Raw genomic sequence first — 139,254 nt, 5'->3', positions numbered from 1 at the left:
CCCTGTCCACAGGAGAGCGTCTCTCAGATCCGTCCGCTGGTGCTGAGTACAGCAGGTTTGCGGCCGAGCGGGGTGGGGGTGTCACTGGGCCCTGAGATCCAGACCCCCGCCCTACACTGTCCCATGGCCCCCCGGGACAACGTCAGCTGCCTGTTCGTCACCTCCATTGTCTTCATTCCTCTCGGGCTGCTGCTCCTCCTTTGCCTGTTACAGAGAAAGGAGGCATGAAGGAGGGGGGGAGGGAGGGGGCAGTGACGAGGGCCCGGAGTCTGACCTCAGTCCCACCCCTCCCACCCCCTCTCTGAGAACACGGACCATCGCACAAACCCCTGACCGTGTCCCGCCCCTCCCACCTGACGATCAGGACTGAGCATACCAGAGAGGAACCCAGGGGCAGAGGGTTTGACTCTTTGCCCCCACCCAACACATCCCCTCCCCTCCCTTCCCCACAAGAGGCACCTCCAGAGGCAAGAATAAAAAAGGAAATGTTTTATTGTTTGCTTTTGGATGTATCCATCGAATTGGAGAGCATGGGTGGGGGCAGATGATAGGGGGAGTTGCTCCTGCAGTTTGAGAGACGGTTTACCCATCTGCCCTGAGGGATAAACTACAGGGTACTGGTTTAATGTGAGGGGGACAGAGTTAAAGAGGGCCTGAGGGTGGGGGAGTGGATTGAGATGCCCGAGGGAGGGGGATGTGTGTGTGTGGATTGAGATGCCGGAGGGAGGGGGAGTGGGTGTGTGTATCGAGATGCCCGAGGGAGGGGGAGTGTGTGTGTGGATTGAGATGCCGGAGGGAGGGGGAGTGGGTGTGTGTATCGAGATGCCCGAGGGAGGGGAGTGGGTGTGTGGATCGAGATGCCCGAGGGAGGGGGAGTGGGTGTGTGGATTGAGTTGCCCGAGGGAGGGGGAGTGGGTGTGTGGATCGAGATGCCCGAGGAGGGGGAGTGGGTGTGTGTATCGAGATGCCGGAGGGAGGGGGAGTGTGTGTGTGGATTGAGATGCCTGAGGGAGGGGGAGTGGGTGTGTGTATCGAGACGCCCGAGGGAGGGGGAGTGGGTGTGTGTGGATCGAGATGCCTGAGGGAGGGGGAGTGTGTGTGTGTGTGTATCGAGATGCCTGAGGGAGGGGGAGTGGGGTGTGTAGATCGAGATGCCCGAGGGAGGGGGAGTGGGTGTGTAGATCGAGATGCCCGAGGGAGGGGGATGGGTGTGTGTATCGAGATGCCTGAGGGAGGGGGAGTGGGTGTGTGGATCGAGATGCCCGAGGGAGGGGGGGAGTGGGTGTGTGGATCGAGATGCCCGAGGGAGGGGGAGTGGGTGTGTAGATCGAGATGCCTGAGGGAGGGGGAGTGGGTGTGTGGATTGAGATGCCCGAGGGAGGGGGAGTGGGTGTGTGGATCGAGATGCCTGAGGGAGGGGGAGTGGGTGTGTGTATCGAGATGCCCGAGGGAGGGGGAGTGGGTGTGTAGATCGAGATGCCCGAGGGAGGGGGAGTGGGTGTGTAGATCGAGATGCCTGAGGGAGGGGGGAGTGGGTGTGTGGATCGAGATGCCCGAGGGAGGGGGAGTGGGTGTGTGTGGATTGAGATGCCGGAGGGAGGGGGAGTGGGTGTGTGGATCGAGATGCCGGAGGGAGGGGGAGTGGGTGTGTAGATCGAGATGCCTGAGGGAGGGGGGAGTGGGTGTGTGGATCGAGATGCCCGAGGGAGGGGGAGTGGGTGTGTGTGGATCGAGATGCCGGAGGGAGGGGGAGTGGGTGTGTGGATCGAGATGCCCGAGGGAGGGGGAGTGGGTGTGTAGATCGAGATGCCCGAGGGAGGGGGAGTGTGTGTGTGTATCGAGATGCCCGAGGGAGGGGGAGTGGGTGTGTAGATCGAGATGCCCGAGGGAGGGGGAGTGGGTGTGTGTATCGAGATGCCCGAGGGAGGGGGAGTGGGTGTGTGGATCGAGATGCCCGAGGGAGGGGGGAGTGGGTGTGTGGATCGAGATGCCCGAGGGAGGGGGAGTGGGTGTGTAGATCGAGATGCCCGAGGGAGGGGGAGTGTGTGTGTGTATCGAGATGCCCGAGGGAGGGGGAGTGGGTGTGTAGATCGAGATGCCCGAGGGAGGGGGAGTGGGTGTGTAGATCGAGATGCCCGAGGGAGGGGGAGTGGGTGTGTAGATCGAGATGCCCGAGGGAGGGGGAGTGGGTGTGTGTGTGGATCGAGATGCCCGATGGAGGGGGAGTGGGTGTGTGGATCGAGATGCCCGAGGGAGGGGGAGTGGGTGTGTAGATCGAGATGCCCGAGGGAGGGGGAGTGGGTGTGTAGATCGAGATGCCCGAGGGAGGGGGAGTGGGTGTGTGTATGGAGATGCCTGAGGGAGGGGGAGTGGGTGTGTGTATTGAGATGCCCGAGTGAGGGGGAGTGGGTGTGTAGATCGAGATGCCTGAGGGAGGGGGGAGTGGGTGTGTGGATCGAGATGCCCGAGGGAGGGGGAGTGGGTGTGTGGATTGAGTTGCCCGAGGGAGGGGGAGTGGGTGTGTGGATCGAGATGCCCGAGGGAGGGGGAGTGGGTGTGTGTATCGAGATGCCGGAGGGAGGGGGAGTGGGTGTGTAGATCGAGATGCCCGAGGGAGGGGGAGTGGGTGTGTGGATCGAGATGCCCGAGGGAGGGGGAGTGGGTGTGTGGATCGAGATGCCCGAGGGAGGGGGAGTGGGTGTGTAGATCGAGATGCCTGAGGGAGGGGGGAGTGGGTGTGTAGATCGAGATGCCCGAGGGAGGGGGAGTGGGTGTGTAGATCGAGATGCCTGAGGGAGGGGGGAGTGGGTGTGTAGATCGAGATGCCCGAGGGAGGGGGAGTGGGTGTGTGGATCGAGATGCCCGAGTGAGGGGGAGTGGGTGTGTGTATGGAGATGCCTGAGGGAGGGGGAGTGGGTGTGTGTATTGAGATGCCTGAGGGAGGGGGAGTGGGTGTGTGTATTGAGATGCCCGAGTGAGGGGGAGTGGGTGTGTGTATGGAGATGCCTGAGGGAGGGGGAGTGGGTGTGTGTATTGAGATGCCCGAGTGAGGGGGAGTGGGTGTGTGTAGATCATGCCCGAGTGAGGGGGGAGTGGGTGTGTGTATGGAGATGCCTGAGGGAGGGGGAGTGGGTGTGTGTATTGAGATGCCCGAGTGAGGGGGAGTGGGTGTGTGTAGATCATGCCCGAGTGAGGGGGAGTGGGTGTGTGGATCGAGATGCCTGAGGGAGGGGGAGTGGGTGTGTGGATTGAGATGCCCGAGGGAGGGGGAGTGGGTGTGTGGATTGAGATGCCCGAGGGAGGGGGAGTGGGTGTGTGGATCGAGATGCCCGAGGGAGGGGGAGTGGGTGTGTGGATCGAGATGCCCGAGGGAGGGGGAGTGGATGTGTGTATCGAGTTGCCCGAGGGAGGGTGGAGTGTGTGTGTGGATCGAGATGCCCGATGGAGGGGGAGTGGGTGTGTGTATCGAGTTGCCCGAGGGAGGGTGGAGTGTGTGTGTGTGGATTGAGATGCCCGAGTGAGGGGGAGTGGGGTTGTGGATCGAGATGCCTGAGGGAGGGGGAGTGGGTGTGTGTATCGAGATGCCTGAGGGAGGGGGAGTGGGTGTGTGTATCGAGATGCCTGAGGGAGGGGGAGTGGGTGTGTGTATCGAGATGCCTGAGGGAGGGGGAGTGGGTGTGTGTATCGAGATGCCTGAGGGAGGGGGAGTGGTTGTGTGTATCGAGATGCCTGAGGGAGGGGGAGTGGGTGTGTGTATCGAGATGCTTGAGGAAGGGGGAGTGGGTGTGTAGATCGAGATGCCCGAGGGAGGGGGAGTGGGTGTGTGTATCGAGATGCCCGAGGGAGGGGGAGTGGGTGTGTGTATCGAGATGCCCGAGGGAGGGGGAGTTGGTGTGTGGATCGAGATGCCCGAGGGAGGGGGAGTGGGTATGTGTATCGAGATGCCCGAGGGAGGGGGAGTTGGTGTGTGGATCGAGATGCCCGAGGGAGGGGGAGTGGGTGTGTGTATCGAGATGCCCGAGGGAGGGGGAGTTGGTGTGTGGATCGAGATGCCCGAGGGAGGGGGAGTTGGTGTGTGTATCGAGATGCCCGAGGGAGGGGGAGTGGGTGTGTGTATCGAGATGCCCGAGGGAGGGGGAGTTGGTGTGTGGATCGAGATGCCCGAGGGAGGGGGAGTTGGTGTGTGTATCGAGATGCCCGAGGGAGGGGGAGTGGGTGTGTTTGGATCGAGATGCCCGAGGGAGGGGGAGTGGGTGTGTGGATTGAGATGCCCGAGGGAGGGGGAGTGGGTGTGTTTGGATCGAGATGCCCGAGGGAGGGGGAGTGGGTGTGTTTGGATCAAGATGCCCGAGGGAGGGGGAGTGGGTGTGTTTGGATCAAGATGCCTGAGGGAGGCATTTCACGAGGCCAAGTTGCTAGCTCGATGCTCGACCCATCCCGGATGGGAAGCGTGCAGAGAGCCGGGCGGATTCGAACCTGGACCATGAAGTCCGTTGCAGATGCCACTGCAGCACTGGCCAGTATGCAGTCCGGTGTGTGCGATACGGTGTGTGCAATATGGTGTGTGCAGTACAGTGTGTGCAGTACCCGGTATTCAGTACCCGTGTGTGCAATACGGTGTGTGCAATATGGTGTGTGCAATACAGTGTCTGCAATACCCGGTATGCAGTACGGTGTGTGCAGTACCCGTGTGTGCAATATGGTGTGTGCAGTACCCGGTATGCAGTACGGTGTGTGCAGTACCAGTGTGTGCAGTACCCGGTATTCAGTACCCGTGTGTGCAATACGGTGTGTGCAATATGGTGTGTGCAATACAGTGTCTGCAATACCCGGTATGCAGTACGGTGTGTGCAGTACCCGTGTGTGCAATATGGTGTGTGCAGTACCCGGTATGCAGTACGGTGTGTGCAGTACCAGTGTGTGCAGTACCAGTGTGTGCAATATGGTGTGTGCAGTACAGTGTGTGCAGTACCCAGTATTGACTACGGTGTGTGCAGTACGGTGTGTGCAGTACCCGATATGCAGTACGGTGTGTGCAGTACCCGGTATGCAGTACCAGTGTGTGCAGTACCCGTGTGTGCAGTACCCGTGTGTGCAGTACCCGTGTGTGCAGTACCCGGTATTCACTACAGTGTGTGCTGTACCAGTGTGTGCAGTACCCGGTATGCAGTACCAGTGTGTGCAGTACGGTGTGTGCAGTACCAGTGTGTGCAGTACCCGTGTGTGCAGTACCCGTGTGTGCAATATGGTGTGTGCAGTACCAGTGTCTGCAATATAGTGTGTGCAGTACCCGGTATTCACTACAGTGTGTGCAGTACAGTGTCTGCAATACCCGGTATGCAGTACGGTGTGTGCAGTACAGTGTGTGCAGTACCCGGTATTCACTACAGTGTGTGCAGTACAGTGTCTGCAGTACCCGGTATGCAGTACGGTGTGTGCAGTACAGTGTGTGCAATACGGTGTGTGCTGTACCAGTGTGTGCAGTACCCGGTATGCAGTACGGTGTGTGCAGTACAGTGTGTGCAATACGGTGTGTGCTGTACCAGTGTGTGCAGTACCCGTGTGTGCAGTACGGTGTGTGCAGTACCCGGTATGCAGTACGGTGTGTGCAGTACCAGTGTGTGCAGTACGGTGTGTGCAATATGGTGTGTGCAGTACCGTTGTGTGCAGTACCCGTGTGTGCAATACGGTGTGTGCAATACGGTGTGTGCAGTACCCGGTATTCACTACAGTGTGTGCTGTACCAGTGTGTGCAGTACCCGGTATGCAGTACCAGTGTGTGCAGTACCAGTGTGTGCAGTACCCGTGTGTGCAATACAGTGTGTGCAGTACCCGGTATTCACTACAGTGTGTGCAGTACCAGTGTGTGCAGTACCCGGTATGCAGTACGGTGTGTGCAGTACCAGTGTGTGCAATACGGTGTGTGCAGTACGGTGTGTGCAATATGGTGTCTGCAGTACCGTTGTGTGCAGTACCGGTGTCTGCAATATGGTGTGTGCAGTACAGTGTGTGCAGTACCCGGTATGCAGTACGGTGTGTGCAGTACCCGGTATGCAGTACAGTGTGTGCAATACGGTGTGTGCTGTACCAGTGTGTGCAGTACCCGGTATGCAGTACGGTGTGTGCAGTACCCGGTATGCAGTACGGTGTGTGCAGTACCCGGTATGCAGTACGGTGTGTGCAGTACCCGGTATGCAGTACGGTGTGTGCAGTACCCGGTATGCAGTACAGTGTGTGCAGTACCCGGTATGCAGTACAGTGTGTGCAATACGGTGTGTGCTGTACCAGTGTGTGCAGTACCCGGTATGCAGTACGGTGTGTGCAGTACCCGGTATGCAGTACCCGTGTGTGCAATATGGTGTGTGCAGTACCGTTGTGTGCAGTACCCGTGTGTGCAGTACCAACGTGTGCAGTACCCGTGTGTGCAATACGGTGTGTGCAGTAGCAGTGTCTGCAATATAGTGTGTGCAGTACAGTGTGTGCAGTACCCGGTATGCAGTACGGTGTGTGCAGTACCAGTGTGTGCAGTACCCGTGTGTGCAATATGGTGTGTGCAGTACCCGTGTGTGCAATATGGTGTGTGCAGTACCCGGTATGCAGTACGGTGTGTGCAGTACCAGTGTGTGCAGTACCCGTGTGTGCAATATGGTGTGTGCAGTACCAGTGTGTGCAGTACCCGTGTGTGCAATATAGTGTGTGCAGTACCCGGTATGCAGTACGGTGTGTGCAGTACCAGTGTGTGCAGTACCCGTGTGTGCAATATGGTGTGTGCAGTACCAACGTGTGCAGTACCCGTGTGTGCAATACGGTGTGTGCAGTAGCAGTGTCTGCAATATAGTGTGTGCAGTACAGTGTGTGCAGTACCCGGTATGCAGTACGGTGTGTGCAGTACCGTTGTGTGCAGTACCCGTGTGTGCAATACGGTGTGTGCAGTACCCGGTATGCAGTATGGTGTGTGCAGTATGCAAACCTGAATTTGGTCTTCCCCACAGTAACAAACCAACCAACCAACATGCGCAAAATGGCAGGGAAATGAAATGAGCGGAAACACAGAATACAAGACCCAAACTCAAAAGGCATATTTCAGTTCAGTTCGTTACCCGCAGGCTGGCCGAATTAACAAACCTCTGAAAGAAAGGAGTGGCCAGAACTAGTAGATGTTATAGACCTGGATTCGAGTGCAGATCTGCAATGCACATGGAGGGAGAGGTCGCTGGAAGGCGAGGGCGAGGGGCTGCCACGCGCAGACACCTGTCCCAGCGGCGGCGAGCAGGAGGGTGCTGAGCGCTCAAACACGACCAAGTATCGTCACACAGTCCGGCGCCAACGGGGCGCGGTCGCCATCTTCACAGTGCAGCACAGGGCAAAGCTAGCCCCCGAGCTCCCTCACGCGCGCACACACAGCCCTCTAACTCCAGTCCAGCACTCCTGCTGCCGCTGGGCCTGCAGTTTCCCCAGCGGACTTCGGTACGGGCCGCAGGACTCCAGGCTGTGAACTCTGGCCATGACGCCACGTGTACCCCTGGGGTCACCTGCTCTCCTGGAGTTCAGACTGGTTGATGAGGAACACCAGACCCCATCCTGGATGGTCTTCCTATGTCCAATGTCCTTTATCCCACATGCTGGACCGTGGCCTGATCGCTAACTCCCCCACATCCCCGTCACTACACTCTAAACTGATCCCTCGACTCTCCGTCTCCTTTCTCTGCAGTGTCAGAGGCTGCGGGGAGACCTGATAAAGGCCAAGGAGATTACGAGAGGTACACATAGGGCAGACCGCCGGAACCAGTTCCCAGGTAGAAATAGAGCAGGCAACGAAAGAGAGAGGGCAAAAGTTGAAAGGTGATGTACAGGGCAACTTTTTAATTTCGACAGAGCAGTGCGTCCCTGGAGTGATCCAGTTTCCCTGTTCCTCAAACTACCGTAAAATCCAAGAGGAAACGGTTTCCCACATGCCCTTTAAACCCACCGGGACCCCGTTCCCCACACTAAACCCACCGGGACCCCGTCACCCACACTAAACCCACCGGGACCCCGTTCCCCATCTCCACACTAAACCCACCGGGACCCCGTCACCCACACTAAACCCACCGGGACCCCGTCACCCACACTAAATCCACCGGGACCCCGTTCCCCACACTAAACCCACCGGGACCCCGTCACCCACACTAAACCCACCGGGACCAGTTCCCCACACTAAACCCACCGGTTCCCCATCTCCACACTAAACCCACCGGGACCCCGTCACCCACACTAAACCCACAGGGACCTCATTCCCCACACTAAACCCACCGGGACCCCGTTCCCCACACTAAACCCACCAGAACCCCGTTCCCCACACTAAACCCACCGGGACCCCGTCACCTACACTAAACTCAACGGGCCCTCATTCCCCACACTAAACCCACCGGGACCCCGTTCCCCACACTAAACCCACCGGGATCCCGTCACCCACACTAAACCCACCGGGACCCCGTCACCCACACTAAACCCACCGGGACCCCATCACCCACACTAAACCCACCGGGACCCCGTCACCCACACTAAACTCAACGGGCCCTCATTCCCCACACTAAACCCACCGGGACCCCGTTCCCCACACTAAACCCACCGGGATCCCGTCACCCACACTAAACCCACCGGGACCCCGTCACCCACACTAAACCCAACGGGACCGCGTCACCCACACTAAACCCACCGGGACCCCGTTCCCCACACTAAACCCGCCGGGACCCCGTCACTCACACTAAACCCACCGGGACCCCGTCACCCACACTAAACCCACAGGGACCTCATTCCCCACACTAAACCCACCGGGACCCCGTTCCCCACACTAAACCCACCGGGACCCCGTTCCCCACACTAAACCCACCGGGATCCCATCACCCACACTAAACCCACCGGGACCCCGTCACCCACACTAAACCCAACGGGACCCCGTCACCCACACTAAACCCACCGGGACCCCGTTCCCCACACTAAACCTGCCGGGACCCCGTCACCCACACTAAACCCACCGGGACCCCGTCACCCACACTAAACCCATCGGGACCAGTTCCCCACACTAAACCCACCGGTTCCCCATCTCCACACTAAACCCACCGGGACCCCGTCACCCACACTAAACCCACAGGGACCTCATTCCCCACACTAAACCCACCGGGACCCCGTTCCCCACACTAAACCCACCGGGATCCCGTCACCCACACTAAACCCACCGGGACCCCGTCACCCACACTAAACCCAACGGGACCCCGTCACCCACACTAAACCCACCGGGACCCCGTCACCCACACTAAACCCAACGGGACCCCGTCACCCACACTAAACCCACCGGGACCCCGTTCCCCACACTAAACCCGCCGGGACCCCGTCACCCACACTAAACCCACCGGGACCCCGTCACCCACACTAAACCCACCGGGACCAGTTCCCCACACTAAACCCACCGGGACCAGTTCCCCACACTAAACCCATCGGTTCCCCATCTCCACACTAAACCCACCGGGACCCCGTCACCCACACTAAACCCACAGGGACCTCATTCCCCACACTAAACCCACCGGGACCCCGTTCCCCACACTAAACCCACCGGGACCCCGTTCCCCACACTAAACCCACCGGAACCCCGTTCCCCACACTAAACCCACCGGGATCCCGTTCCCCACACTAAACCCACCGCGATCCCGTCACCCACACTAAACCCACCGGGACCCCGTCACCCACACTAAACCCACCGGGACCCCGTCACCCACACTAAACCCACCGGGACCCCGTTCCCCACACTAAACCCACCGGGATCCCGTTCCCCACACTAAACCCACCGGGACCCCGTTCCCCACACTAAACCCACCGCGATCCCGTCACCCACACTAAACCCACCGGGACCCCGTCACCCACACTAAACCCACCGGGACCCCGTCACCCACACTAAACTCAACGGGCCCTCATTCCCCACACTAAACCCACCGGGACCCCGTTCCCCACACTAAACCCACCGGGATCCCGTCACCCACACTAAACCCACCGGGACCCCGTCACCCACATTAAAGCCAACGGGACCCCGTCACCCACACTAAACCCACCGGGACCCCGTTCCCCACACTAAACCCGCCGGGACCCCGTCACCCACACTAAACCCACCGGGACCCCGTTCCCCACACTAAACCCGCCGGCTCCCCGTCACCCACACTAAATCCACCGGGACCAGTTCCCCACACTAAACCCACCGGGACCAGTTCCCCACACTAAACCCACCGGTTCCCCATCTCCACACTAAACCCACCGGGACCCCGTCACCCACACTAAACCCACAGGGACCTCATTCCCCACACTAAACCCACCGGGACCCCGTTCCCCACACTAAACCCACCAGAACCCCGTTCCCCACACTAAACCCACCGGGACCCCGTCACCCACACTAAACCCACCGGGACCCCGTCACCCACACTAAACCCATCGGGACCAGTTCCCCACACTAAACCCACCGGTTCCCCATCTCCACACTAAACCCACCGGGACCCCGTCACCCACACAAAACCCACAGGGACCTCATTCCCCACACTAAACCCACCGGGACCCCGTTCCCCACACTAAACCCACCGGGATCCCGTCACCCACACTAAACCCACCGGGACCCCGTCACCCACACTAAACCCACCGGGACCCCATCACCCACACTAAACCCACCGGGACCCCGTCACCCACACTAAACTCAACGGGCCCTCATTCCCCACACTAAACCCACCGGGACCCCGTTCCCCACACTAAACCCACCGGGATCCCGTCACCCACACTAAACCCACCGGGACCCCGTCACCCACACTAAACCCAACGGGACCCCGTCACCCACACTAAACCCACCGGGACCCCGTCACCCACACTAAACCCAACGGGACCCCGTCACCCACACTAAACCCACCGGGACCCCGTTCCCCACACTAAACCCGCCGGGACCCCGTCACCCACACTAAACCCACCGGGACCCCGTCACCCACACTAAACCCACCGGGACCAGTTCCCCACACTAAACCCACCGGTTCCCCATCTCCACACTAAACCCACCGGGACCCCGTCACCCACACTAAACCCACAGGGACCTCATTCCCCACACTAAACCCACCGGGACCCCGTTCCCCACACTAAACCCACCGGGACCCCGTTCCCCGCACTAAACCCACCGGAACCCCGTTCCCCACACTAAACCCACCGGGATCCCGTTCCCCACACTAAACCCACCGCGATCCCGTCACCCACACTAAACCCACCGGGACCCCGTCACCCACACTAAACCCACCGGGACCCCGTCACCCACACTAAACCCACCGGGACCCCGTTCCCCACACTAAACCCACCGGGATCCCGTTCCCCACACTAAACCCACCGGGACCCCGTTCCCCACACTAAACCCACCGCGATCCCGTCACCCACACTAAACCCACCGGGACCCCGTCACCCACACTAAACCCACCGGGACCCCGTCACCCACACTAAACTCAACGGGCCCTCATTCCCCACACTAAACCCACCGGGACCCCGTTCCCCACACTAAACCCACCGGGATCCCGTCACCCACACTAAACCCACCGGGACCCCGTCACCCACATTAAAGCCAACGGGACCCCGTCACCCACACTAAACCCACCGGGACCCCGTTCCCCACACTAAACCCGCCGGGACCCCGTCACCCACACTAAACCCACCGGGACCCCGTTCCCCACACTAAACCCGCCGGCTCCCCGTCACCCACACTAAATCCACCGGGATCCCGTTCCCCACACTAAACCCACCGCGATCCCGTCACCCACACTAAACCCACCGGGACCCCGTCACCCACACTAAACCCACCGGGACCCCGTCACCCACACTAAACCCACCGGGACCCCGTTCCCCACACTAAACCCACCGGGATCCCGTTCCCCACACTAAACCCACCGGGACCCCGTTCCCCACACTAAACCCACCGCGATCCCGTCACCCACACTAAACCCACCGGGACCCCGTCACCCACACTAAACCCACCGGGACCCCGTCACCCACACTAAACTCAACGGGCCCTCATTCCCCACACTAAACCCACCGGGACCCCGTTCCCCACACTAAACCCACCGGGATCCCGTCACCCACACTAAACCCACCGGGACCCCGTCACCCACATTAAAGCCAACGGGACCCCGTCACCCACACTAAACCCACCGGGACCCCGTTCCCCACACTAAACCCGCCGGGACCCCGTCACCCACACTAAACCCACCGGGACCCCGTTCCCCACACTAAACCCGCCGGCTCCCCGTCACCCACACTAAATCCACCGGGACCAGTTCCCCACACTAAACCCACCGGGACCTCATTCCCCACACTAACCCACCGGGACCCCGTTCCCCACACTAAACCACCGGGACCCCGTTCCCCACACTAAAACCACCGGGACACCGTCACCCACACTAAATCCACCGGGACCCCGTTCCCCACACTAAACCCACCGGGATCCCGTTCCCCACACTAAACCCACCGGGACCCCGTCACCCACACTAAACCACCGTCTCTCTCGGAACGTGCCCAGCCGCGTCTCTCCCTGAACGTGCCCAGCGGCGTCTCTCTCTGAACGTGCACAGCGGCGTCTCACTCTAAACGTGCTCAACTGTCACTCTCTCTCAACGTGCCCAGCCGCGTCTCTCCCTGAACGTGCCCAGCGGCGTCTCTCCCTGAACGTGCACAGCGGCGTCTCACTCTAAACGTGCCCAACTGCGTCTCTCCCTGAACGTTGCCCAACTGCGTCTCTCCCTGAACGTGCCCAGTTGCGTCTCTCCCTGAATGTGCCCAACTGCGTCTCTCTCTGAACCAGCCCAGCTGCGTCTCTCCCTGAACGTGCACAGCTGCGTCTCTCCCTGAACGTGCCCAACTGCGTCTCTCTCTAAACGTGCCCAACTGTCACTCTCTCTGAACGTGTCCAACTGCGTCTCTCCCTGAACGTGCCCAACTGCGTCTCTCTCTGAACGTGCCCAACTGCGTCTCTCCCTGAACGTGCCCAACTGCGTCTCTCTCTAAACGTGCCCAACTGTCACTCTCTCTGAACGTGCCCAGCTGCGTCTCTCCCTGAACGTGCCCAACTGCGTCTCTCTCTAAACGTGCCCAACTGTCACTCTCTCTGAACGTGCCCAACTGCGTCTCTCTCTGAACGTGCCCAGTTGCGTCTCTCTAAACGTGCCCAACTGTCACTCTCTCTGAACGTGCCCAACTGCGTCTCTCTCTGAACGTGCCCAGCTGCGTCTCTCTCTGAACGTGCCCAGCTGCGTCTCTCCCTGAACGTGCCCAGCTGCGTCTCTCCCTGAACGTGCCCAGCTGCGTCTCTCTCTGAACGTGCCCAACTGCGTCTCTCTCTAAACGTGCCCAACTGTCACTCTCTCTGAACGTGCCCAGCTGCGTCTCTCCCTGAACGTGCCCAACTGCGTCTCTCTCTAAACGTGCCCAACTGTCACTCTCTCTGAACGTGCCCAACTGCGTCTCTCTCTGAACGTGCCCAACTGCGTCTCTCTCTAAACGTGCCCAACTGTCACTCTCTCTGAACGTGCCCAGCTGCGTCTCTCCCTGAACGTGCCCAACTGCGTCTCTCTCTAAACGTGCCCAACTGTCACTCTCTCTGAACGTGCCCAACTGCGTCTCTCTCTGAACGTGCCCAACTGCGTCTCTCCCTGAACGTGCCCAACTGCGTCTCTCTCTAAACGTGCCCAACTGTCACTCTCTCTGAACGTGCCCAGCTGCGTCTCTCCCTGAACGTGCCCAACTGCGTCTCTCTCTAAACGTGCCCAACTGTCACTCTCTCTGAACGTGCCCAGCTGCGTCTCTCTCTGGACGTGCCCAACTGCGTCTCTCTCTAAACGTGCCCAACTGTCACTCTCTCTGAACGTGCCCAGCTGCGTCTCTCCCTGAACGTGCCCAACTGCGTCTCTCTCTAAACGTGCCCAACTGTCACTCTCTCTGAACGTGCCCAACTGCGTCTCTCTCTGAACGTGCCCAACTGCGTCTCTCCCTGAACGTGCCCAACTGCGTCTCTCTCTAAACGTGCCCAACTGTCACTCTCTCTGAACGTGCCCAGCTGCGTCTCTCCCTGAACGTGCCCAACTGCGTCTCTCTCTAAACGTGCCCAACTGTCACTCTCTCTGAACGTGCCCAGCTGCGTCTCTCTCTGGACGTGCCCAACTGCGTCTCTCTCTAAACGTGCCCAACTGTCACTCTCTCTGAACGTGCCCAGCGGCGTCTCTCTCTAAACGTGCACAACTGTGTCTCTCTCTGAACGTGCCCATTCGCGTTTCTCCCTGGACGTGCCCAGTTGCGTCTCTCTCTGAACGTGCCCAGTTGCGTCTCTCCCTGAACGTGCCCAGCTGCGTCTCTCTCTGAACGTGCCCAGCGGCGTCTCTCTCTGAACGTGCCCAGCCGCGTCTCTCTCTGAACGTGCCCAGCCGCGTCTCTCTCTGAACGTGCCCAGCTGCGTCTCTCTCTGAACGTGCCCATCCGCGTCTCTCCTTTGACGTGCCCAGTTGCGTCTCTCTCTGAACGTGCCCAGCCGCGTCTCTCTCTGAACGTGCCCAGCCGCGTCTCTCTCTGAACGTGTCCAGCCGCGTCTCTCTCTGAACGTGCCCAGCTGCGTCTCTCTCTGAACGTGCCCATCCGCGTCTCTCCCTGGACGTGCCCAGCTGCGTCTCTCTCTGAACGTGCCCAGCTGCGTCTCTCCCTGAACGTGACCAGCCGCGTCTCTCTCTGAACGTGCCCAGCTGCGTCTCTCTCTGAACGTGCCCATCCGCGTCTCTCCTTTGACGTGCCCAGTTGCGTCTCTCTCTGAACGTGCCCATCCGCGTCTCTCCCTGAACGTGCCCAGCCGCGTCTCTCTCTGAACGTGCCCAGCTGCGTCTCTCTCTGAACGTCCCCATCCGCGTCTCTCCTTTGACGTGCCCAGTTGCGTCTCTCTCTGAACGTGCCCATCCGCGTCTCTCCCTGAACGTGCCCAGCTGCGTCTCTCTCTGAACGTGCCCAGCTGCGTCTCGCTCTAAACGTGCCCAACTGTCACTCTCTCTGAACGTGCCCAGCTGCGTCTCTCTCTGAACGTGCCCAACTGCGTCTCTCTCTGAACGTGCCCAACTGCGTCTCTCTCTGAACGTGCCCAGCTGCGTCTCGCTCTAAACGTGCCCAACTGTCACTCTCTCTGAACGTGCCCATCCGCGTCTCTCCCTGAACGTGCCCAACTGTCACTCTCTCTGAACGTGCCCAACTGCGTCTCTCTCTGAACGTGCCCAACTGCGTCTCTCTCTAAACGTGCCCAACTGTCACTCTCTCTGAACGTGCCCAGCTGCGTCTCTCTCTGAACGTGCCCAACTGCGTCTCTCTCTAAACGTGCCCAACTGTCACTCTCTCTGAACGTGCCCAGCCGCGTCTCTCTCTGAACGTGCCCAGCCGCGTCTCTCTCTGAACGTGTCCAGCCGCGTCTCTCTCTGAACGTGCCCAGCCGCGTCTCTCCCTGAACGTGCCCAGCGGCGTCTCACTCTAAACGTGCTCAACTGTCACTCTCTCTCAACGTGCCCAGCCGCGTCTCTCCCTGAACGTGCCCAGCGGCGTCTCTCCCTGAACGTGCACAGCGGCGTCTCACTCTAAACGTGCCCAACTGCGTCTCTCCCTGAACGTTGCCCAACTGCGTCTCTCCCTGAACGTGCCCAGTTGCGTCTCTCCCTGAATGTGCCCAACTGCGTCTCTCTCTGAACCAGCCCAGCTGCGTCTCTCCCTGAACGTGCACAGCTGCGTCTCTCCCTGAACGTGCCCAACTGCGTCTCTCTCTAAACGTGCCCAACTGTCACTCTCTCTGAACGTGTCCAACTGCGTCTCTCCCTGAACGTGCCCAACTGCGTCTCTCTCTGAACGTGCCCAACTGCGTCTCTCCCTGAACGTGCCCAACTGCGTCTCTCTCTAAACGTGCCCAACTGTCACTCTCTCTGAACGTGCCCAGCTGCGTCTCTCCCTGAACGTGCCCAACTGCGTCTCTCTCTAAACGTGCCCAACTGTCACTCTCTCTGAACGTGCCCAACTGCGTCTCTCTCTGAACGTGCCCAGTTGCGTCTCTCTAAACGTGCCCAACTGTCACTCTCTCTGAACGTGCCCAACTGCGTCTCTCTCTGAACGTGCCCAGCTGCGTCTCTCTCTGAACGTGCCCAGCTGCGTCTCTCCCTGAACGTGCCCAGCTGCGTCTCTCCCTGAACGTGCCCAGCTGCGTCTCTCTCTGAACGTGCCCAACTGCGTCTCTCTCTAAACGTGCCCAACTGTCACTCTCTCTGAACGTGCCCAGCTGCGTCTCTCCCTGAACGTGCCCAACTGCGTCTCTCTCTAAACGTGCCCAACTGTCACTCTCTCTGAACGTGCCCAACTGCGTCTCTCTCTGAACGTGCCCAACTGCGTCTCTCTCTAAACGTGCCCAACTGTCACTCTCTCTGAACGTGCCCAGCTGCGTCTCTCCCTGAACGTGCCCAACTGCGTCTCTCTCTAAACGTGCCCAACTGTCACTCTCTCTGAACGTGCCCAACTGCGTCTCTCTCTGAACGTGCCCAACTGCGTCTCTCCCTGAACGTGCCCAACTGCGTCTCTCTCTAAACGTGCCCAACTGTCACTCTCTCTGAACGTGCCCAGCTGCGTCTCTCCCTGAACGTGCCCAACTGCGTCTCTCTCTAAACGTGCCCAACTGTCACTCTCTCTGAACGTGCCCAGCTGCGTCTCTCTCTGGACGTGCCCAACTGCGTCTCTCTGTAAACGTGCCCAACTGTCACTCTCTCTGAACGTGCCCAACTGCGTCTCTCTCTGAACGTGTCCATCCGCGTCTCTCCCTGGACGTGCCCAGTTGCGTCTCTCCCCGGACGTGCCCAGCGGCGTCTCTCTCTAAACGTGCACAACTGTGTCTCTCTCTGAACGTGCCCATTCGCGTTTCTCCCTGGACGTGCCCAGTTGCGTCTCTCTCTGAACGTGCCCAGTTGCGTCTCTCCCTGAACGTGCCCAGCTGCGTCTCTCTCTGAACGTGCCCAGCGGCGTCTCTCTCTGAACGTGCCCAGCCGCGTCTCTCTCTGAACGTGCCCAGCCGCGTCTCTCTCTGAACGTGCCCAGCTGCGTCTCTCTCTGAACGTGCCCATCCGCGTCTCTCCTTTGACGTGCCCAGTTGCGTCTCTCTCTGAACGTGCCCAGCCGCGTCTCTCTCTGAACGTGCCCAGCCGCGTCTCTCTCTGAACGTGTCCAGCCGCGTCTCTCTCTGAACGTGCCCAGCTGCGTCTCTCTCTGAACGTGCCCATCCGCGTCTCTCCCTGGACGTGCCCAGCTGCGTCTCTCTCTGAACGTGCCCAGCTGCGTCTCTCCCTGAACGTGACCAGCCGCGTCTCTCTCTGAACGTGCCCAGCTGCGTCTCTCTCTGAACGTGCCCATCCGCGTCTCTCCTTTGACGTGCCCAGTTGCGTCTCTCTCTGAACGTGCCCATCCGCGTCTCTCCCTGAACGTGCCCAGCCGCGTCTCTCTCTGAACGTGCCCAGCTGCGTCTCTCTCTGAACGTGCCCATCCGCGTCTCTCCTTTGACGTGCCCAGTTGCGTCTCTCTCTGAACGTGCCCATCCGCGTCTCTCCCTGAACGTGCCCAGCTGCGTCTCGCTCTGAACGTGCCCAGCTGCGTCTCGCTCTAAACGTGCCCAACTGTCACTCTCTCTGAACGTGCCCAACTGCGTCTCTCTCTGAACGTGCCCAACTGCGTCTCTCTCTAAACGTGCCCAACTGTCACTCTCTCTGAACGTGCCCAGCTGCGTCTCTCTCTGAACGTGCCCAACTGCGTCTCTCTCTAAACGTGCCCAACTGTCACTCTCTCTGAACGTGCCCAACTGCGTCTCTCCCTGAACGTGCCCAGTTGCGTCTCTCTCTGAACGTGCCCAACTGCGTCTCTCTCTGCACGTGCCCAACTGTCACTCTCTCTGAACGTGCCCAACTGTGTTTCTCTCTGAACGTGCCCAACTGTCACTCTCTCTGAACGTGCCCAACTGTGTCTCTCTCTGAACGTGCCCATCCCCGTCTACCCTGGACGTGCCCAGTTGCGTCTCTCCCTGAACGTGACCAGCCGCGTCTCTCTCTGAACGTGCCCAGCTGCGTCTCTCTCTGAACGTGCCCATCCGCGTCTCTCCTTTGACGTGCCCAGTTGCGTCTCTCTCTGAACGTGCCCATCCGCGTCTCTCCCTGAACGTGCCCAGCCGCGTCTCTCTCTGAACGTGCCCAGCTGCGTCTCTCTCTGAACGTGCCCATCCGCGTCTCTCCTTTGACGTGCCCAGTTGCGTCTCTCTCTGAACGTGCCCATCCGCGTCTCTCCCTGAACGTGCCCAGCTGCGTCTCTCTCTGAACGTGCCCAGCTGCGTCTCGCTCTAAACGTGCCCAACTGTCACTCTCTCTGAACGTGCCCAACTGCGTCTCTCTCTGAACGTGCCCAACTGCGTCTCTCTCTAAACGTGCCCAACTGTCACTCTCTCTGAACGTGCCCAACTGCGTCTCTCTCTGAACGTGCCCAACTGTCACTCTCTCTGAACGTGCCCAACTGCGTCTCTCTCTAAACGTGCCCAACTGTCACTCTCTCTGAACGTGCCCAACTGCGTCTCTCCCTGAACGTGCCCAGTTGCGTCTCTCTCTGAACGTGCCCAACTGCGTCTCTCTCTGCACGTGCCCAACTGTCACTCTCTCTGAACGTGCCCAACTGTGTTTCTCTCTGAACGTGCCCAACTGTCACTCTCTCTGAACGTGCCCAACTGTGTCTCTCTCTGAACGTGCCCATCCCCGTCTACCCTGGACGTGCCCAGTTGCGTCTCTCTCTGAACGTGCCCAGCTGCGTCTCCCTCTGAACGTGCCCATTCGCGTTTCTCCCTGGACGTGCCCAGTTGCGTCTCTCTCTGAACGTGCCCAGTTGCGTCTCTCCCTGAACGTGCCCAACTGCGTCTCTCTCTGAACGTGCCCAACTGTGTCTCTCTCTGAACGTGCCCATCCGCGTCTCTCCCTGAACGTGCCCATGCGCGTCTCTCCCTGAACGTGCCCAACTGCGTCTCTCCCTGAACGTGCCCAACTGCGTCTCTCTCTGAACGTGCCCATCCGCGTCTCTCCCTGAACGTGCCCATCCGCGTCTCTCCCTGAACGTGCCCAACTGCGTCTCTCTCTGAACGTGCCCAACTGTGTCTCTCTCTGAACGTGCCCAACTGTGTCTCTCTCTGAACGTGCCCATCCCCGTCTACCCTGGACGTGCCCAGCTGCGTCTCTCCCTGAACGTGCCCAGCTGCGTCTCTCTCTGAACGTGCCCAGCCGCGTCTCTCTCTGAACGTGCCCAGCCGCGTCTCTCTCTAAACGTGCCCAACTGCGTCTCTCTCTGAACGTGCCCATCCGCGTCTCTCCCTGAACGTACCCAGCTGCGTCTCTCTCTGAACGTGCCCAGCTGCGTCTCCCTCTTAACGTGTCCATCCGCGTCTCTCCCTGGACGTGCCCAGTTGCGTCTCTCCCTGGACGTGCCCAGCGGCCTCTCTCTCTAAACGTGCCCATCCGCGTCTCTCCCTGGACGTGCCCAGCTGCGTCTCTCTCTGAACGTGCCCAGCTGCGTCTCTCCCTGAACGTGCCCAGCCGCGTCTCTCTCTGAACGTGCCCAGCTGCGTCTCTCTCTGAACGTGCCCAGTTGCGTCTCTCCCTGAACGTGCCCAGCTGCGTCTCTCTCTGAACGTGCCCAGCGGCGTCTCTCTCTGAACGTGCCCAGCCGCGTCTCTCTCTGAACGTGCCCAGCCGCGTCTCTCTCTGAACGTGCCCAGCTGCGTCTCTCTCTGAACGTGCCCATCCGCGTCTCTCCTTTGACGTGCCCAGTTGCGTCTCTCTCTGAACGTGCCCAGCCGCGTCTCTCTCTGAACGTGCCCAGCAGCGTCTCTCTCTGAACGTGTCCAGCCGCGTCTCTCTCTGAACGTGCCCAGCTGCGTCTCTCTCTGAACGTGCCCATCCGCGTCTCTCCCTGGACGTGCCCAGCTGCGTCTCTCTCTGAACGTGCCCAGCTGCGTCTCTCCCTGAACGTGCCCAGCCGCGTCTCTCTCTGAACGTGCCCAGCTGCGTCTCTCTCTGAACGTGCCCATCCGCGTCTCTCCTTTGACGTGCCCAGTTGCGTCTCTCTCTGAACGTGCCCATCCGCGTCTCTCCCTGAACGTGCCCAGCCGCGTCTCTCCCTGAACGTGCCCATCCGCGTCTCTCCCTGAACGTGCCCAACTGTCACTCTCTCTGAACGTGCCCAACTGCGTCTCTCTCTGAACGTGCCCAACTGCGTCTCTCTCTAAACGTGCCCAACTGTCACTCTCCCTGAACGTGCCCAGCCGCGTCTCTCCCTGAACGTGCCCATCCGCGTCTCTCCCTGAACGTGCCCATCCGCGTCTCTCCCTGAACGTGCCCAACTGTCACTCTCTCTGAACGTGCCCAGTTGCGTCTCTCTCTGAACGTGCCCAGCTGCGTCTCCCTCTGAACGTGCCCATTCGCGTTTCTCCCTGGACGTGCCCAGTTGCGTCTCTCTCTGAACGTGCCCAGTTGCGTCTCTCCCTGAACGTGCCCAACTGCGTCTCTCTCTGAACGTGCCCAACTGTGTCTCTCTCTGAACGTGCCCATCCGCGTCTCTCCCTGAACGTGCCCATCCGCGTCTCTCCCTGAACGTGCCCAACTGCGTCTCTCCCTGAACGTGCCCAACTGCGTCTCTCTCTGAACGTGCCCATCCGCGTCTCTCCCTGAACGTGCCCATCCGCGTCTCTCCCTGAACGTGCCCAACTGCGTCTCTCTCTGAACGTGCCCAACTGTGTCTCTCTCTGAACGTGCCCAACTGTGTCTCTCTCTGAACGTGCCCATCCCCGTCTACCCTGGACGTGCCCAGCTGCGTCTCTCCCTGAACGTGCCCAGCTGCGTCTCTCTCTGAACGTGCCCAGCGGCGTCTCTCTCTGAACGTGCCCAGCCGCGTCTCTCTCTGAACGTGCCCAGCCGCGTCTCTCTCTGAACGTGCCCAGCTGCGTCTCTCTCTGAACGTGCCCATCCGCGTCTCTCCTTTGACGTGCCCAGTTGCGTCTCTCTCTGAACGTGCCCAGCCGCGTCTCTCTCTGAACGTGCCCAGCCGCGTCTCTCTCTGAACGTGTCCAGCCGCGTCTCTCTCTGAACGTGCCCAGCTGCGTCTCTCTCTGAACGTGCCCATCCGCGTCTCTCCCTGGACGTGCCCAGCTGCGTCTCTCTCTGAACGTGCCCAGCTGCGTCTCTCCCTGAACGTGCCCAGCCTCGTCTCTCTCTGAACGTGCCCAGCTGCGTCTCTCTCTGAACGTGCCCATTCGCGTTTCTCCCTGGACGTGCCCAGTTGCGTCTCTCTCTGAACGTGCCCAGTTGCGTCTCTCTCTGAACGTGCCCAGTTGCGTCTCTCCCTGAACGTGCCCAGCCGCGTCTCTCTCTGAACGTGCCCAGCTGCGTCTCTCCCTGGACGTGCCCAGCTGCGTCTCTCTCTGAACGTGCCCAGCTGCGTCTCTCCCTGGACTTGCCCAGCGGCGTCTCTCTCTAAACGTGCACAACTGTGTCTCTCTCTGAACGTGCCCATTCGCGTTTCTCCCTGGACGTGCCCAGTTGCGTCTCTCTCTGAACGTGCCCAGTTGCGTCTCTCCCTGAACGTGCCCAGCCGCGGCTCTCTCTGAACGTGCCCAGCTGCGTCTCTCCCTGAACGTGACCAGCTGCGTCTCTCTCTGAACGTGCCCAGCGGCGTCTCTCTCTGAACGTGCCCAGCCGCGTCTCTCTCTGAACGTGCCCAGCCGCGTCTCTCTCTGAACGTGCCCAGCTGCGTCTCTCTCTGAACGTGCCCATCCGCGTCTCTCCTTTGACGTGCCCAGTTGCGTCACTCTCTCAACGTGCCCAGCCGCGTCTCTCTCTGAACGTGCCCAGCCGCGTCTCTCTCTGAACGTGTCCAGCCGCGTCTCTCTCTGAACGTGCCCAGCTGCGTCTCTCTCTGAACGTGCCCATCCGCGTCTCTCCCTGGACGTGCCCAGCTGCGTCTCTCTCTGAACGTGCCCAGCTGCGTCTCTCCCTGAACGTGCCCAGCCGCGTCTCTCTCTGAACGTGCCCAGCTGCGTCTCTCTCTGAACGTGCCCATCCGCGTCTCTCCTTTGACGTGCCCAGTTGCGTCTCTCTCTGAACGTGCCCATCCGCGTCTCTCCCTGAACGTGCCCAGCTGCGTCTCTCTCTGAACGTGCCCAGCTGCGTCTCTCTCTGAACGTGCCCAGCCGCGTCTCTCCCTGGACGTGCCCAGCTGCGTCTCTCTCTGAACGTGCCCAGCTGCGTCTCTCCCTGAACGTGCCCAGCCTCGTCTCTCTCTGAACGTGCCCAGCTGCGTCTCTCCCTGAACGTGCCCAGCTGCGTCTCTCCCTGAACGTGCCCAGCTGCGTCTCTCTCTAAACGTGCACAACTGCGTCTCTCTCTGAACGTGCCCAGCTGCGTCTCTCCCTGGACGTGCCCAGCTGCGTCTCTCTCTGAACGTGCCCAGCTGCGTCTCTCCCTGAACGTGCCCAGCCTCGTCTCTCTCTGAACGTGCCCAGCTGCGTCTCTCCCTGAACGTGCCCAGCTGCGTCTCTCCCTGAACGTGCCCAGCTGCGTCTCTCTCTGAACGTGCCCATCCGCGTCTCTCCCTGAACGTGCCCAGCTGCGTCTCTCTCTGAACGTGCCCAGCTGCGTCTCTCTCTGAACGTGCCCATCCGCGTCTCTCCTTTGACGTGCCCAGTTGCGTCTCTCTCTGAACGTGCCCATCCGCGTCTCTCCCTGAACGTGCCCAGCCGCGTCTCTCCCTGAACGTGCCCATCCGCGTCTCTCCCTGAACGTGCCCAACTGTCACTCTCTCTGAACGTGCCCAACTGCGTCTCTCTCTGAACGTGCCCAACTGCGTCTCTCTCTAAACGTGCCCAACTGTCACTCTCCCTGAACGTGCCCAGCCGCGTCTCTCCCTGAACGTGCCCATCCGCGTCTCTCCCTGAACGTGCCCATCCGCGTCTCTCCCTGAACGTGCCCAACTGTCACTCTCTCTGAACGTGCCCAGTTGCGTCTCTCTCTGAACGTGCCCAGCTGCGTCTCCCTCTGAACGTGCCCATTCGCGTTTCTCCCTGGACGTGCCCAGTTGCGTCTCTCTCTGAACGTGCCCAGTTGCGTCTCTCCCTGAACGTGCCCAACTGCGTCTCTCTCTGAACGTGCCCAACTGTGTCTCTCTCTGAACGTGCCCATCCGCGTCTCTCCCTGAACGTGCCCATCCGCGTCTCTCCCTGAACGTGCCCAACTGCGTCTCTCCCTGAACGTGCCCAACTGCGTCTCTCTCTGAACGTGCCCATCCGCGTCTCTCCCTGAACGTGCCCATCCGCGTCTCTCCCTGAACGTGCCCAACTGCGTCTCTCTCTGAACGTGCCCAACTGTGTCTCTCTCTGAACGTGCCCAACTGTGTCTCTCTCTGAACGTGCCCATCCCCGTCTACCCTGGACGTGCCCAGCTGCGTCTCTCCCTGAACGTGCCCAGCTGCGTCTCTCTCTGAACGTGCCCAGCGGCGTCTCTCTCTGAACGTGCCCAGCCGCGTCTCTCTCTGAACGTGCCCAGCCGCGTCTCTCTCTGAACGTGCCCAGCTGCGTCTCTCTCTGAACGTGCCCATCCGCGTCTCTCCTTTGACGTGCCCAGTTGCGTCTCTCTCTGAACGTGCCCAGCCGCGTCTCTCTCTGAACGTGCCCAGCCGCGTCTCTCTCTGAACGTGTCCAGCCGCGTCTCTCTCTGAACGTGCCCAGCTGCGTCTCTCTCTGAACGTGCCCATCCGCGTCTCTCCCTGGACGTGCCCAGCTGCGTCTCTCTCTGAACGTGCCCAGCTGCGTCTCTCCCTGAACGTGCCCAGCCTCGTCTCTCTCTGAACGTGCCCAGCTGCGTCTCTCTCTGAACGTGCCCATTCGCGTTTCTCCCTGGACGTGCCCAGTTGCGTCTCTCTCTGAACGTGCCCAGTTGCGTCTCTCCCTGAACGTGCCCAGCCGCGTCTCTCTCTGAACGTGCCCAGCTGCGTCTCTCCCTGGACGTGCCCAGCTGCGTCTCTCTCTGAACGTGCCCAGCTGCGTCTCTCCCTGGACTTGCCCAGCGGCGTCTCTCTCTAAACGTGCACAACTGTGTCTCTCTCTGAACGTGCCCATTCGCGTTTCTCCCTGGACGTGCCCAGTTGCGTCTCTCTCTGAACGTGCCCAGTTGCGTCTCTCCCTGAACGTGCCCAGCCGCGGCTCTCTCTGAACGTGCCCAGCTGCGTCTCTCCCTGAACGTGACCAGCTGCGTCTCTCTCTGAACGTGCCCAGCGGCGTCTCTCTCTGAACGTGCCCAGCCGCGTCTCTCTCTGAACGTGCCCAGCCGCGTCTCTCTCTGAACGTGCCCAGCTGCGTCTCTCTCTGAACGTGCCCATCCGCGTCTCTCCTTTGACGTGCCCAGTTGCGTCACTCTCTCAACGTGCCCAGCCGCGTCTCTCTCTGAACGTGCCCAGCCGCGTCTCTCTCTGAACGTGTCCAGCCGCGTCTCTCTCTGAACGTGCCCAGCTGCGTCTCTCTCTGAACGTGCCCATCCGCGTCTCTCCCTGGACGTGCCCAGCTGCGTCTCTCTCTGAACGTGCCCAGCTGCGTCTCTCCCTGAACGTGCCCAGCCGCGTCTCTCTCTGAACGTGCCCAGCTGCGTCTCTCTCTGAACGTGCCCATCCGCGTCTCTCCTTTGACGTGCCCAGTTGCGTCTCTCTCTGAACGTGCCCATCCGCGTCTCTCCCTGAACGTGCCCAGCTGCGTCTCTCTCTGAACGTGCCCAGCTGCGTCTCTCTCTGAACGTGCCCAGCCGCGTCTCTCCCTGGACGTGCCCAGCTGCGTCTCTCTCTGAACGTGCCCAGCTGCGTCTCTCCCTGAACGTGCCCAGCCTCGTCTCTCTCTGAACGTGCCCAGCTGCGTCTCTCCCTGAACGTGCCCAGCTGCGTCTCTCCCTGAACGTGCCCAGCTGCGTCTCTCTCTAAACGTGCACAACTGCGTCTCTCTCTGAACGTGCCCAGCTGCGTCTCTCCCTGGACGTGCCCAGCTGCGTCTCTCTCTGAACGTGCCCAGCTGCGTCTCTCCCTGAACGTGCCCAGCCTCGTCTCTCTCTGAACGTGCCCAGCTGCGTCTCTCCCTGAACGTGCCCAGCTGCGTCTCTCCCTGAACGTGCCCAGCTGCGTCTCTCTCTGAACGTGCCCATCCGCGTCTCTCCCTGAACGTGCCCAGCTGCGTCTCTCTCTGAACGTGCCCAGCTGCGTCTCTCTGAACGTGCCCAACTGTCACTCTCTCTGAACGTGCCCAACTGCGTCTCTCTCTGAACGTGCCCAACTGCGTCTCTCCCTGAACGTGCCCAACTGCGTCTCTCTCTAAACGTGCCCAACTGTCACTCTCTCTGAACGTGCCCAGCTGCGTCTCTCCCTGAACGTGCCCAACTGCGTCTCTCTCTAAACGTGCCCAACTGTCACTCTCTCTGAACGTGCCCAACTGCGTCTCTCTCTGAACGTGCCCAACTGCGTCTCTCTCTAAACGTGCCCAACTGTCACTCTCTCTGAACGTGCCCAGCTGCGTCTCTCCATGAACGTGCCCAACTGCGTCTCTCTCTAAACGTGCCCAACTGTCACTCTCTCTGAACGTGCCCAACTGCGTCTCTCTCTGAACGTGCCCAACTGCGTCTCTCCCTGAACGTGCCCAACTGCGTCTCTCTCTAAACGTGCCCAACTGTCACTCTCTCTGAACGTGCCCAGCTGCGTCTCTCCCTGAACGTGCCCAACTGCGTCTCTCTCTAAACGTGCCCAACTGTCACTCTCTCTGAACGTGCCCAGCTGCGTCTCTCTCTGAACGTGCCCATCCGCGTCTCTCCCTGAACGTGCCCAACTGCGTCTCTCTCTGAACGTGCCCATCCGCGTCTCTCCCTGAACGTGCCCAGCTGCGTCTCTCTCTGAACGTGCCCAACTGCGTCTCTCTCTAAACGTGCCCAACTGTCACTCTCTCTGAACGTGCCCAGCTGCGTCTCTCCCTGAACGTGCCCAACTGCGTCTCTCTCTAAACGTGCCCAACTGTCACTCTCTCTGAACGTGCCCAGCTGCGTCTCTCTCTGAACGTGCCCAACTGCGTCTATCTCTAAACGTGCCCAACTGTCACTCTCGCTGAACGTGCCCAACTGCGTCTCTCTCTGAACGTGCCCATCCGCGTCTCTCCCTGAACGTGCCCAACTGCGCCTCTCTCTGAACGTGCCCATCCGCGTCTCTCCCTGAACGTGCCCAGCTGCGTCTCTCTCTGAACGTGCCCAACTGCGTCTCTCTCTAAACGTGCCCAACTGTCACTCTCTCTGAACGTGCCCAGCTGCGTCTCTCCCTGAACGTGCCCAACTGCGTCTCTCTCTAAACGTGCCCAACTGTCACTCTCTCTGAACGTGCCCAGCTGCGTCTCTCTCTGAACGTGCCCAACTGCGTCTATCTCTAAACGTGCCCAACTGTCACTCTCGCTGAACGTGCCCAACTGCGTCTCTCCCTGAACGTGCCCAGTTGCGTCTCTCTCTAAACGTGCCCAACTGTCACTCTCTCTGAACGTGCCCAACTGCGTCTCTCTCTGCACGTGCCCAACTGTCACTCTCTCTGAACGTGCCCAACTGTGTCTCTCTCTGAACGTGCCCATCCCCGTCTACCCTGGACGTGCCCAGTTGCGTCTCTCTCTGAACGTGCCCAGCTGCGTCTCCCTCTGAACGTGCCCATTCGCGTTTCTCCCTGGACGTGCCCAGTTGCGTCTCTCTCTGAACGTGCCCAGTTGCGTCTCTCCCTGAACGTGCCCAACTGCGTCTCTCTCTGAACGTGCCCAACTGTGTCTCTCTCTGAACGTGCCCATCCGCGTCTCTCCCTGAACGTGCCCATCCGCGTCTCTCCCTGAACGTGCCCAACTGCGTCTCTCTCTGAACGTGCCCAACTGCGTCTCTCCCTGAACGTGCCCAGTTGCGTCTCTCTCTGAACGTGCCCAACTGCGTCTCTCTCTGCACGTGCCCAACTGTCACTCTCTCTGAACGTGCCCATCCGCGTCTCTCCCTGAACGTGCCCATCCGCGTCTCTCCCTGAACGTGCCCAGCTGCGTCTCTCTCTGAACGTGCCCAGCTGCGTCTCGCTCTAAACGTTCCCAACTGTCACTCTCTCTGAACGTGCCCAACTGTGTCTCTCTCTGAACGTGCCCAACTGCGTCTCTCTCTGAACGTGCCCAACTGCGTCTCTCTCTGAACGTGCACAACTGTCACTCTCTCTGAACGTGCCCAGCTGCGTCTCTCTCTGAACGTGCCCAACTGCGTCTCTCTCTAAACGTGCCCAACTGTCACTCTCTCTGAACGTGCCCAACTGCGTCTCTCCCTGAACGTGCCCAGTTGCGTCTCTCTCTGAACGTGCCCAACTGCGTCTCTCTCTGAACGTGCCCAACTGTCACTCTCTCTGAACGTGCCCAACTGTGTCTCTCTCTGAACGTGCCCAACTGTGTTTCTCTCTGAACGTGCCCAACTGTCACTCTCTCTGAACGTACCCAACTGTGTCTCTCTCTGAACGTGCGCATCCCCGTCTACCCTGGACGTGCCCAGTTGCGTCTCTCTCTGAACGTGCCCAGCTGCGTCTCCCTCTGAACGTGCCCATTCGCGTTTCTCCCTGGACGTGCCCAGTTGCGTCTCTCTCTGAACGTGCCCAGTTGCGTCTCTCCCTGAACGTGCCCAACTGCGTCTCTCTCTGAACGTGCCCAACTGTGTCTCTCTCTGAACGTGCCCATCCGCGTCTCTCCCTGAACGTGCCCATCCGCGTCTCCCCTGAACGTGCCCATCCGCGTCTCTCCCTGAACGTGCCCAACTGCGTCTCTCCCTGAACGTGCACAACTGTGTCTCTCTCTGCGTGCCCAGTTGCGTCTCTCTCTGAACGTGCCCAGTTGCGTCTCTCCCTGAACGTGCCCAGCCGCGTCTCTCTCTGAACGTGCCCAGCTGCGTCTCTCCCTGAACGTGCCCAGCTGCGTCTCTCTCTGAACGTGCCCAGCGGCGTCTCTCTCTAAACGTGCCCAGCCGCGTCTCTCTCTGAACGTGCCCAGCCGCGTCTCTCTCTGAACGTGCCCAGCTGCGTCTCTCTCTGAACGTGCCCATCCGCGTCTCTCCTTTGACGTGCCCAGTTGCGTCTCTCTCTGAACGTGCCCAGCCGCGTCTCTCTCTGAACGTGCCCAGCCGCGTCTCTCTCTGAACGTGTCCAGCCGCGTCTCTCTCTGAACGTGCCCAGCTGCCTCTCTCTCTGAACGTGCCCATCCGCGTCTCTCCCTGGACGTGCCCAGCTGCGTCTCTCTCTGAACGTGCCCAGCTGCGTCTCTCCCTGAACGTGCCCAGCCTCGTCTCTCTCTAAACGTGCCCAGCTGCGTCTCTCTCTGAACGTGCCCATTCGCGTTTCTCCCTGGACGTGCCCAGTTGCGTCTCTCTCTGAACGTCCCCAGTTGCGTCTCTCCCTGAACGTGCCCAGCCGCGTCTCTCTCTGAACGTGCCCAGCTGCGTCTCTCCCTGGACGTGCCCAGCTGCGTCTCTCTCTGAACGTGCCCAGCTGCGTCTCTCCCTGGACTTGCCCAGCGGCGTCTCTCTCTAAACGTGCACAACTGTGTCTCTCTCTGAACGTGCCCATTCGCGTTTCTCCCTGGACGTGCCCAGTTGCGTCTCTCTCTGAACGTGCCCAGTTGCGTCTCTCCCTGAACGTGCCCAGCCGCGGCTCTCTCTGAAAGTGCCCAACTGCGTCTCTCCCTGAACGTGCACAACTGTGTCTCTCTCTGCGTGCCCAGTTGCGTCTCTCTCTGAACGTGCCCAGTTGCGTCTCTCCCTGAACGTGCCCAGCCGCGTCTCTCTCTGAACGTGCCCAGCTGCGTCTCTCCCTGAACGTGCCCAGCTGCGTCTCTCTCTGAACGTGCCCAGCGGCGTCTCTCTCTAAACGTGCCCAGCCGCGTCTCTCTCTGAACGTGCCCAGCCGCGTCTCTCTCTGAACGTGCCCAGCTGCGTCTCTCTCTGAACGTGCCCATCCGCGTCTCTCCTTTGACGTGCCCAGTTGCGTCTCTCTCTGAACGTGCCCAGCCGCGTCTCTCTCTGAACGTGCCCAGCCGCGTCTCTCTCTGAACGTGTCCAGCCGCGTCTCTCTCTGAACGTGCCCAGCTGCCTCTCTCTCTGAACGTGCCCATCCGCGTCTCTCCCTGGACGTGCCCAGCTGCGTCTCTCTCTGAACGTGCCCAGCTGCGTCTCTCCCTGAACGTGCCCAGCCTCGTCTCTCTCTAAACGTGCCCAGCTGCGTCTCTCTCTGAACGTGCCCATTCGCGTTTCTCCCTGGACGTGCCCAGTTGCGTCTCTCTCTGAACGTCCCCAGTTGCGTCTCTCCCTGAACGTGCCCAGCCGCGTCTCTCTCTGAACGTGCCCAGCTGCGTCTCTCCCTGGACGTGCCCAGCTGCGTCTCTCTCTGAACGTGCCCAGCTGCGTCTCTCCCTGGACTTGCCCAGCGGCGTCTCTCTCTAAACGTGCACAACTGTGTCTCTCTCTGAACGTGCCCATTCGCGTTTCTCCCTGGACGTGCCCAGTTGCGTCTCTCTCTGAACGTGCCCAGTTGCGTCTCTCCCTGAACGTGCCCAGCCGCGGCTCTCTCTGAAAGTGCCCAGCTGCGTCTCTCCCTGAACGTGCCCAGCTGCGTCTCGCTCTGAACGTGCCCATCCGCGTCTCTCCTTTGACGTGCCCAGTTGCGTCTCTCTCTGAACGTGCCCATCCGCGTCTCTCCCTGAACGTGCCCAGCTGCGTCTCTCTCTGAACGTGCCCAACTGTCACTCTCTCTGAACGTGCCCAGCTGCGTCTCTCTCTGAACGTGCCCAACTGCGTCTCTCTCTAAACGTGCCCAACTGTCACTCTCTCTGAACGTGCCCAACTGCGTCTCTCCCTGAACGTGCCCAGTTGCGTCTCTCTCTGAACGTGCCCAACTGCGTCTCTCTCTGCACGTGCCCAACTGTCACTCTCTCTGAACGTGCCCAACTGTGTCTCTCTCTGAACGTGCCCAACTGTGTTTCTCTCTGAACGTGCCCAACTGTCACTCTCTCTGAACGTGCCCAACTGTGTCTCTCTCTGAACGTGCGCATCCCCGTCTACCCTGGACGTGCCCAGTTGCGTCTCTCTCTGAACGTGCCCAGCTGCGTCTCCCTCTGAACGTGCCCATTCGCGTTTCTCCCTGGACGTGCCCAGTTGCGTCTCTCTCTGAACGTGCCCAGTTGCGTCTCTCCCTGAACGTGCCCAACTGCGTCTCTCTCTGAACGTGCCCAACTGTGTCTCTCTCTGAACGTGCCCATCCGCGTCTCTCCCTGAACGTGCCCATCCGCGTCTCCCCTGAACGTGCCCATCCGCGTCTCTCCCTGAACGTGCCCAACTGCGTCTCTCCCTGCACGTGCCCAGCGGCGTCTCTCTCTAAACGTGCACAACTGTGTCTCTCTCTGCGTGCCCAGTTGCGTCTCTCTCTGAACGTGCCCAGTTGCGTCTCTCCCTGAACGTGCCCAGCCGCGTCTCTCTCTGAACGTGCCCAGCTGCCTCTCTCCCTGAACGTGCCCAGCTGCGTCTCTCTCTGAACGTGCCCAGCGGCGTCTCTCTCTAAACGTGCCCAGCCGCGTCTCTCTCTGAACGTGCCCAGCCGCGTCTCTCTCTGAACGTGCCCAGCTGCGTCTCTCTCTGAACGTGCCCATCCGCGTCTCTCCTTTGACGTGCCCAGTTGCGTCTCTCTCTGAACGTGCCCAGCCGCGTCTCTCTCTGAACGTGCCCAGCCGCGTCTCTCTCTGAACGTGTCCAGCCGCGTCTCTCTCTGAACGTGCCCAGCTGCGTCTCTCTCTGAACGTGCCCATCCGCGTCTCTCCCTGGACGTGCCCAGCTGCGTCTCTCTCTGAACGTGCCCAGCTGCGTCTCTCCCTGAACGTGCCCAGCCTCGTCTCTCTCTAAACGTGCCCAGCTGCGTCTCTCTCTGAACGTGCCCATTCGCGTTTCTCCCTGGACGTGCCCAGTTGCGTCTCTCTCTGAACGTGCCCAGTTGCGTCTCTCCCTGAACGTGCCCAGCCGCGTCTCTCTCTGAACGTGCCCAGCTGCGTCTCTCCCTGGACGTGCCCAGCTGCGTCTCTCTCTGAACGTGCCCAGCTGCGTCTCTCCCTCGACTTGCCCAGCGGCGTCTCTCTCTAAACGTGCACAACTGTGTCTCTCTCTGAACGTGCCCATTCGCGTTTCTCCCTGGACGTGCCCAGTTGCGTCTCTCTCTGAACGTGCCCAGTTGCGTCTCTCCCTGAACGTGCCCAGCCGCGGCTCTCTCTGAAAGTGCCCAGCTGCGTCTCTCCCTGAACGTGCCCAGCTGCGTCTCGCTCTGAACGTGCCCAGCGGCGTCTCTCTCTGAACGTGCACAGCCGCGTCTCTCTCTGAACGTGCCCAGCCGCGTCTCTCTCTGAACGTGCCCAGCTGCGTCTCTCTCTGAACGTGCCCATCCGCGTCTCTCCTTTGACGTGCCCAGTTGCGTCTCTCTCTCAACGTGCCCAGCCGCGTCTCTCTCTGAACGTGCCCAGCCGCGTCTCTCTCTGAACGTGCCCAGCTGCGTCTCTCTCTGAACGTGCCCATCCGCGTCTCTCCCTGGACGTGCCCAGCTGCGTCTCTCTCTGAACGTGCCCAGCTGCGTCTCTCCCTGAACGTGCCCAGCCGCGTCTCTCTCTGAACGTGCCCAGCTGCGTCTCTCTCTGAACGTGCCCATCCGCGTCTCTCCTTTGACGTGCCCAGTTGCGTCACTCTCTCAACGTGCCCAGCCGCGTCTCTCTCTGAACGTGCCCAGCCGCGTCTCTCTCTGAACGTGTCCAGCCGCGTCTCTCTCTGAACGTGCCCAGCTGCGTCTCTCTCTGAACGTGCCCATCCGCGTCTCTCCCTGGACGTGCCCAGCTGCGTCTCTCTCTGAACGTGCCCAGCTGCGTCTCTCCCTGAACGTGCCCAGCCGCGTCTCTCTCTGAACGTGCCCAGCTGCGTCTCTCTCTGAACGTGCCCATCCGCGTCTCTCCTTTGACGTGCCCAGTTGCGTCTCTCTCTGAACGTGCCCATCCGCGTCTCTCCCTGAACGTGCCCAGCTGCGTCTCTCTCTGAACGTGCCCAGCTGCGTCTCTCTCTGAACGTGCCCAGCCGCGTCTCTCCCTGGACGTGCCCAGCTGCGTCTCTCTCTGAACGTGCCCAGCTGCGTCTCTCCCTGAACGTGCCCAGCCTCGTCTCTCTCTGAACGTGCCCAGCTGCGTCTCTCCCTGAACGTGCCCAGCTGCGTCTCTCCCTGAACGTGCCCAGCTGCGTCTCTCTCTAAACGTGCACAACTGCGTCTCTCTCTGAACGTGCCCAGCTGCGTCTCTCCCTGGACGTGCCCAGCTGCGTCTCTCTCTGAACGTGCCCAGCTGCGTCTCTCCCTGAACGTGCCCAGCCTCGTCTCTCTCTGAACGTGCCCAGCTGCGTCTCTCCCTGAACGTGCCCAGCTGCGTCTCTCCCTGAACGTGCCCAGCTGCGTCTCTCTCTGAACGTGCCCATCCGCGTCTCTCCCTGAACGTGCCCAGCTGCGTCTCTCTCTGAACGTGCCCAGCTGCGTCTCTCTGAACGTGCCCAACTGTCACTCTCTCTGAACGTGCCCAACTGCGTCTCTCTCTGAACGTGCCCAACTGCGTCTCTCCCTGAACGTGCCCAACTGCGTCTCTCTCTAAACGTGCCCAACTGTCACTCTCTCTGAACGTGCCCAGCTGCGTCTCTCCCTGAACGTGCCCAACTGCGTCTCTCTCTAAACGTGCCCAACTGTCACTCTCTCTGAACGTGCCCAACTGCGTCTCTCTCTGAACGTGCCCAACTGCGTCTCTCTCTAAACGTGCCCAACTGTCACTCTCTCTGAACGTGCCCAGCTGCGTCTCTCCATGAACGTGCCCAACTGCGTCTCTCTCTAAACGTGCCCAACTGTCACTCTCTCTGAACGTGCCCAACTGCGTCTCTCTCTGAACGTGCCCAACTGCGTCTCTCCCTGAACGTGCCCAACTGCGTCTCTCTCTAAACGTGCCCAACTGTCACTCTCTCTGAACGTGCCCAGCTGCGTCTCTCCCTGAACGTGCCCAACTGCGTCTCTCTCTAAACGTGCCCAACTGTCACTCTCTCTGAACGTGCCCAGCTGCGTCTCTCTCTGAACGTGCCCATCCGCGTCTCTCCCTGAACGTGCCCAACTGCGTCTCTCTCTGAACGTGCCCATCCGCGTCTCTCCCTGAACGTGCCCAGCTGCGTCTCTCTCTGAACGTGCCCAACTGCGTCTCTCTCTAAACGTGCCCAACTGTCACTCTCTCTGAACGTGCCCAGCTGCGTCTCTCCCTGAACGTGCCCAACTGCGTCTCTCTCTAAACGTGCCCAACTGTCACTCTCTCTGAACGTGCCCAGCTGCGTCTCTCTCTGAACGTGCCCAACTGCGTCTATCTCTAAACGTGCCCAACTGTCACTCTCGCTGAACGTGCCCAACTGCGTCTCTCTCTGAACGTGCCCATCCGCGTCTCTCCCTGAACGTGCCCAACTGCGCCTCTCTCTGAACGTGCCCATCCGCGTCTCTCCCTGAACGTGCCCAGCTGCGTCTCTCTCTGAACGTGCCCAACTGCGTCTCTCTCTAAACGTGCCCAACTGTCACTCTCTCTGAACGTGCCCAGCTGCGTCTCTCCCTGAACGTGCCCAACTGCGTCTCTCTCTAAACGTGCCCAACTGTCACTCTCTCTGAACGTGCCCAGCTGCGTCTCTCTCTGAACGTGCCCAACTGCGTCTATCTCTAAACGTGCCCAACTGTCACTCTCGCTGAACGTGCCCAACTGCGTCTCTCCCTGAACGTGCCCAGTTGCGTCTCTCTCTAAACGTGCCCAACTGTCACTCTCTCTGAACGTGCCCAACTGCGTCTCTCTCTGCACGTGCCCAACTGTCACTCTCTCTGAACGTGCCCAACTGTGTCTCTCTCTGAACGTGCCCATCCCCGTCTACCCTGGACGTGCCCAGTTGCGTCTCTCTCTGAACGTGCCCAGCTGCGTCTCCCTCTGAACGTGCCCATTCGCGTTTCTCCCTGGACGTGCCCAGTTGCGTCTCTCTCTGAACGTGCCCAGTTGCGTCTCTCCCTGAACGTGCCCAACTGCGTCTCTCTCTGAACGTGCCCAACTGTGTCTCTCTCTGAACGTGCCCATCCGCGTCTCTCCCTGAACGTGCCCATCCGCGTCTCTCCCTGAACGTGCCCAACTGCGTCTCTCTCTGAACGTGCCCAACTGCGTCTCTCCCTGAACGTGCCCAGTTGCGTCTCTCTCTGAACGTGCCCAACTGCGTCTCTCTCTGCACGTGCCCAACTGTCACTCTCTCTGAACGTGCCCATCCGCGTCTCTCCCTGAACGTGCCCATCCGCGTCTCTCCCTGAACGTGCCCAGCTGCGTCTCTCTCTGAACGTGCCCAGCTGCGTCTCGCTCTAAACGTTCCCAACTGTCACTCTCTCTGAACGTGCCCAACTGTGTCTCTCTCTGAACGTGCCCAACTGCGTCTCTCTCTGAACGTGCCCAACTGCGTCTCTCTCTGAACGTGCACAACTGTCACTCTCTCTGAACGTGCCCAGCTGCGTCTCTCTCTGAACGTGCCCAACTGCGTCTCTCTCTAAACGTGCCCAACTGTCACTCTCTCTGAACGTGCCCAACTGCGTCTCTCCCTGAACGTGCCCAGTTGCGTCTCTCTCTGAACGTGCCCAACTGCGTCTCTCTCTGAACGTGCCCAACTGTCACTCTCTCTGAACGTGCCCAACTGTGTCTCTCTCTGAACGTGCCCAACTGTGTTTCTCTCTGAACGTGCCCAACTGTCACTCTCTCTGAACGTACCCAACTGTGTCTCTCTCTGAACGTGCGCATCCCCGTCTACCCTGGACGTGCCCAGTTGCGTCTCTCTCTGAACGTGCCCAGCTGCGTCTCCCTCTGAACGTGCCCATTCGCGTTTCTCCCTGGACGTGCCCAGTTGCGTCTCTCTCTGAACGTGCCCAGTTGCGTCTCTCCCTGAACGTGCCCAACTGCGTCTCTCTCTGAACGTGCCCAACTGTGTCTCTCTCTGAACGTGCCCATCCGCGTCTCTCCCTGAACGTGCCCATCCGCGTCTCCCCTGAACGTGCCCATCCGCGTCTCTCCCTGAACGTGCCCAACTGCGTCTCTCCCTGAACGTGCACAACTGTGTCTCTCTCTGCGTGCCCAGTTGCGTCTCTCTCTGAACGTGCCCAGTTGCGTCTCTCCCTGAACGTGCCCAGCCGCGTCTCTCTCTGAACGTGCCCAGCTGCGTCTCTCCCTGAACGTGCCCAGCTGCGTCTCTCTCTGAACGTGCCCAGCGGCGTCTCTCTCTAAACGTGCCCAGCCGCGTCTCTCTCTGAACGTGCCCAGCCGCGTCTCTCTCTGAACGTGCCCAGCTGCGTCTCTCTCTGAACGTGCCCATCCGCGTCTCTCCTTTGACGTGCCCAGTTGCGTCTCTCTCTGAACGTGCCCAGCCGCGTCTCTCTCTGAACGTGCCCAGCCGCGTCTCTCTCTGAACGTGTCCAGCCGCGTCTCTCTCTGAACGTGCCCAGCTGCGTCTCTCTCTGAACGTGCCCATCCGCGTCTCTCCCTGGACGTGCCCAGCTGCGTCTCTCTCTGAACGTGCCCAGCTGCGTCTCTCCCTGAACGTGCCCAGCCTCGTCTCTCTCTAAACGTGCCCAGCTGCGTCTCTCTCTGAACGTGCCCATTCGCGTTTCTCCCTGGACGTGCCCAGTTGCGTCTCTCTCTGAACGTCCCCAGTTGCGTCTCTCCCTGAACGTGCCCAGCCGCGTCTCTCTCTGAACGTGCCCAGCTGCGTCTCTCCCTGGACGTGCCCAGCTGCGTCTCTCTCTGAACGTGCCCAGCTGCGTCTCTCCCTGGACTTGCCCAGCGGCGTCTCTCTCTAAACGTGCACAACTGTGTCTCTCTCTGAACGTGCCCATTCGCGTTTCTCCCTGGACGTGCCCAGTTGCGTCTCTCTCTGAACGTGCCCAGTTGCGTCTCTCCCTGAACGTGCCCAGCCGCGGCTCTCTCTGAAAGTGCCCAGCTGCGTCTCTCCCTGAACGTGCCCAGCTGCGTCTCGCTCTGAACGTGCCCATCCGCGTCTCTCCTTTGACGTGCCCAGTTGCGTCTCTCTCTGAACGTGCCCATCCGCGTCTCTCCCTGAACGTGCCCAGCTGCGTCTCTCTCTGAACGTGCCCAACTGTCACTCTCTCTGAACGTGCCCAGCTGCGTCTCTCTCTGAACGTGCCCAACTGCGTCTCTCTCTAAACGTGCCCAACTGTCACTCTCTCTGAACGTGCCCAACTGCGTCTCTCCCTGAACGTGCCCAGTTGCGTCTCTCTCTGAACGTGCCCAACTGCGTCTCTCTCTGCACGTGCCCAACTGTCACTCTCTCTGAACGTGCCCAACTGTGTCTCTCTCTGAACGTGCCCAACTGTGTTTCTCTCTGAACGTGCCCAACTGTCACTCTCTCTGAACGTGCCCAACTGTGTCTCTCTCTGAACGTGCGCATCCCCGTCTACCCTGGACGTGCCCAGTTGCGTCTCTCTCTGAACGTGCCCAGCTGCGTCTCCCTCTGAACGTGCCCATTCGCGTTTCTCCCTGGACGTGCCCAGTTGCGTCTCTCTCTGAACGTGCCCAGTTGCGTCTCTCCCTGAACGTGCCCAACTGCGTCTCTCTCTGAACGTGCCCAACTGTGTCTCTCTCTGAACGTGCCCATCCGCGTCTCTCCCTGAACGTGCCCATCCGCGTCTCCCCTGAACGTGCCCATCCGCGTCTCTCCCTGAACGTGCCCAACTGCGTCTCTCCCTGCACGTGCCCAGCGGCGTCTCTCTCTAAACGTGCACAACTGTGTCTCTCTCTGCGTGCCCAGTTGCGTCTCTCTCTGAACGTGCCCAGTTGCGTCTCTCCCTGAACGTGCCCAGCCGCGTCTCTCTCTGAACGTGCCCAGCTGCCTCTCTCCCTGAACGTGCCCAGCTGCGTCTCTCTCTGAACGTGCCCAGCGGCGTCTCTCTCTAAACGTGCCCAGCCGCGTCTCTCTCTGAACGTGCCCAGCCGCGTCTCTCTCTGAACGTGCCCAGCTGCGTCTCTCTCTGAACGTGCCCATCCGCGTCTCTCCTTTGACGTGCCCAGTTGCGTCTCTCTCTGAACGTGCCCAGCCGCGTCTCTCTCTGAACGTGCCCAGCCGCGTCTCTCTCTGAACGTGTCCAGCCGCGTCTCTCTCTGAACGTGCCCAGCTGCGTCTCTCTCTGAACGTGCCCATCCGCGTCTCTCCCTGGACGTGCCCAGCTGCGTCTCTCTCTGAACGTGCCCAGCTGCGTCTCTCCCTGAACGTGCCCAGCCTCGTCTCTCTCTAAACGTGCCCAGCTGCGTCTCTCTCTGAACGTGCCCATTCGCGTTTCTCCCTGGACGTGCCCAGTTGCGTCTCTCTCTGAACGTGCCCAGTTGCGTCTCTCCCTGAACGTGCCCAGCCGCGTCTCTCTCTGAACGTGCCCAGCTGCGTCTCTCCCTGGACGTGCCCAGCTGCGTCTCTCTCTGAACGTGCCCAGCTGCGTCTCTCCCTCGACTTGCCCAGCGGCGTCTCTCTCTAAACGTGCACAACTGTGTCTCTCTCTGAACGTGCCCATTCGCGTTTCTCCCTGGACGTGCCCAGTTGCGTCTCTCTCTGAACGTGCCCAGTTGCGTCTCTCCCTGAACGTGCCCAGCCGCGGCTCTCTCTGAAAGTGCCCAGCTGCGTCTCTCCCTGAACGTGCCCAGCTGCGTCTCGCTCTGAACGTGCCCAGCGGCGTCTCTCTCTGAACGTGCACAGCCGCGTCTCTCTCTGAACGTGCCCAGCCGCGTCTCTCTCTGAACGTGCCCAGCTGCGTCTCTCTCTGAACGTGCCCATCCGCGTCTCTCCTTTGACGTGCCCAGTTGCGTCTCTCTCTCAACGTGCCCAGCCGCGTCTCTCTCTGAACGTGCCCAGCCGCGTCTCTCTCTGAACGTGCCCAGCTGCGTCTCTCTCTGAACGTGCCCATCCGCGTCTCTCCCTGGACGTGCCCAGCTGCGTCTCTCTCTGAACGTGCCCAGCTGCGTCTCTCCCTGAACGTGCCCAGCCGCGTCTCTCTCTGAACGTGCCCAGCTGCGTCTCTCTCTGAACGTGCCCATCCGCGTCTCTCCTTTGACGTGCCCAGTTGCGTCTCTCTCTGAACGTGCCCATCCGCGTCTCTCCCTGAACGTGCCCAGCTGCGTCTCTCTCTGAACGTGCCCAGCTGCGTCTCTCTCTGAACGTGCCAGGCTGCGACTCTCCCTGGACGTGCCCAGCTGCGTCTCTCTCTGAACGTGCCCAGCTGCGTCTCTCCCTGAACGTGCCCAGCCTCGTCTCTCTCTGAACGTGCCCAGCTGCGTCTCTCCCTGAACGTGCCCAGCTGCGTCTCTCCCTGAACGTGCCCAGCTGCGTCTCTCTCTGAACGTGCCCATCCGCGTCTCTCCCTGAACGTGCCCAGCTGCGTCTCTCTCTGAACGTGCCCAGCTGCGTCTCTCTGAACGTGCCCAACTGTCACTCTCTCTGAACGTGCCCAACTGCGTCTCTCTCTGAACGTGCCCAACTGCGTCTCTCCCTGAAGGTGCCCAACTGCGTCTCTCTCTAAACGTGCCCAACTGTCACTCTCTCTGAACGTGCCCAGCTGCGTCTCTCCCTGAACGTGCCCAACTGCGTCTCTCTCTAAACGTGCCCAACTGTCACTCTCTCTGAACGTGCCCAACTGCGTCTCTCTCTGAACGTGCCCAACAGCGTCTCTCTCTAAACGTGCCCAACTGTCACTCTCTCTAAACGTGCCCAGCTGCGTCTCTCCCTGAACGTGCCCAACTGCGTCTCTCTCTAAACGTGCCCAACTGTCACTCTCTCTGAACGTGCCCAAAAGCGTCTCTCTCTGAACGTGCCCAACTGCGTCTCTCTCTAAACGTGCCCAACTGTCACTCTCTCTGAACGTGCCCAACTGCGTCTCTCCCTGAACGTGCCCAGTTGCGTCTCTCTCTGAACGTGCCCAACTGCGTCTCTCTCTGCACGTGCCCAACTGTCACTCTCTCTGAACGTGCCCAACTGTGTCTCTCTCTGAACGTGCCCAACTGTGTTTCTCTCTGAACGTGCGCATCCCCGTCTACCCTGGACGTGCCCAGTTGCGTCTCTCTCTGAACGTGCCCAGCTGCGTCTCCCTCTGAACGTGCCCATTCGCGTTTCTCCCTGGACGTGCCCAGTTGCGTCTCTCTCTGAACGTGCCCAGTTGCGTCTCTCCCTGAACGTGCCCAACTGCGTCTCTCTCTGAACGTGCCCATCCGCGTCTCCCCTGAACGTGCCCATCCGCGTCTCTCTCTAAACGTGCACAACTGTGTCTCTCTCTGCGTGCCCAGTTGCGTCTCTCTCTGAACGTGCCCAGTTGCGTCTCTCCCTGAACGTGCCCAGCCGCGTCTCTCTCTGAACGTGCCCAGCTGCGTCTCTCCCTGAACGTGCCCAGCTGCGTCTCTCTCTGAACGTGCCCAGCGGCGTCTCTCTCTAAACGTGCCCAGCCGCGTCTCTCTCTGAACGTGCCCAGCCGCGTCTCTCTCTGAACGTGCCCAGCTGCGTCTCTCTCTGAACGTGCCCATCCGCGTCTCTCCTTTGACGTGCCCAGTTGCGTCTCTCTCTGAACGTGCCCAGCCGCGTCTCTCTCTGAACGTGCCCAGCCGCGTCTCTCTCTGAACGTGTCCAGCCGCGTCTCTCTCTGAACGTGCCCAGCTGCGTCTCTCTCTGAACGTGCCCATCCGCGTCTCTCCCTGGACGTGCCCAGCTGCGTCTCTCTCTGAACGTGCCCAGCTGCGTCTCTCCCTGAACGTGCCCAGCCTCGTCTCTCTCTAAACGTGCCCAGCTGCGTCTCTCTCTGAACGTGCCCATTCGCGTTTCTCCCTGGACGTGCCCAGTTGCGTCTCTCTCTGAACGTGCCCAGTTGCGTCTCTCCCTGAACGTGCCCAGCCGCGTCTCTCTCTGAACGTGCCCAGCTGCGTCTCTCCCTGGACGTGCCCAGCTGCGTCTCTCTCTGAACGTGCCCAGCTGCGTCTCTCCCTGGACTTGCCCAGCGGCGTCTCTCTCTAAACGTGCACAACTGTGTCTCTCTCTGAACGTGCCCATTCGCGTTTCTCCCTGGACGTGCCCAGTTGCGTCTCTCTCTGAACGTGCCCAGTTGCGTCTCTCCCTGAACGTGCCCAGCCGCGGCTCTCTCTGAAAGTGCCCAGCTGCGTCTCTCCCTGCACGTGCCCAACTGTCACTCTCTCTGAACGTGCCCAACTGCGTCTCTCTCTAAACGTGCCCAACTGTCACTCTCTCTGAACGTGCCCAACTGCGTCTCTCCCTGAACGTGCCCAGTTGCGTCTCTCTCTGAACGTGCCCAACTGCGTCTCTCTCTGCACGTGCCCAACTGTCACTCTCTCTGAACGTGCCCAACTGTGTCTCTCTCTGAACGTGCCCAACTGTGTTTCTCTCTGAACGTGCCCAACTGTCACTCTCTCTGAACGTGCCCAACTGTGTCTCTCTCTGAACGTGCGCATCCCCGTCTACCCTGGACGTGCCCAGTTGCGTCTCTCTCTGAACGTGCCCAGCTGCGTCTCCCTCTGAACGTGCCCATTCGCGTTTCTCCCTGGACGTGCCCAGTTGCGTCTCTCTCTGAACGTGCCCAGTTGCGTCTCTCCCTGAACGTGCCCAACTGCGTCTCTCTCTGAACGTGCCCAACTGTGTCTCTCTCTGAACGTGCCCATCCGCGTCTCTCCCTGAACGTGCCCATCCGCGTCTCCCCTGAACGTGCCCATCCGCGTCTCTCCCTGAACGTGCCCAACTGCGTCTCTCCCTGCACGTGCCCAGCGGCGTCTCTCTCTAAACGTGCACAACTGTGTCTCTCTCTGCGTGCCCAGTTGCGTCTCTCTCTGAACGTGCCCAGTTGCGTCTCTCCCTGAACGTGCCCAGCCGCGTCTCTCTCTGAACGTGCCCAGCTGCGTCTCTCCCTGAACGTGCCCAGCTGCGTCTCTCTCTGAACGTGCCCAGCGGCGTCTCTCTCTAAACGTGCCCAGCCGCGTCTCTCTCTGAACGTGCCCAGCCGCGTCTCTCTCTGAACGTGCCCAGCTGCGTCTCTCTCTGAACGTGCCCATCCGCGTCTCTCCTTTGACGTGCCCAGTTGCGTCTCTCTCTGAACGTGCCCAGCCGCGTCTCTCTCTGAACGTGCCCAGCCGCGTCTCTCTCTGAACGTGTCCAGCCGCGTCTCTCTCTGAACGTGCCCAGCTGCGTCTCTCTCTGAACGTGCCCATCCGCGTCTCTCCCTGGACGTGCCCAGCTGCGTCTCTCTCTGAACGTGCCCAGCTGCGTCTCTCCCTGAACGTGCCCAGCCTCGTCTCTCTCTAAACGTGCCCAGCTGCGTCTCTCTCTGAACGTGCCCATTCGCGTTTCTCCCTGGACGTGCCCAGTTGCGTCTCTCTCTGAACGTGCCCAGTTGCGTCTCTCCCTGAACGTGCCCAGCCGCGTCTCTCTCTGAACGTGCCCAGCTGCGTCTCTCCCTGGACGTGCCCAGCTGCGTCTCTCTCTGAACGTGCCCAGCTGCGTCTCTCCCTGGACTTGCCCAGCGGCGTCTCTCTCTAAACGTGCACAACTGTGTCTCTCTCTGAACGTGCCCATTCGCGTTTCTCCCTGGACGTGCCCAGTTGCGTCTCTCTCTGAACGTGCCCAGTTGCGTCTCTCCCTGAACGTGCCCAGCCGCGGCTCTCTCTGAAAGTGCCCAGCTGCGTCTCTCCCTGAACGTGCCCAGCTGCGTCTCGCTCTGAACGTGCCCAGCGGCGTCTCTCTCTGAACGTGCACAACTGTGTCTCTCTCTGAACGTGCCCATTCGCGTTTCTCCCTGGACGTGCCCAGTTGCGTCTCTCTCTGAACGTGCCCAGTTGCGTCTCTCCCTGAACGTGCCCAGCCGCGGCTCTCTCTGAAAGTGCCCAGCTGCGTCTCTCCCTGAACGTGCCCAGCTGCGTCTCGCTCTGAACGTGCCCAGCCGCGTTTCTCTCTGAACGTGCCCATCCGCGTCTCTCCTTTGACGTGCCCAGTTGCGTCTCTCTCTCAACGTGCCCAGCCGCGTCTCTCTCTGAACGTGCCCAGCCGCGTCTCTCTCTGAACGTGTCCAGCCGCGTCTCTCTCTGAACGTGCCCAGCTGCGTCTCTCTCTGAACGTGCCCATCCGCGTCTCTCCCTGGACGTGCCCAGCTGCGTCTCTCTCTGAACGTGCCCAGCTGCGTCTCTCCCTGAACGTGCCCAGCCGCGTCTCTCTCTGAACGTGCCCAGCTGCGTCTCTCTCTGAACGTGCCCATCCGCGTCTCTCCTTTGACGTGCCCAGTTGCGTCTCTCTCTGAACGTGCCCATCCGCGTCTCTCCCTGAACGTGCCCAGCTGCGTCTCTCTCTGAACGTGCCCAGCTGCGTCTCTCTCTGAACGTGCCCAGCTGCGACTCTCCCTGGACGTGCCCAGCTGCGTCTCTCTCTGAACGTGCCCAGCTGCGTCTCTCCCTGAACGTGCCCAGCCTCGTCTCTCTCTGAACGTGCCCAGCTGCGTCTCTCCCTGAACGTGCCCAGCTGCGTCTCTCCCTGAACGTGCCCAGCTGCGTCTCTCTCTGAACGTGCCCATCCGCGTCTCTCCCTGAACGTGCCCAGCTGCGTCTCTCTCTGAACGTGCCCAGCTGCGTCTCTCTGAACGTGCCCAACTGTCACTCTCTCTGAACGTGCCCAACTGCGTCTCTCTCTGAACGTGCCCAACTGCGTCTCTCCCTGAAGGTGCCCAACTGCGTCTCTCTCTAAACGTGCCCAACTGTCACTCTCTCTGAACGTGCCCAGCTGCGTCTCTCCCTGAACGTGCCCAACTGCGTCTCTCTCTAAACGTGCCCAACTGTCACTCTCTCTGAACGTGCCCAACTGCGTCTCTCTCTGAACGTGCCCAACTGCGTCTCTCTCTAAACGTGCCCAACTGTCACTCTCTCTGAACGTGCCCAGCTGCGTCTCTCCCTGAACGTGCCCAACTGCGTCTCTCTCTAAACGTGCCCAACTGTCACTCTCTCTGAACGTGCCCAACTGCGTCTCTCTCTGAACGTGCCCAACTGCGTCTCTCCCTGAACGTGCCCAACTGCGTCTCTCTCTAAACGTGCCCAACTGTCACTCTCTCTGAACGTGCCCAGCTGCGTCTCTCCTTGAACGTGCCCAACTGCGTCTCTCTCTAAACGTGCCCAACTGTCACTCTCTCTGAACGTGCCCAACTGCGTCTCTCTCTGAACGTGCCCAACTGCGTCTCTCTCTAAACGTGCCCAACTGTCACTCTCTCTGAACGTGCCCAGCTGCGTCTCTCTCTGGACGTGCCCAACTGCGTCTCTCTCTAAACGTGCCCAACTGTCACTCTCTCTGAACGTGCCCAACTGTCACTCTCTCTGAACGTGCCCAACTGTGTCTCTCTCTGAACGTGCCCATCCCCGTCTACCCTGGACGTGCCCAGTTGCGTCTCTCTCTGAACGTTCCCAGCCGCGTCTCTCTCTGAACGTGCCCAGCCGCGTCTCTCTCTGAACGTGTCCAGCCGCGTCTCTCCCTGAACGTGCCCATCCGCGTCTCTCCCTGAACGTGCCCAACTGCGTCTCGCTCTAAACGTGCCCAACTGTCACTCTCTCTGAACGTGCCCAGCTGCGTCTCTCCCTGAACGTGCCCACCTGCGTCTCTCTCTAAACGTGCCCAACTGTCACTCTCTCTGAACGTGCCCAGCTGCGTCTCTCTCTGAACGTGCCCATCCGCGTCTCTCCCTGAACGTGCCCATCCGCGTCTCTCTCTGAACGTGCCCAGCTGCGTCTCGCTCTAAACGTGCCCAACTGTCACTCTCTCTGAACGTGCCCAACTGCGTCTCTCTCTGAACGTGCCCAACTGCGTCTCTCTCTAAACGTGCCCAACTGTCACTCTCTCTGAACGTGCCCAGCTGCGTCTCTCTCTGAACGTGCCCAGTTGCGTCTCTCCCTGAACGTGCCCAACTGCGTCTCTCTCTGAACGTGCCCAACTGTGTCTCTCTCTGAACGTGCCCATCCCCGTCTACCCTGGACGTGCCCAGCTGCGTCTCTCCCTGAACGTGCCCAGCTGCGTCTCTCTCTGAACGTGCCCAGCCGCGTCTCTCTCTGAACGTGCCCAGCCGCGTCTCTCTCTAAACGTGCCCAACTGCGTCTCTCTCTGAACGTGCCCATCCGCGTCTCTCTCTAAACGTGCCCAACTGCGTCTCTCTCTGAACGTGCGCATCCGCGTCTCTCCCTGAACGTGCCCAGCTGCGTCTCTCTCTGAACGTGCCCATCCGCGTCTCTCCTTTGACGTGCCCAGTTGCGTCTCTCTCTGAACGTGCCCATCCGCGTCTCTCCCTGAACGTGCCCAGCCGCGTCTCTCTCTGAACGTGCCCAGCTGCGTCTCTCTCTGAACGTGCCCATCCGCGTCTCTCCTTTGACGTGCCCAGTTGCGTCTCTCTCTGAACGTGCCCATCCGCGTCTCTCCCTGAACGTGCCCAGCTGCGTCTCTCTCTGAACGTGCCCAGCTGCGTCTCGCTCTAAACGTGCCCAACTGTCACTCTCTCTGAACGTGCCCAACTGCGTCTCTCTCTGAACGTGCCCAGCTGCGTCTCTCCCTGAACGTGCCCAACTGCGTCTCTCTCTAAACGTGCCCAACTGTCACTCTCTCTGAACGTGCCCAGCTGCGTCTCTCTCTGAACGTGCCCAACTGCGTCTCTCTCTAAACGTGCCCAACTGTCACTCTCGCTGAACGTGCCCAACTGCGTCTCTCCCTGAACGTGCCCAGTTGCGTCTCTCTCTAAACGTGCCCAACTGTCACTCTCTCTGAACGTGCCCAACTGCGTCTCTCTCTGCACGTGCCCAACTGTCACTCTCTCTGAACGTGCCCAATTGTGTCTCTCTCTGAACGTGCCCATCCCCGTCTACCCTGGACGTGCCCAGTTGCGTCTCTCTCTGAACGTGCCCAGCTGCGTCTCCCTCTGAACGTGCCCATTCGCGTTTCTCCCTGGACGTGCCCAGTTGCGTCTCTCTCTGAACGTGCCCAGTTGCGTCTCTCCCTGAACGTGCCCAACTGTGTCTCTCTCTGAACGTGCCCATCCGCGTCTCTCCCTGAACGTGCCCATCCGCGTCTCTCCCTGAACGTGCCCATCCGCGTCTCTCCCTGAACGTGCCCAACTGCGTCTCTCCCTGAACGTGCCCATCCGCGTCTCTCCCTGAACGTGCCCATCCGCGTCTCTCCCTGAACGTGCCCAACTGCGTCTCTCCCTGAACGTGCCCAACTGCGTCTCTCTCTGAACGTGCCCATCCGCGTCTCTCCCTGAACGTGCCCATCCGCGTCTCTCCCTTAACGTGCCCAACTGCGTATCTTTCTGAACGTGCCCAACTGTGTCTCTCTCTGAACGTGCCCAACTGTGTCTCTCTCTGAACGTGCCCATCCCCGTCTACCCTGGACGTGCCCAGCTGCGTCTCTCCCTGAACGTGCCCAGCTGCGTCTCTCTCTGAACGTGCCCAGCCGCGTCTCTCTCTGAACGTGCCCAGCCGCGTCTCTCTCTAAACGTGCCCAACTGCGTCTCTCTCTGAACGTGCCCATCCGCGTCTCTCCCTGAACGTACCCAGCTGCGTCTCTCTCTGAACGTGCCCAGCTGCGTCTCTCTCTGAACGTGTCCATCCGCGTCTCTCCCTGGACGTGCCCAGTTGCGTCTCTCCCTGGACGTGCCCAGCGGCGTCTCTCTCTAAACGTGCACAACTGTGTCTCTCTCTGAACGTGCCCATTCGCGTTTCTCCCTGGACGTGCCCAGTTGCGTCTCTCTCTGAACGTGCCCAGTTGCGTCTCTCCCTGAACGTGCCCAGCTGCGTCTCTCTCTGAACGTGCCCAGCGGCGTCTCTCTCTGAACGTGCCCAGCCGCGTCTCTCTCTGAACGTGCCCAGCCGCGTCTCTCTCTGAACGTGCCCAGCTGCGTCTCTCTCTGAACGTGCCCATCCGCGTCTCTCCTTTGACGTGCCCAGTTGCGTCTCTCTCTGAACGTTCCCAGCCGCGTCTCTCTCTGAACGTGCCCAGCCGCGTCTCTCTCTGAACGTGTCCAGCCGCGTCTCTCTCTGAACGTGCCCAGCTGCGTCTCTCCCTGAACGTGCCCAGCCGCGTCTCTCTCTGAACGTGCCCAGCTGCGTCTCTCTCTGAACGTGCCCATCCGCGTCTCTCCTTTGACGTGCCCAGTTGCGTCTCTCTCTGAACGTGCCCATCCGCGTCTCTCCCTGAACGTGCCCAGCCGCGTCTCTCTCTGAACGTGCCCAGCTGCGTCTCTCTCTGAACGTGCCCATCCGCGTCTCTCCTTTGACGTGCCCAGTTGCGTCTCTCTCTGAACGTGCCCATCCGCGTCTCTCCCTGAACGTGCCCAGCTGCGTCTCTCTCTGAACGTGCCCAGCTGCGTCTCGCTCTAAACGTGCCCAACTGTCACTCTCTCTGAACGTGCCCAACTGCGTCTCTCTCTGAACGTGCCCAACTGCGTCTCTCTCTAAACGTGCCCAACTGTCACTCTCTCTGAACGTGCCCAGCTGCGTCTCTCTCTGAACGTGCCCAACTGCGTCTCTCTCTAAACGTGCCCAACTGTCACTCTCTCTGAACGTGCCCAACTGCGTCTCTCCCTGAACGCGCCCAGTTGCGTCTCTCTCTGAACGTGCCCAACTGCGTCTCTCTCTGCACGTGCCCAACTGTCACTCTCTCTGAACGTGCCCAACTGTGTTTCTCTCTGAACGTGCCCAACTGTCACTCTCTCTGAACGTGCCCAACTGTGTCTCTCTCTGAACGTGCCCATCCCCGTCTACCCTGGACGTGCCCAGTTGCGTCTCTCTCTGAACGTGCCCAGCTGCGTCTCCCTCTGAACGTGCCCATTCGCGTTTCTCCCTGTACGTGCCCAGTTGCGTCTCTCTCTGAACGTGCCCAGTTGCGTCTCTCTCTAAACGTGCCCAACTGCGTCTCTCTCTGAACGTGCCCATCCGCGTCTCTCCCTGAACGTACCCAGCTGCGTCTCTCTCTGAACGTGTCCATCCGCGTCTCTCCCTGGACGTGCCCAGTTGCGTCTCTCCCTGGACGTGCCCAGCGGCGTCTCTCTCTAAACGTGCACAACTGTGTCTCTCTCTGAACGTGCCCATTCGCGTTTCTCCCTGGACGTGCCCAGTTGCGTCTCTCTCTGAACGTGCCCAGTTGCGTCTCTCCCTGAACGTGCCCAGCTGCGTCTCTCTCTGAACGTGCCCAGCGGCGTCTCTCTGAACGTGCCCAGCCGCGTCTCTCTCTGAACGTGCCCAGCCGCGTCTCTCTCTGAACGTGCCCAGCTGCGTCTCTCTCTGAACGTGCCCATCCGCGTCTCTCCTTTGACGTGCCCAGTTGCGTCTCTCTCTGAACGTTCCCAGCCGCGTCTCTCTCTGAACGTGCCCAGCCGCGTCTCTCTCTGAACGTGTCCAGCCGCGTCTCTCTCTGAACGTGCCCAGCTGCGTCTCTCCCTGAACGTGCCCAGCCGCGTCTCTCTCTGAACGTGCCCAGCTGCGTCTCTCTCTGAACGTGCCCATCCGCGTCTCTCCTTTGACGTGCCCAGTTGCGTCTCTCTCTGAACGTGCCCATCCGCGTCTCTCCCTGAACGTGCCCAGCCGCGTCTCTCTCTGAACGTGCCCAGCTGCGTCTCTCTCTGAACGTGCCCATCCGCGTCTCTCCTTTGACGTGCCCAGTTGCGTCTCTCTCTGAACGTGCCCATCCGCGTCTCTCCCTGAACGTGCCCAGCTGCGTCTCTCTCTGAACGTGCCCAGCTGCGTCTCGCTCTAAACGTGCCCAACTGTCACTCTCTCTGAACGTGCCCAACTGCGTCTCTCTCTGAACGTGCCCAACTGCGTCTCTCTCTAAACGTGCCCAACTGTCACTCTCTCTGAACGTGCCCAGCTGCGTCTCTCTCTGAACGTGCCCAACTGCGTCTCTCTCTAAACGTGCCCAACTGTCACTCTCTCTGAACGTGCCCAACTGCGTCTCTCCCTGAACGCGCCCAGTTGCGTCTCTCTCTGAACGTGCCCAACTGCGTCTCTCTCTGCACGTGCCCAACTGTCACTCTCTCTGAACGTGCCCAACTGTGTTTCTCTCTGAACGTGCCCAACTGTCACTCTCTCTGAACGTGCCCAACTGTGTCTCTCTCTGAACGTGCCCATCCCCGTCTACCCTGGACGTGCCCAGTTGCGTCTCTCTCTGAACGTGCCCAGCTGCGTCTCCCTCTGAACGTGCCCATTCGCGTTTCTCCCTGTACGTGCCCAGTTGCGTCTCTCCCTGAACGTGCCCAACTGCGTCTCTCTCTGAACGTGCCCAACTGTGTCTCTCTCTGAACGTGCCCATCCGCGTCTCTCCCTGAACGTGCCCATCCGCGTGTTCCCTGAACGTGCCCAACTGCGTCTCTCCCTGAACGTGCCCAACTGCGTCTCTCTCTGAACGTGCCCATCCGCGTCTCTCCCTGAACGTGCCCATCCGCGTCTCTCCCTGAACGTGCCCAACTGCGTCTCTCTCTGAACGTGCCCAACTGTGTCTCTCTCTGAACGTGCCCAACTGTGTCTCTCTCTGAACGTGCCCATCCCCGTCTACCCTGGACGTGCCCAGCTGCGTCTCCCCCTGAACGTGCCCAGCTGCGTCTCTCTCTGAACGTGCCCAGCCGCGTCTCTCTCTGAACGTGCCCAACCGCGTCTCTCTCTAAACGTGCCCAACTGCGTCTCTCTCTGAACGTGCGCATCCGCGTCTCTCCCTGAACGTACCCAGCTGCGTCTCTCTCTGAACGTGCCCAGCTGCGTCTCTCTCTGAACGTGTCCATCCGCGTCTCTCCCTGGACGTGCCCAGTTGCGTCTCTCCCTGGACGTGCCCAGCGGCGTCTCTCTCTAAACGTGCACAACTTTGTCTCTCTCTGAACGTGCCCATTCGCGTTTCTCCCTGGACGTGCCCAGTTGCGTCACTCTCTGAACGTGCCCAGTTGCGTCTCTCCCTGAACGTGCCCAGCTGCGTCTCTCTCTGAACGTGCCCAGCGGCGTCTCTCTCTGAACGTGCCCAGCCGCGTCTCTCTCTGAACGTGCCCAGCCGCGTCTCTCTCTGAACGTGCCCAGCTGCGTCTCTCTCTGAACGTGCCCATCCGCGTCTCTCCTTTGACGTGCCCAGTTGCGTCTCTCTCTGAACGTGCCCAGCCGCGTCTCTCTCTGAACGTGCCCAGCCGCGTCTCTCTCTGAACGTGTCCAGCCGCGTCTCTCTCTGAACGTGCCCAGCTGCGTCTCTCTCTGAACGTGCCCATCCGCGTCTCTCCCTGAACGTGCCCAGCTGCGTCTCTCTCTGAACGTGCCCAGCTGCGTCTCTCCCTGAACGTGCCCAGCCGCGTCTCTCTCTGAACGTGCCCAGCTGCGTCTCTCTCTGAACGTGCCCATCCGCGTCTCTCCTTTGACGTGCCCAGTTGCATCTCTCTCTGAACGTGCCCATCCGCGTCTCTCCCTGAACGTGCCCAGCCGCGTCTCTCTATGAACGTGCCCAGCTGCGTCTCTCTCTGAACGTGCCCATCCGCGTCTCTCCTTTGACGTGCCCATCCGCGACTCTCCCTGAACGTGCCCAGCTGCGTCTCTCTCTGAACGTGCCCAGCTGCGTCTCGCTCTAAACGTGCCCAACTGTCACTCTCTCTGAACGTGCCCAACTGCGTCTCTCTCTGAACGTGCCCAACTGCGTCTCTCTCTAAACGTGCCCAACTGTCACTCTCTCTGAACGTGCCCAGCTGCGTCTCTCTCTGAACGTGCCCAACTGCGTCTCTCTCTAAACGTGCCCAACTGTCACTCTCTCTGAACGTGCCCAACTGCGTCTCTCCCTGAACGTGCCCAGTTGCGTCTCTCTCTGAACGTGCCCAACTGCGTCTCTCTCTGCACGTGCCCAACTGTCACTCTCTCTGAACGTGCCCAACTGTGTCTCTCTCTGAACGTGCCCATCCCCGTCTACCCTGGACGTGCCCAGTTGCGTCTCTCTCTGAACGTGCCCAGCTGCGTCTCCCTCTGAACGTGCCCATTCGCGTTTCTCCCTGGACGTGCCCAGTTGCGTCTCTCTCTGAACGTGCCCAGTTGCGTCTCTCCCTGAACGTGCCCAACTGCGTCTCTCTCTGAACGTGCCCAACTGTGTCTCTCTCTGAACGTGCCCATCCGCGTCTCTCCCTGAACGTGCCCATCCGCGTCTCTCCCTGAACGTGCCCATCCGCGTCTCTCCCTGAACGTGCCCAACTGCGTCTCTCCCTGCACGTGCCCAGCGGCGTCTCTCTCTAAACGTGCACAACTGTGTCTCTCTCTGAACGTGCCCATTCGCGTTTCTCCCTGGACGTGCCCTGTTGCGTCTCTCTCTGAACGTGCCCAGTTGCGTCTCTCCCTGAACGTGCCCAGCCGCGTCTCTCTCTGAACGTGCCCAGCTGCGTCTCTCCCTGAACGTGCCCAGCTGCGTCTCTCTCTGAACGTGCCCAGCGGCGTCTCTCTCTGAACGTGCCCAGCCGCGTCTCTCTCTGAACGTGCCCAGCCGCGTCTCTCTCTGAACGTGCCCAGCTGCGTCTCTCTCTGAACGTGCCCATCCGCGTCTCTCCTTTGACGTGCCCAGTTGCGTCTCTCTCTGAACGTGCCCAGCCGCGTCTCTCTCTGAACGTGCCCAGCCGCGTCTCTCTCTGAACGTGTCCAGCCGCGTCTCTCTCTGAACGTGCCCAGCTGCGTCTCTCTCTGAACGTGCCCATCCGCGTCTCTCCCTGGACGTGCCCAGCTGCGTCTCTCTCTGAACGTGCCCAGCTGCGTCTCTCCCTGAACGTGCCCAGCCTCGTCTCTCTCTGAACGTGCCCAGCTGCGTCTCTCTCTGAACGTGCCCATTCGCGTTTCTCCCTGGACGTGCCCAGTTGCGTCTCTCTCTGAACGTGCCCAGTTGCGTCTCTCCCTGAACGTGCCCAGCCGCGTCTCTCTCTGAACGTGCCCAGCTGCGTCTCTCCCTGGACGTGCCCAGCTGCGTCTCTCTCTGAACGTGCCCAGCTGCGTCTCTCCCTGGACTTGCCCAGCGGCGTCTCTCTCTAAACGTGCACAACTGTGTCTCTCTCTGAACGTGCCCATTCGCGTTTCTCCCTGGACGTGCCCAGTTGCGTCTCTCTCTGAACGTGCCCAGTTGCGTCTCTCCCTGAACGTGCCCAGCCGCGTCTCTCTCTGAACGTGCCCATTCGCGTTTCTCCCTGGACGTGCCCAGTTGCGTCTCTCCCTGAACGTGCCCAGCTGCGTCTCTCTCTGAACGTGCCCAGCGGCGTCTCTCTCTGAACGTGCCCAGCCGCGTCTCTCTCTGAACGTGCCCAGCCGCGTCTCTCTCTGAACGTGCCCAGCTGCGTCTCTCTCTGAACGTGCCCATCCGCGTCTCTCCTTTGACGTGCCCAGTTGCGTCTCTCTCTCAACGTGCCCAGCCGCGTCTCTCTCTGAACGTGCCCAGCCGCGTCTCTCTCTGAACGTGCCCAGCTGCGTCTCTCTCTGAACGTGCCCTGCGGCGTCTCTCTCTGAACGTGCCCAGCCGCGTCTCTCTCTGAACGTGCCCAACTGCGTCTCTCTCTGAACGTGCCCATCCGCGTCTCTCCCTGGACGTGCCCAGCTGCGTCTCTCTCTGAACGTGCCCAGCTGCGTCTCTCCCTGAACGTGCCCAGCCGCGTCTCTCTCTGAACGTGCCCAGCTGCGTCTCTCTCTGAACGTGCCCATCCGCGTCTCTCCTTTGACGTGCCCAGTTGCGTCTCTCTCTGAACGTGCCCATCCGCGTCTCTCCCTGAACGTGCCCAGCTGCGTCTCTCTCTGAACGTGCCCAGCTGCGTCTCGCTCTAAACGTGCCCAACTGTCACTCTCTCTGAACGTGCCCAACTGCGTCTCTCTCTGAACGTGCCCAACTGCGTCTCTCTCTAAACGTGCCCAACTGTCACTCTCTCTGAACGTGCCCAGCTGCGTCTCTCTCTGAACGTGCCCAACTGCGTCTCTCTCTAAACGTGCCCAACTGTCACTCTCTCTGAACGTGCCCAACTGCGTCTCTCCCTGAACGTGCCCAGTTGCGTCTCTCTCTGAACGTGCCCAACTGCGTCTCTCTCTGAACGTGCCCATCCGCGTCTCTCCCTGAACGTGCCCATCCGCGTCTCTCCCTGAACGTGCCCAACTGCGTCTCTCCCTGAACGTGCCCAACTGCGTCTCTCTCTGAACGTGCCCAACTGTGTCTCTCTCTGAACGTGCCCAACTGTGTCTCTCTCTGAACGTGCCCATCCCCGTCTACCCTGGACGTGCCCAGCTGCGTCTCTCCCTGAACGTGCCCAGCTGCGTCTCTCTCTGAACGTGCCCAGCCGCGTCTCTCTCTGAACGTGCCCAACCGCGTCTCTCTCTAAACGTGCCCAACTGCGTCTCTCTCTGAACGTGCCCATCCGCGTCTCTCCCTGAACGTACCCAGCTGCGTCTCTCTCTGAACGTGCCCAGCTGCGTCTCTCTCTGAACGTGTCCATCCGCGTCTCTCCCTGGACGTGCCCAGTTGCGTCTCTCCCTGGACGTGCCCAGCGGCGTCTCTCTCTAAACGTGCACAACTGTGTCTCTCTCTGAACGTGCCCATTCGCGTTTCTCCCTGGACGTGCCCAGTTGCGTCTCTCTCTGAACGTGCCCAGCGGCGTCTCTCTCTGAACGTGCCCAGCCGCGTCTCTCTCTGAACGTGCCCAGCCGCGTCTCTCTCTGAACGTGCCCAGCTGCGTCTCTCTCTGAACGTGCCCATCCGCGTCTCTCCTTTGACGTGCCCAGTTGCGTCTCTCTCTGAACGTGCCCAGCCGCGTCTCTCTCTGAACGTGCCCAGCCGCGTCTCTCTCTGAACGTGTCCAGCCGCGTCTCTCTCTGAACGTGCCCAGCTGCGTCTCTCTCTGAACGTGCCCATCCGCGTCTCTCCCTGGACGTGCCCAGCTGCGTCTCTCTCTGAACGTGCCCAGCTGCGTCTCTCCCTGAACGTGCCCAGCCGCGTCTCTCTCTGAACGTGCCCAGCTGCGTCTCTCTCTGAACGTGCCCATCCGCGTCTCTCCTTTGACGTGCCCAGTTGCGTCTCTCTCTGAACGTGCCCATCCGCGTCTCTCCCTGAACGTGCCCAGCCGCGTCTCTCTCTGAACGTGCCCAGCTGCGTCTCTCTCTGAACGTGCCCATCCGCGTCTCTCCTTTGACGTGCCCAGTTGCGTCTCTCTCTGAACGTGCCCATCCGCGACTCTCCCTGAACGTGCCCAGCTGCGTCTCTCTCTGAACGTGCCCAGCTGCGTCTCGCTCTAAACGTGCCCAGCCGCGTCTCTCTCTGAACGTGCCCAGCTGCGTCTCTCTCTGAACGTGCCCATCCGCGTCTCTCCTTTGACGTGCCCAGTTGCGTCTCTCTCTGAACGTGCCCATCCGCGTCTCTCCCTGAACGTGCCCAGCCGCGTCTCTCTCTGAACGTGCCCAGCTGCGTCTCTCTCTGAACGTGCCCATCCGCGTCTCTCCTTTGACGTGCCCAGTTGCGTCTCTCTCTGAACGTGCCCATCCGCGACTCTCCCTGAACGTGCCCAGCTGCGTCTCTCTCTGAACGTGCCCAGCTGCGTCTCGCTCTAAACGTGCCCAACTGTCACTCTCTCTGAACGTGCCCAACTGCGTCTCTCTCTGAACGTGCCCAACTGCGTCTCTCTCTAAACGTGCCCAACTGTCACTCTCTCTGAACGTGCCCAGCTGCGTCTCTCTCTGAACGTGCCCAACTGCGTCTCTCTCTAAACGTGCCCAACTGTCACTCTCTCTGAACGTGCCCAACTGCGTCTCTCCCTGAACGTGCCCAGTTGCGTCTCTCTCTGAAAGTGCCCAACTGCGTCTCTCTCTGCACGTGCCCAACTGTCACTCTCTCTGAACGTGCCCAACTGTGTTTCTCTCTGAACGTGCCCAACTGTCACTCTCTCTGAACGTGCCCAACTGTGTCTCTCTCTGAACGTGCCCATCCCCGTCTACCCTGGACGTGCCCAGTTGCGTCTCTCTCTGTACGTGCCCAGTTGCGTCTCCCTCTGAACGTGCCCATTCGCGTTTCTCCCTGGACGTGCCCAGTTGCGTCTCTCTCTGAACGTGCCCAGTTGCGTCTCTCCCTGAACGTGCCCAACTGCGTCTCTCTCTGAACGTGCCCAGCTGCGTCTCTCTCTGAACGTGCCCAGCTGCGTCTCTCCCTGAACGTGCCCAGCTGCGTCTCTCTCTGAACGTGCCCATCCGCGTCTCTCCCTGAACGTGCCCATCCGCGTCTCTCCCTGAACGTGCCCATCCGCGTCTCTCCCTGAACGTGCCCAACTGCGTCTCTCCCTGCACGTGCCCAGCGGCGTCTCTCTCTAAACGTGCACAACTGTGTCTCTCTCTGAACGTGCCCATTCGCGTTTCTCCCTGGACGTGCCCAGTTGCGTCTCTCTCTGAACGTGCCCAGTTGCGTCTCTCCCTGAACGTGCCCAGCCGCGTCTCTCTCTGAACGTGCCCAGCTGCGTCTCTCCCTGAACGTGCCCAGCTGCGTCTCTCTCTGAACGTGCCCAGCGGCGTCTCTCTCTGAACGTGCCCAGCCGCGTCTCTCTCTGAACGTGCCCAGCCGCGTCTCTCTCTGAACGTGCCCAGCTGCGTCTCTCTCTGAACGTGCCCATCCGCGTCTCTCCTTTGACGTGCCCAGTTGCGTCTCTCTCTGAACGTGCCCAGCCGCGTCTCTCTCTGAACGTGCCCAGCCGCGTCTCTCTCTGAACGTGTCCAGACGCGTCTCTCTCTGAACGTGCCCAGCTGCGTCTCTCTCTGAACGTGCCCATCCGCGTCTCTCCCTGGACGTGCCCAGCTGCGTCTCTCTCTGAACGTGCCCAGCTGCGTCTCTCCCTGAACGTGCCCAGCCTCGTCTCTCTCTGAACGTGCCCAGCTGCGTCTCTCCCTGGACGTGCCCAGCTGCGTCTCTCTCTGAACGTGCCCCGCCGCGTCTCTCTCTGAACGTGCCCAACCGCGTCTCTCTCTAAACGTGCCCAACTGCGTCTCTCTCTGAACGTGCGCATCCGCGTCTCTCCCTGAACGTACCCAGCTGCGTCTCTCTCTGAACGTGCCCAGCTGCGTCTCTCTCTGAACGTGTCCATCCGCGTCTCTCCCTGGACGTGCCCAGTTGCGTCTCTCCCTGGACGTGCCCAGCGGCGTCTCTCTCTAAACGTGCACAACTGTGTCTCTCTCTGAACGTGCCCATTCGCGTTTCTCCCTGGACGTGCCCAGTTGCGTCACTCTCTGAACGTGCCCAGTTGCGTCTCTCCCTGAACGTGCCCAGCTGCGTCTCTCTCTGAACGTGCCCAGCGGCGTCTCTCTCTGAACGTGCCCAGCGGCGTCTCTCTCTGAACGTGCCCAGCCGCGTCTCTCTCTGAACGTGCCCAGCCGCGTCTCTCTCTGAACGTGCCCAGCTGCGTCTCTCTCTGAACGTGCCCATCCGCGTCTCTCCTTTGACGTGCCCAGTTGCGTCTCTCTCTGAACGTGCCCAGCCGCGTCTCTCTCTGAACGTGCCCAGCCGCGTCTCTCTCTGAACGTGTCCAGCCGCGTCTCTCTCTGAACCTGCCCAGCTGCGTCTCTCTCTGAACGTGCCCATCCGCGTCTCTCCCTGAACGTGCCCAGCTGCGTCTCTCTCTGAACGTGCCCAGCTGCGTCTCTCCCTGAACGTGCCCAGCCGCGTCTCTCTCTGAACGTGCCCAGCTGCGTCTCTCTCTGAACGTGCCCATCCGCGTCTCTCCTTTGACGTGCCCAGTTGCGTCTCTCTCTGAACGTGCCCATCCGCGTCTCTCCCTGAACGTGCCCAGCCGCGTCTCTCTCTGAACGTGCCCAGCTGCGTCTCTCTCTGAACGTGCCCATCCGCGTCTCTCCTTTGACGTGCCCAGTTGCGTCTCTCTCTGAACGTGCCCATCCGCGACTCTCCCTGAACGTGCCCAGCTGCGTCTCTCTCTGAACGTGCCCAGCTGCGTCTCGCTCTAAACGTGCCCAACTGTCACTCTCTCTGAACGTGCCCAGCTGCGTCTCTCTCTGAACGTGCCCAACTGTCACTCTCTCTGAACGTGCCCAACTGCGTCTCTCTCTGAACGTGCCCAACTGCGTCTCTCTCTAAACGTGCCCAACTGTCACTCTCTCTGAACGTGCCCAGCTGCGTCTCTCTCTGAACGTGCCCAACTGCGTCTCTCTCTAAACGTGCCCAACTGTCACTCTCTCTGAACGTGCCCAACTGCGTCTCTCCCTGAACGTGCCCAGTTGCGTCTCTCTCTGAACGTGCCCAACTGCGTCTCTCTCTGCACGTGCCCAACTGTCACTCTCTCTGAACGTGCCCAACTGTGTCTCTCTCTGAACGTGCCCATCCCCGTCTACCCTGGACGTGCCCAGTTGCGTCTCTCTCTGAACGTGCCCAGCTGCGTCTCCCTCTGAACGTGCCCATTCGCGTTTCTCCCTGGACGTGCCCAGTTGCGTCTCTCTCTGAACGTGCCCAGTTGCGTCTCTCCCTGAACGTGCCCAACTGCGTCTCTCTCTGAACGTGCCCAACTGTGTCTCTCTCTAAACGTGCACAACTGTGTCTCTCTCTGAACGTGCCCATTCGCGTTTCTCCCTGATCGTGCCCTGTTGCGTCTCTCTCTGAACGTGCCCAGTTGCGTCTCTCCCTGAACGTGCCCAGCCGCGTCTCTCTCTGAACGTGCCCAGCTGCGTCTCTCCCTGAACGTGCCCAGCTGCGTCTCTCTCTGAACGTGCCCAGCGGCGTCTCTCTCTGAACGTGCCCAGCCGCGTCTCTCTCTGAACGTGCCCAGCCGCGTCTCTCTCTGAACGTGTCCAGCCGCGTCTCTCTCTGAACGTGCCCAGCTGCGTCTCTCTCTGAACGTGCCCATCCGCGTCTCTCCCTGGACGTGCCCAGCTGCGTCTCTCTCTGAACGTGCCCAGCTGCGTCTCTCCCTGAACGTGCCCAGCCTCGTCTCTCTCTGAACGTGCCCAGCTGCGTCTCTCTCTGAACGTGCCCATCCGCGTCTCTCCTTTGACGTGCCCAGTTGCGTCTCTCTCTGAACGTGCCCAGCCGCGTCTCTCTCTGAACGTGCCCAGCCGCGTCTCTCTCTGAACGTGTCCAGCCGCGTCTCTCTCTGAACGTGCCCAGCTGCGTCTCTCTCTGAACGTGCCCATCCGCGTCTCTCCCTGGACGTGCCCAGCTGCGTCTCTCTCTGAACGTGCCCAGCTGCGTCTCTCCCTGAACGTGCCCAGCCTCGTCTCTCTCTGAACGTGCCCAGCTGCGTCTCTCTCTGAACGTGCCCATTCGCGTTTCTCCCTGGACGTGCCCAGTTGCGTCTCTCTCTGAACGTGCCCAGTTGCGTCTCTCCCTGAACGTGCCCAGCCGCGTCTCTCTCTGAACGTGCCCAGCTGCGTCTCTCCCTGGACGTGCCCAGCTGCGTCTCTCTCTGAACGTGCCCAGCTGCGTCTCTCCCTGGACTTGCCCAGCGGCGTCTCTCTCTAAACGTGCACAACTGTGTCTCTCTCTGAACGTGCCCATTCGCGTTTCTCCCTGGACGTGCCCAGTTGCGTCTCTCTCTGAACGTGCCCAGTTGCGTCTCTCCCTGAACGTGCCCAGCCGCGTCTCTCTCTGAACGTGCCCATTCGCGTTTCTCCCTGGACGTGCCCAGTTGCGTCTCTCCCTGAACGTGCCCAGCTGCGTCTCTCTCTGAACGTGCCCAGCGGCGTCTCTCTCTGAACGTGCCCAGCCGCGTCTCTCTCTGAACGTGCCCAGCCGCGTCTCTCTCTGAACGTGCCCAGCTGCGTCTCTCTCTGAACGTGCCCATCCGCGTCTCTCCTTTGACGTGCCCAGTTGCGTCTCTCTCTCAACGTGCCCAGCCGCGTCTCTCTCTGAACGTGCCCAGCCGCGTCTCTCTCTGAACGTGCCCAGCTGCGTCTCTCTCTGAACGTGCCCTGCGGCGTCTCTCTCTGAACGTGCCCAGCCGCGTCTCTCTCTGAACGTGCCCAACTGCGTCTCTCTCTGAACGTGCCCATCCGCGTCTCTCCCTGGACGTGCCCAGCTGCGTCTCTCTCTGAACGTGCCCAGCTGCGTCTCTCCCTGAACGTGCCCAGCCGCGTCTCTCTCTGAACGTGCCCAGCTGCGTCTCTCTCTGATCGTGCCCATCCGCGTCTCTCCTTTGACGTGCCCAGTTGCGTCTCTCTCTGAACGTGCCCATCCGCGTCTCTCCCTGAACGTGCCCAGCTGCGTCTCTCTCTGAACGTGCCCAGCTGCGTCTCGCTCTAAACGTGCCCAACTGTCACTCTCTCTGAACGTGCCCAACTGCGTCTCTCTCTGAACGTGCCCAACTGCGTCTCTCTCTAAACGTGCCCAACTGTCACTCTCTCTGAACGTGCCCAGCTGCGTCTCTCTCTGAACGTGCCCAACTGCGTCTCTCTCTAAACGTGCCCAACTGTCACTCTCTCTGAACGTGCCCAACTGCGTCTCTCTCTGAACGTGCCCATCCGCGTCTCTCCCTGAACGTGCCCATCCGCGTCTCTCCCTGAACGTGCCCAACTGCGTCTCTCCCTGAACGTGCCCAACTGCGTCTCTCTCTGAACGTGCCCAACTGTGTCTCTCTCTGAACGTGCCCAACTGTGTCTCTCTCTGAACGTGCCCATCCCCGTCTACCCTGGACGTGCCCAGCTGCGTCTCTCCCTGAACGTGCCCAGCTGCGTCTCTCTCTGAACGTGCCCAGCCGCGTCTCTCTCTGAACGTGCCCAACCGCGTCTCTCTCTAAACGTGCCCAACTGCGTCTCTCTCTGAACGTGCCCATCCGCGTCTCTCCCTGAACGTACCCAGCTGCGTCTCTCTCTGAACGTGCCCAGCTGCGTCTCTCTCTGAACGTGTCCATCCGCGTCTCTCCCTGGACGTGCCCAGTTGCGTCTCTCCCTGGACGTGCCCAGCGGCGTCTCTCTCTAAACGTGCACAACTGTGTCTCTCTCTGAACGTGCCCATTCGCGTTTCTCCCTGGACGTGCCCAGTTGCGTCTCTCTCTGAACGTGCCCAGCGGCGTTTCTCTCTGAACGTGCCCAGCCGCGTCTCTCTCTGAACGTGCCCAGCCGCGTCTCTCTCTGAACGTGCCCAGCTGCGTCTCTCTCTGAACGTGTCCAGCCGCGTCTCTCTCTGAACGTGCCCAGCTGCGTCTCTCTCTGAACGTGCCCATCCGCGTCTCTCTCTGAACGTGTCCAGCCGCGTCTCTCTCTGAACGTGCCCAGCTGCGTCTCTCTCTGAACGTGCCCATCCGCGTCTCTCCTTTGACGTGCCCAGTTGCGTCTCTCTCTGAACGTGCCCAGCCGCGTCTCTCTCTGAACGTGCCCAGCCGCGTCTCTCTCTGAACGTGTCCAGCCGCGTCTCTCTCTGAACGTGCCCAGCTGCGTCTCTCTCTGAACGTGCCCATCCGCGTCTCTCCCTGGACGTGCCCAGCTGCGTCTCTCTCTGAACGTGCCCAGCTGCGTCTCTCCCTGAACGTGCCCAGCCGCGTCTCTCTCTGAACGTGCCCAGCTGCGTCTCTCTCTGAACGTGCCCATCCGCGTCTCTCCTTTGACGTGCCCAGTTGCGTCTCTCTCTGAACGTGCCCAGCTGCGTCTCTCTCTGAACGTGCCCAGCGGCGTCTCTCTCTGAACGTGCCCAGCCGCGTCTCTCTCTGAACGTGCCCAGCCGCGTCTCTCTCTGAACGTGCCCAGCTGCGTCTCTCTCTGAACGTGCCCATCCGCGTCTCTCCTTTGACGTGCCCAGTTGCGTCTCTCTGTCAACGTGCCCAGCCGCGTCTCTCTCTGAACGTGCCCAGCCGCGTCTCTCTCTGAACGTGCCCAGCTGCGTCTCTCTCTGAACGTGCCCTGCGGCGTCTCTCTCTGAACGTGCCCAGCCGCGTCTCTCTCTGAACGTGCCCAACTGCGTCTCTCTCTGAACGTGCCCATCCGCGTCTCTCCCTGGACGTGCCCAGCTGCGTCTCTCTCTGAACGTGCCCAGCTGCGTCTCTCCCTGAACGTGCCCAGCCGCGTCTCTCTCTGAACGTGCCCAGCTGCGTCTCTCTCTGATCGTGCCCATCCGCGTCTCTCCTTTGACGTGCCCAGTTGCGTCTCTCTCTGAACGTGCCCATCCGCGTCTCTCCCTGAACGTGCCCAGCTGCGTCTCTCTCTGAACGTGCCCAGCTGCGTCTCGCTCTAAACGTGCCCAACTGTCACTCTCTCTGAACGTGCCCAACTGCGTCTCTCTCTGAACGTGCCCAACTGCGTCTCTCTCTAAACGTGCCCAACTGTCACTCTCTCTGAACGTGCCCAGCTGCGTCTCTCTCTGAACGTGCCCAACTGCGTCTCTCTCTAAACGTGCCCAACTGTCACTCTCTCTGAACGTGCCCAACTGCGTCTCTCTCTGAACGTGCCCATCCGCGTCTCTCCCTGAACGTGCCCATCCGCGTCTCTCCCTGAACGTGCCCAACTGCGTCTCTCCCTGAACGTGCCCAACTGCGTCTCTCTCTGAACGTGCCCAACTGTGTCTCTCTCTGAACGTGCCCAACTGTGTCTCTCTCTGAACGTGCCCATCCCCGTCTACCCTGGACGTGCCCAGCTGCGTCTCTCCCTGAACGTGCCCAGCTGCGTCTCTCTCTGAACGTGCCCAGCCGCGTCTCTCTCTGAACGTGCCCAACCGCGTCTCTCTCTAAACGTGCCCAACTGCGTCTCTCTCTGAACGTGCCCATCCGCGTCTCTCCCTGAACGTACCCAGCTGCGTCTCTCTCTGAACGTGCCCAGCTGCGTCTCTCTCTGAACGTGTCCATCCGCGTCTCTCCCTGGACGTGCCCAGTTGCGTCTCTCCCTGGACGTGCCCAGCGGCGTCTCTCTCTAAACGTGCACAACTGTGTCTCTCTCTGAACGTGCCCATTCGCGTTTCTCCCTGGACGTGCCCAGTTGCGTCTCTCTCTGAACGTGCCCATCCGCGTCTCTCCTTTGACGTGCCCAGTTGCGTCTCTCTCTGAACGTGCCCAGCCGCGTCTCTCTCTGAACGTGCCCAGCCGCGTCTCTCTCTGAACGTGTCCAGCCGCGTCTCTCTCTGAACGTGCCCAGCTGCGTCTCTCTCTGAACGTGCCCATCCGCGTCTCTCCCTGGACGTGCCCAGCTGCGTCTCTCTCTGAACGTGCCCAGCTGCGTCTCTCCCTGAACGTGCCCAGCCGCGTCTCTCTCTGAACGTGCCCAGCTGCGTCTCTCTCTGAACGTGCCCATCCGCGTCTCTCCTTTGACGTGCCCAGTTGCGTCTCTCTCTGAACGTGCCCATCCGCGTCTCTCCCTGAACGTGCCCAGCCGCGTCTCTCTCTGAACGTGCCCAGCTGCGTCTCTCTCTGAACGTGCCCATCCGCGTCTCTCCTTTGACGTGCCCAGTTGCGGCTCTCTCTGAACGTGCCCATCCGCGACTCTCCCTGAACGTGCCCAGCTGCGTCTCTCTCTGAACGTGCCCAGCTGCGTCTCGCTCTAAACGTGCCCAGCCGCGTCTCTCTCTGAACGTGCCCAGCTGCGTCTCTCTCTGAACGTGCCCATCCGCGTCTCTCCTTTGACGTGCCCAGTTGCGTCTCTCTCTGAACGTGCCCATCCGCGTCTCTCCCTGAACGTGCCCAGCCGCGTCTCTCTCTGAACGTGCCCAGCTGCGTCTCTCTCTGAACGTGCCCATCCGCGTCTCTCCTTTGACGTGCCCAGTTGCGTCTCTCTCTGAACGTGCCCATCCGCGACTCTCCCTGAACGTGCCCAGCTGCGTCTCTCTCTGAACGTGCCCAGCTGCGTCTCGCTCTAAACGTGCCCAACTGTCACTCTCTCTGAACGTGCCCAACTGCGTCTCTCTCTGAACGTGCCCAACTGCGTCTCTCTCTAAACGTGCCCAACTGTCACTCTCTCTGAACGTGCCCAGCTGCGTCTCTCTCTGAACGTGCCCAACTGCGTCTCTCTCTAAACGTGCCCAACTGTCACTCTCTCTGAACGTGCCCAACTGCGTCTCTCCCTGAACGTGCCCAGTTGCGTCTCTCTCTGAAAGTGCCCAACTGCGTCTCTCTCTGCACGTGCCCAACTGTCACTCTCTCTGAACGTGCCCAACTGTGTTTCTCTCTGAACGTGCCCAACTGTCACTCTCTCTGAACGTGCCCAACTGTGTCTCTCTCTGAACGTGCCCATCCCCGTCTACCCTGGACGTGCCCAGTTGCGTCTCTCTCTGTACGTGCCCAGTTGCGTCTCCCTCTGAACGTGCCCATTCGCGTTTCTCCCTGGACGTGCCCAGTTGCGTCTCTCTCTGAACGTGCCCAGTTGCGTCTCTCCCTGAACGTGCCCAACTGCGTCTCTCTCTGAACGTGCCCAACTGCGTCTCTCTCTGAACGTGCCCAGCTGCGTCTCTCTCTGAACGTGCCCAGTTGCGTCTCTCCCTGAACGTGCCCAACTGCGTCTCTCTCTGAACGTGCCCAGCTGCGTCTCTCCCTGAACGTGCCCATCCGCGTCTCTCCCTGAACGTGCCCATCCGCGTCTCTCCCTGAACGTGCCCATCCGCGTCTCTCCCTGAACGTGCCCAACTGCGTCTCTCCCTGCACGTGCCCAGCGGCGTCTCTCTCTAAACGTGCACAACTGTGTCTCTCTCTGAACGTGCCCATTCGCGTTTCTCCCTGGACGTGCCCAGCCGCGTCTCTCTCTGAACGTGCCCAGCCGCGTCTCTCTCTGAACGTGCCCAGCTGCGTCTCTCTCTGAACGTGCCCAGCGGCGTCTCTCTCTGAACGTGCCCAGCCGCGTCTCTCTCTGAACGTGCCCAGCCGCGTCTCTCTCTGAACGTGCCCAGTTGCGTCTCTCTCTGAACGTGCCCAGCCGCGTCTCTCTCTGAACGTGCCGAGCCGCGTCTCTCTCTGAACGTGTCCAGACGCGTCTCTCTCTGAACGTGCCCAGCTGCGTCTCTCTCTGAACGTGCCCATCCGCGTCTCTCCCTGGACGTGCCCAGCTGCGTCTCTCTCTGAACGTGCCCAGCTGCGTCTCTCCCTGAACGTGCCCAGCCTCGTCTCTCTCTGAACGTGCCCAGCTGCGTCTCTCCCTGGACGTGCCCAGCTGCATCTCTCTCTGAACGTGCCCAGCTGCGTCTCTCCCTGGACTTGCCCAGCGGCGTCTCTCTCTAAACGTGCACAACTGTGTCTCTCTCTGAACGTGCCCATTCGCGTTTCTCCCTGGACGTGCCCAGTTGCGTCTCTCTCTGAACGTGCCCAGTTGCCTCTCTCCCTGAACGTGCCCAGCCGCGTCTCTCTCTGAACGTGCCCAGCTGCGTCTCTCCCTGAACGTGCCCAGCTGCGTCTCTCTCTGAACGTGCCCAGCGGCGTCTCTCTCTGAACGTGCCCAGCCGCGTCTCTCTCTGAACGTGCCCAGCCGCGTCTCTCTCTGAACGTGCCCAGCTGCGTCTCTCTCTGAACGTGCCCATCCGCGTCTCTCCTTTGACGTGCCCAGTTGCGTCTCTCTCTCAACGTGCCCAGCCGCGTCTCTCTCTGAACGTGCCCAGCGGCGTCTCTCTCTGAACGTGCCCAGCCGCGTCTCTCTCTGAACGTGCCCATCCGCGTCTCTCTCTGAACGTGCCCATCCGCGTCTCTCCCTGGACGTGCCCAGCTGCGTCTCTCTCTGAACGTGCCCAGCCGCGTCTCTCCCTGAACGTGCCCAGCTGCGTCTCTCTCTGAACGTGCCCATCCGCGTCTCTCTCTGAACGTGCCCATCCGCGTCTCTCTCTGAACGTGCCCATCCGCGTCTCTCCCTGAACGTGCCCAGCTGCGTCTCTCTCTGAACGTGCCCAGCTGCGTCTCGCTCTAAACGTGCCCAACTGTCACTCTCTCTGAACGTGCCCAACTGTCACTCTCTCTGAACGTGCCCAACTGCGTCTCTCTCTGAACGTGCCCAACTGCGTCTCTCTCTAAACGTGCCCAACTGTCACTCTCTCTGAACGTGCCCAGCTGCGTCTCTCTCTGAACGTGCCCAACTGCGTCTCTCTCTAAACGTGCCCAACTGTCACTCTCTCTGAACGTGCCCAACTGCGTCTCTCCCTGAACGTGCCCAGTTGCGTCTCTCTCTGAACGTGCCCATCCGCGTCTCTCTCTGAACGTGCCCATCCGCGTCTCTCCCTGAACGTGCCCATCCGCGTCTCTCCCTGAACGTGCCCAACTGCGTCTCTCCCTGAACGTGCCCAACTGCGGCTCTCTCTGAACGTGCCCAACTGTGTCTCTCTCTGAACGTGCCCAACTGTGTCTCTCTCTGAACGTGCCCATCCGCGTCTCTCCTTTGACGTGCCCAGTTGCGTCTCTCTCTGAACGTGCCCAACTGTGTCTCTCTCTGAACGTGCCCATCCCCGTCTACCCTGGACGTGCCCAGTTGCGTCTCTCTCTGAACGTGCCCAGCTGCGTCTCCCTCTGAACGTGCCCATTCGCGTTTCTCCCTGGACGTGCCCAGTTGCGTCTCTCTCTGAACGTGCCCAGTTGCGTCTCTCCCTGAACGTGCCCAACTGCGTCTCTCTCTGAACGTGCCCAACTGTGTCTCTCTCTGAACGTGCCCATCCGCGTCTCTCCCTGAACGTGCCCATCCGCGTCTCTCCCTGAACGTGCCCATCCGCGTCTCTCCCTGAACGTGCCCAACTGCGTCTCTCCCTGAACGTGCACATCCGCGTCTCTCCCTGAACGTGCCCATCCGCGTCTCTCCCTGAACGTGCACATCCGCGTCTCTCCCTGAACGTGCACATCCGCGTCTCTCCCTGAACGTGCCCATCCGCGTCTCTCCCTGCACGTGCCCAGCGGCGTCTCTCTCTAAACGTGCACAACTGTGTCTCTCTCTGAACGTGCCCATTCGCGTTTCTCCCTGGACGTGCCCAGTTGCGTCTCTCTCTGAACGTGCCCAGTTGCGTCTCTCCCTGAACGTGCCCAGCCGCGTCTCTCTCTGAACGTGCCCAGCTGCGTCTCTCCCTGAACGTGCCCAGCTGCGTCTCTCTCTGAACGTGCCCAGCGGCGTCTCTCTCTAAACGTGCCCAGCCGCGTCTCTCTCTGAACGTGCCCAGCCGCGTCTCTCTCTGAACGTGCCCAGCTGCGTCTCTCTCTGAACGTGCCCATCCGCGTCTCTCCTTTGACGTGCCCAGTTGCGTCTCTCTCTGAACGTGCCCAGCCGCGTCTCTCTCTGAACGTGCCCAGCCGCGTCTCTCTCTGAACGTGTCCAGCCGCGTCTCTCTCTGAACGTGCCCAGCTGCGTCTCTCTCTGAACGTGCCCATCCGCGTCTCTCCCTGGACGTGCCCAGCTGCGTCTCTCTCTGAACGTGCCCAGCTGCGTCTCTCCCTGAACGTGCCCAGCCTCGTCTCTCTCTGAACGTGCCCAGCTGCGTCTCTCTCTGAACGTGCCCATTCGCGTTTCTCCCTGGACGTGCCCAGCTGCGTCTCTCTCTGAACGTGCCAAGCTGCGTCTCTCCCTGGACTTGCCCAGCGGCGTCTCTCTCTAAACGTGCACAACTGTGTCTCTCTCTGAACGTGCCCATTCGCGTTTCTCCCTGGACGTGCCCAGTTGCGTCTCTCTCTGAACGTGCCCAGTTGCGTCTCTCCCTGAACGTGCCCAGCCGCGTCTCTCTCTGAACGTGCCCAGCTGCGTCTCTCCCTGAACGTGCCCAGCTGCGTCTCTCTCTGAACGTGCCCAGCGGCGTCTCTCTCTGAACGTGCCCAGCCGCGTCTCTCTCTGAACGTGCCCAGCCGCGTCTCTCTCTGAACGTGCCCAGCTGCGTCTCTCTCTGAACGTGCCCATCCGCGTCTCTCCTTTGACGTGCCCAGTTGCGTCTCTCTCTCAACATGCCCAGCCGCGTCTCTCTCTGAACGTGCCCAGCCGCGTCTCTCTCTGAACGTGCCCAGCTGCGTCTCTCTCTGAACGTGCCCAGCGGCGTCTCTCTCTGAACGTGCCCAGCCGCGTCTCTCTCTGAACGTGCCCAGCTGCGTCTCTCTCTGAACGTGCCCATCCGCGTCTCTCCTTTGACGTGCCCAGTTGCGTCTCTCTCTCAACATGCCCAGCCGCGTCTCTCTCTGAACGTGCCCAGCCGCGTCTCTCTCTGAACGTGCCCAGCTGCGTCTCTCTCTGAACGTGCCCAGCGGCGTCTCTCTCTGAACGTGCCCATCCGCGTCTCTCCCTGAACGTGCCCAGCTGCGTCTCTCTCTGAACGTGCCCAGCTGCGTCTCGCTCTAAACGTGCCCAACTGTCACTCTCTCTGAACGTGCCCAACTGCGTCTCTCTCTGAACGTGCCCAACTGCGTCTCTCTCTAAACGTGCCCAACTGTCACTCTCTCTGAACGTGCCCAGCTGCGTCTCTCTCTGAACGTGCCCAACTGCGTCTCTCTCTAAACGTGCCCAACTGTCACTCTCTCTGAACGTGCCCAACTGCGTCTCTCCCTGAACGTGCCCAGTTGCGTCTCTCTCTGAACGTGCCCAACTGCGTCTCTCTCTGAACGTGCCCATCCGCGTCTCTCCCTGAACGTGCCCATCCGCGTCTCTCCCTGAACGTGCCCAACTGCGTCTCTCCCTGAACGTGCCCAACTGCGTCTCTCGCTGAACGTGCCCAACTGTGTCTCTCTCTGAACGTGCCCATCCCCGTCTACCCTGGACGTGCCCAGCTGCGTCTCTCCCTGAACGTGCCCAGCTGCGTCTCTCTCTGAACGTGCCCAGCCGCGTCTCTCTCTGAACGTGCCCAGCCGCGTCTCTCTCTAAACGTGCCCAACTGCGTCTCTCTCTGAACGTGCCCATCCGCGTCTCTCCCTGAACGTACCCAGCTGCGTCTCTCTCTGAACGTGCCCAACTGCGTCTCTCTCTGAACGTGTCCATCCGCGTCTCTCCCTGGACGTGCCCAGTTGCGTCTCTCCCTGGACGTGCCCAGCTGCGTCTCTCTCTGAACGTGCCCAGCCGCGTCTCTCTCTGAACGTGCCCAGCTGCGTCTCTCCCTGAACGTGCCCAGCTGCGTCTCTCTCTGAACGTGCCCAGCGGCGTCTCTCTCTGAACGTGCCCAGCCGCGTCTCTCTCTGAACGTGCCCAGCCGCGTCTCTCTCTGAACGTGCCCAGCTGCGTCTCTCTCTGAACGTGCCCATCCGCGTCTCTCCTTTGACGTGCCCAGTTGCGTCTCTCTCTGAACGTGCCCAGCCGCGTCTCTCTCTGAACGTGCCCAGCCGCGTCTCTCTCTGAACGTGTCCAGCCGCGTCTCTCTCTGAACGTGCCCAGCTGCGTCTCTCTCTGAACGTGCCCATCCGCGTCTCTCCCTGGACGTGCCCAGCTGCGTCTCTCTCTGAACGTGCCCAGCTGCGTCTCTCCCTGAACGTGCCCAGCCGCGTCTCTCTCTGAACGTGCCCAGCTGCGTCTCTCTCTGAACGTGCCCATCCGCGTCTCTCCTTTGACGTGCCCAGTTGCGTCTCTCTCTGAACGTGCCCAGTTGCGTCTCTCCCTGAACGTGCCCATCCGCGTCTCTCCCTGAACGTGCCCAGCTGCGTCTCGCTCTAAACGTGCCCAACTGTCACTCTCTCTGAACGTGCCCAACTGCGTCTCTCTCTGAACGTGCCCAACTGCGTCTCTCTCTAAACGTGCCCAACTGTCACTGTCTCTGAACGTGCCCAGCTGCGTCTCTCTCTGAACGTGCCCAACTGCGTCTCTCTCTAAACGTGCCCAACTGTCACTCTCTCTGAACGTGCCCAACTGCGTCTCTCCCTGAACGTGCCCAGTTGCGTCTCTCTCTGAACGTGCCCAACTGCGTCTCTCTCTGCACGTGCCCAACTGTCACTCTCTCTGAACGTGCCCAACTGTGTTTCTCTCTGAACGTGCCCAACTGTCACTCTCTCTGAACGTGCCCAACTGTGTCTCTCTCTGAACGTGCCCATCCCCGTCTACCCTGGACGTGCCCAGTTGCGTCTCTCTCTGAACGTGCCCAGCTGCGTCTCCCTCTGAACGTGCCCATTCGCGTTTCTCCCTGGACGTGACCAGTTGCGTCTCTCTCTGAACGTGCCCAGTTGCGTCTCTCCCTGAACGTGCCCAACTGCGTCTCTCTCTGAACGTGCCCAACTGTGTCTCTCTCTGAACGTGCCCATCCGCGTCTCTCCCTGAACGTGCCCATCCGCGTCTCTCCCTGAACGTGCCCATCCGCGTCTCTCCCTGAACGTGCCCAACTGCGTCTCTCCCTGAACGTGCCCATCCGCGTCTCTCCCTGAACGTGCCCATCCGCGTCTCTCCCTGAACGTGCCCAACTGCGTCTCTCCCTGAACGTGCCCAACTGCGTCTCTCTCTGAACGTGTCCATCCGCGTCTCTCTCTGAACGTGCCCAGCTGCGTCTCTCTCTGAACGTGCCCAGCTGCGTCTCTCCCTGGACGTGCCCAGCGGCGTCTCTCTCTAAACGTGCACAACTGTGTCTCTCTCTGAACGTGCCCATTCGCGTTTCTCCCTGGACGTGCCCAGTTGCGTCTCTCTCTGAACGTGCCCAGTTGCGTCTCTCCCTGAACGTGCCCAGCCGCGTCTCTCTCTGAACGTGCCCAGCTGCGTCTCTCCCTGAACGTGCCCAGCTGCGTCTCTCTCTGAACGTGCCCATCTGCGTCTCTCCTTTGACGTGCCCAGTTGCGTCTCTCTCTGAACGTGCCCAGCCGCGTCTCTCTCTGAACGTGCCCAGCCGCGTCTCTCTCTGAACGTGTCCAGCCGCGTCTCTCTCTGAACGTGCCCAGCTGCGTCTCTCTCTGAACGTGCCCATTCGCGTTTCTGCCTGGACGTGCCCAGTTGCGTCTCTCTCTGAACGTGCCCAGTTGCGTCTCTCCCTGAACGTGCCCAGCCGCGTCTCTCTCTGAACGTGCCCAGCTGCGTCTCTCCCTGAACGTGCCCAGCTGCGTCTCTCTCTGAACGTGCCCAGCGGCGTCTCTCTCTGAACGTGCCCAGCCGCGTCTCTCTCTGAACGTGCCCAGCCGCGTCTCTCTCTGAACGTGCCCAGCCGCGTCTCTCTCTGAACGTGCCCATCCGCGTCTCTCCCTGAACGTGCCCATCCGCGTCTCTCCCTGAAAGTGCCCAACTGCGTCTCTCCCTGAACGTGCACAACTGCGTCTCTCTCTGAACGTGCCCAACTGTGTCTCTCTCTGAACGTGCCCATCCCCGTCTACCCTGGACGTGCCCATCCGCGTCTCTCCCTGAACGTGCCCATCCGCGTCTCTCCCTGAACGTGCCCATCCGCGTCTCACCCTGAACGTGCCCAACTGCGTCTCTCCCTGAACGTGCCCAACTGCGTCTCTCTCTGAACGTGCCCATCCGCGTCTCTCCCTGAACGTGCCCATCCGCGTCTCTCCCTGAACGTGCCCAACTGCGTCTCTCCCTGAACGTGCCCAACTGCGTCTCTCCCTGAACGTGCCCAACTGCGTCTCTCTCTGAACGTGCCCAACTGTGTCTCTCTCTGAACGTGCCCAACTGTGTCTCTCTCTGAACGTGCCCATCCCCGTCTACCCTGGACGTGCCCAGCTGCGTCTCTCCCTGAACGTGCCCAGCTGCGTCTCTCCCTGAACGTGCCCAGCCGCGTCTCTCTCTGAACGTGCCCAGCCGCGTCTCTCTCTGAACGTGCCCAGCCGCGTCTCTCTCTGAACGTGCCCATCCGCGTCTCTCCCTGAACGTACCCAGCTGCGTCTCTCCCTGGACGTGCCCAGCTGCGTCTCTCTCTGAACGTGCCCAGCCGCGTCTCTCTCTGAACGTGCCCAGCTGCGTCTCTCTCTGAACGTGCCCAGCTGCGTCTCTCCCTGGACGTGCCCAGCGGCGTCTCTCTCTAAACGTGCACAACTGTGTCTCTCTCTGAACGTGCCCATTCGCGTTTCTCCCTGGACGTGCCCAGTTGCGTCTCTCTCTGAACGTGCCCAGTTGCGTCTCTCCCTGAACGTGCCCAGCCGCGTCTCTCTCTGAACGTGCCCAGCTGCGTCTCTCCCTGAACGTGCCCAGCTGCGTCTCTCTCTGAACGTGCCCAGCGGCGTCTCTCTCTGAACGTGCCCAGCCGCGTCTCTCTCTGAACGTGCCCAGCCGCGTCTCTCTCTGTACGTGCCCAGCTGCGTCTCTCTCTGAACGTGCCCATCCGCGTCTCTCCTTTGACGTGCCCAGTTGCGTCTCTCTCTGAACGTGCCCAGCCGCGTCTCTCTCTGAACGTGCCCAGCCGCGTCTCTCTCTGAACGTGTCCAGCCGCGTCTCTCTCTGAACGTGCCCAGCTGCGTCTCTCTCTGAACGTGCCCATTCGCGTTTCTCCCTGGACGTGCCCAGTTGCGTCTCTCTCTGAACGTGCCCAGTTGCGTCTCTCCCTGAACGTGCCCAGCCGCGTCTCTCTCTGAACGTGCCCAGCTGCGTCTCTCCCTGAACGTGCCCAGCTGCGTCTCTCTCTGAACGTGCCCAGCGGCGTCTCTCTCTGAACGTGCCCAGCCGCGTCTCTCTCTGAACGTGCCCAGCCGCGTCTCTCTCTGAACGTGCCCAGCTGCGTCTCTGTCTGAACGTGCCCATCTGCGTCTCTCCTTTGACGTGCCCAGTTGCGTCTCTCTCTGAACGTGCCCAGCCGCGTCTCTCTCTGAACGTGCCCAGCCGCGTCTCTCTCTGAACGTGTCCAGCCGCGTCTCTCTCTGAACGTGCCCAGCTGCGTCTCTCTCTGAACGTGCCCAGCCGCGTCTCTCTCTGAACGTGCCCAGTTGCGTCTCTCTCTGAACGTGCCCAACTGCGTCTCTCTCTGCACGTGCCCAACTGTCACTCTCTCTGAACGTGCCCAACTGTGTCTCTCTCTGAACGTGCCCATCCCCGTCTACCCTGGACGTGCCCAGCCGCGTCTCTCTCTGAACGTGCCCAGCTGCGTCTCTCTCTGAACGTGCCAATCCACGTCTCTCCTTTGACGTGCCCAGTTGCGTCTCTCTCTGAACGTGCCCAGCCGTCTCTCTCTGAACGTGCCCAGCCGCGTCTCTCTCTGAACGTGTCCAGCCGTGTCTCTCTCTGAACGTGCCCAGCTGCGTCTCTCTCTGAACGTGCCCAGTTGCGTCTCTCTCTGAACGTGTCCAGCCGCGTCTCTCTCTGAACGTGCCCAGCCGCGTCTCTCTCTGAACGTGCCCAGTTGCGTCTCTCTCTGAACGTGCCCAACTGCGTCTCTCTCTGCACGTGCCCAACTGTCACTCTCTCTGAACGTGCCCAACTGTGTTTCTCTCTGAACGTGCCCAACTGTCACTCTCTCTGAACGTGCCCAACTGTGTCTCTCTCTGAACGTGCCCATCCGCGTCTCTCCCTGGACGTGCCCAGTTGCGTCTCTCTCTGAACGTGCCCAGCCGCGTCTCTCTCTGAACGTGCCCAGCTGCGTCTCTCTCTGAACATGCCCATCCGCGTCTCTCCTTTGACGTGCCCAGTTGCGTCTCTCTCTGAACTTGCCCAGCCGCGTCTCTCCCTGAACGTGCCCAGCCGCGTCTCTCTCTGAACGTGCCCAGCTGCGTCTCTCTCTGAACGTGCCCAGCCGCGTCCCTCTCTGAACTTGCCCAGCTGCGTCTCTCTCTGAACTTGCCCAGCCGCGTCCCTCTCTGAACTTGCCCAGTTGCGTCTCCCTCTGAACGTGCCCAGCTGCGTCTCTCTCTGAATGTGCCCAGCTGCGTCCCTCTCTGCGTCTGCGAGGGGTTGACTGGACCGGTGACTTCGGAATGCTCTGTGAGAGAGCACAGATTGGATTGGCCAAACGACGTTGTTTTCTACCTGGGAAACAAGCAACTCCGGATTGCACTTTGAAACGGTGAGATGGAAAATTCATTCGAAGTACGAGACAGGCAGGTTGGAAGGCAGAAGCAGATTTATTTGGGACAGAAGATTTTCACGCACATCATTCCTGGGTCAGTAACCATCACCATCATTAAAACAGTCCCACGAAGGACCAGAGGTACAGCTTCACCAACGGGTCCCCTACAACAGGGGTGGACGGATAGAGCGGTGATGAAACGATAGCCCACAAGAGGTGTTCACTGTGGTGACACCAACAGAACCCCCTCCAGCAATTCCCTCACAGTCCGAGTGTCCCAGGAAGAATAGAGGTTTTCAGAAGCCGGTTTCCTGCTTTCACACACTCCACGAGGTCTGCACCTGGGGGAGGGGTGATGGGAGAGGGGGCAAGAGTTAAAATAACCGTTAGTCCAGGGCAGGGAGATCAGTGTGCTGGGAGAGAACAAGTTAAAGGACAGGACTGAGAGACACCGGTCAGTGTACAGATATCTCCCTGAGGGAGAGGGACTGAGAGACACCGGTCAGTGTACAGATATCCCCCTGAGGGACACCGGTCAGTGTACAGATATCCCCCTGAGGGAGAGGGACTGAGAGACACCGGTCAGTGTACAGATATCCCCCTGAGGGAGAGGGACTGAGAGACACCGGTCAGTGTACAGATATCCCCCTGAGGGAGAGGGACTGAGGGACACCGGTCAGTGTACAGATATCCCCCTGAGGGAGAGGGACTGAGGGACACCAGTCAGTGCACAGATATCCCCCCGAGGAAGAGGGACTGAGGGACACCGGTCAGTGTACAGATATCCCCCTGAGGGAGAGGGACTGAGGGACACCGGTCAGTGTACAGATATCCCCCTGAGGGAGAGGGACTGAGGGACACCGGTCAGTGTACAGATATCCCCCTGAAGGTGTTTCCTCCACCCTTTTTTTGTTCATATGGTCCTTACACTCCATTTAACTAATTAAGTGACTTCTAAAACCAACTGATTATTTGGTGTGTCATTAAAGGGGCTGACTATTTATACAATCAATTATTTTCTGTTTTATATTTGTAATTAATTTGGATCTATCTTGTTTCACTGTGACACAAGTCTTTTTCAGTTGATGGGTGTAAAAAAAAAGCAAATTAAATCTGTGATTCAATGTAAGAGATGAAAACTCGCAAGGGGTATGAGTGCTTTTTATAGGCACTATAGCTGGGTTGTTCCGCCTCAGCACACTTCCCCTCCCCCGCACCACCCATGACCGGCTTTCATTTGCCCATCGTGCCCCCTCCCACACAGTGAACACACAATAGAGCACAGGAATAGGCCATTTGGCCCACAATGTCTGTGCTGACCACCACACCAATAGAAAACAACCCCTGCGTGGGCGACATCCTTAGCTCGACCCTCTTCCAGCCCCTTTGTCACCTCTCCACAGAGAACTCAGCTTTGTGAGCCGTGACTGACCTGCACAAAGCCATGCCGACCGTCACTCATTACCCCACGCGTTCCCCAATGCAGGCAAGCCGAAGAACCCTCCCCACTGTCTACAATTGCCTGGATCACCCCTAGTCCCATTCCTGAACCAAGAAACAACACTGGCTGCTCTCCAGCCCCCTGGACATCGCCTGTGGCGACAGGGGATACAAGACGATTCTTCCTGCTCGGCGATCTCCTCCCCGGCCGCTGTCAACAACCCGAGCATGATCCCCTCAGGGGCTCAGTCTTGTCTCCCTGCTCAGAGAGTGGTGTGTGGACCGCACTGACAGGACAGTGGGAGAGGCAGGTATATTCGGGGTATTTAATGACGTTAGAGAAGTCCGTGCCTAAATAAGTTTCTTAATTACCCGAGTTAGATTGCCTCATCTACGATCAGTGTAACCCCTCTCACTTAGCCCTGAATGGATGACAGAGAGAGGAGGGTTGTGGGAGAGGGGACAGGTTGATCTCAGAGTAGGTTAAAAGCTCGGCACAACATCGTGTGCTGAAGGGACGGGACTGAGCTGTCATGTTCTGTGTTATTAATGAACCCACATCCTCCACTTCCGCTGGCACCTCGTTCCTCACCTACACTACCCTTTGAGTGAAGATCCCCTCAGATTCACCTCTCAGCCTAAACCTATCACCTCGAGTTCCACTCTCACCCAGCCAGGGGTGAAAAATCCTGCAGGCATTCTAAACCCCTCCTATTTCATCAGACAAATGCCCCAGCACGTGAACATGGGCCTCACAGCTCTCACCATCCTCCACGGCCTGCTCCGGGATTCACTCACTCCCCTCGAGTTCCTTTCCTCGCTCCCACCACCCAATCGGGGAGCGGACATCCCTCCCTCCTTCAATGGTGAGAGCAACATCACAGCCTCCCACCCTGGTTCTACCCCTCAGCCACCCCTATCCTGCCTCACCCCTGCCCCTCTCCTTTCACTACCACCCTTCCCCACCCTCACTCCCGACACAGACTCTCCACCGGAATATCGGCCACCCTTCTCCCTGCACAGATGCCGCCCGACCCCTGAGCTGTTTAATTTGGGGCCCTGGCCGTCACCCTCTGGCCTAACCTGCTCGGGCCCGGACCCAGGACAGGGCCTTCGTCACCAGCAGACCCCACTCGTCCTTGGAGTCGGCAGCGAAGGCGTTCAGCCAGATCACGGCCAAGATGGTTGTCCACAGAGTGAGGTCCATATCCTGAAAGTGGGAGAAGGGGGACAGGAGCCGGTCACTCACCCGTTTCACCCGGTCACTCACCCGTTTCACCCGGTCACTCACCCGTCGGACACAAGGTGAGGCTCACTCCACACCGTCCCGTCACACACTCCCAGGGACAGGGTCAGACACAGGGTGAGGCTCCCTCCACACCGTCCCGTCACACACTCCCAGGGACAGGGTCAGACACAGGGTGAGGCTCCCTCCACACCGTCCCGTCACACACTCCCAGGAACAGGGTCAGACACAGAGTGAGGCTCCCTCCACACCGTCCCATCACACAACCGCAGGGACAGGGTCAGACACAGGGTCAGATCTGTACAAATGGATGGAGTGGGAGGAGGAGGGGGCTGCTCAGCCCCTCTCCCACATGCTCCCACCTGCACAAGACCATGGACTTGCAGAGATCCCCGGACTTGGCTCCCACTGCCCTACAAGGGACAGGGTTCCAACCAGCTGCCCCGGCCCCCATGTTAGAAAACTCCCCTGTCTTCATTGCAGATGGGCCTCTCCCTTTAGGGGTCACGGGGGTGAATCTGGAATGAGGAAACAATTCCCACGCCAACCCACTTCAACCCCTTTCTCGGGATGGGAAGTACTTCAATCCAGCTCCCTCTCCCACATGGACTCAAGCCCAGTTGTCTGACCTGTTCCCCTGGAACGACCCACCCGATCCAGACACCGGTCTGATCGGCCTTCCCTGAACCCTCCTGACCGTTTCACCACCTCCCCTCGTTCAGGAGACTGACGCGGTCCGCCGTGTGACCCATGCGGTCTCCTTAGCGCCCAAGTAACCGAGGCACAACCTCCTGGCACTGGGATCAGTCTCCTACAGGGGCAGGCCTCCTCTGACCCGGCCAGGGCTCAGGCCCAGCAGTGACTCCAGGCCGGGGTCCGGTGACCCCTCCTTGAACTGTTCCTGACACAGTCTCCCGTCAGTGAGGAGACTATCGCTGTCTACAACCCCCCAACACCGCAGCTCACCTTCAGGGGCAGGCCTCCTCTGACCCGGCCAGGGCTCAGGCCCAGCAGTGACTCCAGGCCGGGGTCCGGAGTCCAGGATCCGTCTGCGTTCTGCAGCGCGATCAGCTTCAGCACCGGAGACTCGTCTGGGGCAGGGGGCCCGAGTGACTCGTCCTCATCTGCTGAAGCAAAGGAAAAGGATCAGAGGGATTTGCCTCCGCCCAGCACCCCGTCTGGTGCCGATGTGTAATAACCCTGACTCACAGAAACCGTTACAGTGCGCGTGTCTGTGTGTGTGTGTCTGTGTGTGTGTGTCTGTGTGTGTGTGTGAGAGAGAGAGAGAGTGTGTGTGTGTGTGTGTGTGTGTGTCTGTGTCTGTGTGTGTGTGTGTGAGTGAGTGAGTGAGTGAGTTTGTGTGTGTGTGTGTGAGTGAGTTTGTGAGTGAGTGAGTTTGTGAGTGAGTGAGAGTGAGTGAGTGAGTGAGTGAGTGTGTGAGTGAGTGAGTTTGTGTATGTTCGTTTCTCCGGTATTGCTCCCCCTGCTGAGAGGCGAGGATCCGTGTATCTGGAATGGGTGCAGAAGTGATTTACGAGGATGTTTTTGGGACGCGGGGACTGAGTGATATTGACTTGTGTCTGTGTGAGTGTGTGTGAGTGTGAGTGAGTGAGTGTGTGAGTGAGTGAGAGAGTTTGTGTGTGTGTGTGTGTGTGAGTGAGTGAGTTTGTGAGTGAGTGTATGAGTGTGAGTGAGTGTGTGAGTGTGTGAGAGTGAGTGAGTGAGTGAGTTTGTGAGTGAGTGTATGAGTGTGAGTGAGTGTGTGAGTGTGTGTGTGTGAGTGTGAGTGAGTGAGTGAGTGAGTGAGTGAGTGAGTGAGTGAGTTTGTGTGTGTTCGTTTCTTCGGTTTTGCTCCCCCTGCTGAGAGGCGAGGATCCGTGTATCTGTAATGGGTGCGGAAGTGATTTACGAGGATGTTTTCGGGACGCGAGGGATTGAGTTATATTGACTTGTGTCTGTGTGAGTGTGTGTGAGTGAGTGAGTGAGTGAGTGAGTGAATGAGTGAGTGAGTGAGTGAGTGTGTGTGTGAGTGAGTGAGTTTGTGAGTGAGTGAGTGTATGAGTGTGAGTGAGTGTATGAGTGTGAGTGTGTGAGTGAGTGAGTGAGTGAGTGAGTTTGTGTGTGTGTGTGTGTGAGTGAGTGAGTTTGTGAGTGAGTGAGTGTATGAGTGTGAGTGAGTGTATGAGTGTGAGTGTGTGAGTGAGTGAGTGAGTGAGTGAGTGAGTGAGTGAGTTTGTGTGTGTGTGTGTGTGAGTGAGTGAGTTTGTGAGTGAGTGAGTGTATGAGTGTGAGTGTGAGTGAGTGAGTGAGTGAGTGAGTGAGTTTGTGTGTGTTCGTTTCTTCGGTTTTGCTCCCCCTGCTGAGAGGCGAGGATCCGTGTATCTGGAATGGGTGCGGAAGTGATTTACGAGGATGTTTTCGGGACGCGAGGGATTGAGTTATATTGACTTGATTCCTTGCAGTGTGGGAGATTGTGGTGGAGAAAATCATGAGGGACACAGAGAGGGTGAGTGCCCTCAGTCTTTCTGCCCCAGGGTAGGGAAGAAGAAAACTAGAGGGCTCAGGTTTAAGGTGAGAGGGGAGAGGTTATGACGGGACCTGAGGGACAACTGTTTCACCCAGAGGGAGGTGGGTATGTGGAACACACTGCCTGAGGAGGTGGTGGAGGTGGGAACAATCACCCTTAAAAGCCACTTGGGCAGGTACGTGGCTAGGAGATGATGCGGGCCAAATGCAGGCAACAGGGACTAGTTCAGCTAGGCTATGAGGCTAGCATGATTGGGCTGAAAGGCCTGTTTCTGACTCGGATCCGTGCCCACTGTCCCCATCTCATCCATGTCTGCCACAGCCCCTCCCAACACGCCCCACCCCACCTACTGCCACCACTGTTTGCACCCCCTTGCAGAAACTGCAGTGATAGATGACCCTGCAGACACTGACTGTGTTCCAGATTGCCCCGGCTCTACACGGGAGCACCTTTCCTCAGACTAAACCACCTCCCCCCATCTCACACTTTAATCCCTCAACCCAACCTCCGTCCACCACTGGACCCCGACCCACTTCTGTTAACAGACCCCAACCACATCTACCCCTCCCCCAATGAGTCTGCTCCACCCCCTCCCCAAACCAAACAACTGGGACTTCCTCCATTACCTTGTCCCACTGAAAGCACACGGAGCTTTCATAGAGGGAGGGGTGAGAGTGGGGGGGTGATTAGAGGGGGGCGAGGCGTGGACTAGAGGAGGCGGGGGTGTGGGCGAGAAGGTATTTGGCAGAGAGGGGCTAGGAGGTGGAGAAGGAGGGAGGGAGGGAAGGAATGACAGGAAGGCAGAGAAAATGGTCGTCTCACAGTAACTGTAGCCAGATACTCCCATTAGTACAGGTGGCGATGCAGGAAGCGGGCGACTCCCTGGGGGGAAGAGAGAGGGGAAATGAAATACATCTTCAGGGGGTCAATGGTATGGACAGAGGGTCGGTGAAGAAAGAGCACGGGGTAGAGATGGGCAGGAAGGGCGAGGAAAGCGGGGGGGGGGGAGAGGAGGTGGGGAGGGTGGGGATTCCATCAGTATGTGGACTTTGCAACGGGGGGGGGGAGAACGCGTTGGACCTAGTTTATACAAACATCCCCGACACGTACCGTGCGGAGACCCGCCCCCACCTCGGTTACTCAGACCACATCTCTGTCACGCTAATCCCAGCATACAGACCGCTCGTCAGGCGCTCCACACCAGTTCAGAAGCAGGTGAAAACCTGGCCAGCAGGAGCCATCTCTGCTCTTCAAGACGGCTTTGAGCACACTGACTGGCACGTGTTCAGGGAGGCTGCAAACGATGGCGACTCTACCAACTTAGAGGAGTACACGGCATCAGTGACCAGCTACATCAAGGAGTGCATTGATGATGTTACTGTGTCCAAGACCATCACTACACGCGCTAACCAGAAGCCATGGACGACCGCAGAGGTGCGTGTGCTGCTGAGGTCCCGCGGCTCCGCCTTCAGAGCAGGCGACAAGGCTGCCCTATCAACAGCAAGGGCCCAGGGCTGTGTGCTCAGTCCACTGCTGTTCACTCTGCTGACCCACGACTGTGCTGCAACACACAGTTCAAACCATATCATCAAGTTCGCCGATGACATGACCGTGGTGGGTCTCATCAGCAAGAACGACGAGTCAGCTTACAGAGAGGAGGTGCAGCGGCTAACGGACTGGTGCAGAGCCAACAACCTGTCTCTGAATGTGAACAAAACAAAAGAGATGGTTGTTGACTTCAGGAGGGCTCGGTGCGACCACTCCCCGCTGAACATCGACGGCTCCTCGATAGAGATCGTAAGCAGCACCAAATTTCTTGGTGTTCACCTGGCGGAGAATCTCACCTGGTCCCTCAACACCAGCTCCATAGCAAAGAAAGCCCAGCAGCGTCTCTACTTTCTGCAACGACTGAGGAAAGTCCATCTCCCCCCCCCCCCCCCCCCATCCTCATCACATTCTACAGGGGTTGTATCGAGAGCATCCCGAGCAGCTGCATCACTGCCTGGTTCAGAAATTGCACCGTCTCGTATCGCAGACCCTGCAGCGGATAGTGAGGTCAGCTGAGAAGATCATCGGGGTCTCTCTTCCTGCCATTACGGACATTTACACTACACGCTGCATCAGCAAAGCAAACAGCATTATGAAGGACCCCACGCACCCCTCAAACAAACTCTTCTCCCTCCTGCCGTCTGGGAAAAGGCTCCAAAGCATTCGGGCTCTCACGACCAGACTATGTAACAGTTTCCTCCCCCAAGCTATCAGACTCCTCAATACCCAGAGCCTGGACTGACACCTTGCCCTATTGTCCTGTTTATTATTAATTATTATTTATTGTAATGCCTGCACTGTTTCTGTGCACTACGCAGTCCACTGTAGGTCTGTAGTTTAGTATAGCTTTCTCTGTGTTGTTTTTTTAACGTAGTTCAGTCTAGTTTTTGTCCTGTGTCCTGTAACACCATGGTCCTGAAAAACGTTGCCTCATTTTTACTATGTACTGTACCAGCAGTCATGGTCGAAATGACAATAAAAGTGACTTGACTTGTTGGGAGGACACTGGGGACGAAGGGAAGGGGTGAGAATAGGGCAGATGGGGGAGAGAGACAGAGGGAGGGACACCGGGACGAGGGGCAAACGGTGAACGGGAGGCAAAGGAAGTGGGATCCCTTATGGAAAACAGCTCCAGGACAGACACCTTGAGTTCTCTGTACTTGAGGAACTGGGCAATACGCCGAGGGGTAGAGAGAGGGGAAAATGAATCCGATCTTCCCAGTGTCAGCGGCAGAAGCAGAGGGGCGGTGGGGGTGGGGGGAGCGGGAGCGCGGAACAGAGTTGGGGGGTGAGGAGAGAGGTAAGAGGTGGGGTGGAAGGTGTTGAGTCTGGGAGAGTGATGGGGGAGGTGAAAAGGTGATGAGGTGGAGAGCAGGACAGGGAGATTGAGGGTGGAGGGGTGGAAGGGGGAGGTTTGGAGGGGGGATGGTGAGGGGGAGAGGGAGAGGGGGAAGGGGAGGAGGCAGGGTGAGAGGAGAGAGGGAGGGGAGATGGGGAGGAGAGTGGTTGAGGGAGGAGAGGGAGGGTGAAGGGAGAAGGGGAGAGAGGGTAAGAGGTGGTGAGAGAGAGAAGGGGAAGGGGGAAAATGGGGATTAGGTGGGGGAAGGGTGGTTTCGGGGTGAAAGTGGGAGAGAAGGGGTTTGGAAGGCAGAGAGGGGCTGGGAGGTGGAGAGGGAGGGTGACCAAGAGTGAGGGAGTGACTGAGGGGGAGGGAGTGACAGAGAGGGTGAGGAAGTGGTAGCATTCACCAAAACCGCTGACAGGTATTCCCATTGGTGCAGGGGGTGGTGGAGGAGGCGGGCAGCTCCCTGGGGGGCAGAGAGAGGGGAAATGAAATACATCGTCACAGGGTTAATTGTATGGACAGAGGGTCGGGGGAAGAGAGAGCACAGGGGCAGAGAGCGGCAGGAAGGGTGAGGAGAGCGGGGGGGGGAGGGCGGGGAGGGTGTTGGGAGGATACTGAGGACGAAGGGAAGGGGTGAGAATGGGGCAGACGGGGAGAGGGAGATGGAGACTGGACTAGGGAGAGGGAAGGAGACGGAGTGAGGGAGCAGGAGACGGAGACTGGATGAGGGAGAGGGAGACGGATAGGGAGACGGTGAGGGTGAGGGAGACGGAGAGGGAGATGGTGAGGGTGAGGGTGGGAGAGGGAGACGGAGACGGAGACAGAGACGGAGAAGGTGAGGGTGAGGGTGGGAGAGGGAGACGGAGAGGTTGAGTGTGGGAGAGGCAGTGAATGGGAGGTGAAAGAAGTGGGATCACTTACCGAAAGCGATTCCAGGATGAGCCCCTTTGAATTTCATCATTTGAGGAGCCGGGCAATTCGCCGAGGGACAGAGAGAGAAAATGAATCAGATCTTCCCATCGTCAACGGCAGAAGCAGAGCGTCGGTGGGGGTGGGCGGAGCGGAGAGCGGTGAACAGAGGTGGGGGGTGAGGAGAGGGGTAAGAGGTGGGGGGTGAGGAGAGGGGTAAGAGGTGGGGGGTGAGGAGAGGGGTAAGAGGTGGGGTGGAGGAGAGAGGTGTTGAGGCTGAGAGAGTTATGAGTGGATGGAAGTCAGGATGGGGAGATTGAGGGTAGAGGGGTGGGTGGGGGATGGATGGGAATGGAGGGGGATGGTGAGCAGAGGAGGGAGAGAGGGAAGGGGAGGGGGCAGGGGAGATAGGAGGGGAGATGGGGAGGAGAGTGGTTGAGGGAGGAGAGGGAGGGTGAAGGGAGAAGGGGAGAGAGGGTGAGAGGGAGAAGGGGAACCGGGAAAATGGGGGATTAGGTGGGGGAAGGGTGGTTTCGGGGTGAAAGTGGGAGAGAAGGGGTTTGGAAGGCAGAGAGGGGCCGGGAGGTGGAGAGGGAGGGTGACCGAGAGTGAGGGAGTGACTGAGGGGGAGGAAGTGGTAGCACTCACCAAAACCGCTGACAGGTATTCCCATTTGTGCAGGGGGTGATGGAGGAGGTGGGCAGCTCTCTGGGGGGGCAGAGAGGGGGGAAATGAAATACATCGTCACAGGGTCAATGGTATGGACAGAGGGTCGGGGGAAGAGAGAGCACAGGGGCAGAGAGTGGCAGGAAGGGTGAGGAGAGTGGGGGAGGGGCGGGGAGGGTGTTGGGAGGATACTGAGTACGAAGGGAAGGGGTGAGAATGGGGCAGACATGAGAGGGAGATGGAGCGAGGGAGAGGGAGACAGGGAGAGGGAGACGGAGAGGGAGACGGAGAGGGAGACGGAGAGGGAGACGGAGAGGGAGAAGGTGAGGGGGAGGGTGGGAGAGGGAGACGGAGAGGGAGACGGAGACGGAGAGGGTGGGAGAGGGAGACGGAGAGGGTGAGTGTGGGAGAGGGAGACGGAGATGGAGACGGAGAGGGTGGGAGAGGGAGACGGAGACGGAGACAGAGAGGGTGGGAGAGGGAGATGGAGATGGAGACGGAGACGGAGAAGGTGAGGGTGAGGTTGGGAGATGGAGACGGAGAGGTTGAGTGTTGGAGAGGGAGATGGAGAGGGAGACGGTGAGGGTGAGGGTGGGAGAGGGAGACGGAGAGGTTGAGTGTGGGAGAGGCAGTGAATGGGAGGTGAAGGAAGTGGGATCACTTACCGGGAAGAGACAGGGAGAGGGAGACGGAGAGGGAGACGGAGAGGGAGACGGAGAGGGAGACGGAGAGGGAGACGGAGACGGAGATGGAGAGGGAGATGGAGAGGGAGACGGTGAGGGTGAGGGTGGGGGAGGGAGACGGAGAGGTTGAGTGTGGGAGAGGCAGTGAATGGGAGGTGAAGGAAGTGGGATCACTTACCGAAAGCGATTCCAGGATGAGCCCCTTTGAATTTCATCATTTGAGGAGCTGGGCAATTCGCCGAGGGACAGAGAGAGAAAATGAATCAGATCTTCCCATCGTCAACGGCAGAAGCAGAGGGTCGGTGGGGGTGGGGGGAGCGGAGAGAGGAGAACAGAGGTGGGGGGTGAGGAGAGGGGAGAACAGAGGTGGGGGGTGAGGAGAGGGGTAAGAGGTGGGGTGGATGGGGAGAGGTGTTGAGGCTGAGAGAGTTATGAGGGGGAGGTGGAAGTCAGGATGGGGAGATTGAGGGTAGAGGGGTGGGTGGGGGATGGATGGGAATGGAGGGGGATGGTGAGCAGAGGAGGGAGAGAGGGAAGGGGAGGGGGCAGGGGAGAGGAGAGAGGGAGGGGAGATGGGGAGGAGAGTGGTTGAGGGAGGAGAGGAAGGGTGAAGGGAGAAGGGGAGAGAGGGTGAGAGGGAGAAGGGGAACCGGGAAAATGGGGATTAGGTGGGGGAAGGGTGGTTTCGGGGTGAAAGTGGGAGAGAAGGGGTTTGGAAGGCAGAGAGGGGCCGGGAGGTGGAGAGGGAGGGTGACCGAGAGTGAGGGAGTGACAGGGAGGGTGAGGAAGTGGTAGCACTCACCAAAACCGCTGACAGGTATTCCCATTTGTGCAGGGGGTGATGGAGGAGGTGGGCAGCTCTCTGGGGGGGCAGAGAGGGGGGAAATGAAATACATCGTCACAGGGTCAATGGTATGGACAGAGGGTCGGGGGAAGAGAGAGCACAGGGGCAGAGAGTGGCAGGAAGGGTGAGGAGAGTGGGGGAGGGGCGGGGAGGGTGTTGGGAGGATACTGAGTACGAAGGGAAGGGGTGAGAATGGGGCAGACATGAGAGGGAGATGGAGCGAGGGAGAGGGAGACAGGGAGAGGGAGACGGAGAGGGAGACGGAGAGGGAGACGGAGAGGGAGAAGGTGAGGGGGAGGGTGGGAGAGGGAGACGGAGAGGGAGACGGAGAGGGAGACGGAGAGGGAGACGGAGACGGAGAGGGTGGGAGAGGGAGACGGAGAGGGTGAGTGTGGGAGAGGGAGACGGAGATGGAGACGGAGAGGGTGGGAGAGGGAGACGGAGATGGAGACAGAGAGGGTGGGAGAGGGAGATGGAGATGGAGACGGAGACGGAGAAGGTGAGGGTGAGGTTGGGAGATGGAGACGGAGAGGTTGAGTGTTGGAGAGGGAGATGGAGAGGGAGACGGTGAGGGTGAGGGTGGGAGAGGGAGACGGAGAGGTTGAGTGTGGGAGAGGCAGTGAATGGGAGGTGAAGGAAGTGGGATCACTTACCGGGAAGAGACAGGGAGAGGGAGACGGAGAGGGAGACGGAGAGGGAGACGGAGAGGGAGTCGGAGAGGGAGACGGAGACGGAGATGGAGAGGGAGATGGAGAGGGAGACGGTGAGGGTGAGGGTGGGGGAGGGAGACGGAGAGGTTGAGTGTGGGAGAGGCAGTGAATGGGAGGTGAAGGAAGTGGGATCACTTACCGAAAGCGATTCCAGGATGAGCCCCTTTGAATTTCATCATTTGAGGAGCTGGGCAATTCGCCGAGGGACAGAGAGAGAAAATGAATCAGATCTTCCCATCGTCAACGGCAGAAGCAGAGGGTCGGTGGGGGTGGGGGGAGCGGAGAGAGGAGAACAGAGGTGGGGGGTGAGGAGAGGGGAGAACAGAGGTGGGGGGTGAGGAGAGGGGTAAGAGGTGGGGTGGATGGGGAGAGGTGTTGAGGCTGAGAGAGTTATGAGGGGGAGGTGGAAGTCAGGATGGGGAGATTGAGGGTAGAGGGGTGGGTGGGGGATGGATGGGAATGGAGGGGGATGGTGAGCAGAGGAGGGAGAGAGGGAAGGGGAGGGGGCAGGGGAGAGGAGAGAGGGAGGGGAGATGGGGAGGAGAGTGGTTGAGGGAGGAGAGGAAGGGTGAAGGGAGAAGGGGAGAGAGGGTGAGAGGGAGAAGGGGAACCGGGAAAATGGGGATTAGGTGGGGGAAGGGTGGTTTCGGGGTGAAAGTGGGAGAGAAGGGGTTTGGAAGGTAGAGAGGGGCCGGCAGGTGGAGAGGGAGGGTGACCGAGAGTGAGGGAGTGACAGGGAGGGTGAGGAAGTGGTAGCACTCACCAAAACCGCTGACAGGTATTCCCATTTGTGCAGGGGGTGGTGGAGGAGGTGGGCAGCTCTCTGGGGGGGCAGAGAGGGGGGAAATGAAATACATCGTCACAGGGTCAATGGTATGGACAGAGGGTCGGGGAAAGAGAGAGCACAGGGGCAGAGAGCGGCAGGAAGGGTGAGGAGAGTGGGGGAGGGGGCGGGGAGGGTGTTGGGAGGATACTGAGTACGAAGGGAAGGGGTGAGAATGGGGCAGACATGGGAGGGAGACGGAGAGGGAAGGAGACGGAGCAAGGGAGAGGGAGAGGGAGACGGATAGGGAGACGGAGAGGGTGAGGGTGAGGGTGGGAGAGGGAAACGGAGAGGGAGATGGAGATGGAGACGGAGACGGAGAAGGTGAGGGTGAGGGTGGGAGAGGGAGAGGGAGACGGAGTGGGAGATGGAGACGGAGAGGTTGAGTGTTGGAGAGGGAGATGGAGAGGGAGACGTTGAGGGTGAGGGTGGGAGAGGGAGACGGAGATGGAGAGGGAGACGGAGACGGAGAGGGTGGGGGAGGGAGACGGAGAGGTTGAGTGTGGGAGAGGCAGTGAATGGGAGGTGAAGGAAGTGGGATCACTTACCGGGAAGGAGTCCATGATGAGCCCCTTTGAATTTCATCATTTGAGGAGCCGGGCAATTCACCGAGGGACAGAGAGAGAAAATGAATCAGATCTTCCCATCGTCAACGGCAGAAGCAGAGCGTCGGTGGGGGTGGGGGGAGCGGAGAGAGGAGAACAGAGGTGGGGGGTGAGGAGAGGGGTGAGAGGTGGGGTGGAGGAGAGAGGTGTTGAGGCTATGAGGGGAAGGTGGAAGGCAGAATGGGGAGATTGAGGGTACAGGGGTGGGTGGGGGATGGATGGAAATGGAGGGGGATGGTGAGCAGAGGGGGAAGGGGAGGGGGCAGGGGGAGATAGGAAAGAGGGAGGGGAGATGGGGAGGAGAGGGAGGCTGAAGGGAGAAGGGGAGAGAGGTGAGAGGGAGAAGGGGAAGAGGGAAAATGGGGATTAGGTGGAAGGGTGGTTTCGGGGGGAATGTGGGTTTGGAAGACAGAGAGGGGCTGGGAGGTGGAGAGAGAGGGTGACTGAGAGTGAGGGAGTGACAGAGGGGGAGGGAGTGACAGGGAGGGCGAGGAAGTGGTAGAACTCACCAATACCGCCGACAGGAGGAGGCAGGAAACCTCCTGGGGGACAGAGAGAGGGGAAATGAAATACATCGTCACAGGGTTAATTGTATGGACAGAGGGTCGGGGGAAGAGAGAGCACAGGGGCAGAGAGCGGCAGGAAGTGTGAGGAGAGAGGGGGTGGGGAGGGTGTTGGGATGATACTGAGGATGAAGGGAAGGGATGAGAATGGGGCAGACAGGGGAGAGAGACGGGGTGAGTGAGAGGGAGGGAGACAGGAGGAGGGAGGCGGAGATGGGACAAGGGAGAGGGAGGCGCAGACTGGACGAGGGAGAAGGAGGCGGAGACTGGACGAGGGAGAGGGAAGCAGAGAGTGGACGAGGGAGAGGGAGGTGGAGACTGGACGAGGGAGAGGGAAGCAGAGACTGGACGAGGGAGAGGGAGGCGGAGACTGGACAAGGGAGAGGGAGGCAGAGACTGGGAGACGGAGACTGGACGAGGGAGAGGGAGGCAGAGACTGGACGAGGGAGAGGGAAGCAGAGTCTGGACGAGGGAGAGGGAGGCAGAGACTGGACGAGGGAGAGGGAGATGGAGGCTGGACGAGGGAGAAGGAGGCGGAGACTGGACGAGGGAGAGGGAGGTGGAAAGTGGGTGATGGAGAGTGGACGAGGGAGAGGGAGGCAGAGACTGGGAGATGGAGACTGGACGAGGGAGAGAGGCGGAGACTGGATGAGGGAGAGGGAGGTAGAAACTGGGTGATGGAGAGTGGACGAGGGAGAGGGAGGCAGAGACTGGGAGACGGAGACTGGACGAGGGAAAGGGAGGCGGAGACTGGACGAGGGAGAGGGAGGTGGAAACTGGGTGATGAAGAGTGGACGAGGGAGAGGGAGGCAGAGACTGGGAGACGGAGAATGGACGAGGGAGAGAGGCGGAGACTGGACGAGGGAGAGGGAGGTGGAGGCTGGACGAGGGAGAAGGAGGCGGAGACTGGATGAGGGAGAGGGAAGCAGAGACTGGACGAGGGAGAGGGAGGCGGAGACTGGACAAGGGAGAGGGAGGCAGAGACTGGACGAGGGAGAGGGAGATGGAGGCTGGACGAGGGTGAAGGAGGCGGAGACTGGACGAGGGAGAGGGAGGTGGAAAGTGGGTGATGGAGAGTGGACGAGGGAGAGAGGCGGAGACTGGACGAGGGAGAGGGAGGTAGAAACTGGGTGATGGAGAGTGGACGAGGGAGAGGGAGGCAGAGACTGGGAGACGGAGACTGGACGAGGGAAAGGGAGGCGGAGACCGGACGAGGGAGAGGGAGGTGGAAACTGGGTGATGGAGAGTGGACGAGGGAGAGGGAGACTGGACGAGGGAGAGGGAGGCGGAGACTGGACGAGGGAGAAGGAGGCGGAGACTGGAGGAGGGAGAGGGAGGAGGAGACTGGACGAGGGAGAGGGAGGCGGAGACTAGGAGAGGGAGCCAGGGTGAGGGAGTGGGTGGGAGAGGCAGTGAATGGGAGGTGAAGGAAGTGGGATCACTTACCGCAGAGTCGTTGAAGTGGAGCCCCTAGGCATCTCATCATTTGATGAGCCGGGAAATTCGCTGAGGGGCAGAGAGAGAAAATTAATCAGATCTTCCCAGCGTCAACGGCAGATGGTGGGAGATGAGGGAGACAGGGGGAGGGAACGGAAAGGGAGGTGGGGAATGGAGGGGGGAGGATGGAGGGGGAGGGGAAAGGGGAGGGGGAGGTTAACGGAGAGTGGAGGGGTACGGGAACGGACAGGGGGAGGGAACGGAGGGGGGAGGATGGAGGGGGAGGGGAAAGGGGAGGGGGAGGTTAACGGAGAGTGGAGGGGTACGGGAACGGAGAAGGGGAGGGGAACGGAGGGGGAGAGTGGTGTTGAGGCTGAGAGAGTGGAGTTGGAGGAAGTGTGACCATTCCCTGAAACTGGCAAACAATACCCATTTGTGCAGGTGGCAGAGGAAGAGGTGGGCAACTCATTGAGGGAACGAGAGAGGGGAAAATGAAATCACAAACGAGAGTACGTCCGCAGATGCTGGAAATCCGAGCAACACACACAAACTCAGCAGGCCAGGCAGCGTCTGCGTAAAATATCAGAGTCGACGTTTCGGGCCGAAACCCTTCGGCAGGACGGGAGAGAGTAAACTGAGGGGTAGATTTGCAAGGTGGGGGCAGGGGAGAGGGATACGCCAGGCGATGGGTGAAACCTGGAGGGGGAGGGAGAAAGCAAAGAGCGAGGAAGTTGACTGTTGAAAGAGACAGAAGGCCATGGAAGAAAGGAAAACAGGTGGTGCGGGGGGGGGGCGGGAGAGGAGAGAGGAGCATCAGAGGGAGGCCCGGCCTGCTGAGGTCCTCCAGTATTTTGGGTGTGTTGAGGAGAAAATGAAATACATCTCCCCAGGGTCAGGGGTTAGAGAGAGGAGGGGATAGGAGGGAGGGAGGGCAAGATGGTGGGCAGTGGACGGGAAAGGATTCAGAGATGGAGATGGAGAGAGAGGAGGGAGGTACAGACTGGGCTGGGGTTCACACCTCACTGTCCCTCCCTTTAAATGAGGAGAGTTCACCCAGCCAATTCACTCCACCTCCAGCTGAGCGCGGGTCCCCTAGTCCCCAGCGAGGTCGAGTTTACGGCCACTCAGCACCCATCACCCCCTCACTCACCCACCACCCCCGGCAATTAGCAGTACCCACCTGCAAAGAGGGGGACGTCCCTGCGGATAAGGGGTCCCTGCACGGCCTGGCCAAGCTCCTTGTTGATGGCGATGAAGGCCGTCCGCGAACAGACCACGTTGGCCTGGGTGCTGATCTCAACCAGACGCCTCTTCACCTGCTCTGTGTCGCGGTCCGACCCGAGATCCAGAGATCCCAGCAGAGCCTTGGCTGCCAGACGGTGGACAGAGGAGCTGGAGCGAGAGAGGGAGGGGGAAAGGGTTGGGAATGGAGAGAGGGGAATGGGGAGGAGCGAGAGAGGGAGGGGGAAAGGGTTGGAAATGGAGAGGGGGGAACGGGGAGGAGCGAGAGAGGGAGGGGGAAAGGGTTGGGAATGGAGAGAGGGGAATGGGGAGGAGCGAGAGAGGGAGGGGGAAAGGGTTGGAAATGGAGAGGGGGGAACGGGGAGGAGCGAGAGAGGGAGGGGGAAAGGGTTGGGAATGGAGAGAGGGGAATGGGGAGGAGCGAGAGAGGGAGGGGGAAAGGGTTGGAAATGGAGAGGGGGGAACGGGGAGGAGCGAGAGAGGGGAACGGGGAGGAGCGAGAGAGGGGAACGGGGAGGAGCGAGAGAGGGAGGGGGAAAGGGTTGGAAATGGAGAGGGGGGAACGGGGAGGAGGGAGAGAGGGGAACGGGGAGGAGGGAGAGAGGGGAACGGGGAGGAGCGAGAGAGGGGAACGGGGAAGAGCAAGAGAGGGGGGAAAGGGTTGGAAATGAAGAGAGGAGAATGGGGAGGAGGGTGAGAGGGAGGGGGAAAGTGTTGGAAATGGAGAGGAGAATGGGGAGGAGGGAGAGAGGGGAACGGGGAGGAGGGAGAGAGGGGAACGGGGAGGAGGGAGAGAGGGGAACGGGGAGGAGGGATAGAGGGAGGGGAAAGGGTTGGAAATGGAGAGAGGAGAATGGGGAGGAGGGAGAGAGGGAGGGGGAAAGGGTTGGAAATGGAGAGAGGAGAATGGGGAGGAGGGAGAGAGGGGAACGGGGAGGAGGGAGAGAGGGAGGGGGAAAGGGTTGGACATAGAGAGAGGGGAACGGGGAGGAGGGAGAGAGGGAGGGGGAAAGGGTTGGAAATGGAGAGAGGGGAACGGGGAGGAGGGAGAGAGGGGATCGGGGAGGAGGGAGAGAGGGGAATGGGGAGGAGGGAGAGAGGGGAACGGGGAGGAGGGAGAGAGGGGAACGGGGAGGAGCGAGAGAGGGAGGGGAAAAGGGTTGGAAATGGAGAGAGGGGAACGGGGAGGAGGGAAAGAGGGGAACGGGGAGGAGGGAAAGAGGGGAACGGGGAGGAGGGAAAGAGGGGAACGGGGACGAGGGAAAGAGGGGAACGGGGACGAGGGAAAGAGGGGAACGGGGACGAGGGAGAGAGGGGAACGGGGACGAGGGAGAGAGGGGAACGGGGAGGGAGAGAGGGGAACGGGGAGGAGGGAGAGAGGGGAACGGGGAGGAGCGAGAGAGGGGAACGGGGACGAGGGAGAGAGGGGAACGGGGAGGAGCGAGAGAGGGGAACGGGGAGCGAGAGAGGGGAACGGGGAGGAGGGAGAGAGGGGAACGGGGAGGAGGGAGAGAGGGGAACGGGGAGGAGCGAGAGAGGGGAACGGGGAGGAGCGAGAGAGGGGAACGGGGAGGAGCGAGAGAGGGGAACGGGGGGAGTGGGAGATGGAGTTGTGTTTCGATGTGCTGTGGGGATTATACTGACACACGGCCCAGTGTGGAAACAGTGTCTTTGAACGGAAAAGCCTACACAAAGTAGTGGAATCGGCTGAGGTTTGGGGCAGAGCGTACGCCCCGGTGGCCAAGCTGGCTGGAGACGGGGCGCGAGTCCGTGATCGGCTCCCTTTCTCGCCGATTGAAGCGTTTGCGGGATTGAAATCAACGGGGACGAGAGCGGAAGGCGGGCGGGTGGACAAAGTTCAAAGTGAATGTTGCTATCAAAGTACAGAAATGTCACCCTGAGATTCATCTGTTTGTGGGGCAAATCTGAAGGGCAGTAACTGTAACAGTGTCAATGGAAGATCAATCGGAGTGCAGAGAACAGACTGTGTGCATGAAAATGTCAACAAATAGCAATAAATAAGACCGTCCTTAACGTGGCGTCATTGGTCATGGGAACATCTCAGTGATGGGGAAGTGGGTGCAGTTATCCCCTTTTGTTCAGGAGCATGATGGTTGAGGGGTTGTAACTGTTGTTAAACCTGGTGGGGCGAGTCCTGAGGATCTTGAACCTACTACCTGATGGCAGCAGTGAGAGGAGAGCACGGTCCAGTTGGTGGGGTCCCCGAAGCCGGTTTGCTGCTTCCCTACGACAGTGTTTCCTGTAGATGGGCTCATGGTTGGGAGGTTTCCCTGTGATGTACTGGGCCGATTCCACTACTTTTGGAAAGATTTTCCATTCCAAGGCATTGGTGTTTCCATACCGGGACATGCTGCAGCCAGTTAATACGGTCACGTCCCGGTCCGTTGACTCCTCATTTCAGTTAATTTCCTTTTCCCCGTGTCCTACTGGGCTCCTTGATTAGGGCAGCTGATTCACAACGAACCGGCAGCATAAAAGTTCCGGTTTACATCTACTCGGAGCTGTCCGACCTCTGAGTAGTTCGGCAATGCACGTTCCGGGTCGCCGGGAATACTGGACTCCAGGTTGCTTCAGGGCCTGGGGTTGCCTTCTGAATCCTCTCATTTACATGTCCAGCCGAATTTAGCCAGCCATTTGCCTCTACTCTGAATCGAGATAGGAATTGTCTGTCATTGTTTAGTTTTGTCGTCTCATGTGCCAGTCCGAGTCCCGGGCTCCGTGTCCCGGTCCGGGTCCGACTCCCGGGCTCCGTGTCCCAGACCCAGTCCGAGTCCCGGGCTCCGTGTCCCAGTCCGAGTCCGAGTCCCGGGCTCCGTGTCCCAGACCCAGTCCGAGTCCCGGGCTCCGTGTCCCAGTCCGAGTCCGAGTCCCGGGCTCCGTGTCCGAGTCCGAGTCCCGGGCTCCGTGTCCCAGTCCGAGTCCGAGTCCCGGGCTCCGTGTCCCAGTCCGAGTCCGAGTCCCGGGCTCCGTGTCCCAGTCCGAGTCCGAGTCCCGGGCTCCGTGTCCCAGTCCGAGTCCGAGTCCCGGGCTCCGTGTCCCAGTCCGAGTCCGAGTCCCGGGCTCCGTGTCCCAGTCCGAGTCCGAGTCCCGGGCTCCGTGTCCCAGTCCGGGTCCGAGTCCCGGGCTCCGTGTCCCACTCCGAGTCCGAGTCCCGGGCTGCTTTTCCCGTCCGAGTCCCGGGCTCCGTGTCCCAGTCCGAGTCCGGGCACCGTGTCCCAGTCCGAGTCCCGGGCTCCGTGTCCCAGTCCGAGTCCGAGTCCCGGGCTCCGTGTCCCAGTCCGAGTCCGAGTCCCGGGCTCCGTGTCCCAGTCCGAGTCCGAGTCCCGGGCTCCGTGTCCCAGTCCGAGTCCGAGTCCCGGGCTCCGTGTCCCAGTCCGAGTCCGGGCTCCGTGTCCCAGTCCGAGTCCGTGTCCCAGTCCGGGTCCGAGTCCGGGCTCCGTGTCCCAGTCCGAGTCCGAGTCCGGGCTCCGTGTCCCAGTCCGAGTCCGAGTCCGGGCTCCGTGTCCCAGTACGAGTCCGAGTCCCGGGCTCCGTGTCCCAGTCCGAGTCCGAGTCCCGGGCTCCGTGTCCCAGTCCGAGTCCGGGCTCCGTGTCCCAGTCCGAGTCCGAGTCCTGGGCTCCGTGTCCGAGTCCGAGTCCCGGGCTCCTTGTCCCAGTCCGAGTCCGGGCTCCGTGTCCCGGTCCGAGTCCGAGTCCCGGGCTCCGTGTCCCGGTCCGAGTCCGAGTCCCGGGCTCCGTGTCCCAGTCCGAGTCCGAGTCCCGGGCTCCGTGTCCCAGTCCGAGTCCGAGTCCCGGGCTCCGTGTCCCAGTCCGAGTCCGAGTCCCGGGCTCCGTGTCCCAGTCCGGGTCCGAGTCCGGGCTCCGTGTCCCAGTCCGAGTCCGAGTCCGGGCTCCGTGTCCCAGTCCGAGTCCGAGTCCGGGCTCCGTGTCCCAGTCCGAGTCCGAGTCCCGGGCTCCGTGTCCCAGTCCGAGTCCCGGGCTCCGTGTCCCAGTCCGGGTCCGAGTCCGGGCTCCGTGTCCCAGTCCGAGTCCGAGTCCGGGCTCCGTGTCCCAGTCCGAGTCCGAGTCCGGGCTCCGTGTCCCAGTCCGAGTCCGAGTCCCGGGCTCCGTGTCCCAGTCCGAGTCCGGGCTCCGTGTCCCAGTCCGAGTCCGAGTCCCGGGCTCCGTGTCCCAGTCCGAGTACGAGTCCTGGGCTCCGTGTCCGAGTCCGAGTCCCGGGCTCCGTGTCCCAGTCCGAGTCCGAGTCCCGGGCTCCGTGTCCCAGTCCGAGTCCGAGTCCGGGCTCCGTGTCCCAGTCCGAGTCCGAGTCCCGGGCTCCGTGTCCCAGTCCGAGTCCGAGTCCCGGGCTCCGTGTCCCAGTCCGGGTCCGAGTCCCGGGCTCCGTGTTCCACTCCGAGTCCGAGTCCCGGGCTGCTTTTCCCGTCCGAGTCCCGGGCTCCGTGTCCCAGTCCGAGTCCGGGCTCCGTGTCCCAGTCCGAGTCCGAGTCCCGGGCTCCGTGTCCCAGTCCGAGTCCGAGTCCCGGGCTCCGTGTCCCAGTCCGGGTCCGAGTCCGGGCTCCGTGTCCCAGTCCGAGTCCGAGTCCGGGCTCCGTGTCCCAGTCCGAGTCCGAGTCCGGGCTCCGTGTCCCAGTCCGAGTCCGAGTCCCGGGCTCCGTGTCCCAGTCCGAGTCCGGGCTCCGTGTCCCAGTCCGAGTCCGGGCTCCGTGTCCCAGTCCGAGTACGAGTCCTGGGCTCCGTGTCCGAGTCCGAGTCCCGGGCTCCGTGTCCCAGTCCGAGTCCGAGTCCCGGGCTCCGTGTCCCAGTCCGAGTCCGAGTCCGGGCTCCGTGTCCCAGTCCGAGTCCGAGTCCCGGGCTCCGTGTCCCAGTCCGAGTCCGAGTCCCGGGCTCCGTGTCCCAGTCCGGGTCCGAGTCCCGGGCTCCGTGTCCCACTCCGAGTCCGAGTCCCGGGCTGCTTTTCCCGTCCGAGTCCCGGGCTCCGTGTCCCAGTCCGAGTCCGGGCACCATGTCCCAGTCCGAGTCCCGGGCTCCGTGTCCCAGTCCGAGTCCGAGTCCCGGGCTCCGTGTCCCAGTCCGAGTCCGAGTCCCGGGCTCCGTGTCCCAGTCCGAGTCCGAGTCCCGGGCTCCGTGTCCCAGTCCGAGTCCGAGTCCCGGGCTCCGTGTCCCAGTCCGAGTCCGGGCTCCGTGTCCCAGTCCGAGTCCGAGTCCCGGGCTCCGTGTCCCAGTCCGGGTCCGAGTCCGGGCTCCGTGTCCCAGTCCGAGTCCGAGTCCGGGCTCCGTGTCCCAGTCCGAGTCCGAGTCCGGGCTCCGTGTCCCAGTACGAGTCCGAGTCCCGGGCTCCGTGTCCCAGTCCGAGTCCGAGTCCCGGGCTCCGTGTCCCAGTCCGAGTCCGGGCTCCGTGTCCCAGTCCGAGTCCGAGTCCTGGGCTCCGTGTCCGAGTCCGAGTCCCGGGCTCCTTGTCCCAGTCCGAGTCCCGGGCTCCGTGTCCCAGTCCGGGTCCGAGTCCGGGCTCCGTGTCCCAGTCCGAGTCCGAGTCCGGGCTCCGTGTCCCAGTCCGAGTCCGAGTCCGGGCTCCGTGTCCCAGTCCGAGTCCGAGTCCCGGGCTCCGTGTCCCAGTCCGAGTCCGAGTCCCGGGCTCCGTGTCCCAGTCCGAGTCCGGGCTCCGTGTCCCAGTCCGAGTCCGGGCTCCGTGTCCCAGTCCGAGTCCGAGTCCTGGGCTCCGTGTCCGAGTCCGAGTCCCGGGCTCCGTGTCCCAGTCCGAGTCCGAGTCCCGGGCTCCGTGTCCCAGTCCGAGTCCGGGCTCCGTGTCCCAGTCCGAGTCCGGGCTCCGTGTCCCAGTCCGAGTCCGAGTCCTGGGCTCCGTGTCCGAGTCCGAGTCCCGGGCTCCGTGTCCCAGTCCGAGTCCGAGTCCCGGGCTCCGTGTCCCAGTCCGAGTCCGAGTCCGGGCTCCGTGTCCCAGTCCGAATCCGAGTCCCGGGCTCCGTGTCCCAGTCCGAGTCCGAGTCCCGGGCTGCTTTTCCCGTCCGAGTCCCGGGCTCCGTGTCCCAGTCCGAGTCCGGGCACCGTGTCCCAGTCCGAGTCCCGGGCTCCGTGTCCCAGTCCGAGTCCGAGTCCCGGGCTGCTTTTCCCGTCCGAGTCCCGGGCTCCGTGTCCCGGTCCGGGTCCGAGTCCCGGGCTCCGTGTCCCAGTCCGAGTCCGAGTCCCGGGCTCCGTGTCCCAGTCCGAGTCCGAGTCCCGGGCTCCGTGTCCCAGTCCGAGTCCGGGCTCCGTGTCCCAGTCCGAGTCCGAGTCCCGGGCTCCGTGTCCCAGTCCGAGTCCGAGTCCCGGGCTCCGTGTCCCAGTCCGAGTCCGAGTCCCGGGCTCCGTGTCCCAGTCCGAGTCCGAGTCCGGGCTCCGTGTCCCAGTCCGAGTCCGAGTCCGGGCTCCGTGTCCCAGTCCGAGTCCGAGTCCCGGGCTCCGTGTCCCAGTCCGAGTCCGGGCTCCGTGTCCCAGTCCGAGTCCGAGTCCCGGGCTCCGTGTCCCAGTCCGAGTCCGAGTCCCGGGCTCCGTGTCCCAGTCCGAGTCCGAGTCCCGGGCTCCGTGTCCCAGTCCGAGTCCGAGTCCGGGCTCCGTGTCCCAGTCCGAGTCCGAGTCCGGGCTCCGTGTCCCAGTCCGAGTCCGAGTCCCGGGCTCCGTGTCCCAGTCCGAGTCCGAGTCCCGGGCTCCGTGTCCCAGTCCGAGTCCGAGTCCCGGGCTCCGTGTCCCAGTCCGAGTCCGAGTCCCGGGCTCCGTGTCCCAGTCCGAGTCCCGGGCTCCGTGTCCCAGTCCGAGTCCGAGTCCGGGCTCCGTGTACCAGTCCGAGTCCGAGTCCCGGGCTCCGTGTCCCAGTCCGAGTCCGAGTCCCGGGCTCCGTGTCCCAGTCCGACTCCCGGGCTCCTTGTCCCAGTCCGAGTCCGGGCTCCGTGTCCCAGTCCGAGTCCCGGGCTGCTTTTCCCGTCCGAGTCCGAGTCCCGGGCTCAGTGTCCCAGTCCGAGTCCGAGTCCCGGGCTCCGTGTCCCAGTCCGAGTCCGAGTCCCGGGCTCCGTGTCCCGGTCCGGGTCCGACTCCCGGGCTCCGTGTCCCAGACCCAGTCCGAGTCCCGGGCTCCGTGTCCCAGTCCGAGTCCGAGTCCCGGGCTCCGTGTCCCAGACCCAGTCCGAGTCCCGGGCTCCGTGTCCCAGTCCGAGTCCGAGTCCCGGGCTCCGTGTCCGAGTCCGAGTCCCGGGCTCCGTGTCCCAGTCCGAGTCCGAGTCCCGGGCTCCGTGTCCCAGTCCGAGTCCGAGTCCCGGGCTCCGTGTCCCAGTCCGAGTCCGAGTCCCGGGCTCCGTGTCCCAGTCCGAGTCCGAGTCCCGGGCTCCGTGTCCCAGTCCGAGTCCGAGTCCCGGGCTCCGTGTCCCAGTCCGAGTCCGAGTCCCGGGCTCCGTGTCCCAGTCCGAGTCCGAGTCCCGGGCTCCGTGTCCCAGTCCGAGTCCCGGGCTCCGTGTCCCAGTCCGAGTCCGAGTCCGGGCTCCGTGTACCAGTCCGAGTCCGAGTCCCGGGCTCCGTGTCCCAGTCCGAGTCCGAGTCCCGGGCTCCGTGTCCCAGTCCGACTCCCGGGCTCCTTGTCCCAGTCCGAGTCCGGGCTCCGTGTCCCAGTCCGAGTCCCGGGCTGCTTTTCCCGTCCGAGTCCGAGTCCCGGGCTCAGTGTCCCAGTCCGAGTCCGAGTCCCGGGCTCCGTGTCCCAGTCCGAGTCCGAGTCCCGGGCTCCGTGTCCCAGTCTGAGTCCGAGTCCCGGGCTCCGTGTCCCAGTCCGAGTCCCGGGCTCCGTGTCCCAGTCCGTGTCCCAGTCCGAGTCCCGGGCTCCGTGTCCCAGTCCGAGTCCCGGGCTCCGTGTCCCAGTCCGAGTCCCGGGCTCCGTGTCCCAGTCCGAGTCCCGGGCTCCGTGTCCCAGTCCGAGTCCCGGGCTCCGTGTCCCAGTCCGTGTCCCAGTCCGAGTCCCGGGCTCCGTGTCCCAGTCCGAGTCCCGGGCTCCGTGTCCCAGTCCGAGTCCCGGGCTCCGTGTCCCAGTCCGAGTCCGAGTCCCGGGCTCCGTGTCCCAGTCCGAGTCCGAGTCCCGGGCTCCGTGTCCCAGTCCGAGTCCGAGTCCCGGGCTCCGTGTCCCAGTCCGAGTCCGAGTCCCGGGCTCCGTGTCCCAGTCCGAGTCCCGGGCTCCGTGTCCCAGTCCGAGTCCGAGTCCGGGCTCCGTGTCCCAGTCCGAGTCCGAGTCCCGGGCTCCGTGTTCCAGTCCGAGTCCGAGTCCCGGGCTCCGTGTCCCAGTCCGACTCCCGGGCTCCTTGTCCCAGTCCGAGTCCGGGCTCCGTGTCCCAGTCCGAGTCCCGGGCTGCTTTTCCCGTCCGAGTCCGAGTCCGAGTCCCGGGCTCAGTGTCCCAGTCCGAGTCCGAGTCCCGGGCTCCGTGTCCCAGTCCGAGTCCGAGTCCCGGGCTCCGTGTCCCAGTCTGAGTCCGAGTCCCGGGCTCCGTGTCCCAGTCCGAGTCCCGGGCTCCGTGTCCCAGTCCGTGTCCCAGTCCGAGTCCCGGGCTCCGTGTCCCAGTCCGAGTCCGGGCTCCGTGTCCCAGTCCGAGTCCGGGCTCCGTGTCCCAGTCCGCTACAGTGCACCATTTTCGTGTTAATGACGTCTGGTTACTCCTATTTTATTGCTATTTTGTGCGATTTTGATGGGGGCGGACTGCTTCTGCGGCCTGCAGTCACTGTACAACACCGAGCTACACTGAACTGTCCGAGACTGTTTCAATGACTCTGTGGTTTCATGTTTTATATTCTGTGTTTCTCGCTCATTTTTCTGGTTGTTTGCGGGATTTGTCCTTTTTTATGTGTTGGGTGTTTCATGTTTTCTGTGCAAGAACCCTGGGGGGGGGGTAGTAATAATCCTGAATTGCGACAAATGACGGGGATAGTGTGGGGGGAGTGCAGACTATTCCTGAAGCCTTTATATTGTGACAGAGGGTGGGGGCAGAGTTGAGGGATTTGGGGACAGTTACCTCCTGCACTCGATGGGTCTCAGGCTGAACCTGGTCTCAGCTTGTACCGGCTGCTCCCCCAGTGAATATTTCAGTGTCACCCCACACTCCAGGTCGGGATCCATCTAGGAGACAGAAACAGTCAGGGAACATCGGGGACAGTGGCCACCAGGTGAGGTTCATTGCCTGTCTGAACCTCCAACCCCACCCCCACCTCCGTAACAGGATTCCCTGATGGAGAGAGACCCTCTTCAAATGGAATCCCCAGCAGAGAGACCCCCTCCCCTTTTAACATGGGTCTCTGACAAAGAGAGACTCCCCCATAACAGGAGACCCCAATGGAGAAAGAACCACTTTAACAGGACTCCCTGTTTAACAGGGATACCCGGTGGGGGGAGACTCCCCATTAACTGGGGTCCCAACAGAGAGACAGTCCCAATTATCCGGGGTTCCAACAGGGAGACACACCCTTTAACAGTGGTGTCTGATGGAGAGGAACTCCCCTTTCATAGGGGTCCCAGATCCCCTCTTTAACAGGCGTCCTGGTCAACTATCTCCTCTTTAACAGAAGTCCTACATAGAAAAAGACTCCCACTCTAACATGGATCTGTGATGAGGAGAGTTCCCCTTTAACAGGAATCCCTGAAAGAGAGACTCCTGGGATAACACAGAGGGGAGGTGACCCTACTTTTACCTTAATGCACACCAGCAGTCCCCATCTCCCCACGCCTGACCCTCACCTGCCCCTTCAGCTGGGCGTAGACGATGGTTTTCTGCTGGTTGAAGAGCGTGCTGGGGAGGGGTGACAGCAGAGCGGCCTCTACCCCTGGGGGCAGGTCCCAGCTGAGGCTCACCCCTGTCCCGCTGGGTTGCAGGGCGTACTTCAGGGTCCGGAGAACCTGTGGGGGACAGGAAGAGATCAACACTTCTGCAGGCTCCGTCCCATCTCGTGATTCCTACACTCAGAGACCCCCGTTCAGTGCCTGGTTAGGGTTAGGGGCCAGCTGACGAGGACGTCTCCATGTCCCGCCTGCTCTCAGCGTGTCCCACCCAGCCTCTCTTCACTGTGGTTTCAGACTGTGATCAGACTGAGGTTTCTTGGCTTCACTTTGCAAGGGCCGACCCACTACCCCATCCATCCCTCTCCCATTTTGGGCTCCCCCAATCTGTTGCACTGTCCCTCTCCTCTGCTCTCTTCCCCAGGCCTCGGAGAGTTCCAGGGTCTCCTCGTCCCCCACTTCACATGGAGATTCAGCACAGAAACACCCTGAATTCACCCCTTCACCTGTGGGGGGCAGGAACGGGGAGTTAACCCATCAGCCTGCACATCTCTGAGTCCTGGGAGGGTCCGTCTCACCCCCTGTCCAAGGCACAACCCCGCTCCCTCACAGACACACTCTCTCACACACACACCCACAGTGGCGGAGGTTGGGATCGAACCTGCGATTCCGAGATCAGGCACTGAGAGACACTGATCCTCACCGCTGTGCCTGCTGGTCTTCCCTGTACATTTCTGGGGGGGTGACCCCCTCGCTCCCCCACACGCAAGGTCCTACCCCCAATAAGAGTATCCCGACAACCACCCCCCCCCCCACCAGCAACTCGGGGTTTCCCACCTTGTCCCTGCCTCAGTACCTTGGGCTCCATCCTGTCTTTCCCGGTGATGAATTCGTAACTCCCGCTGGCCGCCTTGGCGATGCCTTTGATCAGCGCTGTGGAGGCCCCCTCACCAATCCCGAAGGAAAAGCACCTGGAGAACGGGATGGTGAACCGCCATGGTTTACTTCCAGTAATAGAGGGGTTTCTCTGCTGCATTGCATGCTGGGAATGGATGCTACCATTGCTCCTGCCCAACGTTGCTGTCCACACAGTGGGGCTGAAGTAATCTCTAGTGTTATTTCGCTCCAAATGGGAATGGGATTGAGGGGCAGGGGAATGAAAGGAGAGAAGGACAGGATGGAAGAGAAAAGGGAGAAGGAACTGCAAAAGATTGGTGGTGGAACATAAATTAGACAATATTATGGGCGGGATAATTGGGGAAAGATGGGAGGAGGCAGTTGGAGAGAGCAGTAGAAAAAGTTCAGGTGGAAGAGACGGATCTGGAGGAGAAAGGGGTGGGAGAAGAGAGGTGGAGGACTGACAAAGAATGGCGGACAAGGAGACGAATGGGGAATGGGAGAGCTGAATGTGTGTCGAGGTGGTGGGGACGAGGGAGAGTGGGAGGCTGACGTGGGGTGGAAGAGTGTGAGGTGGTGACGGGGGAGGGAGAGGATGAGGTCGGGTCGAGGGTGCGAGGGTGAGGTGGGGACAGGGTGGGAGAGAGAGGTGGGGATGAGGGAGAGGGTGAGGGTATGGTTGGGATGAGTTGGGGGGTAGCAGGGGACAAGCTGGAGCAGTAGGCAGGGAGAAGTTTGAGGGGCAGGCGGGTTTTTTGGAGGGGCAGGCAGGGACAAGTTGGAGGGGAGGTTTGGAGGAGGTGGAGAGGGAGTCTGGGTTGTGTCAGGGACAGCAACCCCTCCTTACCCCTACACCTCTCACCTGTGGCTGGGGCTGTTCTTCTGAACCTCAGCCAGCACCTGCTTGGTGTTGGATACCTCACCGTCCGTGAACACAAAGAGCTAGGAGAGAGGCAGAGAGTCAGAGTTATCCTGGAAAGACCCAGGCCATTCTGCCCATTGTATCCATACTGACCACAGAGCACCTATCCATATTGTTTGCATCTTCCAGTAACTACCCTGCCACCTTCTGTACCTAGACAACACAAGTGCTCATCTGCACACTTTGTAAATGCCATCAGTAACTGCACTCTCTCCTTTGTCCCAGGGCCTTGCTCCTCTCCGAAGAATGTCCTCTCAGATTCCCTCTAAATCTCTTCCACATCCCCCGCCCAACATCAACAGCCTCCAGTTTTACCTACTTCTGATGTGGGGGAAAGTTTCCTGTCTATACACATCATTATTTTCTGAACCTCAGTCATGTTCCCTTCTACCATCCTCCACCCTGGGGAGACAGACCAACCTTTCTCCTCATCACCGAGACACTCTGTCCCTGGGACGGTCCTGGTGAATCTCCTCTGCAGTCCCCCCAGTGCCAGCACACTATTCCCATAGTGTTATCCTCACTCAGTGACTCCCTCTCTCTTTCTCCCGCCTCTTATTATTTCTCCCACACATCCCGTCACATTCCTTCCCTTCTGTCCCTCTCTTACTCTTAATCCCCTCTCCTTCCCATTCACATGTTTTCCTACCCAAGTCTCTGATTACCCCCCTTTGTTTAATTTCTCTCATCTGTCCCCTCTCACTCCCTTCTTCTCACACTCTCTCTTTCTCATCCCTCAGATTCTCTATGTTCTGTCCCGTTTGTTTAATTACGATACTCTTTCTCATCCCCCCATTCTCTCGCTCTCGTTCTCCACTCACATCCTCTCTTCACTGTTCCTCTCTCTCATCCCCGCTCTTGTTCTCTCCCTCCCTCTCAGCCATCTCCTTCCTTCCCTCACTCAACTCCTCTCCCATCTCCTTCCTTCCTTCACTCTCTCAACTCCTCTCCCATCTCCTTCCTTCCCTCACTCCCTCAACTCTCCCATCTCCTTCCTTCCCTCACTCGCTCAACTCCTCTCCCATCTCCTTCCTTCCCTCACTCAACTCCTCTCCCATCTCCTTCCTTCCCTCACTTGCTCAACTCCTCTCCCACCTCCTTCCTTCCCTCTCTCACTCAATTCCTCTCCCATCTCCTTCCTTCCCTCACTCCCTCATCTCCTCTCAGCCATCTCCTTCCTTCCCTCACTCAACTCCTCTCCCATCTCCTTCCTTCCGTCACTCAACTCCTCTCCCATCTCCTTCCTTCCCTCACTCAACTCCTCTCCCATCTCCTTCCTTCCCTCACTCAACTCCTCTCCCATCTCCTTCCTTCCCTCACTCAACTCCTCTCCCATCTCCTTCCTTCCCTCTCTCACTCAATTCCTCTCCCATCTCCTTCCTTCCCTCACTCAACTCCTCTCCCATCTCCTTCCTTCCGTCACTCAACTCCTCTCCCATCTCCTTCCTTCCCTCACTCAACTCCTCTCCCATCTCCTTCCTTCCCTCACTCAACTCCTCTCCCATCTCCTTCCTTCCCTCACTCAACTCCTCTCCCATCTCCTTCCTTCCCTCACTTGCTCAACTCCTCTCCCAACTCCTTCCTTCCCTCTCTCACTCAATTCCTCTCCCATCTCCTTCCTTCCCTCACTCAACTCCTCTCCCATCTCCTTCCTTCCCTCAGTCAACTCCTCTCCCATCTCCTTCCTTCCCTCACTCAACTCCTCTCCCATCTCCTTCCTTCCCTCACTCAACTCCTCTCCCATCTCCTTCCTTCCCTCACTTGCTCAACTCCTCTCCCAACTCCTTCCTTCCCTCTCTCACTCAATTCCTCTCCCATCTCCTTCCTTCCCTCACTCAACTCCTCTCCCATCTCCTTCCTTCCCTCAGTCAACTCCTCTCCCATCTCCTTCCTTCCCTCACTCAACTCCTCTCCCATCTCCTTCCTTCCCTCACTCAACTCCTCTCCCATCTCCTTCCTTCCCTCACTTGCTCAACTCCTCTCCCATCTCCTTCCTTCCTCACTCCCTCAACTCCTCTCCCAACTCCTTCCTTCCCTCACTCCCTGAACTCCTCTCCCAACTGCCACTACTCACACTCCCTCATGTCTCACACTCAGTCCTTCACTGCCCCCACCTCAGTCCCTCCCTCCCCTCCCTCTCTCCTCCTCTTCCACTCTTTCAGTCTCTCCGTGTCTCGGGTGAACCACAGGGAGGGGTGACTATGCACTTTACCTGTCGCGGGTGTCCTGGCACGCAGGGTGTTGTGTAGATGGCCGATAGGGGCTGCAGGATCTCTGTCCCACCCATATCCGCATCGATCTCCTTCAGCTGAGACAGTGCTTCTTGCATGGAGGTCTGATTGTACTCAACACTCTTCCTGTGCAGGTTGAGGGGGAGGTAATCCGACAACAACATGACAACTCCGTCCAAGGCAGACATCGGAAGGGAGCAGAGGGGATGGGGTTAGCGCGGAGAAGTGGGGCTGGCAGAACAGGTCGGGGAGCATCTCCCAGCAGTTCAAATCATCTAGCTATTGCTTCAATATACCATCTAGTACAAAGGTTCCCAAGTTTATTTATGCCATGGACCCCAGGTGGGGAAAGCCCTGATCTAGTGCAGGTTTAAGACTGAAGGAAAGCTCTCTTATTCTTTACATTGCTATCCTGGGCACTGGAATTTACCATGCACTCAAATTCTTACTAAGCAGTGGAGTACCTAACAGACTCTGTAATCTGATGTGTACAAAATATTTCGACTGAAATCCAATGAGAAAAGAAAACTGTTCTTTGCAATCCTGTGATCTTCTGATTGTAATCCAATAATATTTTAACACAAGCCAGAGGTATTTCGATCCAACTGATAAAAGTACGGATGAATTAAGTATTACACAATATTGAATATAGTCAATGGCCAAAGCCACGAAAGCTGCTACAGGAAAAGAGGGAGCTGAATCTCCGGTTATTACATGTACACAGATGACTGAGGGTTTGAGATTTCACTGAATAGGACATTACAACTTGATGAGTTACAATCAAAGTTGAGTCAAGGGCATAGGTACAAAATTAAGGGAGGGAAGTTTTGGGGAGACATCAGCGGTAAGTTTTTTTTGCACAGAGGGTTGTGAGTGCCGGGAATGACTTGCCAGGGATGATGATAGAGGCCAAAACATTAGGGGTATTTAAGAGCATCTTGGACAGGCACAGGGATGAAAGAAAAGTGGAAGGTTATGGGGTAGTGTGGGTTTAGTACTTTTTTTAAGCATTATATGGGTCAGCACAACATGGAGGGCTGAAGGGCCTGTACTGTGCCGTAGTGTTCTATGGTTCTATGGTTAATGAAATGTGACCCTTGCCTGATACTAAGATATGGAATAAGATCTGAAGACTGTCTTTGGGAAAGGATAAGACTGGCTGGACATCAGCAGTATGACCACAGTTCTGAAAGCTGCATTAGAAATTCAAATCTGTGACAAAGTGGGCACATGGTCTGATAGAAAGCATAATTTATGACTTGGCAGAATGAGTCAAGTCATAAAAGTTCATCAAACAGGTGCAAGAGGTAAGGAAAACTGTGACCGATTACAAAACCAATGTGACAGAGACGGTAAAAAGTCTAAATAGCAATTTTTTGCTTCAGCTGAGCAAGTGAGAACACAACATGGTGCGTGCAATCAAATCAAAGTGCATTGCGTGGAGCTTCCAAGTAAACTGAAGCAGTATCAGAATATCAGAAAGCCCAGCAGGGACCACAAGCTCGCAGTCTGGCCAGAAATGCTTCTCCTTGGGAAACACCCCCTCGTTGGATGGTCCCCCCAGACAGCACCACCGTCTGGACCCTGAGCAATCACAGCATGGACTCTACGGCAACCTCTAGTGACACAGGAGAGGTTTACAGTGATGAAGCAATAAGATTGGCAGTTGTGGTACGATTTGCCCCAATAAAGACCAAGGATGTGAAGAAACATGGGACTGATGATAGAACCTATGAAAGGAGACGAATGGTTTCCCATCAACCACCTAAACTGAGAAGGGAGTCCATTGGTCCAAAGAAATTCCACCTCCTAAAAAATGGAAGTCTAAAGACTTGGATTGAGCTTTATCATATTAAGAACAAACTGCACCCATATAATGGCATCCAAATCTTTGTCGACTATGTTGTGACTCATCGAGCTGACAACAACATTAAAGACTAACAAAATATACAAGATGGTTGGAATGCAATTGAGAGGTGATTGGAAGAATGACGGACGTGGACTGATCGGAGGAAAGTGGTGGATTGTTAGTAAAAGATTTCTGAGGATGTTTCTGAATACGAGGAATGCTACAGGAGAACGTGCTTAAAGTTTTCAGGGGCTTCAGGAATAAATGAAGATTACATAGAGGTTCCTACAATTGAAGTCAACTTTTCATGGACGACTTAAGACCAGATATTGCAAAAATGGGAAAGGAGCCAAAATGAATTGGAGTGTTCGATATAGTGAGCTTTTACAAGCCACCAAACAATTAGAACAAGGATATTGAAATGGGAATAAGATCATCACAGTTAAGATCAACAGTCTCTGACCAAGGGTCAACAGTCATTGCTAGGAGTCAACAGCCACAGCAAGGGAAGCCACACACACACACACACACACGCACGCACGCACGCACACACAGACACACACACAACACACCACACACCCCACTCACCCCACACCACACACCACACACACACAGAAAACCTCTCATCCAGGACTATATCTCAAGGTGGGAATTGTTGTGTCACATCGACCATGACCAAGGATCACATTTCACTGTGAGAGTTTGACAGGAACTATGTTGACAGATGAACATTGAATGGTTGTTTCATTGTCCACGTTGCCCAGAGTCATCAGGACAAGCCAGACAAATGAATGGAATGTCAGACGGAGACTGACTGAGAATCCCGAGGAAGGCGTACCGAGGCCTAAGCTCTTCCTCTGGTCTTCAGGGCAACACCAAACAAGAAATTGAAACAAAATCCATTCGACGTACTAACAGGGTGTCGCATGTCACTGCCGGGAGCTCCACATCTCAGGGAGGCTGATAAGACACGTTACGGCAAATAGTTTTGTTAACTGTTGTGTGAAATTAACTCGAGCTGTCCAGCCTGCTTCTCAACAGAAGGCAAGTCGGTAGTCAACGATGTTTACTGCCCTCTCACTCGCTGCCGTCAGAGGTAGGTGTCTCCGCGGGACGGTCTCTCGGTGTCTCCGCGGGACAGTGTCTCAGTGTCTCTGTGTGACGGTCTCTCGGTGTCTCCGTGTGACAGTGTCTCTCTGTCTTTCAGTGACAGTCTCTCGGTGTCTCCGCGGGACAGTGTCTCTCTGTCTTTCAGTGACAGTCTCTCGGTGTCTCCGCGGGACAGTCTCTCGGTGTCTCCGTGTGACGGTCTCTCGGTGTCTCTGTGTGACGGTCTCTCGGTGTCTCCGTGTGACGGTCTCTCGGTGTCTCCGTGTGACGGTCTCTCGGAGTCTCTGTGTGACAGTCTCGGAGTCTCTGTGTGACAGTCTCTCGGAGTCTCTGTGTGACGGTCTCTCGGTGTCTCTGTGTGACGGTCTCTCGGTGTCTCCGTGTGACGGTCTCTCGGTGTCTCCGTGTGACGGTCTCTCGGAGTCTCTGTGTGACAGTCTCTCGGAGTCTCTGTGTGACAGTCTCGGAGTCTCTGTGTGACAGTCTCTGAGTCTCTGTGTGACAGTCTCTCGGTGTCTCTGTGTGACAGTCTCTGACTGACTGCTCCTGAAGGAAGGTGTCTGCGCTTGAATGGTCTGCTCAATGCTGCTGGAGAATTGTGCTGGAGTCCTTGGTCTTGTGCAAAGTTAATCGATGCGGTTCGTGCATTGGACTGTATAGATAACGTTATGATGCCTGGACTCTATTGAGTTTGTGTTTTATATTCACTGTTTTTGGCTCATCTTTTTCTGCAGCTTACGTGATTTAGTTTAATTACGGATGGGCATGGGGTGGGGGTGAGGTTTGATGTTTTACTGTGAACGGGTTCCATAGTTTTCTTTGTTTCATGACTGTGGAAAGACAAATCTCAGGGGCTGTTTCATGCATACTGTGGCATGCAAAAGTTTGGGGAGCCCCGGTCAAAATTTCTGTTACTGTGAATAGTTAAGTAAGTAGAAGAACTGATCTCCAAAGGTCATAACATTAAAGATGAAACATTCCTTTCAACATTTTAAGCAAGATTAGCATATTATTTTTGTTTTGTACCATTTTATAGTGAAAAAAAGGAAAGGAGCACCATACAAAAGTTTGGACACACCAAGAGATTTGAGCTCAGACCCTAATTAGCTTGTTAGGGCTATGGCTTGTTCACAGTCATCGTTAGGAAAGGCCAGGTGATGCAAATTTCAAAGCTTTATAAATACCCTGACTCCTCAAACCTTGTCCCAACAATCAGCAGCCATGGGCTCCTCTAAGCAACTGCCTAGCACTCTGAAAATTAAAATAAATGGTGCCCACAAAGCAGGAGAAGGCTATAAGAAGATAGCAAAGTGTTTTCAGGTAGCCGTTTCCTCAGTTCGTAATGTAATTAAGAAATGGCAGTTAACAGGAATGGTGGAGGTCAAGTTGAGGTCTGGAAGACCAGGAAAACTTCCTGAGAGAACTGCTCGTGGGATTGCTAGAAAGGCAAATCAAAACCCCTGTTTGACTGCAAAAGACCTTCAGGAAGATTTAGCAGACTCTGGAGTGGTGGTGCACTGTTCTAATGTGCAGTGACAGCTGCACAAATATGACCTTCATGGAAGAGTCATCAGAAGAAAACCTTTCCTGTGTCCTCAGCACAAAATTCAGCCTCAGAAGTTTGCAAAGGAACATCTAAACAAACCTGATACATTTTGGAAACAAGTCCTGTGGACTGATGGAAGTTAAATAGAACTGGAAGTCTTCTGCAAGGAAGAGTGGGTGAAAATCTCCCAAACAAGAATGGAAAGACTCTGAGCTGGCTACAGAAAGCATTTACAAGCTGTGATACTTGCCAAAGGGTGTGTTTCTAAGTACTGACCATGCAGGGTGCCCAAACTTTTGCTTCAGGCCTTTTTCCATTTTTGTTATTTTGAAACTGTAAAAAATGGGAATAAAAAAAAGCAATATTGCTTAAAATATTAAAGGAATGTGTCATCTTTAACTTTATGACTTTTGGAAATCGGGTCATCTCTTACTTGCTTAGCTATTCACAGTAACAGAAATTTTGACCAGGGGTGCCCAAACTTTTGCATTCCACTGTATATATTTTGATAAAAGATGTACTTTGTAACTTTGAACTTTTAATTACTGAATCAGCAGTGAAAGAAGACGGTAAATGAAAGTGGGTACACACCAGCCACTGAAACTGACCTACTGCCGGCCGATGAAGACAATAAGTAATGTGGTTAATGTGCTAGTAATTCCAGACTCAGTGGCCAATGCTGCTGGGCGACTCGGAGCAAATCACTCACCAGGCTAGTAACTACTCGACGTTATGAAGATCATTTGCAGTTCTATTTTTACCAATTCTCCCTGCACGCATTTTATACAGGGAGTGTACGGCGAGGTGGGGGGGGGGCGGGGGTGCTGGCGAAGGTGGCTGCATTGGGCGGCACACATGGGGCTTGAACGAATCAAGATGGGAAATGGTTGGGTCAGGTTCTACCCGGGAATTCTGGCCCTCAAGTTCCCGGCCCCAGGATGAAAGTTCCCACTTACGGGAAGAACGAGGTGAAGTGGCTCCCAAATCCGTAAATGTTGAAGAAACATCCCATGGGAAGGCTCTTGAGGAGCAGGAGCATCGTGTCCTGTGGGGGGAGAACAGAACTTGTCAGTCCTGAAGACTCTCCCGGGCATTCCCACAACTCCACATCCCGGCCGGAAAATCGAAACAGACCCTCCGTCCCATAGGCCCGCACGAGTGATTCCCTCTGCATCCTGGGCCGGATTTACCTTGGCACACTGGATCCGGGACCTGGAGTTTCCGTGAGACATCGACATTCCCATGCTGCCCGACCTATCCATGAGGAAAATGAACTCGCCTGTCGGCACGTCCTGGAGATCCTCGGGAAACCGGGGGAAGAGATTCACCATGACAGTGGGGTCGGCCATCAGGGTCCCTGTGTTGGGGCAAGAGGAGCGTGTCAGGGGGAGGAGGGGACTCTTCCCAAATCACACACACAGCGCTGGTTATCTAGGAGCACAGGACCCATCCGGACACCTCCCATCCCCACCCTGCATTTCACACCCCTCTCTCACTTCCCACCCACCCTTCCAGCCCCATCCCACACATTCCCACTCCCCTCTCACCCCATACAACCCTACTCCAACAGCCCCCCACAAAGATGGGGCACATTCCCCTTCCCAGAGATGCCCCCACCTGGAGCAGCAGACCGCGGCCCTGCCTCGAGGATGGCGCTCGGTTCATGGACATTCTCGGAGAACATCAAGAGCTCGACGTCCCTGTCGAAGCCGTGACCCTTCACCAGGGAGAGCTGGAAATGGGGTCACAACACAGGGTCAGAACACAGAGCAGAACAGGAGGGGAGACAGTCACCAGAAACTCCCCTTCAGGGAGACGGACTGAGGGACACCGGTCAGTGTACAGATATCCCCGAGGGAGAGGGACTGAGGGACACCGGTCAGTGTACAGATATCCCACTGAGGGAGAGGGACTGAGGGACACCGGTCAGTGTACACATATCCCCCTGAGGGAGAGGGACTGAGAGACACCGGTCAGTGTACAGATATCCCCCGAGGGAGAGGGACTGAGGGACACCGGTCAGTGTACAGATATCCCACTGAGGAAGAGGGACTGAGGCACGCCGGTCAGTGTACAGATATCCCCGAGGGAGAGGGACTGAGGGACACCGGTCAGTGTACAGATATCCCCCTGAGGGAGAGGGACTGAGGGACACCGGTCAGTGTACAGATATCCCCCTGAGGGAGAGGGACTGAGGGACACCGGTCAGTGTACAGATATCCCCCTGAGGGAGAGGGACTGAGAGACAACGGTCAGTGTACAGATATACCCCTGAGGGAGAGGGACTGAGGGACACCGGTCAGTGTACAGATATCCCCCTGAGGGAGAGGGACTGAGGGACACCGGTCAGTGTACAGATTTCCCCCTAAGGAAGAGAGACTGAGAGACAACGGTCAGTGTACAGATATACCCCTGAGGGAGAGGGACTGAGGGGCATCGGTCAGTGTACAGATATCCTCCTGAGGGAGAGGGACTGAGGGACACCGGTCAGTGTACAGATATCCCACTGAGGGAGAGGGACTGAGGCACGCCGGTCAGTGTACAGATATCCCCCTGAGGGAGAGGGACTGAGGGGCATCGGTCAGTGTACAGATATCCCCCTGAGGGAGAGGGACTGAGGGACACCGGTCAGTGTACAGATATCCCCCTGAGGAAGAGAGACTGAGAGACACCGGTCAGTGTACAGATATCCCCCTGAGGGAGAGGGACTGAGAGACATCGGTCAGTGTACAGATATCCTCCTGAGGGAGAGGGACTGAGAGACACCGGTCAGTGTACAGATATCCCCCTGAGGGAGAGGGACTGTGGGACACCGGTCAGTGTACAGATATCCCCCTGAGGGAGAGGGACATCAGTCAGTGTACAGATATCCCCCTGAGGCAGAGGGACTTTGGGACACCGGTCAGTGTACAGATATCCCAAGAGGGAGAGGGACTGAGGGACACTGGTCAGTGTACAGATATCCCCCTGAGGGAGAGGGACTGAGGGACACCGGTCAGTGTACAGATATCCCCCTGAGGGAGAGGGACTGAGGGACACCGGTCAGTGTACAGATATCTCCCTGAGGGAGAGGGACTGAGGGACACCGGTCAGTGTACAGATATCCCCCTGAGGGACACCGGTCAGTGTATCTGATTTCCGTCTGTCCACTTGAATTGTTACTTTATTGCCACTTCCCCTCCACAAGACCACTGTCCCACTGATGGTTATTGGTGTGAAACAGCTTTCCTTACCTTGGCTGACGTCTTGTCGGGATTGAGGAATTCCACGGGTGTCACTTGGCAATTGGATTGGATCCGGGAGATCCCATGTGGGCTGTGGAAATGAGCCTCCAGCTCCAAAGTGTAGAGTGGCTTGTCCGTGGGGGCACTGGCCTGGGTTATACAGGGACCCTGGGTGCCTGGGAGAGTTGGAGGTGGTTTGGTTAGATTCAAGTGCACTGAACGGGGGAGACTGACCCTGTCCCTGGGAGTGTGTGACGGGACGGTGTGGAGGGAGCCTCACCCTGTGTCTGACCCTGTCCCTGGGAGTGTGTGACGGGACGGTGTGGAGGGAGCCTCACCCTGTGTCTGACCCTGTCCCTGGGAGTGTGTGACGGGACGGTGTTGTGGGAGCCTCACCCTGTGTCTGACCCTGTCCCTGTGAGTATGTGACGGGACGGTGTGGAGGGTGCCTCACCCTGTGTCTGACCTTGTCCCTGGGAGTGTGTGATGGGACGGTGTGGGGGGGGAGCCTCACCCTGTGTCTGACCCTATCCCTGGGAGTGTGTGACGGGACGGTGTGGAGGGAGCCTCACCCTGTGTCTGACCCTGTCCCCGGGATTGTGTTACGGGACGATGTGGAGGGAGCCTCACCCGGTGTCTGACCCTGTCCCTGGGTATGTGTTACGGGACGGTGTGGAGGGAGCATCACCCTGTGTCTGGCCCTGTCCCTGGGAGTGTGTGACGGGACGGTGTGGAGTGAGCCTCACCCTGTGTCTGACCCTGTCCCTGGGAGTGTGTGACGGGACGGTGTGGACGGAGCCTCACCCTGTGTCTGACCCTGTCCCTGGGAGTGTGTGACGGGACGGTGTGGAGGGAGCCTCACCCTGTGTCTGACCCTGTCCCTGGGGGTGTGTGACGGGACGGTGTTGTGGGAGCCTCACCCTGTGTCTGACCTTGTCCCTGGGAGTGTGTGATGGGACGGTGTGGGGGGGGAGCCTCACCCTGTGTCTGACCCTATCCCTGGGAGTGTGTGACGGGACTGTGTGGAGGGAGCCTCACCCTGTGTCTGACCCTGTCCCCGGGATTGTGTTACGGGACGGTGTGGAGGGAGCCTCACCCGGTGTCTGACCCTGTCCCTGGGTATGTGTTACGGGACGGTGTGGAGGGAGCATCACCCTGTGTCTGACTCTGTCCCTGGGAGTGTGTGACGGGACGGTGTGGAGGGAGCCTCACCCTGTGTCTGACCCTGTCCCTGGGAGTGTGTGACGGGACGGTGTGGAGGGAGCCTGACCCTGTCACAGGGAGTGTGTTACGGGATGGTGTGGAGGGAGCCTCACCCTGTGTCTGACTCTCTCCTACTGCAGGGCAGCATCGGTGGGTGACCCTCTCTTTGGGACCAGGAACTTACCTGCAGGGGAGTACCGGGGGTTTAGGACAGCGGGCAGAGTGAAGCGGACGGCACCATCAGCCTCAAGGGGCAGTTCCTGGGCCAGGCTGAAGGAGACGGTGACCGCACAGCCTGGGGGCAGGTTGCCCACCCTGCAGGTGAAGATGTCACTGCTACTGCTGTCCTCCTCGAGCAGGAAGGCCTCCTGGCCGGAGGAGATGGCGTCGTCGTAGGCGTCCTGAGCCTGGAGGGGAGGGGTGTGGGCAGGTTGGGGCAGAGAGCAGAGGAGCCTGGTTACCAGATCTGCCTCCTCCCCACCACCCCCCCCCCCCCCCCCAGCATGCAGTCTGGTCCCAGATCCCAAGATCCCTGTGTCCGGTAACATTTATCTGATATCCCAGGATCTCATCTGAGTTCCCGAGTCAGTACTTCAAGATAGAAGGTCCCAGCTCTGGCTCAAAGACCTTAACTTGGGACAGATCTCCCAGCTCGTCACCACCGCAGATCAAAACACACAGCTCCAATTCAGAACCCCACCCCTCTTAGCCGCACCAAAAGATCATCTCCCACCGCACAATCCAGGGATCACCACGCTGGAATCGCAATCCCACATCAGTCTTTACAGACCTTGATCCCCATCCCGGGGGAGTCTGACTCCGACTGAGATGTCGAAAGATAATTTGTCCTGTCGACTTAGAATTAGATTCTTTTAGGTGATTAAGTGGTCTATGTACCCTTTCCCACCCACCCAACTCCCACCTGTTCCCGTTCCTTTATCTCGGCCACGATCGTCTTCCCGTCCACCGTCGCTTGGAAGTTGTAGACGGCAGAATCGCTGTCCACAGGGAATGTGAACACGGCCTCCAGGGGAGAAGCCTCCTCATTCCTGTACTCCAGGTCTGCAGACACATCGGCCACAAACCCCTTCACCTCCACTCGCACCGAGATCTTCTTCAGAGGAACTGGGTCGGGACGGGGGAATAACAAGGTGAGGGGGAGGGTGTAGAAACCACCATTGGAAATCCCAATGGAGACACACCCATTCCCATTCACTCCCACCGTCCACAATCCGAATAGTCCCCACCCCTTCCCATTCACTCCCACTGTACACAACCCCAATGGACCCCACCCCTTCCCATTCACTCCCACTGTACACAACCCCAATGGACCCCACCCCTTCCCATTCACTCCCACTGTACACAACCCCAATGGACCCCACCCCTTCCCATTCACTCCCACCGTCCACAATCCCAATGGACCCCACCCCTTCCCATTCACTTCCACTGTACACAATCCCAATGGACCCCACCCCTTCCCATTCACTCCCACTGTACACAACCCCAATGGACCCCACCCCTTCCCATTCACTCCCACCGTCCACAATCCCAATGGACCCCACCCCTTCCCATTCACTCCCACCGTCCACACTCCCAATGGACCCCACCCCTTCCCATTCACTCCCACTGTACACACTCCCAATGGACCCCACCCCTTCCCATTCACTCCCACTGTACACAACCCCAATGGACCCCACCCCTTCCCATTCACTCTCACAGTACACAATCCCAATGGACCCCACCCCTTCCCATTCACTCCCACTGTACACACTCCGAATGGACCCCACCCCTTCCCATTCACTCCCACTGTACACAATCCCAATGGACCCCACCCCTTCCCATTCACTCCCACCATACACAATCCCAACGGACCCCACCCCTTCCCATTCACTCCCACTGTACACACTCCCAACGGACCCCACCCCTTCCCATTCACTCCCACTGTACACAATCCCAATGGACCCCACCCCTTCCCATTCACTCCCGTGTCCACAATCCAAGTGGCCCTCTCCCATTCCCATTCCTGAATCCAGTCAGGGAATGGGATTGCGTGAACCAACATGGACTCAACAGGCAAATTCCCTCCTAGTCAAAGGGAACTGTGTTAAACGTGGCTGACTGCTCACCTGGGGTGTTCTGGGCTGTCACGAGTCCGCAGTGTCTGACCATTGTGTGGCTGAAATGCAAACAAAGACATGAGTGTTGTGTGTGGCCCAGGATTTCTCCGTCCCCTTCCCCCACATCAATCCCAACCCACCGGCCACCGCACTCCACCCCCAGCAGACAATGCCATTTCACTCTGAGCCTGCCCCAGCACAAATCTCAAGCCGTGCACCAGAGCTGCTGATGCTGGGTGTGTGTGAGGAATGCCCATTTATGGGGAGCATCAGGGCAAGAGGGACCACAATATATGTGGGTGGAAACCTTTTCTCTATACACTATTGTGATTTATAGCTTATGCAAGTCAAATAGACCCCCACAGGTCATTCCTGGTGTCCTTGTACAAACCCGGGTCACGAGACTCGACTGCCACAGATCCAGTCCTCAGCAGATGAACCGTCTGTTTCATCCCCAGCTTTTGATTCGGGTGTGTACGGCAAGTTCGCGTAGACACTCGGCCGCCCGCACAAGTTGTCATGAATCAGACTCCGGCTTATTATCACCGGCATGTGTCGTGAAATTTGTTAGCAGCAACAGCAGTTCAATGCAATACATAATAATATAGAAAAACTAAATAAGGATATCAATTAAACTAAGTCTATATGTATATTGAATTATTAAATAGACTAAAAATGGTGCAAAGCAGAAATCGTGTGCGTGTGTGTGTGCGTGTGGGGGGGCGGTGTAGTGGTCAGGAGTTCAATGAATCGGATGGCAGAGGGGAAGAAGCTGTTGCTGAATCTCTGAGCGTGTGCTTCAGGCTCATCTACCTCCTACCCGATGTTAACGAGAAGAGGGCATGTCCTGCGTGATAGGGGTCGTTGCCGCCTTCCTGAGACTCCTCTCCTTGCAGATGTCTTTGATGTGGAGGCTTGAACCCTAGATGGAGCTGACTAATTTTACACCTTCCTGAGGCTTCTCTCGGTTCTGTACGTCGCCACCCCCCCCCCACACCAGACCCCGATGCCCCCTGTCAGAATGCTCTCCATGGTACATCTGCAGAAGTCTTCAGGCGTTTTAGGCGACAAACCAAATCTCTTCTAATGAAATATATCCATTGTCTTGCCTTCTTTATAGCTGTGTCAATATGTTGGGACCAGGTTAGATCCTCAGATCTTGACACCAGGAGCTGTTCACTCTCTCCACTTCTGACCCCTCTGCGAGGATTGGTATGTGTTCCCTCGTGTTACCCTTCCTGAAGTCCACAATCAGCTCTTTCGTCTTACTGATGTTGAGTGACAGGTTGTTGTTGCGACGCCACTCCACTAGCTGGTATATCTCACTCCTGTACGCCCTCTCGTCACCACCTGAGATTCTACCCACAATGGTCGTATCATCAGCAAACTTATGGGTGGCGTTTGAGCTGTACTAGCCACACAGTCACGGGTACAGCTGGAGTAGAGCAGTGGGCCAAGCACACACCCCTGAGGGGCACCAGTGTGGATTGTCAGTGAGGAGGAGATATTGTGGTCTTCCAGTTTGGAAGTGGAGGATCCAATTGCAGAGGCCCAGTTTCTGTAGCTTATCAATCAGGACTGTGGGAATGATGGTGTAAAACACAGGTCTATTGTCAATGAACAGCATCCTAACATAGGTGTTTGCATTGTCCAGGTGATCTAAGGCCCTACGAACAGCCATTGAGATTGTGTCTGCCGTCGGCCCTCTATGGTGACAGGCAAATTGCAGAGGGTCCAGGCCCTTGCTGAGACAGTGGTTCATTCTAGCCACGACCAACATCTCAAAGCATTTCATCACCATAGGTGTGAAAAGGTGAAGCTCATGCTTTCAGGTTGGCGGCTAACCAGATGGAATACAAGGTGTCAAACTGGACTCACCCCGGACATACTCTCCATCTAGCCGAAGATACAAAAGCCAGGTATGCACCACCAAGTTCAAACACAGCTTCCACCCCACTGTTATTAGACTATTGAATGGTCCACTCGTATAAGATAGACTTTGGACTCTTGACCTCATTATGATCTTGCACCTTCTCTGCAACTGTTCTGCATAGGAGCAGAAGTGGGCCATTCGGCCTGTCGAGTCTAGTGTACCCCATCATTTGAACAAGAGAGATTTGATTTGACTCATACCCACTCTCCCCATGACCTTAACTAATCAAGAGCCAACACTAGCTGCCTTTAATACGCGCAGTGACAGCCTCCGCTGCCCTTTGTGGCAACACGTTCCACAGATTCCCACGGAAGGCAGCTGATTGGGCAAATCAGATTTGAGTAGCTCAGACTCAGCAGAGAGCAAATGATTGGACAATTGAAAATTGAAAAGCTCAAACAAATAAAAAAGGGGTAGTTCAAGCAGAGCGGCCAGTGAGTGGGCTGGTGAAGGAGTGGAGCTTTGAGGCTTTGGCTCGAGAGGCTTCGGCGAGCAGCGGCAGAAGATGAGCTTGCTCCCAGTGAGGTCAGGCCGGGTAAGTTTATTTGATTAATTTAATTAACAGGAGTTGGTAATGGAGGCAGTAGATAGGGCAGTTAAGTGCTCCAATTGTAGGATGTGGGAAGTCAGGAACAACACAATTGTCTCTGATGACTACACCTGCAAAAGGTGCATCCAGCTGCAGTTCCTGTCAAACCGAATTACTAGGATGTTACCTGGGTTTCAGCACTTAAGTTACAGAGAAAGGTTGAGCAAGTTAGGTCTCTATTCATTGGAGCGTAGAAGGTTGAGGGGGGATTTGATCGAGGTATTTAAAATTTTGAGAGGGATAGATAGAGTTGACGTGAATAGGCTGTTTCCATTGAGAGTAGGGGAGATTCAAACTAGAGGACATGATTTGAGAGTTAGGGGGCAGAAGTTTAAGGGAAACACGAGGGGGTATTTCTTTACTCAGAGAGTGATAGCTGTGTGGAATGAGCTTCCTGTAGAAGTAGTAGAGGCCAGTTCAGTTGTGTCATTTAAGGTATAATTGGATAGGTATATGGACAGGAAAGGAGTGGAGGGTTATGGGCTGAGTGCGGGTAGGTGGGACTAGGTGGGATTAAGAGTTCAGCACGGACTAGGAGGGCCGAGATGGCCTGTTTCCGTGCTGTGACTGTTATATGGTTATATGGAACTGGAGCTGGAGCTGGATGAACTTCAGATCATTCGGGAGGCAGAGGCAGTAATAGAGCAGAGTTTCAGGGAGACAGTCACCAATAAAAGTCAGGAGACAGGAGAGGGAAGGGGAATAGACAGGAAGAGCAGAGCACCCCTGTGGCCGTTCCCATCAACAATAAGTATACCGTTTTGGATACTGTCGGTGGGGATGACCTACCAGGGACAAGTTGCAGTGGTCGCATCTCTGGCGCCGAGACTGGACCCTCAGCTCAGAAGGGAAGGAGGGAAAAGAGGAGAGCAGTAGTGATAGAGGATTCAATAGATGGGGGGCAGATAAGAGGATCTGTGAGAGAGATCGAGAATCCCGGATGGTCTGTTGCCTCCCTGATGCCAGGGTCCACGATATCTCGGATCGCGTTCTCGGTATTCTCAAGAGGGAGGGTGAGCAGCCAGATATCATGGTCCATGTGGGGACCAATGACATAGATAGGAGTAGGGATGAGGTCCTGAAGAAGGAATATAGGGAGTTAGGAAAGTTAAAAAGCAGGACCTCAAGGGTGGTGATCTCGGGATTGCTGCCTGTGCCACGAGACAGAGAGGGTAGGAACAGGAAATTATGGCAGATGAATGCGTGGCTGAAGAGTTGGTGCAGGGGGCAGGGGTTCAGATTTCTGGATCATTGGGATCTCTCCTGGGGAAGGTCTGACCTGTACAAAACGGACGGGCTGCACCTGAACTGGAAAGGGACCAATATCCTGGCGGGTGGGTTTGCTAGAGCTGTTGGGGAGGATTTAAACTAGTTTGGCAGGGGGTGGGAATCAGAATGTGAGTGCAGAGATTAGGGTAGAAGGACAAGGGCATGATGCTGAGAGTTCTGAGTTGGTGAGGAAGGACAGGCAGGGGATGAAACATAAAGGTAGCCAGTCAGAGGGGTTGAAATGTGTCTATTTCAACACTAGGAGTATTAGGAATAAAGGGGATGAACTTAAAGCATGGATCAGTACGTGGAACTACGATGTTGTGGCCGTTACTGAAACTTGGGTGGAGGAAGGGCAGGATTGGCTGATGCAGGTCCTGGGGTTCAGGTGTTTTAAAAGGAATAGGATGGGAGGTAGAAAGGTGGGGTGGTGGGAAGTAGCATTACTGGTCTGGGATAGAATCACGGCTGTAGAAAGGGAGAACGCTGCAGAGGGAGTGTCCACAGAGTCAGTCTGGGTGGAAGTCAGAAATAGGAAGGGATCAGTCACTGTGCTGGGAGTAGTCTAGAAGCCCCCAAATTGCCCTCGGGACACCGAGGAGCAGATAAGCAGGCAGATTTCAGAATGGTGCAGGAAATACAGGGTAGTAGTTATGAGTGATTTCAACTTCCCTCATATTGACTGGCACCTCCTGACTGCAAGGGGGATAGATGGGGCTGAATTTGTCAGGTGTGTTCAAGAAGGATTCCTGACACAGTATGTGGACTGGCCGACGAGAGGAAAGGCCATACTGGTTCTCGTTCTGGGTAATGAACCTGGTCAGGTGACAGACCTCTTCGTGGGGGAGCATTTTGGTGAGAGTGACCACAACTCCCTTAGCTTCAGCATAGCTATGGAAACGGATAAAAACAGACAAAATGGGAAAATGCTTAACTGGAGAAAGGCCAACTTTGAAGGGATGAGGCAGGAAATTGGAAATAGACGTTCAAGTGTGAAAGCACAGAAGTAATGTGGAGGAAGTTTAGGGACCACTTGTGCTGGGTTCAGGATAGGTTTGTCCCACTGAGGAAGGGAAAAATGATAGGAAAAGCGAACCGTGGCTGACAAAACACGTGAGGCAACTTCTCAAGAGGAAGAAGGGAGCATATGTTAGATACAAGAAGCAGGAAGCAGGAGGGGTTCATGAGAAATATAGGGTATCCAGGAAGGAGCTTAAGAAAGGACTTAGGAGAGCTTGAAGGGGGCATGAGAAGGCCTTGGCATGTAGGATTAAGAAGAACCCCAAGGCGTTCTATGCATATGTGAAGAACAGAAGAATGACAAAAATGAAGGTGGGACCGCTGAAGCATAAAGAAGGTAATATGTACCCGGAGGCGGAGGAGGTTGGGGAGGTCCTAAATGAATACAGTACTTTGCTTCAGTACTCACAAGTGAAATAGACCTTGATCAGGGTGAGGTCGAAATAGAACAGGCCTGTGTGCTGGACAATGTGGAGATTAAGGAAGAAGTGTTGGATCTTCTCAAAAACATCAAGATTGATAAGTCCCCAGGGCCGGATGTGATATACCCTGGGTTGCTGTGTGAAGTGAGAGACAAGATCGCTGGAGCAGTAGCTATGATCTTTGAATCATCTTTGGCTGCAGGGGAGGTGCCGGAAGATTGGGGAATGGCAAATATAGTTCCCTTGATTAAAACAGGTAATGGGGAGAATCCTGGGTGTGTCTTACTTCGGTGGTCTGCAGACTATTGGAAAGGATTCTTAAGGATAGGATCTACAAGCATTTGGAGAAGTACAGTCTGCTCAAGGATAGTCAACATGGCTTTGCGAAGGGAAAGTCATGCTTCATGAGCCTAATTGAATTTTTGAAGAGGTAACAAAATAAATTGATGAGGGCAGGGCAGTAGATGTGGTCTACATGGATTTTAGCAGGGTAGTGTGGGTTTAGTACTTTATTTTCAAAGAATATATGGATCGACACAACATCGAGAGCTGAAGGGCCTGTACTGTGCTGTTGTATTCTAGTGTTCTACATTCACCTCTCCACAGCAGTACGGGCTCCCAGGCAGGTATCGGGGGTGGGGGTGGGGGGCACACGGAGGAAGTCTGATTCAGGTAGGATGCAGAGAGGTGATCACATTCAGGAGAAAGCCAGATGGCCGGGGATTTTTACTAGCGGCAGCGTTTGAGGCGGCAAACGTTAAGAGAAATTTCAACAGGGGAAGGACTAGGAGGGTAATGGGCCAAACACAGGCAACAGGGAGTAGCAGGGAGGATTCCACGGTCAGCATGGACCAGTTGGGCCGAGTGGCCTGTTTCCATGCTCTGTGGCTGCACCACAGGTGTACTGATGGACAGAGGGACCTCAGGATCTGAGTCCTCAGCTCCCTGAAAGTGCTGATGCCCAGTTTATTATTGTCACATGTACCGAGATTCTGTGAAAAGTTTGCCCTGCAAACAGATCAGATGAATAGGCTGTGCACTGGGGGAGAGCCAGGTAAACGAACTGCACTTCTTTCCTCTCTCTCCCCTCCCCCCACACACTCCTTTCCCTGTCTCCCCCTCACTCTATCCCCCTTCTTCACTCTCCCTGTCTGTCCTCTCTCCATCCCAATCTCTTCTTCCTCCCATTCCACTTCCCTCCCACTTCCCCCCTCTCCCACCCCACTTTCCCCCCTCTCCCCCTCCCACTTCCCCCGTAACCCTGGGAATCTCCCCTCACCCTGGCAATGACACTGTTCCGGGAATCTCAGACTGATTTGGCAAGTCCCAGACAGCGAGAGAGTTCGCTGTGTTAACAGGTGTTTACCTCCGCTTTGCTGCGCGATTCCTGCTCTCCGCTCGGCAGTTTGTCCGCACGGTTCACGGTAGAAATGTCCGCCTCTCCCCGCCGGTTCGAGCTCCTCACCCGCTGTCACGGCAGAGAGCGTCTCTGAACTCGGGCACAGAAAAATCAGCGACACTTCCTGATTCCAGCCGCTGGCGCGTCCAGGTCAGCCGTTCACGGGGCGGAGTCGTGCGCGTCCAGGTCAGCTGTTCACGAGGCGGAGTCGGGCGCGTCCAGGTCAGCCGTTCACGAGGCGGAGTCGTGCGCGTCCAGGTCAGCCGTTCACGAGGCGGAGTCGGGCACGTCCAGGTCAGCCGTTCACGAGGCGGAGTCGTGCGCGTCCAGGTCAGCCGTTCACGAGGCGGAGTCGGGCGCGTCCAGGTCAGCCGTTCACGAGGCGGAGTCGGGCGCGTCCAGGTCAGCCGTTCACGAGGCGGAGTCGGGCACGTCCAGGTCAGCCGTTCACGAGGCGGAGTCGTGCGCGTCCAGGTCAGCCGTTCACGAGGCGGAGTCGGGCGCGTCAGAGCAGCGAGTGAGGCCCTTCGGCCCAACATTCGCAATCCGGTTTATTATCACAAACTTTAATAACCTGAAATTTGTCATTTTGTGCGGCAGTACAGGGCAAAGATATAAAACTACTGTAAACTCACAAAACTAAATTTCAAAGTAAATGTGTTACCAACGTACATATAATGTAACCGTATACAACCAATTCACTCGGGTTTGCCGATTGAGCAGAAAGGGCGGGGACTTGCGGCGGCTTTGGAGCTTTGAGCAGCGGCCGGCTGGAGAGATGAGAGGCCCGAGAAACGTACTTCACTCTGGTTTGCTGAAAGGCAAGGGCACAGGAACCAGAGCGCCAGAACAATTAGTGGAGACAGATGTTGGTAAGATCTCAGACAAAGTCGCGAATCAAAAGGTTGAGCACTGGGCGACCAGTGTCCTGAGCTGCGGATATTTCAATTCAAGAAGTATTGGAGCGGTAGGTGAGCTCAGGGTATGGAGCAACTCGTGGAATTATGGTATTGTAGCCATGGGTGAGACTTGGTTACAGGAGGCACAGGACTGTCAGCTCAGTATTCCGGAATTCCTTTGTTTTAGAAGTGACAGAGCGGGAGGGGTTAAAGGAGGAGGGGTTGGGTTACTAGTCTGGGAAAATGTCACAGCAGTGCTCAGTCAAGATAGACGGGAGAACTTGTCGAGTGAGTTTAAATGGGTGGAACTGAGAAATAAGAAAGGTGAGACTGTAGCGGTGTGCTACAAACAGCGCTAAAATTACGACACGGAGTCGGTAACTGCAGTCGAAGGAAAAACTTTATTCGAAAACTTCAGCCTCACTTTTAAGCCTCTGTCAACCGGCCCCCCATGGCGAAGAGGCTCCAAAGCTCTGTGCTCGCAAACCCCCGTAGGCTATCTAATTGTGAGTCGGTTCGCATACGCTAGGAAATGAGCCGCCACATAGCCGCACGGTCTCCAGCCCCCCGTCGCTTTGGGCACCATGTGCAGGGGGGAAGCCCAGGGGCTGTCGGACCGCCGGATGATCCCCAATTCCTCCATTCTCTGGAACTCCTCCTTCGCCAGTCGGAGCTTGTCCGGGGGAAGCCGCCGAGCACGGGCATGGAGGGGTGGTCCCTGTGTCGGGATGTGGTGCTGTACGCCGTGCCTGGGCATGGCTGCTGTGAACTGCGGTGCCAGAACCGATGGGAACTCCGCCAGGACCCTGGTGAAGTCGTTGTCGGACAGCGTGATGGAGCCGAGGTGAGGGGCTGGCAACTGGGCCGCGCCCAGGGAGAACGTCTGAAAGGTCTCGGCGTGTACCAGTCTCTTCCTGGGCAGGTCAACCAGCAGGCTGTGAGCTCGCAAAAAATCCGCACCCAGAAGCGGTTGGGCTACGGCGGCCAGTGTGAAGTCCCACGTGAACTGGCTGGGGCCGAACTGTAGCTGCACCTGACGGGTGCCATAGGTCCTTACTGTGCTGCCATTCACGGCCCTCAGGGGGGGACCCGGTGCCCTGCTGCGAGTGTCGTAACTTGTCGGAGGTAAAACGCTGACCTCAGCCCCAGTATCGACCAAAAAGCGGCGTCCCGACCTGCTATCCCACACATACAGGAGGCTATCCCGATGGCCAGCCGCCGTAGCCATCAGCGGCGGCTGGCCCTGGCGTTTCCCGGGAACTTGCAGGGCGGGCGGCAACGGCGGGCTTCTGCGCCCCACCGCTGGTGGTAGAAGCACCAGTGGTCATTGGGCCGGGGGTTAGTGGGCTCTGCGGCCGGGCCTGGACTGGTTTGCTGCCGGGAGCGTGGCTGGGTGATCTGTGCGATGGACGCCCCGCTCACCTTTTTGGCGTTCCACAGCAAGTCCGCCCGGGCTGCCACCTTCCGGGGGTCACTGAAATCCGCGTCGGACAGCAGCAGGCATATGTCCTCGGGCAGCTGCTCCAGGAATGCCTGCTCAAACATGAGGCCTGTGTGTCCCTCGGCCAGAGACAACATCTCGTTCATTAAAGCCGATGGAGGTCTGTCGCCCAAGCCATCCAGGTGCAGTAAACGGGCAGCCCGCTCGCGCCGTGAGAGTCCGAAAATCCTGAGGAGCAGGGCTTTGAATTCCGTGTACTTGCCGTCTGCCGGGGGCGACTGTACGAACTCCGCGACCTGGGCAGCTGTGTCCTGGTCGAGGGAGCCCACCACGTAGTAGTAGCGGGTGTCTTCTGAGGTGATCCGGCGAACGTGGAATTGGGCTTCGGCTTGCTGGAACCATAGGTCCGGGCGCTGTGTCCAGAAACCCGGCAGTTTCAACGAAACCGCATGAACAGAGGCGGCGTCGGTCATTTCTGGTCCAAAAATCGTTTGGACCGTCGGGGTCACCAATTGTAGCGGTGTGCTACAAACAGCGCTAAAATTACGACACGGAGTCGGTAACTGCAGTCGAAGGAAAAACTTTATTCGAAAACTTCAGCCTCACTTTTAAGCCTCTGTCAACCGGCCCCCCATGGCGAAGAGGCTCCAAAGCTCTGTGCTCGCAAACCCCCGTAGGCTATCTAATTGTGAGTCGGTTCGCATACGCTAGGAAATGAGCCGCCACAAGACCACATTAATGGGGCTGTACTATAAGCCACAAATCTGCCCTAGGAATGCAGAGGAACCAATTTGCTGAGAGGTTGCAGACTGTAGGTGGAAACATAAGGTTGTTGTTGTCGGTGATTTTAACTCCCCGCATACTGACTGGGACACCCACACTGTAAAAGGACTGGATGGGATCGAGTTTGTCAAACGTGTTCAGGAAAGTTTCCTTAATCAGCACGCAGAAGTCCCAGGGAGAGAGAGTGTGACGCTGGATCTGCTATTAGGGAATGAGACAGGACAGGTGATAGGAGTTTGTGTAGGGGAACACTGGTTCAGTGACCACAATGCCATTGGTTTCAAAGTAAATTTGCAAAAAGACAGGTCTGGTCCACAGGTTGAAATTCTACATTGGCAAAAGGCCAATTTTAATGTTACCAGAATTTAAATGGCAAGTGTGGATTGAGATGGGCTGTTTTCTAGCAAAGCTGTGCTGGGTAAGTGGGAGGCCCTCAAAAGTGAAACTTTGAGAGGACAAAGTTTGTAGGTGCTAGCCAGGATAAAAGGTAAAGATAACAAGTGTAGGGAATGTTAGTTATCATGAAGTATTGAGGCCCTGGTTAGGAAAAAGGGAAGTGCAGGTAGGAACGAATGAGGTGCTTATGGAGTTTAACAAATGCAAGAGAACACTTAAGAGGGAAATCAGGAAGATCTGAATGATAATCCATGCACGGAGCCAAAAGAGCTGGGGGAGATCTTCACTAATTGTTTTTGTATCTGTATTTACCCAGGAGAGGGGCACAGAGTCGATAGAAGTGAGGAAAAGTGGCATCAACTTCATAGACACCGTACAGATTACAGAGGAGAGTGTTGGCTGTTCTGAGGCAAATCAGGGTGGATAAATCCCCAGGTGTTCACCCAGCCCCTAAGAAATGCACTAAACATTAACCAGAAATTACCAGGAAAGTGGATGGAGACAAGGCAGTGGATGTTGTCTCGATGGACTTTAGCAAGGCATTTCACCAGGACCCGCATGGGAGGTTGGTCAAGAAGCTTGAGTCTCTTGGTATTCAAGATGCGATAGTAAACTGGATTAGACATTGGCTTTGTAGGAGAAGACAGAGAGTGTCTATAGATGGTTGTCTCTCTGACTGGAGGCTGAGACTCGTGGTGTGCCACAGGGATTAGTTCTGGGTCCATTGGTGTTTGTCATCGATATCAGTGATCTGGATGATAATGCGGTTAACTGGATTAGCAAATTTGTGGATGACACCAAGATTGGGGGTGTAGTGGACAGTGAGGAGGGCCATCATGGCCTGCAGAGGGATCTGCATCAGCTGTAAAAGTGGACTGACAAATGGCAGATGGAATTTCATGCGGAAAACTGCATGTGGTGGCACTTCGATAGGACCAACTAGGGTAGGCCTCACACATTGAACCAGAGGGGCACTCAGGACTCTGGCAGAACAAAGGAACTGGGAATACAGGTCCATGATTTGTTGAAAGTGGTGTCTGGTAGAGTGGGCTGTAAAGGAAGCTTTTGGCACAATGGCCTGGGTAAATCAAAGTACTGGGTTCAGGAGATGGGATGTTATGTGGAAGTTGTACAAGTCATTGGTGAGGCCTAGTTTGGAGCACTGTGTACAGTTTTGGTCACCGACCTACAGAAAAGATGTAAACAAGGTTGAAAGAGGACAGAGAAAATTTACAAGGTTGCTGCCAGGTCTGGAGGACCGGAGTTGTGAGGGAAGATTGAATAGGTTAGGAATTTATTCCTTTGAAAGTAGAAGATTGAAGGGAGATTTGATAGAGGTATACAATATTATGAAGGGGATAGACAGGGTAAATGCAAGCAGGCATTTTCCACTGAGGCTGGGTGAGACTCCAGCCAGAGGTCGTGGATTAAGGGTGAAAGGTGAACATGAGCGGGAACTCCTTCACGCAGAGGGTTGTGAGAGTGTGGAACGAGCTGCCGGCACAAGTGCTGCACCAGAGCTCGGTTTTAACATTGAAGCAAAGTTTGGATAGATACATGAATGGGAAGGGTATAAAACAGGTCAATGGGAGTCGGCAGCTTAACCGGTTTCAGCATGAACTAGATGGGCCAAAGGGCCTGTTTCTGTGCTGTACTTTCCTGGACTCTAACCCTGAGATTCATTTTCTTACGGCCATACTCAATAAATCCAATAACCAGGGTGGGGTCAATGAAGCACCCCACCAACAGGGCGGACAACCAGCGTCCTGAGGAAGGGTCTCGGCCTGAAGCACCAACTGTTCCTCTTTTCCCTGACGTGCTGAGTCCTCCAGCGTTCCGCGTGTGTTGCTCTGGATTTCCATCATCTGCGGATTGTCTCGTGTTTGAGACGACCAGTGTGCAGAAGACAAACTGCAAATACGGAAAGAAAGAAGAGGGGAATGACAATAATGACATTCGGCATAAAGAGAGGCGCAATAGAGCTGGAAGCACACAGAGCAGAGCAGCGGGATGCAACACAGCCGCTGGGTGGATAGGAAACGGGCAAGTACCCGGGATATCATCAAGTAAAGGAAATGGATCACAAGGTGATAACAGGGAAACTTCTGACAGAATTTACTTCAAGGCTTAACAAACTCTTCCAGACAAAGGCAACAAACACTTCCATTATAGCCCATACTAACGTATTCTTTTGGCATCGTACTTTGATCCGAAACTGATTGGGAAATATTAAGGAGAAAAATAACAACTGAAATGAGAAATTTTAGAACACACTCTGTACACGCGAACACACGTAGATTAACGACAGAAGGAGGAAGAGGAATAACAGAGGTTAAAAATTTACACAATCGCCAGGTAAATCTTCCAAGGGTATGTTTTCATCAACAAAAACTGCATTCAGCACTCCATGCCAGAATATTCAACTCTGACAAGAATCGCGGATCACCGCGCTTAAGAGCACAAGACAATAAGACGTAGGAGCAGAATGAGGACATTCAGTCCATCGAGTCTGCTCCCAGACGTGGCTGATCCTTTTGTTACCCCTCCTCAGCCCCACTCCCTGGCCTTCTCCCCGTAACCTTCGACGCCGTGGCCAATGGAGGAGCTACCAAACTCTGCCTTAAATACACCCGGTGGCCTGGCCGCCACACCACCCTCTTTTAAAGAAAATTCTCCACTTCCGTTTTAAACGAACGCCAACACCACTCGTCAATGGCAGCCAAACCAGAAAAGGATCCTTTTATTCCCACTCACTGCCCCCTCCCAATCAGCCAATGCTCTAACCGTGCTAGTAACATTCCTGTAATACCACGGGGTATTAACAATCACTCTTAACGAGTTACAGTTGTGGGGGCTACGTTCGGGATTGATCCCGTTGGATGCCGTGTGATTATCCTGAACAATGAACCAGTGGGCAAGCTCCGCCTATTCTCTGGAATAACGCCCCCCCCCCCCCCCAAAGGGGCTTGGGCGGAGCGGACCTCGCCGTTGTTGGACGAGTGACAGAGCTCTGATGACGTACAGCAACAGGGATTGGTTGATAGTTTGAGTGGGCGGGCCACTGACGTTGTGAGAGCTGTCAGGTTGAAATCTCCCGTCGCGACCGGCGTCAGTTACCTGCAAACACTGGACAAGGCTTTTGGCCCGACTGGAATCCCAAAGGAGCTCATGCTGGGGTTTCAGAACATGCGTCAGGAGAAGGGGGAGCAGACCCGCTGCCTGAGATTTTACAGGCAGGTCATCCTGCCAATGTACGTGCGAGGGTTCTCTTTCCACCGACAGGGACTCTGCACAGAATGGGGAACTGACACACAAACATAGCAAATGGTTAGATTTGCGCAGTAAGCCGTATAATTTGCAAACTGCCACGTGTATTTTGTAATTGTGGGCGACCCTGTCCTTCCCTCAGCATTTTTTTGCGTTTGCCCTCCGGCGTTGTTGGGTATTTAATTAATCCTACCCCCAATATGATTATTACCACTACTTCCCTCATGTCAGTCCTTTATCGAGTATATACATTTTGTTAATAATCACAGTCACGAAATACATACTATACGAGCTACGGGTTAGATGCTTTTCTGTCTCTTGACAACATTCTGTTCTTGGTTCTCAGCGCCGTTCCCCTCTCTCGGCCACTTGTTCAGCATTTCTTTCATCCTGGTCTCGGTGCAACTTGTACCCGGTGGCATGTATCCAGTCAGGTTTCTCCTTCACCTTAACGGCTGTACGGGTCGGCAGCACTGGGTAGGGGCCTCTCCACCCGGGACAGAAAGAATCTTTGTTCATCGATCTCACAGATATTTTGTGTCTCGGCTTAAACGGATGCGTGTTACCCTCAGTTAAAGGTGCCTGGGCTCACCGGACCCTCCCATACAATTTTCCTGCCTCCTGACACAACGTTTGTGTGTATTTCAGTGTCTTCTCGTCATTCCATATTAGCGCCATACAATTGTACATTCCGTACAAACTTGTCCACAAAGCCATCAATTCCAGCATCCGAATCACTGACAAAAAACGTGAAAAGAAGTGGTGCCGACACCAACCCCTGCGGAGCACCAGGAGACCCCAGAAAAGTAAGGAACACGGGATGCAAGGGGACATTGCTTTGTGGATCCAGAACTGTCTTACCCACAGAAGGCAAAGAGTGGTGGAGACGGGTCATATTCTGCATGGAGGCCGGTGACCAGTGGAGTGCCTCAGGGATCTGTTCTGGGACCCCTACTCTTCTTGAATTTTATACATGACCCGGATGAGGAAGTGGAGGGATGGGTTAGTAAATTTGCTGATGAAAGGTTGGAGGTGTTGTGGATAGTGTGGAGGGCTGTCAGAGGTTACAGCGGGACATTTATAGGATGCAAAACTGGGCTGAGAAGTGGCAGATGGAATTCAACCCAGATAGGTGTGAGGTGGTTCATTTTGGTGGGTCAAATATGATGGCAGAATATAGCATTAATGGTAAGACTCTCGGCAGTGTGGAGGATCAGAGGGATCTTGGGGTCCGAGTCCATAGGACACTCAAAGCTGCTACGCAGGTTGACTGAACTCCCTGCCACCACCCAGGACTCATCACAAACACAGCCCCCGCAGTGTTATACGGTTTACTTTTCACTTGTGTCCAGAATGCACCTTGTTATTGGTTAATTTGTTTCTGGTAATGTTACCTTTGGTGTTGTGTGTGAGTGATATACTCTGCATTGTGCACTCTGGCCCAGAGGAACGCCGTTCCGTTTGGCGGTACCTATATCCACATTTGAAAAAACTGGACTTGTCACAGGTAACCAGGGTGGTGAAGGCGTTTCCCACGCCATCCTTCACCGCAATCAGGTTTCAAACCACCGGCAGGTGTCGTGAAATCTGTTCACTTTGCGGCAGCAGTACAGCGGGAGTGCAGAAACAAAACGGTGATTTACAGTAAATAGTTAAATTAAATAAGCAATAGACAATAGACAATAGACAGTGGGTGCAGGAGTAGGCCATTCGGCCCTTCTAGCCAGCACCGCCATTCACTGTGATCATGGCTGATCGTACACAGTCAGTACCCTGTTCCTGCCCTCTCCCCATATCCCTTGACCCCGCTATCTATAAGAGCTCTATCTAACTCTCTCCTGAATCCATCCAGAGACTTGGCCTCCACTGCCTTCTAGGGCAGAGCATTCCACATATCCACCACTCTCCGGGTGAAAATTTTTTTCCGCATCTCTGTTCTAAATGGCCTACCCCATATTCTTAAACTGTGGCCTCTAGTTCTGGACTCCCCCATCAGCGGGAACATGCTCCCTGCCTCCAGCGTGTCCAATCCCTTAATAATCTCATATGTTTCAATCAGATCCCCTCTCATCCTTCTAAATTCCAGTGTATACAAGCCCAGTCGCTCCAATCTTTCAACATATGACAGTCCCGCCATTCCGGGAATTAACCTTGTGAACCTACACTGCACACCCTCAATAGCAAGGAACTCCTTCCTCAAATTTGGAGACCAAAACTGCACACAATACTCCAGGTGGGGTCTCACCAGGGCCCTGTACAGCTGCAGAAGGACCACTTTACTCCTATACTCAATTCCTCTTGTTATAAAAGCCAGCATGCCATTAGCTTTCTTCACTGCCTGCTGAACCTGCATGCTTGCTTTCATTGACTGATGAACAAGAACACCTAGATCTCGTTGTACTCCCCTTTTCCTAACTTGAGACCATTCAGATAGCAATCTGCCTTCCTGTTCTTGCCAACAAAGTGGATAACCTCACATTTATCTACATTAAACTGCATCTGCCATGCATTTGCCCACTGTCCCAACCTGTCCAAGTCACCCTGCATTCTCATAACATCCTCCTGACATTTCACGCTGCCACCCAGCTTTGTGTCATCAGCAAATTTCCTAATGTTACTTTTAATCCCTTCATCTTAATCATTAATGTATATTGTAAACAGCTGCGGTCCCAGCACCAAACCTTGCGGTACCCCACTGGTCACAGCCTGCCATTCCGAAAGGGACCCGTTAATCGCTACTCTTTGTTTCCTGTCAGCCAGCCAATTCTCAATCCATGTCAGTACTCTGCCCCAATACCATGTGCCCTGATTTTGCCCACTAAGCAGTGCAAAACAAATTAAAAATCGGTCAGGGCACTGAATGTAGGAGCCGGGACGGGTGCAGCTGTTGGTCAGGCTGCACTTGGAGGACTTTTGTCCAGTTTGGGTCACCGTGTCTGGGAGAGATGCGCTTAAACTCGAAAGAGAACAGAAAACATTGAGGAGATTGTTGCCAGGACGAGAGGGTCTGACGGATCGGTCTTTATTCCCCGGAACGTAGAGTGAGGGGCGACCTCACAGAAAAGTTTAAAATTCTAAGGGGGCACAGATAAGGTGGGCAGTAATAGGCGGGGAGTCCAAAACTAGGGGGCAGAGACTTAAGGTGGAGAGAGTCCAGAGGAGGTGCGCAAAGATGATTCTGGGAATGAAGGGGTTAACATATGAGGAGCGTTTGGCAGCTTTGGGCCTGGACTCGCTGGAATTTAGAAGAATGCGTAGGTGGGGTGGGGGTGGGGGGAGATATGATTGAAACCTACTGGATATTGAAAGGACTGGATTGGGTGGATATGGAGAGGGTGTTTCCTATGGTAGGGGTATCCAGAGCTACAGGGCACAAACTCAAAATCGAGGGTCTATCTTTCAGCACAGAGGTAAGGGGGACTTGTTTAAGCAAGAGAGGAGTGAACGTTTCCTGAACGGTCAGGGCATCAATGGATATGGCAAGAAGGCAGGTGTATGGGGTTGCGTGCAATCCGGGATCAGCCATGAAGAAACGGTGGACAGAATCGATGGGCTGAATGGCCTAGTTCTGCTCCTGTGTCTTACGGTCTCTATGGACAGGAGAATGATTTAAAAAGGACCCGATGGAACTTGGAGAAGCAGAGGATGATCAGTCTGCCAGAAGAAGTGGCTGAGGCAGGAACAAACATGTAATTAAACATTAACCCTGTTCCCCTCACTGTCCCTCAGCAATCCTCTACCCCCAGTGACCTATAGTGCCTCTCTCCCCCAGCGCCCTGTGTCACTGACTGTATCCCCACTGATAACCCAGCTCCCTCACACCGTCCCTCAGTGACCCCTCTCCCCCAGCACCCTGTCACTGACTGTATCCCCCCTGACGATAACCCAGCTCCCTCAAACTGTCCCTCAGTGACCCCTCTCCCCCAGCGTCCTGTGTCACTGACTGTATCCCCACTGACGATAACCCAGCTCCCTCAAACTGTCCCTCAGTGACCCCTCTCCCCCAGCGCCCTGTCACTGACTGTATCCCCCCGACGATAACCCAGCTCCCTCAAACTGTCCCTCAGTGACCCCTCTCCCCCAGCACCCTGTGTCACTGACTGTATCCCCACGGAGGACAATCCCGCTCCCTCACACCGTCCCTCAGTGACCCCTCTCCCCCAGCACCCTGTGTCACTGACTGTATCCCCACGGAAGACAATCCCGCTCCCTCACACTGAGGCGCCGTCACTCCTTCCTCCACCTCCACCTCCCGAAACCCCAGAGCAGGTGAACCACGTGCTCCAGACCTTCTCACAAGGTTAAACCGCAGCCTTACCCGCGTTCCAGCAACTTCCATTGCGGGTGGGCCTTGTTTTCTCGCCCGTTCCGTCAGCACAGCTGTGGAAGGCGATAAATATAGCAGCATTGCTAATCCGGAGGCTGCCTCCGCGGGAACCACGTCCCTCAGTCACCGGACGTCTGACGTGTCCTGGGATCTGACGCACTGAGAGCGGCTGCGAGACTCCCTTCCTTTCTCTGAGCGGAGCCTCACACCGTCCGCACTGTCAGCCGGGTCAAAGTGCCCGGGGATGTCGTGTCGGCAATGCAGGGTGGATTACACACAGCAGCTCAATGCATCTGCCGTCGGTTACAGGCACACCTGGGGGCAGGGTCAGACACAGAGGATGTCCCCCCACCGTCCCATCGCACACTCCCAGGGACAGGGTCACACACAGGGTGAGGCTCCCTCACCACCGTCCCATCCCACACTCCCAGGGACAGGGTCAGACACAGGGTGAGGCTCCCTCCACACCGTCCCGTCACACACTCCCGGGGACAGGGTCAGACACAGGGTGAGGCTCCCTCCACACCGTCCCGTCACACACTCCCAGGGACAGGGTCAGACACAGGGTGAGGCTCCCTCCACACCGTCCCGTCACACACTCCCAGGGACAGGGGCTTCCCAGCCACATGCCACTTCTGCGGGCTGGAGGAGACCGTGTACCACATGTACATGGAGTGTGTGAGGCTGCAGCCTCTTTTTGCATATTTGCGTGGGCTGCTTCTCGCCTTCTGGCTGCATTTTAGTCCCACCCTGTTTATATATGGTCATCCAGTAAGGAAGGGGGCATGGAGGGATGAGGATGTCCTAGTCAACTTGCTCCTGGGGCTGGCGAAATCCGCCATCCGAGGGTCTTGGAAACGGGTGGCGGGAGGATCTCCCCGGGCAGACTGCCTGGCAATGTTTAGAGGGTATGTTCGTGCTCGGGTAACTATTGAAAAGGAACACGCGCAGTCCACAGCAGCCTTGGAGGAGTTTCGAGACCGTTGGGCTCCGCGGGGTGTAAATGCCATCGTGGATAGGGATGGCAACATTCTGGTGTAATGTCTATTGTCTGTTTGTAGTGCAGTAATTGTGTTTGCCACTGTTTTGTATATATTGTATAGCACCGAAATTTGTAATAAAGGATTTTGTAATAAAAAAAAGGGGACAGGGTCAGACACAGGGTGAGGCTCCCTCCACACCATCCCGTCACACACTCCCAGGGACAGCATCAGACACAGGGTGAGTCTCCCTCCACACCGTCCCGTCACACTCTCCCAGGGACAGGGTCAGACACAGGGTGAGGCTCCCTCCACACCGTCCCGTCACACACTCCCAGGGACAGGGTCAGACAGGGTGAGGCTCCCTCCACACCGTCCCATCACACACTCCCAGGGATAGGGTCAGACACAGGGTGAGGCTCCCTCCACACCGTCCCATCACACACTCCCAGGGACAGGGTCAGACACAGAGTGAGGCTCCCTCCACACCATCCCGTCACACACTCCCAGGGACAGGGTCAGACACAGGGTGAGGCTCCCTCCACACCGTCCCGTCACACACTCCCAGGGATAGGGTCAGACACAGGGTGAGGCTCCCCCCCCACCGTCCCATCGCACACTCCCAGGGACAGGGTCAGACACAGGGTGAGGCTCCCTCACCACCGTCCCATCACACACTCTCACGGGGTCGAGGAGTTACTGAACTGGTAAAGAGGGCGGATGGCCAGTGTCTGTGCTGTGACCACTCTACCAGCTTCTGGTACCAGTAACTGGGAGACAGCCAAACTTATAGTGGTGGTCCTGTGGTCAGAGGCACGGAATCCGTGCTGTAATTGTTATACTGGATGGATCGAAGCACTCATTTCTGGTCACAGTGAAGGGCACACGGATGTATTTGGGGACAGAGGGACACATGTGGCATTGCCTGCCTCACATCGTGTCTGAGGGGCAGGGAGAGCGAGGGTCACCATCGACGTCACTGGACACCTCTGCTTTCGGAGAAGTTTGCACAGATTCAGCACATCAGCAAATCCTTTCACAGACATTGCTAGAGGCATGGAAACACCAAAGCTCAGGACTGGAGCGTCCACATAAAGTGGTGGAGACAACCCAGCCCATCACAGGTAAAGCCCTCCCCACCATTGAGTGCATTGACCAGGAGCGCTGGCACAGGAAAGCAGTGTCCGTCAGCAAGTAACCATCGTCCAGGTCGTGATCTCTTCCCACGAATTCCATCAGGCAGGATGTACTTGAGCGCTATAGTCCCACACCACCAGGTTCAGCAACAGTTATTACCCCTCAGCCATCAGGCTCCTGAACCAGTGTGGATAACTTCACTCACCCCAACACTGACCCAATTCCACACCTACACCACCAGGTTCAGCAACAGTTATTACCCCTCAGCCATCAGGCTCCTGAACCAGTGTGGATAACTTCACTCACCCCAACTCTGACCCAATTCCACACCTACACCACCAGGTTCAGCAACAGTTATTACCCCTCAGCCATCAGGCTCCTGAACCAGTGTGGATAACTTCACTCACCCCAACTCTGACCCAATTCCACATCTACACATCCAGGTTCAGCAACAGTTATTACCCCTCAGCCATCAGGCTCCTGAACCAGTGTAGATAACTTCACTCACCCCAACACTGAACTGATTCCACACATCAGGCTCCTGAACCAGTGTGGATAACTTCACTCACCCCAACACTGACCCAATTCCACAACCTGTCCACCCGCTTTCAAGGACTCTACAACACGTGCTCTCAAAGGTATTTATTGTTCACAGCACAGTTTGTCTTTTTTTACACGTTGGCTCTTTGTCAGTCTTTGTTTATGCATAGTTTTTCATAAATTCTAGTGAATATGTTAACTATCCTGTAAATGCTGCAAGAAAGCGAATCTCAGGGTAGAATACGGAGAATAGGAGAATTACTTTGATTTGAGAAAGTTACAGTTCAGAGAAGGCGGCCCCTGTGGTACAGCTCACAGTGGCAGGGACACAGGCAGAGACCACAGCGTGTCAGATACACGCATTCAGCAAGAATTCCCTCACAGTCCGAGCGTCCCAGGAAGAACAGAGGTTTTCAGAAGCTGGTTTCCTGCTTTCACACACTCCACGAGGTCTGCACCTGGGGGAAGGGGTGGTGGGAGAGGGGACAAGAGTTAAAATAATTGTTAGTCCAGGGCAGGGAGATCAGTGTGCTGGGAGAGAACAAGGAAAAGGACAGGACTGAGAGACACTGGTCAGAGTACAGATATCCCCCTGAGGGAGAGGGACTGAGGGACACCGGTCAGTGTACAGATATCCCCCTGAGGGAGAGGGACTGAGGGACACCGGTCAGTGTACAGATATCCCCCTGAGGGAGAGGGACTGAGGGACACCGGTCAGTGTACAGATATCCCCCTGAGGGAGAGGAACTGAGAGACACTGGTCAGTGTACAGATATCCCCCTGAGGGAGAGGGACTGAGGGACACCTGTCACTGAACAGATATCCCCCCGAGGAAGAGAGACACAATTCAGTGTATAGATATCCCCCTGAGAAGAGGGACTGAGAGACACCGGTCAGTGTACGGATATCCCCCTGAGGGAGAGGGACTGAGGGACATCGGTCAGTGTACAGATATCCCCTGAGGGAGAGGGACTGAGGGACACCGGTCAGTGTACATATATCCCCCTGAGGGAGAGGGACTGAGTGACATCGGTTACTGTACAGATATCTCCGAGAGGGAGAGGGACAGAGGGACACCAGTCAGTAAATTCTTTGGCACATATCGTCTGCACCAACCTGACATTGCACGGAATGACTTCAGCCGGGTCTTTGTCTGTGGACAAGGACAGGACTTAATGGCTTGAAGTTTGTGAGTCTGAGGTTTGATAACCCCGTTGCCAATAATATAACCAAGATATTCAGTCTCAGTCTTGGCAAACTGACACTTTGAGGGTCTGACAGTCAATCCGGCTTCCTGGGGACGTCCGATGACCAGCTCCAGGTAATCTTTATGCTCCTTCCAGGTAGCACTGCGAACAACAATATCATCCAAATAGACTGCAGCAAAATCAGAAAATCCCAACAACACCTGATCCATTAATCTTTGGAACGTAGCCGGGGCACCACGTCGTCCAAAAGGCATTACAGCGGCCTGATGCAGACCCCGTGGGGTACAGAAAGCTGTTGGCTCACGGGACTGTAGAGCCAACGGCACCTGCCAGTAACCCCTGCAGAGGTCAATGGTGGTCAGAAATCTTGATTTGCCATCCGGTCAATAAGTTCATCAATGCGAGGAACTGGATAGGAATCAAATTCAGAGATTGCATTCAGATAATGAAAACCTATACAGGATCTCATAGTACCATCTTTCTTTGGAACCAAGACGATGGGGATAGACCACTCACTTCTTGATACCTCAGCGATGCCCAGGGACACCATCAGTTCTGTCTCCTCTTTTAGGGGCACTAGGGGGCGCTCCGGGATTCTGCAGCTTCTTCTCACAGCAGCACTCGTTTTTTCGCACCATGTTATGTTCAATTACTTTTGTATGACCAGGAGTTTCTTTAAAAACTTCCGAGACACAGAGAGCACAGACCTGGGCCTGCTGATCAGCTGTGATGTGGACGAGATTGGGCAAGGCAGGGGCAGGTACCAGAAAGTGCTGCTCCACACGTCTCATCAACAACACCCCTTTCTGGTCAGATCTGGGAAACCATTCTTTCAGTGGGTTAACATGCAAACTTCTCTGCGGGTGTGCCTGGCCAGGACCTGCTAACTCATATGTAGTTGGACCCACTTTCCGTGGCCCTTGCCACTGAGCTAAAAGCTTGCTCTTTTGTTGTAGGAAGCATTTCCAAAACTTCCTGTCCAAGGGAAAAACTCCGCTCCGGGGGTTTGGTCGTACTGTGGCGACACATTTCCTAGCGTATCCGAACCGACTCACAATTAGATAGCCTACGGGGGTTTGCGAGCACAGAGCTTTGGAGCCTCTGCGCCGTGGGGGCCGGTTGACAGAGGCTTAAAAGTGAAGTTTTCGAATAAAGTTTTTTCCTTCGACTGCAGTTACCGACTCCGTGTCGTAATTTTAGCGCTGCGTGTAGCATACCGCTACAATTGGTGACCCCGACGGTCCAAACGATTTTTGGACCAGAAATGACCGACGCCGCCTCTGTTCATGCGGTTTCGTTGAAACTGCCAGGTTTCTGGACACAGCGCCCGGTCCTATGGTTCCAGCAAGCCGAAGCCCAATTCCACGTTCGCCGGATCACCTCAGGAGACACCCGCTACTACTACGTGGTGGGCTCCCTCGACCAGGACACAGCGGCCCAGGTCGCGGAGTTCGTACAGTCGCCCCCGGCAGACGGCAAGTACACGGAATTCAAAGCCCTGCTCCTCAGGACTTTCGGACTCTCACGGCGCGAGCGGGCTGCCCGTTTACTGCACCTGGATGGCTTGGGCGACAGACCTCCATCGGCTTTAATGAATGAGATGTTGTCTCTGGCCGACGGGCACACACCCTGCCTCATGTTTCAGCAGGCATTCCTGGAGCAGCTGCCCGAGGACATCCGCCTGCTGCTGTCCGACGCGGATTTCAGTGACCCCCGGAAGGTGGCAGCCCGGGCGGACTTGCTGTGGAACGCCAAACAGGTGAGTGGGGCGTCCACCGCGCGGATCTCCCAGCCCCGCACCCGGCAGCAAACCAGTCCAGGCCCGGCCGCAGAGCCCGCTAACCCCCGGCCCAATGAACACTGGTGCTTCTACCACCAGCGGTGGGGCGCAGAAGCCCGCCGTTGTCGCCCGCCCTGCAAGTTCCCGGGAAACGCCAGGGCCAGCCGCCGCTGATGGCTACGGCGGCTGGCCATCGGGATAGCCTCCTGTATGTGTGGGATAGAAGGTCGGGACGCCGGTTTTTGGTCGATACTGGGGCTGAGATCAGCGTTTTACCTCCGACAAGTTACGACACCCGCAGCAGGGCACCGGGTCCCCCCCTGAGGGCCGTGAATGGCAGCACCGTAAGGACCTATGGCACCCGCCAGGTGCAGCTATTGTTCGGCTCCAGCCAGTTCACGTGGGACTTCACACTGGCCGCCGTAGCCCAACCGCTTCTGGGTGCGGATTTTTTGCGGGCTCACAGCCTGCTGGTCGACCTGCCCAGGAAGAGACTGGTACACGCCGAGACCTTTCAGACGTTCTCCCTGGGTGCAGCCCAGTTGCCAGCCCCTCACCTCGGCTCCATCACGCTGTCCGACAACGACTTCACCAGGGTCCTGGCGGAGTTCCCATCGGTTCTGGCACCGCAGTTCACAGCAGCCATGCCCAGGCACGGCGTACAGCACCACATCCCGACCCAGGGACCACCCCTCCATGCCCGTGCTCGGCGGCTTCCCCCGGACAAGCTCCGACTGGCGAAGGAGGAGTTCCAGAGGATGGAGGAATTGGGGATCATCCGGCGGTCCGACAGCCCATGGGCTTCCCCCCTGCACATGGTGCCCAAAGCGACGGGGGGGCTGGAGACCGTGCGGCGACTACCGCAGGCTGAACGAGGCTACCACACCGGACCGTTACCCTGTGCCGCACATTCAAGACTTTGCGGCCAACCTGCACGGCGCACGGATCTTCTCCAAGGTAGATCTCGTCCGGGGATACCATCAAATCCCGATGCATCCTGACGACGTCCCCAAAACGGCTCTCATCACCCCATTCGGCCTTTTCGAGTTCCTCCGCATGCCGTTCGGCCTGAAGAATGCCGCACAGACGTTCCAGCGGTTAATGGACGCGGCGGGACGGGACCTGGACTTCGCGTTCATCTATTTGGATGACATCCTCATAGCCAGCGGCAGTCGTCAGGAGCATCTGTCCCACCTCCGTCAACTCTGCGCCCGACTGAGTGAGTACGGTCTTACAATCAACCCTGCCAAATGCCAGTTCGGACTCGATACCATTGACTTCCTGGGCCACAGAATTACTAAAGACGGGGCAACCCCTCTGCCCGCTAAGGTAGATGCGGTCCGCCACTTCCCCCGACCCACCACGATCAAAGGCCTTCAGGAATTCGTAGGTATGGTCAATTTCTACCGCCGCTTCCTCCCTTCAGCTGCCCGGATCATGCGCCCCCTGTTCGCCCTGATTTCGGGTCCGAGCAAGGACATTACCTGGGACGAGGAGTCCGCCGCCGCTTTCGTTCAAACGAAGGAAGCTTTGGCGAATGCCGCAATGCTAGTACATCCCAGAATGGACGCCCCTACCGCCCTCACAGTGGACGCATCAAACACAGCAGTCGGTGGGGTGCTGGAGCAACTCATCGCAGGTCGCTGGCAACCCCTGGCGTTTTTCAGCAAACACCTGCGACCACCCGAGCTTAAGTACAGTGCTTTCGACCGGGAACTGTTGGCGCTCTACCTGGCAATCCGGCATTTCAGGTACTTCCTAGAAGGTCGGCCCTTCACCGCGTTCACGGACCACAAACCGCTTGCCTTTGCGTTTACGAAAGCATCCGACCCCTGGTCATCACGCCAGCAACGCCACCTGTCCTACATCTCTGAATACACGACGGATGTCCGGCACGTCTCGGGTAAGGACAATGTCGTGGCGGATGCGCTCTCCCGCCCTACCGTTCATGCCCTTTCCCAAGGGGTAGACTTTGAGGCACTGGCAGAAGCGCAGCAGGCGGATGAGGAGATTCCGAGTTACAGAACCGCAGTCTCCGGTTTGCAGCTCCAGGACTTCCCCGTGGGCCCAGGTGAGAGGACCCTACTCTGTGACGTCGCCACCGGCCAGCCCCGTCCGGTCGTCCCGACAGCATGGCGGCGACGTGTTTTCGACTCCATTCATAACTTGGCGCATCCCTCCATCCGGACAACTGTCCGGATGGTTTCCAGCAGGTTCGTTTGGCACGGACTCCGCAAACAGGTCAGTGAATGGGCCAAAACGTGCATGCACTGCCAGACGGCCAAGGTGCAGCGGCACACCAAAGCCCCACCGCAGCAG

The 139,254-nt window shown here is 58.3% G+C and overlaps 2 protein-coding genes across 35 annotated transcripts in view; one reads left to right on the top strand and one right to left on the bottom strand.

Annotated features, from left to right (window-relative positions):
* The window catches only part of si:ch211-63p21.1 (uncharacterized), a 44,086-nt gene extending 43,588 nt beyond the window's left edge, over positions 1 to 498 (top strand). For both annotated transcript variants that reach the window (XM_059951586.1, XM_059951585.1), the window contains one exon: positions 13 to 498. In XM_059951586.1, coding sequence (XP_059807569.1) covers positions 13 to 228 — 216 coding nt within the window. In that variant the 3' untranslated portion in view covers positions 229 to 498. The remainder of the gene's footprint in view (positions 1 to 12) is intronic.
* Positions 499 to 72,083: 71,585 nt separating this feature from the next.
* Positions 72,084 to 131,451, bottom strand: LOC132381858 (von Willebrand factor A domain-containing protein 5A-like). Of its 33 annotated transcripts, none has more exons than XM_059951509.1 (27): positions 131,282 to 131,451; positions 113,555 to 113,604; positions 112,351 to 112,553; positions 111,613 to 111,835; positions 110,235 to 110,401; positions 108,619 to 108,733; positions 108,192 to 108,358; positions 107,958 to 108,046; positions 102,478 to 102,622; positions 100,206 to 100,285; positions 99,303 to 99,417; positions 98,408 to 98,566; positions 97,689 to 97,792; positions 88,574 to 88,785; positions 87,403 to 87,462; positions 85,903 to 85,935; positions 85,337 to 85,360; positions 84,729 to 84,788; positions 84,105 to 84,152; positions 83,214 to 83,273; positions 82,590 to 82,637; positions 81,712 to 81,770; positions 81,075 to 81,123; positions 80,557 to 80,616; positions 75,700 to 75,860; positions 74,571 to 74,697; positions 72,084 to 72,388 (listed from the first exon to the last, which is right to left on the bottom strand). In XM_059951509.1, the coding sequence occupies exons 2-27, from the start codon at positions 113,595 to 113,597 to the stop codon at positions 72,309 to 72,311; spliced, it is 2,691 nt and encodes an 896-aa protein (XP_059807492.1). In that variant the 5' UTR covers positions 113,598 to 113,604; positions 131,282 to 131,451; the 3' UTR covers positions 72,084 to 72,308. The 33 variants fall into 33 exon arrangements, with proteins under 33 accessions (XP_059807492.1, XP_059807496.1, XP_059807499.1 ...); XM_059951513.1 differs by lacking the exon at positions 131,282 to 131,451 and adding an exon at positions 120,145 to 120,297 and having other exon boundaries at positions 81,075 to 81,098; positions 81,711 to 81,770; XM_059951516.1 differs by lacking the exons at positions 80,557 to 80,616; positions 131,282 to 131,451 and adding exons at positions 78,083 to 78,142; positions 120,145 to 120,297 and having other exon boundaries at positions 75,700 to 75,857; positions 81,075 to 81,098; positions 81,711 to 81,770.
* Positions 131,452 to 139,254: the final 7,803 nt, after the last annotated feature.

Source organism: Hypanus sabinus, chromosome 26 (assembly GCF_030144855.1).
Source record: "Hypanus sabinus isolate sHypSab1 chromosome 26, sHypSab1.hap1, whole genome shotgun sequence".
NCBI classification, from domain to species: domain Eukaryota; kingdom Metazoa; phylum Chordata; class Chondrichthyes; order Myliobatiformes; family Dasyatidae; genus Hypanus; species Hypanus sabinus.
This window is presented reverse-complemented; position numbering and strand designations above follow the sequence as displayed.

What these genes read in the sequence shown, in the direction of transcription:
- LOC132381858 (XM_059951509.1), bottom strand. Translation starts at nt 113,597, where the DNA reads ATGGTCAGACACTGCGGACTCGTGACAGCCCAGAACACCCCAG. An exon ending in TCATCCTGGAATCGCTTTCG is followed by an intron (nt 80,617 to 81,074) that starts GTAAGTGATCCC and finishes TCTGCCCCCCAG; the next exon opens with GGAGCTGCCCGCCTCCTCCA. An exon ending in CTGGGTCCGGGCCCGAGCAG is followed by an intron (nt 72,389 to 74,570) that starts GTTAGGCCAGAG and finishes CCCCTCCCCCAG; the next exon opens with GTGCAGACCTCGTGGAGTGT.